The sequence below is a fragment of the Salmo salar genome, chromosome 06 (genome assembly GCF_965601325.2).
Source record: "Salmo salar chromosome 06, fSalSal1, whole genome shotgun sequence".
In the NCBI taxonomy this organism is placed as follows: Eukaryota; Metazoa; Chordata; class Actinopteri; order Salmoniformes; family Salmonidae; genus Salmo; species Salmo salar.
In genome coordinates this window covers 47,138,542-47,264,842 of record NC_138296.1, presented here as the reverse complement: position 1 = coordinate 47,264,842, position 126,301 = coordinate 47,138,542, and the positions used below count along the sequence as shown (strand labels likewise).

The window sequence follows — 126,301 nt, the reverse complement described above, 5'->3', positions numbered from 1 at the left end:
GCCCCCTCAAGATTCTGAGCCTGCCTGACAGGATTGGTCTTACAAAGCCAAAGCCCCCGGATGGGTGAGCGTAACATAAAATACATTTCTCACAGCTGCTAATGAGAACCTTGACGACCTTGTACCTAGCCGGTGGGAATTCCGGTGGGGTGCCCCCACCCAGGTAGTGGCAATGCTGGCAACACTAGCTGCAGTAACCCATGAGGAGGGGTCGCACTTGGACAATCAGAGAGGGGGCAAATTATTGTGGCCCTGGTGGCACAAAATAATCAAAGGTCTGACTGCATAGAGATGCTCGTGGAAATGGTCACAACGGGGGACCAGCGAGTGTGTTTCAGGGTAAGGGGGTGTAACAATTTCATTTTATTTGAATTTGTCACATACACGTGTTTAGCAGATGTTATTGCGGGTGTAGCGTAATGCTTGTGCTTCTAGTTCTGACAGTGCAGCACTATCTAACGGGTAATATCTAACAATTTCACAACATACCTAATACACACATCTAAGTAAAGGAATGGAATTAAGAATATATAAATATGGATGGGCAATGTCAGAGCGGCATAGACTGAGATACAGTAGATAGTAAGAATACAGTATATACATATGAGATGAGTAATGCAAGATATGTAAACATTATTAAAGTGACATTAAGGTGACTAGTGTTCCATTTATTAAAGTGGCTAATGATTTCAAGTCTGTATGTAGGCTGCAGCCTCTCTGTGCTAGTGATGGCTATTTAACAGTCTGATGGCCTTGAGATAGAAGCTGTTTTTCAGTTTCTCGGTCCCAGCTTTGTTGCACCTGTACTGACCTCGCCTTCTGGATGATAGCGGGGTGAACAGGCAGTGGCTCAAGTGGTTGTTGTCCATGATGATCTTTTTGGCCTTCCTGTGACATCGGGTGCTGTAGGTGTACTGGAGGGCAGGTGGTTTGCCCTTGGTGATGCGTTGTAAAGACCGCACCACCCTCTGGAGAGCCCTACGGTTGTGGGCGGTGTAGTTGCCGTACCAGGCAGTGATACAGCCCAACAGGATGCTCTCAATTGTGCATCTATAAAGGTTTGTGAAGGTTTTAGGTGACAAGCCACATTTATTCAGCCTCCTGAGGTTGAAGAGGCTCTGTTGCACCTTCTTCACCACACTGTCTGTGTAGGTGGTCCATTTCAGTTTGTTGGTGATGTGTACACCGAGGAACTTAACTTCCCAGCTTCTCCACTGGTGTCCCGTCGATGTGGATTGGGGGGTGCTCCCTCTGCTGTTTCCTGAGGTCCACGATCATCTCCTTTGTTTTGTTGACATTGAGTGAGAGGTTATTTTCCTGACACCTCACTCCTAGAGTCCTCATCTCCTCCCTGTAGGCTGTCTCGTCGTTGTTGGTAATCAAGCCTACTACTGTTGTCTTCTGCGAACTTGATGATTGAGTTGGAGGCGTGCATGGTCAAGCAGTCATGGGTGAACAGGGAGTACAGGAGGGGGCTGAGCACGCACCCTTGTGTGGCCCCACCTGGGGGTGACCCGTCAGGAAGTCCAGGACCCAATTGCACAGGGCAGGGTTCAGACCCAGGGCCTCGAGCTTAATGATGAGTTTGGAGGGTACTATAGTGTTGAACGCTGAGCTATAGTCAATGAACAGCATTCTTAAATAGGTATTAATCTTGTCCAGATGGGATAGGGCAGCGTGCAGTGTGATGGCGATTGCATCGTCTGTGGATCTATTTTGGCGGTAAGCAAATTGGAGTGGGTTTAGGGCAGGCCTGGACAATTATTTTCCATGGAGGGCCACATTCAAATATATATTTGCCATCGCAGGCCAGAATCATATTACAGGATTATACATCTGTATGACTGTGTTGACAGATATATCTACTGTAAATCACATCCAGATATGCTACTTAACTTTTTTAACATGCACAGAAATAAACCACATCCATTTTCTCTTTTTGGTAGGTATTTTCATTATTAAACATGCAATGAACTACACGGAGGAAAAGTACACGGTGCATTCAGCACCACGGACAGAACTCGTGTTAACCACGGACAGAACTCTTGTTAACGGGTATGCACAAAAACACAAGAAAGAGAAAGAGCTCAACATTACATTTAAACTACTCAATCAGTGTAAGTCTCTGATGGGCATTGACTGGAGCAGTGAAGTCAGGTATAGTTTAGTTTCTGACGTCGCTATGCGCAGGATTGCTGATAGGTGAGAGTCAGTAAGAGATGATCTGTGCCTTGACTTGCTATATTTCATCACTGGCAAAAATGTCTGTTCACATACATAGGTTGACCCAAACAATACAAACAGCTTCTGAGCATGACTCCTAATCTTTGGAAAGTTTGGTTCATCGAGAGATGCATAGAACCTCGTCAGTAACGTTGTTTTGAATAGTTCTCCAGTCACTGCATCAGACTGAAAATCGATAAGCTCAAGTTGCAGGTCAGTGGGAGCGTTATCCACATTGAAGGTGAAAGGAGAGGAAACCAACAACATGTCACTTTCCAACATTTTGAAATCCTCAAAAACGACGAAAGCACGCAGCAGTGATGTATACTTCTCCCGCTGGTCATCTGATATGGAACAGACTGGTAGTATCGGAAGGTGGGTGAGATTGTTGGCTTCTACTTGGCGGGTCAGGAGGAGTAATTTGACAAGGCTATACATCTGATGTACAAAAAGGCCAAAAAAACACCCTACATTCATTGTCTACTTTCCTTTTCTTTGAAAAACAAAGCTACTATTTGTAACTGTGACGTGTGTGTCAGCCTGTCAGTCACTGTCTGTCCGAGTGCAGTTTGTATTTATACGTGCCTACAAAATAAAGTTAAATCATTACACGAAGGCGAGTATTCATTGGGCTTTTAATTTGAATAACAAATACGTTTTTCAAAACTTTACTATCGCAAATTCTTCATGTGATCTGAGCATGATTCCGCGGACGGTATTGAATCAGGTCGCGGCCCGCATACCGGACCGGTGTTGTGCAGAAAATCTCTCCACTGTCAGAATACCCCCTGCTTTCCCGTGAACGCGCACGCACTCAATTATTCGTTGCTGCGTGCTTGCTAGTTGAGATTTCTGATCACGTTAGGCTGTGTTTAATTTGATTTATATGTCGGTTTGATCGCGGGGGGGGCACTAGTAATGTCTGCAGTTTTAGGTTTGGCTATTTGTTTCAAGTGTATTAGTCTATAAATAAATCTATTTTCCAAACTCCGTCATCTCTCCCATGTCTTATTCGACTAGTAGTTGTTCTGAAATGTTTATTGCTTGCCTACATTTGACTCCCTCCTCTATGTTTAATATAACACACATACATAAATTATTAATTTCGGGTGCCTATCCTGACGTGAAGTTTGTTCTATAGAAATCCCCCCCCCCCCCCCCCCCCCTTATACTTTTCTTAATTTTGTGGCTAGAGTCAAATACTTTCTGTGGCACACATCAGAGTCAAACACTTTCTATAGAACAAACTTCACGTCAGGATAGGCAACCAAAATTTATAATTTATGTATGTGTGTTATATTAAACATAGAGGGAGTAAAATGTAGGCAAGCAATAAACATTTCAGAACAACTACTAGTCGAATAAGACATGGGAGTGATGACGGATTTTGTCAGGGGGGAGATTTTCGGCACAACACCGGCCTTTGCCCAGGCCTGGTCAAGGGTGACAGGAAAGGTGGAGGTGATGTGATCCTTGACTAGTCTCTCAAAGCACTTCATGATGACAGAAGTGAGTGCTACGGGGCGATAGTCATTTAGTTCAGTTACCTTTGCATTCTTGGGAACAGGAACATTGGTGGCCGTCTTGAAGCATGTGGGGACAGCAGACTCGAATAGGGAGAGATTGAATATGTCTGTAAAGACACCAGCCAGGTGGTCTGCGCATCCTCTGAGGACGCGGCGTCTGGGCCGGCAGCCTTGTGAGGGTTAACACGTTTAAATGTCTTACTCACGTCGGCCACGGAGAAGAAGAGCCCGCAGTCCTTGGTAGCGGGCCGCTTCGGTGGCACTGTGTTATCCTCAAAGCGAGCAAAGAACGTGTTTAGCTTGTCTGGGAGCAAGGTGTCGGTGTCCACGATTTTTGTAGTCCGTGATTATCTGTAGACCCTGCCACATATGTCTCGTAGTACTCACTCCAGCGTGAGTACTACAGTCGATTTGCTGATAGAATTTAGGAAGCCTTTTCCTCAAATTTGCTTTGTTAAAATCTCGACTACAATAAATGCAGCCTCAGGATATATGGTTTGCATAAAGTCCAGTGAAGTTCCTTGATGGCCGTCTTGATTTCCACTTGTGGGGGGATGTACGCGGCTGTGACGATAACCGAAGAGAATTCTCTTGGGAGATAATACGGTTGCATTTGATTGTGAGGTATTCTAGTTTGGGTGAACAAAATGACTTGAGTTCCTGTACAGAATGTTATTACAATTATCCCATGAGTCGTTAATCATGAAACATACACCCCCGCCCTTCTTCCCGGAGAGATGTTTACTCCTGTCGGCGCGATGGACTGAGAATCCAGATGGCTGGACCGACACCGACAGTATATCCCGAGAGAGTCATGTTTCCGTGAAACAGAGTATGTTACAATCCCTGATGTCTCTCTGGAAAGAAACCCTTGCCCTGATCTCATCAACCTTGTTATCTGAGCGCCATCATCTAGGACTAGACATTGGTTAATCAAATCTCCCCATTCTTGCTCAATTTTGCATGCCTCTCAAACAGCTACAACCGTTTATGCATTCACACATCAAGTCCTTTCTTGAGTTGCACTCGGGGATGGAACAACTGTTGAACATCTGAGCTTGTGGTTGTTTGTGGGAAAGGGGGATAACTAGTTAGTTGTACGACTAAATGAATTCAACTGAAATATGACTTCCGCATTTAACCCAACCCCTCTGACCCAGAGAAGTGCGGGGTGCTGCCCTAATCGATATCCATGTTTTCTGCGCACGTGGAACAGTGGGTTAACTGCCTGTTCAGGGACAGAATGACAGATTTTTACCTTGTCATCTTGGAGATTCAAGCCAGCACTCAACGCTCCTACCCGCTTTTTTAAATTTTTTTATTTATTTTTGTTTGTGTGTGTGTGCGTCCCCCCACATCTGTTGCTATGGAGTAATGATGTTAAGGACAGTAAAGGATGAATCACAATAATTGCTTGTAATGGCAATCCTGGTTATAGGTAACAATATTACACATATTATTCATTAATTGTGGAAATAAATTAAAATATTCAAGATGTTTTATATATATACAGTGCCAGTCAAAAGTTTTGATACACCTACTCATTCAAGGGTTTTTCTTTATTTTTTATATTTTCTACATTGTCGAATAAATAACAGTGAAGACAAAACTATGAATGAACACATATGGAATTATGTAGTAACCAAAGAAGTGTTAAAAAAATGGAATATATTTTATATTTGAGATTCTTCAAAGTAGCCACCCTTTGCCTTGATGACAGCTTTGCACTCTTGGCATTCTCTCAACCAGCTTCACCTGGAATGCTTTTCCAACATTCTTGAAGTTTATCCCACATATGCTGTGCACTTGTTGGCTGCTTTTCCTTCACTTGGCGGTCCAAGTCATCCCAAACCATCTCAATTGGGTTGAAGTCAGGTGATGGTGGAGGCCAGGTCAGCTGACGCAGCACTCCATCACTCTTCTTCTTGGTCAAATAGCCCTTACACAGCCTGGAGGTGTATTGGGCCATTGTCCTGTTGAAAAACAAATGATAGTCCCAGTACGCGTGAACCAGATGGGATGCGGTATTGCTGCAGAATGCTGTGGTACCCTGGTTAAGTGTGCCTTGAATTCTAAATAAATCACAGACAGTGTCACCAGCAAAGCACCCCCACACCATCAAACCTCCTCCTCCATGCTTCACGATGGGAACCACACATGCGGAGATCATCTGAAGGGCAGATTTCCACTGGTCTAATATCCATTGCTCATGTTTCTTGGCCCAAGCAAGTCTCTTCTTATTGGTGTCCTTTAGTAGTGGTTTCTTTGCAGCAATTCAACCATGAAGGCCTGATTCACGCAGTCTCCTCTGAACAGTTGATGTTGAGATGTGTCTGTTACTTGAACTCTGTGAAGGATTAGGGCTCCGAAGTGGCGCAGTGGTCCAAGACACTGCATCTCAGCGCTAGAGGCGTCACTACAGACAACCTGATTCAAACCAAGACTGTATCACAACCGGCTGTGATTGGGAGTCTCATTAGGGCGGCGCCCAGTGTCGTCCGAGTTTGGCTGGCGTAGGCTGTCATTGTAAATAAGAATTTGTTCTTAACTGACTTGCATAGTTAAGTAAAGGTAAAATACATTTTTTAAGTATTGATTTGGAATGAAATGTCTGAGGCAAGAAGGCCAGCATCCCGGAGTTGCCTCTTCGCTGTTGACGTTGAAACTGGTGTTTTGCAGGTACTATTTAATGAAGCTGCCAGTTATGGGCTTGTGGGGCATCTGTTTCTCAAACTAGACACTCTAATGTACTTGTCCTCTTGCTCATTTGTGCACTGGGGCCTCCCACTCATCTTTCTATTCTGGTTAGATACAGTTTGCGCTGTTCTGTGATGGGAGTAGTACACAGTGTTGTTCGAGATCTTCAGTTTCTTGGCAGTTTCTCACATGGAATAGCCTTCATTTCTCAGAACAAGAATAGACTGATGAGTTTCAGAAGAAAGTGCTTTGTTTCTGGCCATTTTGAGCCTGTAATCGAATCCACAAATGCTGATGCTCCAGATAGTCAACTAGCCTAAAGGCCAGTTTTATTGCTTCTTTAATCAGAACGACAGTTTTCAGCTGTGCTAACATAATTGCAAAAGGGTTTTCTAATGATCAATTAGCCTTTTAAAATGTTAAACTTGGATTAGCTAACACAACGTGCCATTAGAACACAGGAGTGGTGGTTGCTGATAATGGGCCTCTGTACGCCTATGTAGATATTCCATTAAAAAAATCAGGGTCGAAATATACTTCTCCTATGGGCAAAGAAACTCAAAAGGGGTGATGATATTAACAATTTTGATCCGAATGTGCAAATTGTCCAAACAGATCTATAAGATAGATCGATTCTTATGTTATTTTGTATTGGACCATAAACGTATTTGTCTCATTAATCTATAAGGTCCAAATAATGATGATCAATGCTTCTTTGAAAATATACAATAATTTATGAAGCCTAAAAGTAATAGTTATTATGGTGGGAGATTATAATACGGTTTTATATACCTCAATGGACCGTAAAGGAAATCACACTACAAACTATCACCATCATGCACTTAAGGAAATCACGAATATATTGGAACTAGTGGATATACGGACCCTTAAATACCCTGACCTAGTGAGATATTCATGGCGGAGGCTCAATCAAGCTAGTCATCTTGACTACTTTTTTTATGTCATTCTCGCTGGCACCAGAAGTTTAGAAAGTATTGATAGGGGACAGAATGCGGTCAGACCATCAAATGATTGGCATATACATTACTTTTACAGAATTTCCACGTGGGAGAATATATTGAAAACGGACTTTTTCCCAACATAACATAGGTACAGCAGATCCCCTTATTGTATGAGACACTTTTAAATGTGCCTTTGGAGGAAATGCAATTCAATACTCATCTTTAAAACAAAAGCAATTTAGGTCAAAGGAACAAAGGAAATAGAAGGACCAACAGTACAGATAGATAGCAATAAAAACTGTACCATAGAGACTTATTCAAGAAAGATCAAGTGTAATATATTATAAAAATACAGCGAATGGGATGGAATATGGGGAAAAATGTACCAAATAATTTTTTAATCTTCAACATAGAAGTGCTACCAAAAATAATTTACTGAAACTTCTTACAAAATGGAGCCAGCCATGATTCACCATACCATATTTTGAAACAGGAAGCAAAGTACTTTTAAGCATACGTTTTCATTTCAGTCTCCTCCATCTCCACTAACCAAAGTTAATTGTATGGATTTTTTTTCTTCTATTAATAATGTAAAATTAACATCTGTACAGAAAGAATCATGTGAAGGCCAAATTACAAACAAATTACAAACTTTTTGATGCATTTAAAGCCTTTAAGTCTGGGAAAACTCCAGGGATGGATGGCATACCTTTTTCGATGTACTCAGAGGACCGTTATTAGCATGTTTTAACCACTCCTATAAAAATGGTAGATTATCAGATACTTAACAAGGTGGTCTGATTTCATTACTACTTAAACAGGACCCAAGAGATAAATATAAAGATGCAGTCCATTTAAAAAATTTGTGACCCCTTACACTTCAGTGTTGTGATGCAAAAATTCAGGCAAAATCCATATAATTAAAGAGATAGTCAGATATTATTAATCCTAATCAGACAGGTTTTTTTTTTTTTTTTTTTTTTTTTACATGGACGATAGATTGGAGATAATATAAGTAATATAAGTACTGGACACTACAATGGGTTAAAGTTATGTACAGTACCAGTCAAAAGTATGGACACCTACTCATTCCAGTGTTTCTTTATTATTACTATTTTCTACATTGTAGAATAAGAGTGAAAACATCAAAACTATGAAATAACACACATGGAATCATGTAGTAACTAAAAAAGTATTACATGAAAATAGATTTTATATGAGATTCTTCAAAGTAGCCACCCTTTACCAAAGTGTGCAAAGCTTTCTCTCAACCATTGCATTTCTTTTACTAGGTGTGAATTTCTTTCCTTATTAATGCGTTTGAGCCAATCAGTTGTGTTGTGACAAGGTAGGGGTGGTATACAGAAGAAAGCCCTATTTGGTAAAAGACATAGTGCATATTATGGCAAGAACAGCTCAAATAAGCAAAGAGAAATGACAGTCCATCATGACTTTAAAAACATGAAGATCAGTCAATGCGGAACATTTCAAGAACTTTTTTATTCAAGTGCAGTCGCAAAAACCATCAAGCGCTATGATGAAACTGGCTCTCATGAAGACCACCACAGGAAAGGAAGACCCAATTATTAATTACCGTAATTTCCGGACTATTGAGCGCACCTGAATATAAGCCGCACCCACTGAATTTAAAAAATATATATATTTTGAACATAAATAAGCCGCACATGTCTATATAAGCCGCAGGTGCCTACCAGTACATTGAAACAAATGAACTTTACACAGGCTTTAACGAAACACGGCTTGTAACAAAAAATAAAAAATTAGCAGTAAGCTTTAGTTGTCTTTTTGCACTGAGTCAATTACTCACGCTGCTGTTTCCAACGTCTTATCATCGACTCATTAAGACCAAGCTCCCATGCAGCAGCTCTATTTCCTTTTCCAACAGCCAGATCAATCGCCTTCAACTTGAAAGCTGCATCATATTCATTTCTCCGTGTCTTTGCCATGATGAGGGTGACAAAATGACTACCGTAATCAGAATGATGGGAAGTTTGAGAGCGCTCACTTTAAAATCGATTTAAGCAACAGGTGTGGCTGAAATAGCCGAAGCCACTAATTAGAAATGGTGTCCACATACTTGTGTATATAGTGTTAAAGCTAAGTGTTGTTGTCCATTAGTTTACACCAATTTGTGGAACATAAAGGAAACTTTTTTTAAATGATGCAGACAATTACATTGTGGCTTTTGTGAAACATTACAGTTAAAATATTTATGTTCCACAAATTGGTGTAAACTAATGGACAACAACACTTAGCTTTAACACTATATACACAAGTATGTGGACACCATTTCTAATTAGTGGCTCCGTCTATTTCAGCCACACCTGTTGCTGACAGGTGTCTGATATCGAGCGCACAGCCATGCAATCTCCATAGACAAACAGCAGTAGAATGGCATTACTGAAGAGCTCATAGGATGTCACCTTTCCAACAAGTAAATTTGTCAAATTTCTGCCCTGCTAGAGCTGCCCTGGTCAACTAAGCGCTGTTATTGTGAAGTGGAAATGTCTAGGAGCAACAACGGCTCACCTGCGAACTGGTAGGTCACACAAGCTCACAGAACCCTCTAAAAGAAAGCTAATGTAATTTTGTAATGTGGGTGAACTATCCCTTTAACCAAAGCCTGTGGCACATTCGTGACATTATGCAATAACAACAGATGACAAGGGACTGGACAAAGACAGGAAAAGTTCACCTGTTTCCATCAGTGACATTTTAATTGAATTGGTACAACATGTCTGACTCAGAAGGGTGAAATGTACAGAAGGAACCAGGGCCTGGATTAAGCTAAGTATGAAATGGAGGGATGAAAAGAAGACATGAACAAGGAGGATCTCTCAATGTGAGTGCATACTGCTCCTGTTAAATGGCCCCACAGGCCCTCTGACACAGAGAGGGAATATCTAAATAACGACAGAAGGCAAGAGAAAGACATGGAAATACTAACAGTTCGCCACTGGTTTCTGACAAAAGCCTGCCGTTATCTATCCCAGTTTTATTCACTATATTACAAGCTTTATACATATTAAAATGTAGAACATTAGCCATGACTACCGTATTACCCATATGAGGTGTATACACTTAATGATTAGCTTTGCTTTCTTTACAAATCCTGAATTGACTTACAGTGAATGCGTATAAGGCAAAAGACCAGCAAAGGGTTGAAATAAAGAGAATAGCGAGTGACAGTTTAAGGGGGTTCTGTCACGGTGCAGGGCCGTTTTACAATGAGGAATAAGACTAACCCAACAACACAAACAATAGGAGCCAATCACAAGTACCAGCCTTAAAGGTTCACTCCCTTGTGTAACAATGTGCATTTTTTTCAGGCTTGTGGTCAAGTTCATTAAGCAAAGAAAATGTAGGGACTACATTACATAAATGTTATTCTGGAAATCAAGTAGATCCTTTTCTTTCAAAGACAGAATGTAGACAACTATGACTGAGATGAACAACATGGCTGTTAATCACTAGCTTGTCCATTCAACCCTCAGCAGAAGATCTCAAAATTGGTACACAGACACAGGTCTGCACTGCCCTCTCGCTCAACATTGGCCAAATCCATAATACACCAGTTTAAAAAAAAAAAAGACAAATTGAATCACAAGCACGTCTCCCTATGGAAAACAAAATACTGCCACCAAGTGGCTATTGTGGGTATCAACATATTAAATCAGCAGGATAAGGTTTATATTTGAAAGCATCCATTTACTTACCCCTCAACATCACCCCCCCCCCCCCAACAATTTTGAACAATAAACTCTTGGAGTGCTTCCGACTCATTGCCTGGGTTCAGGTTGAGTATTTTAGTGTCAATGTAATGATTCAGCATCCTGTAGCATGCAATGCATTTGAAAAGCTCTGTCATTTTTAAGCTAGTGGGGTTGTAGTGTTCGTATGAGTTAGTTGTGAAATGGTTTCAGTGACCCAGACTAGTGTTATAAGGCATAATAACCTTCTGCTTTGCATTTAGGACAACTAACAAGCTCACCCTCATGCATTTTGTCAAGAGACACACACACACACACAAAAAAAAGACAACATGCATCTGTCTGGTTAGTCTTTTTCTGCGCAGAGAGGAAGGGAGGGAGAGATTCCTTGCTGCAAGATCCCATACATGTGCAATATCATTCTCAACGGGATGACCTTTTTCCACAAACCAACGATTGTCACAGGTGTTGGTTACTGCCAACCATCACCGAGAACGTATGGAACTATTGCTTTTGTCAGTCCATCATTCCAACCAGTCATAAGAGAACCCCCTGACAGCCTTGCAGCAGGGAGACAGGATGGGGGATTATGAGCTGTTCCCAGTTCAGTTCTGACTCAGTTGGCACTTTTGGAAAGGACCTCTTATCTTCTCCAGTTCTCTGTTCCACAAACCGTATACCTGAGAGAACTTTCAAACAGTTGCAGTTCCCTCCATCAGCAAGGGGTGCTATGGTCCCCAAAAGTCAATCACCTTCAGACACTTAGGACCAGGCTGTAGAGTCACTGCTGTTAGGACCAGGCTGTAGAGTCACTGCTGTTAGGACCAGGCTGTAGAGTCACTGCTGTTAGGACCAGGCTGTAGAGTCACTGCTGTTAGGACCAGGCTGTAGAGTCACTGCTGTTAGGACCAGGCTGTAGAGTCACTGCTGTTAGGACCAGGCTGTAGAGTCACTGCTGTTAGGACCAGGCTGTAGAGTCACTGCTGTTAGGACCAGGCTGTAGAGTCACTGCTGTTAGGACCAGGCTGTAGAGTCACTGCTGTTAGGACCAGGCTGTAGAGTCACTGGTTTCTTACAGGTAGACGACTGACTGGTGTTCTCCCGTTTCATGGTGATGTGGGCTCTCACAGTGCATACTCTGACGTGGAGCCAGTGTGGTACGGAGATTAAAGTCTTTCATACCGGTGTCAAAGTGTTCCCCCATCCACACACACGAGCCTGGAAACACTATGACTGGGTAAGTATGCCTTTGTGATAAAACAGGGCAAGTTCACCCACGCGGACACAGGCTGGGAATGGCATAAGTAAGCTGCCAAACTCCACCTCCAAATGGAGTGAGACTGCCGTAGAAAAACATTCCTGGGCGATTTTCAAGGGCGAGCGTGTGAGGGAATGGTTATGAAGCTTAAGTGAAATGTTGTCAAATGAGAAGCATGTATATGTTATATGCTGTAGGTTCCATGTGAGAAAGTAGTGTGTGTGTGTGTGTGTAACCCTTGTCTCCTGTACAATAGAAGTGACAGTCTCAGTGTTCACCTTCCCACAGGTGGTGCAGGAGGAGCTCCCCTCATCACTGCCAAAGACACAGTCAAAACAATAAACTGTTACAATAAACTATATGCCTATGGGGAAAATATTGATATTCCTTTCATGTAAAAAATGTTGTACTCTGCACCAGACAATGTGTGTGTACGTTACTTATTGGCATGTTGCGTCACACTGATAAGTGAGCCCTCACCTCTGTTGGCTTTGCTGGGGTAGATCTTGGTGAAGTGCCGGTACTCCTCTGGAACAGGGAAGTCATCCAGAGGGTGGAAAGAATACTTGGACTCAAAGTCATCTGTAGGGTGAGAAGGTTAGGAAGATAACAGTTCAGGTCAGGGGTGGTGGTCAAGGCCATTGAAGGGCAAAAGGGAGGAGAGGATAGACAGAACAGTAGGGAGGAGTGTGAAATGTTGGTAGTTCTCAATCCTCTTGTATTGATCCAATTGTTCCACCCGAAGGAGCCACGGATCAAGTGCCCTGAAGCACTAGAGTCATCAGTTTTCACAAATAAAGTATATATATATATATATATATAAAAAATAAAAATGATTTTAAGTCAGTTTACCCTTTACCCAACTCAAATCGATTTGACCAACTCTGATGCATAGTTCTCCCATTCGCTTTTACAGATCCAACACTTACTTGGACTGCAACATTTTATACATTCCAAAAGACTCCGAAGTAGATTAATAACCAACTCACTTTGTTAGTCAACGTAGAGAGAAACCAAATTTGAGGTCAGGTGATGCAGTATGGGGAAGAAGACTCACCGACGAAGGAGCGGGAAATGGAGGTGTGTCCATTGCGGATAGGTGGGGGAGGGGGCGGGGGTGCGGCAGGGGTACGGGAGGGAGGAGGGGGCGGCTTGCCACGGCTATGAGGCTCTGAGGGGCTACCTCTGTAGGGGGGTGGTGGAGGGGGGGCATCCCGACCCCCGTTTCGTTGAGACGACCCAGGCGGGGGTGGAGCTGTACAGACAACAAACGGTATGGTCATTAAGGAATAACAGAGCAGCCGCACTGGCGAACCAGCAGTCATTACAACACAACAGTAAGACAGGAACGCTAGAAAGACACTGTAGGCCTGTCGTGACACGCCACCTTCCTGACTGTAGCGCCACACCTTGCCACACTACTTTTTCTACACTCGTTTAAAAATGTCTACACTAAAAAACAAATCACCTCTCCTCGCTTGCCTCACATTATGATAGGTGATTGACAAGGGGAGATCGAGGTTAAACAAGAATTGTGACACAGCACAGTGAGAAAAATATTTAGAACTTAATGGGACTTGAAATGGGACTGGCCCTAACCCAGCTCCATTACAGTTAGAAGAACAAGGAAAGCACTAGTAGCAACATACCGGCTCCTCTACCGGGGGGGTCACGGACTGGAGGGGGTGGGCGTCCGCCTGGCGGGGAGGGGGAAGGCGGCGGCGGTGGCGGCGCTTGCCCACGGGTTGGAGTGTGTCCAGGTCCGGGCGACGGCTTCTTGCTGAGGGAGTTGTGTCTCTGAGGTAGCTCCGGGGCGGCTTCGTTAACCGGGCTGGAGGGGCCGTTGGTCATGGGCTGGCGGTACGGGGGAGGAGGTGGACCCAGAGAGGAGGAAGAGGAGGATGCAGAGGAGCCCCCTGACGTCAGGGGCCGGCGGTTGTTGTTGGGAGAAGGGGGTGGAGGAGGGGCGCTGTTGCGGGCCGGCACCGGGGAAGTCCCCCTCTGTACTGGCGTGGGAGGGAGGGGCTTCTCCCGGTTGTAGGAGGGGGCGGGTGGTGGCGCTTTCTGAGTCGGGGCAGGGGGTGCGTTGCCCCGGCGAGAGAAAGGGGGAGGTGGAGGAGGGGCGGAGGAGCTGTGCTTCATGCCACTGTTAGGGCTGCCGCCGCTGAGGGGGCGGGAGAGGTCGGGGAGGGAGGGCCTCTGGGATCGGGAGTGCTCCGGGGGAGAGGCCTGTTGGGCTGAGCAGTCTGTGTTGTCCTGGCGAACAGGGGGTCCGGGGGGACGAGGAGCAGCGGGGCGCGTGCCAGGAGGCGTCAGGGGTGACCTGCCAACCGAACCATCTGCACCAACAAAAAAGTAATCAGCAATTTATATGAAGATGAATTTATACATGAACAGAGAAACATTAGGACACTTCTCAGTCCAGAGTTACTACAGAAAAGAAGAGTATTGTTATGTTGTTTTAGTCATCATAATCCATTTTCTAATATTTTCACCCTGACAGAGGGTAAGGCCTTTCATATGATGAAATCTAAGGTTAGGGAACTCATTATTGTGAATCAGAAAATCTCCTTCAGGCATGCCTGACGTTCTGCCAACGCTGAAACCTGACGTTCTGCCAACGCTGAAACCTGACGTTCTGCCAACGCTGAAACCTGACGTTCTGCCAACGCTGAAACCTGACGTTCTGCCAACGCTGAAACCTGACGTTCTGCCAACGCTGAAACCTGACGTTCTGCCAACGCTGAAACCTGACGTTCTGCCAACGCTGAAACCTGACGTTCTGCCCTCTCTAAGCAGTCAAAGACCAGTGCTCAGTTTTCAACCAATTGCAATCGTGCTTTGACAAAGAAGCTTGTTCCCAAACTAATCAGCGATAAATGAAATGGAAGGGAATTAAATTGCTGTGCTAAACCTTCAACACAAGCTTGATGGACCACTCCTTCAGCGGTCCAGATTGTTTTGGGAAATCTTTGTAAGTGACACCATTAGTAAAAACAGTTAAGATATTAAATACTTGCCTCCGACTGGTCGCAATTTAGGCACACCTGCCTGGAAAAGACCTCCCATCGGCTGAATGACCCCTGACGATCCTCCTCCGCCTACATTACTAACACCAGCACCATCTCCTTTAGGCTCTGGACAGGGAAGAAAACAAGGTTAAATGACATGCATTACAATAGTAACCTATTATATGTATAATTACCCTCATGGTCTCCCATGTGAAATAAGCCTTGACCCCCCAGAGTGTGTGCTCCATGCACTACCCTAGCATCATCAGTTCTGTGCTTCTTACTTCCATCCAATCAGATTAGTCAGTAAAACACCACCAGAATAGTAGATCTGAGACAAGGGTGAACCTTAGAGGTGCTTTGGCCTTACTTTCTAAGATGGGTGCGCTCCTGTCATGTACCACGCCGACCTTCTTCAGCTTAGCCCCTTTGTGGATGTCACCGAGCAGGGCTCCTCTGCCTTTGGCCTCATCTCGGTTGAACTTAGGTGGGGTGGTGTTGGCCTGCAAGGGGAGGGGAAGAGAGCGCGCGTGTCCTCTAGTTAGCTCAGCATAGCACACTTTATGCTATCGTAGAACAGACCTGAATACATAACCCAATTTCTCATGGACAGACTACGGTACAGTAGATCTGTCATGATACAACGAGATGTGTATGATAACGAGCTGCATTAGTTTGGGTGCTTTGGACAAATCCCGATTTCACAGGAGTCTTTCGAAATTGGGATGGGCCATTTGGCCCATCGACTTGGCGTAACTAGCTGAGATTATACATAGCCTGACAGGTAACAGCTTGCAGAAAGACATGGCACAGTTGGTGCAAGGGAATTAGCCGGGTAGAACGTGTCCTTGAGGGGCTACAGTAAAATACATTTTTATAAGATTTATATTTTGTGAGTCCTTTACATCAAGTCATTAATTAGTTGTCCATTGCATAAATCCATATCGTTATGCAGCCCCGTCTGCAGAGGCCTGGTCGGTCCACTGCTCATTATGTGAATTACTTCATGTGTAAAAAAAATGTAGAGGATGATTACATGAGCGAGCAGCACTAATCACCAGAAGCGCTCTGGCACGTCCCGAATGGCACCCGATTCATTATATAGTGCACTACCCTATGGGCCCTGGTCAAAAGCAGTGCACTATTAAAGCGAATAGGGTGCCATTTGAGACACAACCTCCGATTGGGCTTGGCAGGGAAAGGACAGCACGTACAATCACAGGCCACGAGGAGAGCTTATTTCGGATTTCAGTAGTGTGCTCTCTGAACCAGGTCAAAAAAACTCCGCTTCACAATACCAGTGAAAAAGGGATCTGAGAGTTGTCAAGTTGGTTACAACTAATTCATATAAACTACACTGGAGCTAGACCTACATCATGGCTCATGCCCATTAAATATGTCCCCATCATTTGTTTGACAGAGACGGTTCGCTATTAGATCCACACAGTTGCACAGGAAACATTTTGCCTCCAGGTGACACTCCGCATACTTGAATAAGGTCTTACCTGGCTGAAGGTGGGGGGTGGAGGGGGGCCTCCAGGGGGTGGAGGGGGAGGAATGGGCATCCTGACCCGCTCAACAAGTCTTGTGGATGGCCTGGGGTCTCAGATACAAACTCAGTCACCACCTGCAATAACGCAGAAAAACATGTTTCAGAGTCATCTAGTGACATTTCAGTCTTATCTAGCATGAATTTGTCAACTAGTACAGTTAGTTAAGTAGAAGTGGTTCACTTTGATTTGATTGTTTTCCTTGCAATAAACTATATATTAAACCACGTAGCTAGCCATCTAATAAACGTTAACATACTGGTCTCATGTGACGTTACTGATGACGTCTTCACTTCGTTAGCAAGTTGGCCTATCTAGCTAGCTAGTTATGCTAGCAGAGAGCTAACGTTGGGTCAGTGTTGCTGTGTAATGGAAATGTGCCGACTGTAGATAGCGTCAAGTCATCCAATAGTGTGGAGTCTCCAAATAAACCTGATCATCGGTAGCTAGGTCAGATTAGCCAATAGTTAGCATAATTTGGTTGACTAACGTTAGCTAGCTAACCAATTAGCATACAAACTTGAAGCCATTGCGGTGGCCCTTCTGCAAAAGGATAAGCTAACTCCATACATAACAACTCAACTAGCTAGCCACCGTGTAATAAAGTATGGCTACAATACATCCTAACAAACGTAACGTTCGCTATGAATCTCAGCTATATCATACATGGCGCGAACTCATCATGGCTATCATGTTTGGCTAATGTTCATGGCTATCATGTTTGGCTAATGTTCATGGCTGTCAAGTTAGCTAACTACAGGATCTGTAGCGAGCTAACTACCTGGGTTAACCTGCCAGAGTTGGCAACCTTTGCAAGTTAGCTTAATTAGGCGAATTTCTAGCTAGATTGCTACATAATGCAACTTACTGGAGTTCCTTAGCAGCCCATTCGTTTGATATTTGACGTTTTAATTCATATTTGCTCCTTCGTTCTCGGTAGTTCCTTCATCACAAGTGTATTAATAAGTTTCAAGCTGGCCATTGATATTTCACTCCTGCATTCACGCACACGTCCTTTCACTTGCAGCAGAGACTTGCTGACGTAGAGAAGATGGAAGTGTGCAGACGGAAAATATCCAGAGATGGTAAAGAAAGCGAGACACCCCACTCCCTATTTTATTCGAGTCGGGGCGGGGCCACCCTGGTCTACCTATTGCCCCCGCCCAGCGGAGGGGAGCCGCCAGAAACGTAACATCTTCCTAGGGCAGGGAGGGGGCAATAGGGCACCAATGAGCGGTTTCAGGAAGTGAATTCTCAATACAATCACCCGTTGTGATAAATATTAGCGATAGCAATATTACTGTACAACACACAATTCATATGTTGATGTAGTGCCCATTGGTTAAGAATGTTTCAAACGCTGTCTTGAGAAGTCATGTTTTTACCGTCACTTTCTGGCACAAAGAGCACAAAATAACTACACGTACCATGAGCCTTGAGGTCTGTATCGGCAGAACACGTCACTTTACAGAGAATGATAGAGGCCTCTAATGGCCAAAAGGCCATATTCGCATGGCCAGCGCCATTGAGGGCTTCCACCATGCTTCCGCTATTTTAAAGTAGTCATAATAGTCAACTGGGTGGGGATTCCTATGGGTTGTTGTTGCCTCAATGGTGCTGCCACCGACGCTATAATGGCACATTATAGCGTCGGTGGATATATCCTGACGGATGTCTTGAGATGTTGCTTCAATATATCCACATAATTTTCCTGCCTCATGATGCCATCTATTTTGTGAAGTGCACCAGTCCCTCCTGCAGCAAAGCACACCCACAACATGATGCTGCCACCCCATGCTTCACAGTTGGGATGGTGTTCTTTGGCTTGCAAGCCTCCCCCTTTTTCCTCCAAACATAACGATGGTCATTATGGCCAAACAGTTATATTTTTGTTTCATCAGACCAGAGGACATTTCTCCAATAAGTACGATCTTTGTCCCCATGTGCAGTTGCAAACCGTAGTCAATTTTTTCTAATGGCGGTTTTGGAGCAGTGGCTTCTTCCTTGCTGAGCGGCCTTTCAGGTTATGTCAATATAGGACTCGTTTTACTGTGGATATAGATACTTTTGTACCTGTTCCTCCAGCATCTTCACAAGGTCCTTTGCTGTTGTTCTGGGATTGATTTGCACTTTTCGCACCAAAGTACGTTAATCTCTAGGAGACTTAACGTGTCTCCTTCCTGAGCAGTATGACAGCTGCGTGGTCCCATGGTGTTTATACTTGTGTACTATTGTTTGTACAGATGAACGTGGTATCTTCAGGCATTTGGAAATTTCTCCCTAGGATGAACCAGACTTGTGGAGGTCAAATACATTTTTTCTGAGGTCTTGGCTGATTTCTTTTGATTTTCCCATGATGTCAAGCAATGAGGCACTGAGTTTGAAGGTAGGCCTTGAAATACATCCACAGGTACACCTCCAATTGACTCAAATGATGTCAATTAGCCTATCAGAAGCTTCTAAAGACATGACATAATTTTCTGGGATTTTCCAAGCTGTTTAAAGGCACAGTCAACTTAATGTATGTAAACTTCTGACCCACTGGAATTGTGATACAGTGAATTATAAGTGAAATAATCTGTCTGTAAACAATTGTTGGAAAAATTACTTGTGTCATGCACAGTCGGTTGACTTGCCAAAACTATAGTTTGTTAACAAGAAATTTGTGGAGTGGTTGAAAAACAAGTTTTAATGACTCCAACCTAAGTGTATGTAAACTTCCGACTTCAACTGTATGTGAGAATGCTAGTCATTGACTACAGCTCAGCGTTCAACACCGTAGTGCCCTCAAAGCTCATCACTAAGCTAAGGACTACAACTGGATCCTGGACTTCCTGAAGGGCCGCCCCCATGTGGTAAGGGTAGGTAAGAACACATTCGCCACAATTATCCTCAACATGGGGGCCCCTCAGGGGTGCGTGCTCAGTCCCCTGCTGTACTCCCTGTTCACTCATGACTGCACGGCCAGGCACGACTCCAACACCATCATTAAGTTTGCTGATGACACAACAGTGGTAGGCCTGATCACTGACAACGATGAGACAGCCTTTGGGGAGGAGGTCAGAGACCTGACAGTGCGGTGCAAGGACAACAACCTCTCCCTCAATGTGATCTAGACAAAGGAGATGATCGTGGACTACAGGAAAAGAAGGACGGAGCAACGCCCCCATTCTCATCGACAGGGCTGTAGTGGAGCAGGTTGAGAGCTTCAAGTTCCTTGGCGTCCACATCACCAACTAACTAACATGGTCCAAGCACACCAAGAGAGTCATGAAAAGGGCACGACAAAACCTATTCCCGCTCAGGAGGCTGAAAAGATTTGGTATGGGTCCTTAGACCCTCAAAAGATTTTACCATCGAGAGCATCGTGACGGGTTGCATCACTGCCTGGTATGGCAACTGTTCGGCCTCCAACCGCAAGGCACTACAGAGAGTAGTGGGTACGGCCCAGTACATCACCGGGGCCAAGCTTCCTGACATCCAGGACCTCTATAACAGGTGGTGTCAGAGGAAGGTCCTAAAAATTGTCAAAGACTACAGCCACTCTAGTCAGAGACTGCTCTCTCTGCTACCGCACGACAAGCTGTACTGGAGCACCAAGTCTAGGTCCAAGAGGCTTCTAAACAGCTTCTACCCCCAAGCCATAAGACTCCCGAACAGCTAATCAAATGGCTACCCAGACTATTTGCATCCCCCCCTTCTGTGCTGCTGCTACTCTCTGTTATTATCTATGCATGGTCACTTTAATAACTCTACCTACATGTACATATTACCTCAATTACCGGTACCCCCTGTAAATAGCCCCGATATTGTTATTTACTGCTACTCTTTAATTATTATTCTTATCTCTTACTTAAAAAAAAAACATTTTGTTATAGGTATTTTCTTAAAACTGCATTGTTGGTTAAGGGCTTGTAAGTAAGCATTTCACTGTAAAGTCTACACCTGTTGTATTCGGCGCATGTGACAAATACAATTTGATTTGATTTGATATGGAAACGTCAGACATCCTGCCCAGTAAATTACCACAACAGTCACTTGGTGGCAGTAGGCCTATACTGTATGAAGTCGGGACACAGCCCCCACACAACCCCCACTGACTGCCTCCTTTCTCTTATGTTATCCCAGAAACCCTATCCCTATAATCAATGCTGAATCTCTACCTTCTCTTTATACACTTTATTTCATACTTCTCTCTTTTTTATGGCTCACTTGGCATCACAGTAATGGCGGTTACATTGGAGCCGTAACCCGGATCCGATTCAATGGCGCCGTTTGAAGCTGTGGGTGAGTTTATCCGGTACGATCTCCCTCTGTTACATGCACAGATGAATAAGGGTTAGTTATCAGTATATTTATCATAAGCTTTGGGTTGTTATTACTATTTGAAACTCGAATGTGGTACTGTGAGAGCAGATTTCCTGCCTCTTAGGGACACATGGGGGCGCTGTGAGACAGAGTTTCCTTTGGATTCTTCACCGCCAGCCTGCAGTGGTTTTAAAGGCTGGAGTTCGGGCCTTGCTTGACTGACAGTGAGCAATAATGACCTCAAGGCTAAATAAGATCCAATTAGCCATACAAATACACAGGAGACAGGCTAGTTAATATAGTTTGTTTATTTGAAAAAAAGTTTCAAACTAAAAATGTTCTGTAAAAATGCATATTCATAGTGTTAATTTCCCCTTCATTCATATGGTACACTCATCTCTTATCAACATCATCCTTCTATCATCCCTCGTTTCTCTTTGCCTTTTCGATCGTTTGGAAGGTAGGAATGTGCAGCGGGGTTGCTATGGAACACACACTCTACAAACAACAGGATCACAATTACGGCTTCCCCCCACACAACCCCCACCCAATCGAAATAGAAAAGAAACAGAAAGCTATATGATTATCATCGTCACAAAATAAATCTCTTTGGCATACTTCCCCTGCCTCTTACCTCGGTAAAACACACTCCCATCGTCCTCCCCAACCCCCCAAAAATCAAGACAGAAAAAAAACACATCTTCCATAACAACGCACATACTGCGTGGAAACGTCAGTTGCAGTAGCTGTAAAAGGGCGCGGGCCTGCCAGACATGACGTTTTGGATCGTACACACGTTTTATGTTGAAGCACAATGTATTAGTCCACGATACATATGTATATTGTGTCAGTTGAGTGTCTGTAACTGTTGGTGAGCAAGACCGGTCCACAGGAACAGAGGTGAACCAACCGCACCAGCTGAACTTGTGGTTTAGTGTGCTTGGGAGACCACTCGACTTGGAGAGAGTGGTTGTGGACAAACCTTGGAGGGAGAGGGTGCTTGTCTTGGAACCTCAGACCCAGCAGCAGTCTGGATCATGGACTGGGCTGGGGGGATAGACAGTTATAGGCAGCACTGCTGCTGTTCCAATTAGCCACCGGTCTCATAACGTGACGAATAGGATTTCTTGTCTGAACTCAATGTTACTGGTTATTGTTGAGGACTACTGTATGTGGCTCTGCATACCGCCATGTAAAGTATACACATGACGAAAATGTAAAATAATGTGCAAGGTAAATATGCAAGGAAACGTCTACAACCAACACAGCATCTAAAAGTTACATTTCAATTTCCCTCCACATTAACTGTAACAAAGCAACTTTTCATTTTGAGGAACACTAAATTCTTGTTATTGTTTTTTTAAATTTATTTTTCTTGTGTTTTCTGACAACAGCCCCTGATTGGCCAATGTCTCCCCATGAAATAGGAGTTTCCCTTTGTGAAATCCTCGTTCAGCTGTCCCTCCATGGTGTTCATGCCATTTTCACTCCTTCCATTTTGTGCCTTCAATGGAAGAGGCAGTTATTTAGACATAAGTCATGTTTCATGTGGTCTTAAAATGTTGCAATTATGGTATGTTGAGTTATTCATATGTGTACTATGCAATTGACTATGTAACTACAGAGCTGAGCTGTCTGTGTTTTACAGCCATTCTGGGCGTGTGTGTTTGTGTGTATGTGTGTGCTGGGGAACGTACGGGCTGAGTCTGTGCATTAGAGGAGCGCTGTGTAGCTGTGTGTGTGTGTGTGTGTGTGTGTGTGTGTGTGTGTGTGTGTGTGTGTGTGTGTGTGTGTGTGTGTGTGTGTGTGTGTGTGTGAGTATGCATCTATATCACTGACCTTGCACTGTGTGTTAGAGGGGCTCTGGGTAGGCCTGTCGGGGATCATAGGCCATCTCAGGCATGTACTGCTCATGCATCTCTGCTTCCAGTGGCATCCCGTCCACGCCCAGGTCAGAGTAGATGTAGGGGGGGTAGCCTCCATCCAGCTCTGAGGAAAGGAGGGAGAGAGAGATGAGAGACATATAGAATTCACAGGCCAACAGAGAGGCAAGCTCATCTGGTGTATTGACATTGACTGACAGTGTGCAAGCATCCAAATTATTAGACAGGCAGTCAGAAAGGGGCTTTGCTCCCATCAGCAGACGTTTTCCTGTGACGGATGGAAAGAAGAACAGGAATAACAATCTCTTCACCTTCACCTCTATTCTATTCCATTAATGCTATTTCATACCCTGTTTAATAATGTGAGCACTGCGATATGGATTAAGCGTCAGCAGCGAAAGGACGGATGGTGACTGATGTACCACGCACCGCACACGCACACGCACGCATATTCACACACTGGGGGATATATGAGGGATAGAGTTCAGAATTATAATTAAAGATATTGAGATGAGGAGGATTTACTGTATGCAGAGAGAGGGATGGACGCGAGGAGAGGAAGACAGAGTGGAGATTCACAACTAGGACATATGACAGAGACCTAAGCTTAGCTAGAGAAAGACGCCGCATGACTGCAAAGAGATAAAGTAGTGACCGATAGAGCTAGGGGAAAAAACAAAAGATAAATTCACCAGATAGAGAGAGACAGGGAGAGTGCCAGTGTTTTCTATAGAGGAGAAGTTACGCAATCACAGGAAGGAGGGAGGAAGCATTAGCCGAGCAGTGGAAAAGAGAAAGTGTGTGTCAACTCAGCAGCGTGTGTGTGTGTGTGTGAGAGAGAGAGCGGGATAGAGTGCGGGAGATCGCTTGACGATGATAGATGGCCAGTTAATGGAAATGTAAATGACATGGAAATGTGACCAGAGGGGAAATAGATAGATACCTCTGTGAATTTAATTCCATCCCAGCTGACAACACCCCTCCTCCCTCCCTTACCACCCCCCTGTCACCCTCCCCCCTCTCCAGGGCATGGAGGGAGCAGACACATCAGAGAGAAACACACACACGTGAACACACATGAATGGACATGAATGCACGCACACACACACACCCACACCCTCCGCAGTGTGGCCAGGGGGCCGAGTGCATTGTATAAACAGCAGGGGTCCCCCACACTCCCTGGGGTCTGATGGACTGCTGACGGGAAAAGGACAAGACCTGGCTCCGGCTTTCTATAGACACGTGTCTCTGGATTTCCTCCTCTTCTCTGATGCTCACTACTGTGTATGTGTGTATGTGTACGCGTGTCTATGAGAGAGAAACTCAATTATTTGTTTTTCTTCCCCCCCCAATCATGTTCAAGTACGTGTTTGTGTGTGTGCGTGACTAGTGAGATGAGGGCAGACTTTGCTGTGACATTGCTTGCACGTTGATTTAATGATCACCCTCTGGCACACACAGTCCACTGTCACTCGTCACAGCCACTAACAGGAAACCAATCAAGTGGCACTTAACCTAAATGAGGTCTGACTCTGGTGTGTGTGTGTGTGTGTGTGTGTGTGTGTGTGTGTGTGTGTGTGTGTGTGTGTGTGTGTGTGTGTGTGTGTGTGTGTGTGTGTGTGTGTGTGTGTGTGTGTGTGTGTGTGGTGTCAATCCATTTCAATCCGTGTGTGTCAATCCATCTCTGCCTCTCTGTCTTCTGGTCTGTGATCTATCTCGCTCTTGCCTTTTTTTTGGTGAAAGGAAGTAGTGTAATGTAAGATGTTCGTTGCAGTAGTATAATTAAGCATTAAGGCCTGAGGAGGTGTGGTATGTGGCTGATGTACCATGGCGAAGGGCTGTTCTTACGGACGATGCAACGCAGAGTGCCTGGATACAGACCTTAGCCGTGGTGTATTGGCCATATACCGCAAACGCCCATGGTTATACCCATGGTATACAGTCTGATATACCACAGCTTTCAGTCAATCAGCATTCAAGGCTTGAACCACCTGGTTTATAATCTAGCATAGTATACAATAGTTGTGTACATTGGTGTATTGTACGATTGGACTGTCCACACTCACCATCTGCCAAGTACGCAGCTTGCATGGGTACAGCATTGTGGGCCTGGAGAGAAAGAGAGAGATTGAGAAATATTAATGTAAATCTGTACCATTCTAACTTCAAAACACTATACTTTCACCGATCCCCTTCTAAAAAAACAACAGAGGTAGACAGTGACTTTATACCTGGTGCCAACGATGCTCAGTCAGTAAATCTATCCCTTTGGAATTCGATACATCCTCATGGCGGATGTAGTGTAAACAGTAGACCTGTTTGCTTTGGGCCTCCCTGTCTCCTTTCCCCTTGACAACCTGATGAGTCAGCAGGTTCCCGGCTCGATGTGATTGATTAACATCTGGGCCAGATCTGCCACTAATCCAATCGGTGAGCCTCGATAGTGGTAATTATCCAATGAGCTTTTGGAGCCTGTGGCGATGTGTGGGGCTCGGAGATACTTAGCGTAGTAGGCATGCAGGTTTTGAAATCATGTACAAACACTAGATAGAGTTAGTTGTCGGGGATTCTTTCTTATAGTAATGCAAGCATGGAAGGTAAACATACAGATTGATTACTGAGTGGTATCGACTGTGTTGTGGTGTGGTGTGTATTTTGAATTTGCTACAGTTCTTCCCTGAAGCAATGACTGACCTGAGAAATATTGGATTGGTTTAAAGCAATCCAAGGGTGGAGGCCAGTCAAGCCCCTAAAGACAAAGGAGATGAAACTTAAAGGTGTTCAAACAGGGCCAGCCACTACTGATCCCTGTACTGATCGCTCCCAGGCTATAGGCGGCGTCAGAGGCAGAGGCTTACCATCTCCCAGGCTATAGGCGGCGTCAGAGGCAGAGGCTTACCATCTCCCAGGCTATAGGCGGCGTCAGAGGCAGAGACTTACCATCTCCCAGGCTATAGGCGGCGTCAGAGGCAGAGGCTTACCATCTCCCAGGCTATAGGCGGCGTCAGAGGCAGAGACTTACCATCTCCCAGGCTATAGGCGGCGTCAGAGGCAGAGGCTTACCATCTCCCAGGCTATAGGCGGCGTCAGAGGCAGAGACTTACCATCTCCCAGGCTATAGGCGGCGTCAGAGGCAGAGGCTTACCATCTCCCAGGCTATAGGCGGCGTCAGAGGCAGAGGCTTACCATCTCCCAGGCTATAGGCGGCGTCAGAGGCAGAGGCTTACCATCTCCCAGGCTATAGGCGGCGTCAGAGGCAGAGGCTTACCATCTCCCAGGCTATAGGCGGCGTCAGAGGCAGAGGCTTACCATCTCCCAGGCTATAGGCGGCGTCAGAGGCAGAGGCTTACCATCTCCCAGGCCGCAGGGTCGTGTTTGAAGAGTGAGTGGGTGAGCTCCACGGACACACGCTTCCTGTAGTCAGAACTCTTGTCCTCCGAGATACGGAAGAGAACGGCTGCCGCATAGGTGGCTGTGAGGGAGAGGTCCGGGAGAGACATGGAAAGAGGGAGTGGGGGAAAGAGGGAGAGAATAAGGAAGAGATATCAAGAGGTTGTTTGTCATTGCCTCTATGCTATGACAGTTATGATGAGTACTCAAAATGCTAATCGGGTACATTGAGAAACATTGAGAAAGTGAGATGGGCAGAGAGAGGTGGGAGGCAGAGATATAGAGAAATTTAAAGAGACAGAGAGTCATGTTTGATTAGTCAGCACACATTATTAAAAGGAGATGGAGAGAGCCCAGGGAGAGATAGAGAAAGAGGTCATATTTGTTTGTAAGAGGTCTGTGTGCATATGCTTGTGAGAGAGAGAGAGAGCGAGAGAAAGAGAGAGAGAGAGATAAAATAAAGTGTGGCTTATGGTGTGTTTGTTTGTGAAGACTTGTGTGTACACTTCGAAAAAAGGTTTACCAAAAGGATTCTTTGTTTGTCCCCATAGTAGAACCCTTTTTGGTTCCCGGTAGAACCCTTTTTGGTTCCATGTAGAACCCTCTGTGGAAAGGGTTCTACATGGATTTCAAAAGGGTTCTACCCAGTACCAAAAAAGGTTCTACAAAGGGTTCTCCTATGGGGACAGCTGAAGAACCCTTTTAGGTTCTGGATAGCACCTTTTTTTCTAAGAGTGTAGGAGTGTCATGTGTGTGTGTGTGTCTATTTGTATGTACAGTATATGGGACTGTTTTGAAAGCCCAAGTCTTTAAAGAAGATACATTTGATTGTTTGTTGAAAGTCCAAGAGTCCAAGTGCTATATAGAATCCACTAAAGCGTAAGCTGCTGCTTATGACGAGACTGACCGATGCCCTCGTTGCTGGAGTGCAGCAGCTCCATGAGCGGGGCGGAGGCTCCCTCTGCGTCGATCATCTCCGCAGACTGCTTGTCCAGGGCCAGCTCACACAGCACCCCCGCAGACACGCGCTTCACATTCTCCACGTACGAGTACAACAGCTACGGACGGATGGAGAGAGGAAGGGAGAGCTCAGACACATCTGCTGAAATACACCAAAACTCACAAGTACACACACACGCTCACTTATTTTCACTCTCTTTCCCACGTTCTCTCTCTCTCTCTCTCTCTCTCTCTCTCACACGAGTGCATACAACACCAACTGAGAGTTTGGTGTACTAGACATTAACCTGTACAAAGAGTGGGATGGTCTGCATGCTGGCGATCTCTCCCCTGTTGACGGGGTCTCTGGCCAGGATGTGCAGGGCTCCTGTACAGCCCTCCACTATCTCCTCCATACGAACACCATCCTGGGAAGAGAGTGGGGAAGAGATTTAGGAAGTGTGTGTGTGTGTGTGTGTGTGTGTGTGTGTGTGTGTGTGTGTGTGTGTGTGTGTGTGTGTGTGTGTGTGTGTGTGTGTGTCTGATCTACTTCACGTAAGCTGGTTTGACAATCTTAACAATACAACAGCTGGGCACCATTCACTTTGACACTCACTTCAACACCCTGTAAAATGATTAATAGACTTGAGAGGGTGTATTGGCGTGTATGTATCCTGCCTCATGTTTAAGTAAACCATTTACAGACAACGAGCAAGGGGAATGGGCCTGTTGTGCTTAGTAATCCTTTTTGGCTTGCCGGAAAAAGCTGACAGGTGAAAACCCGAAACAGGTGGGAGCATATGTCTGCAACCGTCTGCTGAGAATCAGTGAAAAACTCCCTGGTTGTCTCTCACAAACTTCGCCTACATTTCCTATTTTCCCTCAAACCACAGCTCTCTGTCTATGCGTGTGAGTCTTGTTGTGCAGCTCAGAGTTCAAAGTGGGCCAGTGGACTGAAATGGATCTCTGTCACTGGGTCTCCCTATAGGCCATCTGGCCTAAACCGGGTTGGAGAGGTCTGGAACGGGGCGTGTGCTGGAGCTGTGGCATGGTGTTGACCACTGGACTATCCAGCAGGGACCCTGTGTGACGCATTGCACCCCTTTACTGAGTCTGAAATACAACCTACTTGTTTTATCGTGTGAGGAACTGTTTCAAACACAGAGAATGCAGTCTTGGAATTTGTGTGATTTGATGTGCAGAAGTGTTGAAAGAATGTTTGCCTTGAGTGCTTCTGTGTATTTGAATTCTGTATTTGGCTGAGGTGATTGTGTGATATGGCTAGCATGTAATGGAGTGGATTCATCCGTGGTACGTGGGTTGCAAAGGAGGCGACTCCCTCTGTATAAGTGCTGTAACTGTGAGTGACTTGCATATTTGTGGTGAAGGTGACATAACTTCTATCATTATGGATTATGACAGTGTCATTCCTGTGATAGTGAGTCTTTTGTGTTGAATGGTGTCGTGACTGACCTGGTACGTCTGCTGAGAACTGGAGGCGTGTCTCTGGGTGTCCTGGTGAGCCTTCAGCAGCAGGTTGACCAATCGGGGGATGGCTCCAGCATCCCTCAGTGGGGCCTGATTGACTGGGCACAGGGCCAGGTTACGGATCAGACCAACCGTGGCCTATGGGAAAGAGAGGGGAGGCGGGTTGAACGTAGCTGTATGGAAAAATCATCAATATAATCTCTGTTACTGCTACAATACCTTATACACAAATACATGATATACTGCATGATTCTGAGAGTGCATGTATGAAAGCATACAGTACACATCTATTAAGGACTTGGCAGTGCAGTGTGGCGCTCATGTGAAAGAACGCATAAGATATACACCTATATGTGCGACTGTGCAAGCGATGCAAGCTGCGGCAATGTAACTGCAGTCACATTTAACAGAACGTGAGATGCCATCTCCTGAAAGGATGGTCTGGCTTACCATAACCCTGCCCTGTCCTCTGATGTTTCCTCCCATTTCACATACCCCGACCCCTAGCCCCAACAGGGGCCAGTAACATCTTATATAAAGTCCCCTATTAAAAACCACATCATTCATTTCACATCATTAAATAACAATATCCCCTTTATTAAAAGAGCTCCGGCTGGATTGAGAATCCTCCACTGGTGTGTGCTGTGATGGAGATCGGGTTGCCTAATTCTCCACACACACACATGCACACGCACGCACGCGCAAACACGAGCACACATAAACATTTCCTGCTGTCTGTCAATGAGGAGTGCAGATCAGGAGGAAAATTCAGGCATGGCTTGTAGCGTCTGCCTCCGTACCGCACTGAGAGAGAGAGAGAGAGAGAGAGAGAGAGAGAGAGAGAGAGAGAGAGAGAGAGAGAGAGAGAGAGAGGGAGGGACACGGCGGAACGATTGGCTAATTCAGACTGTAAATGAATTATTAAATCCCGCTTAGGCACAGCCATGTATGTGTACGCAGTCACAGATGAACATACACACGAGTGCATCCCAGCATTCCCAGGTAAATATTTATATGGCTCTCTCTGCTTATCCATATGGGTTTGGACAAACACACACACACACACACACACACACACACACACACACACACACACACACACACACACACACACACACACACACACACACACACACACACACACCACACACACACACACACACACTCCGCCACAGTATGAGATTTAAATTCAGAAGGCGTAAATGAGTGATTAGGCACAGTTTGGTGCAGAGAGACCTTCTGGCTGACGTAGTGCAGAAGGAGGCAGAGATAGAGGAGTGTGTGTGTGTTATGGAGAGAGCAGTGTGTGTGTGAGGGAGCTAGCTGTGTGTGTGTGTGTGTGTGTGTGTGTGTGTGTGTGTGTGTGTGTGTGTGTGTGTGTGTGTGTGTGTGTGTGTGTGTGTGTGTGTGTGTGTGTGTGTGTGTGGTGTGTGTGGGGGAACTAAATACTAGTCAATCAGAGCTAATGAACTCAAAAAGCCTAATATCCCCCAAATGGGAAGTGTTGTATACATGGTCAAGTAATCGGGAACAAGGTGCCAATACATGGATAGCTGGCTACCAACAGGCCTTAGAAAACCACAGCACCTTCCTTTCACTTGGCGCAGAGGACGAGAGACGTCCATGTTTACCTGGTGCTACAGATGGGGGAGATGTGTCACTGGAGTCACGAAGACACACATGGCCACTTGTCAAGTGTACATGCATAGGCCTACATGCACACACAGAGAGTACAAATACTCTTAAATGGATTGCTTTCCTCTTTCCTTTAAGACCAATGACGGGTAGAAAATACTAGATGGCTGCCTACCATAGTGCTTTCACTCACTCATCAAATACTTTCAGATCAGAATTGAAGGAAAGGACACAAAGAAAGAACACCTCGATGGACTATTGGGACACAACCGCGACACACAGAGAGGCTAGTGCACATCGGGGTAAAAATAAAGGGCCATTCTTGTGGACCAGTGCCCATGGGAACAGAGCAGGACAGCAAGACACACAAGCACACTCAAGGGTTCTGATCCGATTGGCATGAATTGAAGCGTGCTTCACGGATGCTGCTTGCTGGGAGCGAATCAGAGGAGCATCTCGAAACCAATCAGACACTGAAGCACGGGGTTGGAGGGGGAAGGGAACCTCACCTTCCTTATCATACTAGTTAACTGTCTAGATCATATGAGAGGAAAACTACCAATCATAAAGCAAAGATGACATTAATTGGTAGGTGGTATTTTTAAAACAATGATAATGTACCATTGATATTACTATTACTGGTATCCAACTATTGCTATACTGTATTACTATTGATATTACTGTTATGCCTACTATCACCTTAATATATCTACTGTATATCAATAGCATAGACAATAATGCTAGATATTGGTTTACCCTCATACTAGGCTGACATCTTAGCATGATTTACTTCATTTGATTATTCTGGCAAGTTGAGCATGTAACTAACTTGCTATCCTTAAATCTACCTGCTGTCAAAGATGGGTGTGCATTATTCCCTGATGAAACAATAACACATTGATATAAACGCATAAGGTAGCCACTGGATTCAGAGAAAAATCCAACCAATCTTGTTTTCATTGCAACAAAAAAAATGACAGCGACGGCCTTGCAAATCCCAGATGATGTTATCCTTGTTTCACAGTGACATTGTTGTGTGACACATACTGCATCTCTCTCTCTCTCTCTCTCTCTCTCTCTCTCTCTCTCTATCTTTGTGTATTTTCCCTCCCTCCCTCCATCGTTTTCTCCAAAAACAAAAACAAAAAGCCAGAGAGGTGACAGTGGGAGCCAGCGGGTGTTGTCCCAGCAGGATTATGGGAGGCACGTCCTGTGCCCTGCCTCGGGGTACAGCCCAGAACCCTGCCTGCACTACATCTCGCATCGTGAACAAGTTCATCCCCTATGCAGGTCTCACTCTCTCCAAAATATTCCCTCTGACCTGCTTTAATTGAAAAGTAATTCTTCATTAAAGTACTACAATTTTCAAACGACACTTCCAACTAAATGAAGGGCTCTAGTCGATCTCTATGCTGAAGTGTTACGGATTCCGCAATAGAAATGTTGAGGACATTTCCGATTGGGCCGACATATGCAGTGTTCACTATGAATAAAGTCTCCACTAAACATTCAACCACGCTGTAAAGCTGAACTTCCGCAATGCAAATTAAATAGAGCCCTATATAGTACAGCCATGTTGTTTCCAATTAAAGCCTCAAAGAAAATGCATTAATATGTACAGTGCATCATACATTGCAAATAAGGGGACAATGAGTGGTGGCTGTATGCAATGATTTTAACCTCACTCAAGCGCCCGTTAAATAAGGAATCATTGAAGACTGACTTCAGCTGCTGGATATAGACACGTAGACAAATGGATGGACCACAACCAGTTATTTAGGTAAACAAAAGAATCACAAAGACAAAGCAGCCAACCAAACAAAACAACTGAACACTCAAGCCAGACAAAACAACCACAACCAGCCTGCAAACTCTTTGACCCTTCACCTTCAACTTAACCAAAGTTCAGTAATTGAGCTTCCAGCCAGACAAAACAACGAGCCAGACAAAAAAAGCACAGTATACCTTTTTCTCAGCTCATTCCCACTCCCATCCCCTCCCCAACCAACTATCTCCCCCCTCACCTTCACCACAGGCCAGTAGTGGGGCTGCCCCAGCAGCTTGACAATGGCAGGAATACCATAATGCAGCCGCACAGCATTCTGGGCCAGCTCGGCGTCCTGGTGGCGTGACGTCAGGTGGCGCAGGGCGCAGACGGCGGGCTCGGCCACGTCCTCCTTTTCTCCGGCCCGCAGCACGGCGTGGATGAGCGCCTCAACGCCGCCGCACTGCGTGACCAGGGCCTTGTTGCGGGAGTTGTTGCAGGTGAGGTTGGACAGGATCCCTGTGGCGCACGTTAGCATGTTGACATCGTCCGAACCCAGCTGTCCCACTAACACCTGCAGCAGGCCGTCCAGACCCTCCTACAGACAGAGAACGGGGGAGGTAGGAAGAGAGGCGGGGATTGAGAATTCTATATTTGTCTTTGTTTGTTCATTATATGTTTTAATGTAGAACTCCAACTATGTTACTGTCTCTGTGGAACTCGATGGTACTGTCTTTAACAGGGGAGAACGACTGCCTCATTGAAGCCACAGAAGTTCAAGGCCGATCGCGGGAGAAAACAGGATCTCCCATTATAGAGAATGGAAAAATGTCAATCTTTGTGGTCCGTCTTCATATAAATAAATACATGTTTTGAAGACAATCATGGTACCAATAATTGTTTTTCTAACACACCAGATGTACAGTATGTCCTTGAACCGATTATTTTAAAATCGCAGAAGAATTTAGTTTGCGAACGGCAGCCTGCCGTACCCTGGTCGGCCTTCAACTTGAATTACTCAATGAAAGCGGGCAGCACGGAGCTAGCCTGCAACGTCACTTCCTGAATTAGCTCAAACTGTGCATGTTACATCTCCATGAGGCGCAATCTTAACCGACTTAATTTGGCTTCAATGCACTATAGAGTCTTCACATAGGAATAGATACTGTCACGTGATCGATGGCTTTGTTCATTCATATATATATAGTCATTGGTCTTTATAAACTCTGTACTATCTCTGTATTACTCTATGGTACGGTCTCTGCGGATTCAAAATGGACTCCTGACCTCTTACCTGTTTAGTGGCAGCATCAGACAGGTTCCTCAGGGTCCAGAGGCAGTTCTGTGTGAGGCGCTGGCTGGAGCCAGTCAGGTGCTGTCCCAGGGCTTGCATGCCCCCTGGAAGGATGAGAGAGGGAAGGTTAAATGGCTCTTTTATGGTAAGGATGAGATAACAAACACACGCACAGACACACACATATGTACGAACACACACATAACACACACCCTCCCCAAAAACACACACACACACACACACACACACACACACACACACACACACACACACACACACACACACACACACACACACACACACACACACACACACACACACACACACACACACACACACACACACACACACACTCACTCACTCACCAGCTTCCACTATGGCGGGCTTGTTGCTAGGGCACACTGAGAGAACTTTAAGCACACGGCTGGTGGTCCACAGCAGTTTCTCATAATTATAGTTCCTCATGATGAAGACCAGCCCCTCAGGGCCCCCATTAGCTAGGATGATAAGCTGAGAGGAATAACAATGAAAACACTGTCATATACAATTAAATTTCGTTACAGAGTTTGGACATTACATTACATTATGAATTGTCTCACATATGATTGTTAGAGTAATAATAGCAGTATGTGTATTTGATTTAATTATATTCACTTAATGTTCATCATATTACTGATGTAATAGAGGGTACATTACTAACACCATACAGGGTTTTACATTTGCTGCACCAATGCAGCTGCAAGCAGCCAGTGGTAAGGACATGTACAGTGTGTGAGTGCTTGTATGTGTGCATGTACACACACACACATCACGTGCATATACACCCTTGCTCTCCTGCAGTGCAGCTGCAGGTGGCACTAAAAGGGATCACGCTTATGCGTGATCCCTTTTAGTGTGCCAGACCTGCAACCACACACACACACACACACACACACACACACACACACACACACACACACACACACACACACACACACACACACACACACACACACACACACACACACACACTGTGAGAGTAAAATTGCAAGATTATGTCATAATGCTGTAATTGCATCACAGGGTTGTTTTGTTTAATGCAACAGAATAACGGGTTGTTAGAACTCTCATCTGTGTGTGTTCTACTGAGGATGGGCCTCTGGAAGATTTACGATGTTTTTGGGTGATACCGCATTCCACAGCATGAGTTAATGTTTATGTTCTATAAGGTACCAGGGAGAGATGACTCCAGGGCCAGACCCTGGTCTCTACACAATCAGATACTGTCTGCTGTGAATTATAAGTATCTTTCATACAAATCTTCACCTTGTAACCCATTCCATACATCTGTTGTTTGTCATGTAGACTGAAGGGGGTGTATCTTGGCTATAAAAGACCTTTGTACCTTTGTCTCGGGGCTCTCAACGAATCATCTGAGGGTGATTCGTCGACCAGTCATCATTAACGTAGAGTACTCAATCGATTCACTTTATATGTGTGTGTTGTATTGACCTGCTCTCTTACTAATAAGTGAATAAAGATTTAGTTGAAGTATAACTCTGACTTGTATGATAAGTTTGTCTCTCCTTAATTGATAGTAAAGAAATTAACCACCACAACACACACACACACACACACACACACAGTCCCCTGGCTGCAGTGAAGATGCAGGTAGTCCGTGCCAATACTACTATGCCAAATATGATGGCTCAAGCATTATCCACAAAGACTCCCCCCCACCACACACCTTGCTCTCCTGGTTTCCGTAGGAGAGCAGCTGCAGGCAGTCAGTGGTGATGGCCAGGAACTTGGGGTTGCTCTTCTTCAGCAGGGGCACCATCCTCTGCAGGCCGTCGGCCAGGCGCACCGCCATCTTGGCACCCTCCTGATGCAGTAGCAGGTTGTGGAGGGTGGTGATGGCATAGAACAGCACTGACTCCATGGGAGAACTGAGGGAAGAGGAGAGGGGAGGGAGGGGAGAGGGAGAGAAATAGGGAGAGTAGGTTGAGAAAAAGAGAGAGGCAGAGGAGAGCAGAGGAAGAGAGGGAGGTATGAGAGAAATTAGCATGACCTTTCTTTTCCCAATTAGTTCCCTCTGAATTTAATTTGCTTGAATTTGTTAAAAAAAAAATGCCCTTGCTGCTCTTTGTATCATTAAAAAGCACATATTTTTCTATCGTGAATCTGCATCTAAGTCCCTATTTGACAGTCTTGTACAGGTAGGTTTTTCCATTTGTATTTATCTGAATTATGTGTCTGAATTAATTAAATGTCTTGATTTAGTTTCTGTCTAATGCCTCCTAGACTGTTATACAGGGTTTATACTGTGTGAACCGAGATAAAGAGACTCTCTACCTCTATGAGAAATGAATATGAAAAATGGCCACCACTTATCGTGAAGTTAAAATGAGCCTGGTGGTCAGGTTGAAATGATGTGCAGACCAGTTTGGCCAAGTTAATGAGCACAGCATGACACCTCATTTCGGATGGGTAATGATGTGATATGCTAATATCTTAGCCTGCAGGCAGTTGTGGACATGGTGGTGGGGATACACACACATAAGCATGTACGCACGCACACACACACGCACATGCTTGCATACATGCAAACACACACACACACACACACAAATTAGTACACACAGCACGTACACAATTGCAGATGCAGAGACAGGCCAGAACAGCGCGTGCCTAAATCACTTTATTTCTAACATTGAATTTCATCTGACGAGTATATATTTTTCTCTCTTTCACCCCCTTGCTTTTTCTCTCTCTATCTTTCACTACTTCACTCCTAATCAAACCACCAACCTACAATGCCTATAAAAATATAAATCCATTACCATCCATCCATCTATTCATCCATCTATTCATCCATCTATTCATCCATCTATTCATCCATCTATTCATCCATCTATTCATCCATCCATCCATCCATCCATCCATCCATCCATACATACATACATACATACATACATACATACATACATACATACATACATACATACATACATGCCTATTCACCCCAACCAGTCCATTCCCCACTTTAACCATAAAAGTATCCAAACATCTATCGATCCTTCTATCCACCCATCCATCCATACCTACTCCTTCACATTACCAACAATTTATCCAAACATCTGTCGATACTTCCCTCCCTCCCTCCATCCATCCATCCATCCATCCATCCATCCATCCATACATACATACATACATACATACATACATACATGCCTATTCACCCCAACCAGTCCATTCCCCACTTTAACCATAAAAGTATCCAAACATCTATCGATCCTTCTATCCACCCATCCATCCATACCTACTCCTTCACATTACCAACAATTTATCCAAACATCTGTCGATACTTCCCTCCCTCCCCCCCTCCATCTATCCACTCCCATCTACCCCTCAACATCCATCCATCCACCCACTAATCCCTCCCTCCTCTCCTACCTGAGCATGCGGACCAGGGCGGGGATGCCCCCGGACTTGAAGATGGCGAGCAGGCCCTCTCTCTGGTGGGACAGGCTGTGGAGGACGCTGGCAGCACAACGGGCTGTCTCCATGTCTCCCGTGTTCTGCATGGCCCGCACCACTGCCGCCACCATCTGGGGGGACTGCATCAGCACCCGGCGAGACGCCTCTTTCCGCGTCAGCTGGTTCACGATCATGGCCGCCTTGTTGACCACCACCTATGGGGAATGAGACAATGCATAATTGTGAATTTCTGTGCATGCAAAATGGTGGCATTGGGTTGGGACCCATTGTTAGGTCTGCACATTTCTTTAGGGTCATGGCTTTAAGGCATAGCTGATTTCAAACGTTGCACTTCAGCAATTCATTGGTTGATTGAACATAGGCACTGATAACAAGATTCAGGAACAGACCACGCCTTGAGCTTGAATTGTGAGTAGAAGACAGAAGGACTAGGGTCCACCATGACTTTCAATCATAATCAGAACTAGGCTTCAACACAAGCAATGTTGTACACTGAATCCTTTAAGGACAGCTGAAATGATGTTAAATGACAATATAAACCTATTGAGGATTTGTTTCTGGGGTAGTCCTAATCTGTGTCCAATCTAACTGGCTCAGTCACGACCTTGACAAGCACAGCCACAGTCACAGAGAGGTAGGAGCTAGTCAAGCATGGAACTGGATCAATGCTAGTCAGTAGGACGGTGCTCAAGTGTGAGGAGGAACAGCACACAACAGTGACAGAGTCAATGTCACTATTAAGGACATAATGGTACTTCTATAGTACAAGAGATACAGTGCCTTCAGAAAATATTCATACCCCTTGACTTATGTTGTGTTATAGCCTGAATTAAACATTGATTAAATAAACATTTTTCTCACCTATTTACACACAATACCCCTTAATGACAAAGTGGAAACATGTTTTTAGAAATGTTTGCACATTTTTTGAAAATGAAATACAGAAATATCTCATTTACATACTTTCTAGAAGCACCTTTGGCAGCGGTTATAGCTGTGAGTCTTTCTGGGTAAGTCTCTAAGAGCTTTCCACACCTGGAATGTGCAACATTTGCCCATTATTATTTTCAAAATTCTTCAAGCTCAAATTGGTTGTTGATCATTGCTAGACAACCATTTTCAGATCTTCCCATAGATTTAAGTCAAAACTATAACTCGGCCACTCAGGAACATTCACTGTCTTCTTGGTAAGCAACTCCAGTGTATATTTGGCCTTGTGTTTTAGGTTATTGTCCTGATGAACTGTGAATTAATCTCCCAGTGTCTGGTGGAAGGCAGACTGAACCAGGTTTTACTCTAGGATTTTGCCTGTGCTTAGCGCCATTCTGTTTATTTTTTATCCTGAAAAACTCTCCAGTCCTTAACGATTACAAGCATACCCATAACATGATGCAGCCACCACTATGCTTGAAAATATGGAGATTGGTACTCAGTAATGTGTTGTATTGGATTTGCCCCAAACATAACATTGACAAATTTTTTGCAGTATTACTTTAGTGCCTTGTTGTAAACAGGATGCATGTTTTGGAATATTTGTATTCTGTATAGGCTCCCTTCTTTTCACTTTGTCAATTAGGTTAGTATTGTGGAGCAAATACAATGTTGTTGATCCATCCTCAGTTTTCAGCCAATAAACTCTGTAACTGTCACCATTGGCCTCATTGTGAAATCCCTGAGTGGACTTGGGCTGTTGCAGTGACCATGTTACTGCCACACAGGCAGTCATGAGTCGTGACCACAGTAAAATTCCACGTGACTGTTGAGTCACAGTAATCTCATTTTATGCCCTCTGGACATATTTGGTAGCACCCAATTTGCAAACTACCATCAGGTCCTAATGGTCTGGTACTTAGGCCTCTGCTGTCCCTCTAACCACTCTGACATCCATTAAAATGCTTTGAAAAAACACATCAAACACTTATCATCAAAACAGTTGGCCTAGCATACTTTTAAAACTCACCTCACTGTGATGATTAATTTGAAGAAAGAAGTTCAACAGCAGGTTGAAACAGTGTAAACGTGGTTGTTGTGGATGCTGTTTCAAAGCCTAACACAAGGAAATGGACAGCCTTTCTAAGGTGATGATTCACTCAAAACACTCACGCATATTAAAGCTTATGCATAGGCTTATGAGCCCAAGCCCGGGAAAAAAAAACGAAATTAAAATGATGATTGTGCCGTTATACAACACATAGCCTAGAGCATATTACGCATGGCAGAAAAACATAAAAAAAACACTGATTTAAGACGTCTTGGTACATAATTGTTCTAGCCTATGCTCCAAAAGTAAACGCATTTGAGTAATCGCCTCTGAGTGTGGACTGTATTATTATTCATACTGGATGGACTGGTTATCTTATGCTACTCTCCAAAATGTATATCCACGAGTCTGGGAGAGAACATATAGCCAGCCCTAGGCGATGCTGTTGGTTCATTGTTTGTGCAGGGCGGCTTACCCAGACAATTAGTGAATTTGTATTTGATTTTGAATAGCCTAGTAATAGGGATTGAAAAAAATATATTTTCAAAATTAATTGAGTGTCACATTACCTTCAGCTATACAGAATATCTCACCACCATGCACTTCCATCTCCTCCTCTCTCTCTCCTTTATCCTTTCTTGGGCACGCAGACGGGCAGTCAACAGTTGTTTTGTTGCAAAAAGACGTTACTATTGATGTTCCCGAACAGATTTCACTTGGTTTCCCAAATTAAGCACTGGGTAGCTGCAGGAACAAGGTTTGAAAGCCCATGGTATATAGAGTTTGGGCGGAATATCTCCTGTCGGGCAGCGATAGCATGCTCCTCAAACAGTGGTTGACGCGTGGAATGAAACAAGTGTTTTTATATTTATTTCACAGCTGCTCATATTAACCCTTGTGTGGTGTTCGGGTCTGTTGACCCATTTTCAATGTTAACTAAAAGAAAAATCATACAATTCATATTTTGGCTCATTTTCTGTGAAGAACATGTAAAAGAACACATTTTCATTGAGAGCACACTGTGCATCCCCCTACAAATGTATATTACATATGTTGTGTTCTGGTCCACTGGACCTGAGGGTAATAAAAGTGTGTAAAAGTGTGTTTGTAGGTGAAAACAAGTCAAATTTAAACAAAACGTTTTGCTGTGTGCCTTCACTCTGTCTTCCTCCTCCCTGAGCGTGCTGTTTCAACATAGCACCAAGAACCTGTCTGTCTCTCTCCCTGTCTCCTGCTTTTCTTACCCTTTGTAGTGTGTGAAACTACACAATGTCTTGTGGGAACCTGCACAGTGTTATTACAATACATTATTTTTTCGATACACTGTAAAAAATTCTGTATTTTCCCACACTCAACACCAGCCAAGTGCAAATTGGGGGGAGGCACACAACAAATAAATAGCGTTGCATGTGTGGCTCCTTACCACAATCAATCAGTATGGCAAAAAGAATCTCTGCTCAGAGGGACTTAGCCATTTGTTTTGCAGAGAGAGAAGCTAGTGTGGAAGAAACGTCTTCCACTTTGAAAGATGAAGTATTTTCAGAATATTAGGATCATGTCTCTGTCAATTCGGAGTTTGACAGTGAGTTGGAAGAAGAGGATGAGATTGACCCTCAGTCAGCCCCAAGACCAGCCCGTCAGCAGCCAGCCCCAGGACCAGCCCGTCAGCAGCCAGCCCCAGGACCAGCCCGTCAGCAGCCAGCCCCAGGACCAGCCCGTCAGCAGCCAGCCCCAGGACCAGCCCGTCAGCAGCCAGCCCCAGGACCAGCCCGTCAGCAGCCAGCCCCAGGACCAGCCCGTCAGCAGCCAGCCCCAGGACCAGCCCGTCAGCAGTCAGCCCCAGGACCAGCCCGTCAGCAGCCAGCCCCAGGACCAGCCCGTCAGCAGCCAGCCCCAGGACCAGCCCGTCAGCAGCCAGCCCCAGGACCAGCCCGTCAGCAGTCAGCCCCAGGACCAGCCCGTCAGCAGCCAGCCCCAGGACCAGCCCGTCAGCAGCCAGCCCCAGGCACAGCACGTCAGCAACCAGCTCATCAGCAGCTTGCAGGCGGAGAAATATGGATGTAGAAAAGAAATTGAATGGTCTTCTTGCCCAAGGAATGAGCTACCCGCATGGCTGCCAATGTGATAAGGATGCAACCAAGGTCGACGCAGATGGCGGTTACTCATGGGCAGGACATAAAGCCTTCTTTTGAACGGTTCATCCCAGACACCAACCAGAAAATCATTCTGGACTGCACTAATTTGGAGGGAAGGCGTGTTTTTGGAGAGAGATGGAAGGAGATGAACCAACTCATTTACATGCATTCTCTGGGGTTCTTATCCTTGCTGGTGTTTTCAGATCCAATGTGGAATCAACAGAATCCCCGTGGGATGCAGAAACTGGCAGAGAACTTTTCCGTGCAGCAATGTCTCTGGAAAATGTCCACATTATTTCCAGGATTATCCGCTTCGATAACCGAGACACCAGACCAGCTTGGCGGCAGAGAGACAAGCTAGCTGCAATCAGGTCAGTGTGGGACAAGTGGGTGGACCACTTTCCCCTATTTTACAACCCTGGTCCAACGTTACTGTTGATGAGCAGCTTATGCCATTTAGGGGCCGCTGCCCCTTCAGGCAGTACATACCGTCTAAACCCGCAAAATATGGCATCAAGATCTGGGCTGCCTGTGATGCTGCTTCATCATATGCGTGGAACTTGCAAGTGTATACGGGGAAGCCAGATGGAGGAGCCCCTGAGAAGAACCAAGAGATGCGGGTTGTCCTGGACGTGACACAGGAACTCCGTGCCCACAACATCACATGCGATAACTCATGAGTACGCTGCATAGGGATGGGAGAATCTGTGGCCAGGAACATAAAAAAACGGAAATCATAATTGATTACAATGCCACAAAAGGAGGGGTGGACAATTTAGACAAGCTAATGACTGGCTACAGCTGCAAAAGAAGAACCCTACGCTGGCCAATTGTGATATTCTTCAACATCTTGGACATCTCGGTGTATAACGCGTTTGTCATCCAGATGGCATTGAACCCAGATTGGAACAGAGGGAAGCTCCAGAGGAGAGGGCTCTTTCTCGAGGAGCTGGGCAAGGCATTAGTAAGACCTCAAATCCAGAGGAGGCAACATATCCCAAGGACCCCAATTCTGGAGCCATCATTAGGAGGATTCAGGTGAAGGATGCTGATGCCCCATCCGCCCGACCCACAGAACCAACAAGTCCAATACCAGAAGTAAGTGTGAGTGATGTTGTTGTATTTGTGTGCGTCTGACTCTCTTACCTTGGCCTGCTATAACTATATAATATATGTGAGTGAGTGAGTGAGATGTTAGTACAATTCCTGAACTAAGTGTTTTCATCCTTCTAGATTGCAGCCGGTAGCAACAAGAAGAAGCGCTGCGATGTGTGTGGACCCAAGAAGGACAGGAAGACACAGTACACAAGCATCAAGTGCAATAAATACATTCGCAACACATACACAGTCAAACTCTTTCCCTCATGTGGTGTAGACCGGCCTTAATTTGTGTTCAATGGGGCTCATTTATCATTTCCATAAAATACTGTATGTAAAATTTGTCCTTCCAATTTGTTCAGTTCCAACCAACAAACATCAATAGTGATGAAAACCTTGTTTCATTTATATTTGTTCGAGATAAACACGATTTATTCCACCCATGTCTTGATTATAATAGATCTTTGTTTACAAAAATCACATTTTATAAAAATAATAATAATTGATAAATGTGATCTAGCAGAGGTAAATGGCAAATATTAACCACGTATGCTGTCTATATTGCTTGCAATTGATATAAGTCAACATCTAAGTATTAAGTCTTTTTACGTAAATTGTTATGGCTGTATTGTTTAAAAAATAAAAATAATGTTGTGGGTCCATCAGACCTGCGAACACTGGGTGAATAACAAAAACATGAACACCACACAATTACAATAACGTAGTCCTACAGTAGGCCAACTCATATTCTGTTCTTCTGAAATACATTTTCTTCACATCATAATGATTATATAGAACTGACTAAAATAAATAATGGATGCGTTGCGATGGTGTATTTTAAATAGACGTATTAGACGCTTGTTAAATGTAGATGTTTCCAAGGCGTGTGCATCAGCAGCTTGTACGTGTGGAGGCCTGGAGATGCTAAACATGTTAATGTTAATTAACGGTAAATTACCATGAGACCGGCAGTCTTTTGCATGACAATAACGGGTTGAAAAATGTCATGACCACCACAGCCCTAGGAAGGACGCCTGTTATCTTCGTAGTGACTGGGTATATTGATATACCATCCAAAGTGTAATTAAAAACTTCTCCATGCTCAAACGGATATTCAATGTCTGCTTTTTTTTTAACCCACTTACCAATAGGTGCTCTTCTTTGCAAGGCATTGGAAAACCTCCCTTGTCACTGTGGTTGAATCTGTGAAATTCACTGTTCTACTGAGGGACCTTACACATAATTGTATGTATGGGATACAGAGATGAGGTAGTCATTCAAAAATCATGATAAACACTATTATTGCACACAGAGTCCATGTAATTAATGTGACTTGTTAAGCAACTTTTTACTCCTGAACTTATTTAGGCTTGCCATAGCAAAGTGGTTGAATACTTACTGACTGAAGACATTTCAGCTTTTCCTTTAAAAAAAAAAATATATTTCTAAAAACATAATTCCTCTTTGACATTTTGGGGTATTTTGTGTAGGCCAGTGACAAAAAAATTGCAATTTAATGAATTTTAAGTAAAGGGGTGTGAATCATTTCTGAAGGCACTGTACGTTAGATACACACAGTACACACGTTTATTTTACAATAGTCACTGGCTGAATCATTTCCAAATCAGCCTATTTGTTTAAACAGTGTAATAGAGTTTTATCAAAGATTGCTCCCAGCAGGCAGCATGAGGCTGTTAGGGGGGGGGGGGGGGGGGGAGACAAGGTCATCCATTGGAATGTCTTTAATCTAGAAATCAAAGACCATCTCTTCTATTTGATTAGCTGCATCACAAATGTATTAATACTGATTGAAGGTTGAGATTGCTTTTTTTAATAGGAGCACATTGGAAATAGTGTTGTTTAATGCATTCATGTGTTGACATCTGGCCTTTGTGAAAATTGGATTTATAACAAAGTTAACGTTTTTAACTCTTAGAGGTTAGTTACCGCGTCATCATCGGCCAGCAGCTTGGTGAGCTCGGGCACGGCGCGAGTGGCCAGCTCGGCGTCATCCTGGTAGTTAATGAGGTGGACGATGGCGGTCTTGAGGAGCTGCGAGGGTTCGGCTAGCCGCTGGACGTTGGTCTGCTGACCGGGGTCAGTCTGAGTGGACAGCACCGCCTCGCCCTCCACCAGGGTCTCTGGGAACATGGCCGCTCTCACCCGCTGGGCCCGCGTCAGAGTGTACTGGGCCTCCACCTCTGGTGGGAGAGAGGGATGAGAGAGGGATGAAAGAGGGAGGAGGAAGGGGAGATCATTGGATACGTGATAGATATATCCAGCGATAAGTGTTTCAAACTAGTGATAGTTTGAAAGTTGTTCTAGCACCTAGTCAGTGAGTTTTCAGAAGAAGAACCGTGCCTATTTTAAGACATGAAGCCAGTCCAAACTGGCCTGTGTACGTATGTGATGGCGTATGAGCGAGTGAGTGAATCACAGCATGATTATGGCATTGAATGAGTAAGTGTTGACCTATTTGTACAGACAGACAGAGAGAGGTGGAGAGACTGAAAGAAAAGTAGAGCAAGGGGGGAAAATGGAATGAGAGAGAAAGGGAGGGATGGGAAGAGAGAGTAGGAAGAGGGAATATGAGAGACAGGGAGAGCGAGATAAATAACTTATACCTGTAGGGTTTTCCACCAAGGTGGTGGTGACGGCATACTTCTTGGCGCTGTACTCTGTGCCCTCATCATCTCGCACGGTGGTGGTGCCTGATTGGATGCCGGAGTCGTGGGCGTAGTACGTCTGCTGCCACTCGGCCACCTTCACTGACCCCTCTGCCTCGTTCACTGTGAGGAGAGGGAGAGAGAGAAGAGAGAGTGAAAGGACGAGAGAGAAGAGAGAGAGAGGGAGTGAGAGAGAGAGAGAGAGAGAGAGGGAGGGGGAGAGAGAGAGAGAGAGAGAGAGAGAGAGAGAGAGAGAGAGAGAGAGAGAGAGAGAGAGGGAGGGGGAGAGAGAGAGAGAGAGAGAGAGAGAGAGAGAGAGAGAGAGAGAGAGAGAGAGAGGGGACAGGTTGGAAGAGTGACATAGCGTCTAAGTATCCCTTTTCACCATCCTAGACCCTGGATTAACCTTGTGACACAGTGGATATGTAAAACAGGCTATAGAAATAGTGTGATTGATTGACTGAGAGCCAGTGGTCTGTTGTCTCCCTCTGCACCACATTCAGACACTATACTTACGCTCAGCCACTCTGAAGAGACACTGAGTGGACGGTTGCTAGTGTGTTCTAGGGTACAGCAACACCTTTCTCCAAACTTTGGTTAATCAAGAATGATTCTTAGCAGATTAAACGAAGCCAGCGAGTCTTTAACAAAATACTTACTTTGCATGGACATCATCACTGTCCACTCTCAAAACTGGCCTTTGGAGAAAACTTTCTGGGAGAAAGGAAGAAAGAGAAAGAGAAAACATTAGACCATGAATCATGGTCCTGTGTGGCTCAATTGGTAGACCATAAACCCTTGCAGCGCCAGGGTTGTGGGTTAGTATCACTACTGTAAGTCGCTCTGGATAAGGGCGTCGGCTAAATGACATAAATGGAAAACGACCTTCAGAGAGCTAATAAATCTGAAGGAAAACAAAAACTAATGCATCTAGAGGAACTATACATTACAATGCCCATATTGCTGCGGGAAAACTCAAGTAAAAACAATGGAGCATCTACTGTAATAACTCATTGTATAACAACTAGACTATTATCTGCCTGGTAACAACTGAAAAGTTCATAAAACACCTTCGGCTGTTGATTTGTTTCATTGAGTCCAATGCTCCCATGTAAGTGAGGCACAACTAAACTAGACACTCCAAACCATGTAAAATGTCACATTAATGTCAATATAATATTAAGTGTCCCCATAAAATTGAACTAAGTTTGTGCGTCCCCATAAAATCTAACAAAGTTTGTGCGGCATGACAGTAAGGACTGAGAGTGGCGTAAATGGGACAGACTCCATATCCCGTCCCTACGGTACAGCCCGGCCCAACTACTGCAGGGTGGGTGGGTGGGGGGGGACGACGAGAGACGGTGACATTTGAGAAGTGGTGAGCGTCACTCCCTGAAAAGGTTTCTCCTTTCCGTTCGCAGAACAATGATTAATTCATGACTATAATTAGGCCAATGGTGGAGATGAGCGACAGAGGGAGGAGGCTGGCGGTGGTGTTGCAGAGAAATAATCCAAATGCATTTTGGGAAAGAGCATTGTCCCCTGCTGTTTGTGACAAAAATTCCCCAAGAGACATCAGAGAGCTTTTCTGCATGTTTGTCGCTGATGTAAATAGCTGCAAAGTACTCGCTGGAAGGAGCTTAATCAATTATTGACCCTAATTTTGGGTGGGAAATCTTTTTTCTTCTTCTCTCCTCTGAGCTAATCAATGTTCGAATTGGCCATTCTGCCAAATAGCTCAGATCTATTTGCTAACCACTTACTGAGCAGCATATAAAACAAAGTGATAAATGCATGAGTGAGTGATCTAGGCTACTTGGAATGTGTGGTTGTGTGGAGCGCAATATGTGTGTGTTTGTGTGTGCGTGTGTGTGGTGTATGTCCACTGTCCAGATACAGTTGAAGTAGGAAGTTTACATACACTTAGGTTGGAGTCATTAAAACTCGTTTTTCAACCACTCCACACATCTCTTGTTAACAAACTATAGTTTTGGCAAGTCGGTTAGGACATCTACTTTGTGCACAAGACACAAGTCATTCTTCCAACAATTGTTTACAGACAGATTATTTCACTTATAATTCACAGTATCACAATTCCAGTGGGTCAGAAGTTTACATACACTAAGTTGACTGTGCCTTTAAACAGCTTGGAAAATTCCAATAAATGATACAAAAGTATCTATATCCACAGTAAAACGAGTCCTATATCGACATAACCTGAAAGGCCGCTCAGCAAGGAAGAAGCCACTGCTCCAAAACCGTCATAAAGAAACCAGACTACGGTTTGCAACTGCACATAGGGACAAATATCGTACTTTTTGGAGAAATGTCCTCTGATCTGATGAAACAAAAATAGAACTGTTTGGCCATAATGACCATCATTATGTTTGGAGGTAAAAGGGGGAAGCTTGCAAGCCGAAGAACACCATCCCAACCGTGAAGCAATGGGGTGGCAGCATCATGTTGTGGGGGTGCTTTGCTGCAGGAGGGACTGGTGCACTTCACAAAATAGATGGCGTCATGAGGAAAGAAAATGATATGGATATATTGAAGCAACATCTCAAGACATCAGTCAGGAAGTTAAAGCTTGGTCGCAAATGGGTCTTCCAAATGGACAATGACCCCAAGCATACTTCCAAAGTAAAATGGCAAAATGGCTTAAGGACAACAGAGTCAAGGTATTGGAGTGGCCATCACAAAGCCCTGACCTCAATCCTATAGAAAATTTGTTTTGCAGAACTGAAAAAACATATGCAAGCAAGGAGGCCTACAAACCTGACTCAGTTACACCAGCTCTGTCAGGAGGAATGAGCCAAAATTCATCCAACTTATTGTGGGAAGCTTGTGGAAGGCTTTCTGAAACGTTTGACCCAAGTTAAACAATTTAAAGGCAATGCTACCAAATACTAATTGAGTGTATGTAAACTTCTGACCCACTGGGAATGTGATGAAAGAAAAGCTGAAATAAATAATTCTCTCTACTATCATTCTGACATTTCACATTCTTAAAATAAAGTGGTGATCCTAACTGACCTAAGACAGGGAATTTTTACTAGGATTAAATGTCAGAAATTGTGAAAAACTGAGTTTAAATGTATTTGGCTAAGGTGTATGTAAACTTCTGACTTCAACTGTATGTGTATCTGATACTAATCTTGTTCGAAGCGAGATATCTAAAACTCATTATGCTAGCCTGTATATAAACCACATTTTCTCCATTCCGAATGAGAAATAGCTAACAAATGATGACAGATACACTCTCTTTAACTGAGCTTAAACTGACTGGAAGGCAGACGGAGAAGAAAACAAATGAGCAAAGCGTAACTGCTTTTCTCTAGGCATGGAAAACGGCTCATACATTTCATCATCACCCCCTTCACAATGTAATGAAGTGTTCTGTGTGACTGACAGGTAGATGAAAGACCTCCAGCTTCCACACCAACCACACAATCACCCATAGAGCCAATGAGTGAGGGCCTCGATCCGCACCCACACTTAGAGATAATGCAGCCTGTCTGTCTGACACAAAATGGCAGGGTGACATGAAAACAGAAGCATAACTCATAAAAAAGCAGATTTGGACATTTGGACTGTCATAACAGGCTTTCAGAGAGCCATTTTCTCAAGTTTACCGTTCGTTGTTCACCTCAACGGCACCTTGAGAGAAAAAACCTAAATGTTAGTTCTCGATATGAAACATTTAGAAATCTCCACAATTCTCTTTAGCACAAGGGTGTTTTTGACAGAAGCCGTCATTCTTAAGTTTGTTTCTGTAATCTCTATGGACACGCCTTTTTCTCACAACCTCTTTTTCCTATCTCTCTGTCAATCCATCCCTCATGTTCTCTCTCCAAGGACACCTAATCTCTTTGCTCATTTTCAGCAGCACCATTAAACTCTCTATGTTGTATTTTCTCAATCGTTCCTTCAACCCTCTATTAGAAAAATAACTTTTCCTTCAAATGTTTTTTCCCTTTTTCCTCTTTCCAAACCTCTGTTCCTCTCTAAAGTCTCTTTCTAAAGTCACTCTCTCTCTCCCTCTCTCGTTCTCCATTTATTCTGGAGAAGATAAAAAACAACTCCACCATTCTCTCACTGTCATTGGGACACACGCAAGGCTTCTGGGAAATAGCTTTTTTTAATTGTTGTTGTTATGATGCCACAGAGCCTGTTTTCCACCAAGTCATTAATCAAACTGGCCACGGAGTATCTCATGTCGATGCACGCACACACGCACATGCACACGCACACACACAAGCCCAAAGAGCTAGTTGGTCTAGCCAACGGTGGCCAGGGGTGATATTTAGTTCATTAAAAAGCACTTAAAAACACTGGTGGAATTCAAAATGGCTTTTTACAGAACTGCCTTGACATAATGAAATAATACACTGTTAGCATATTACTCTTAGATGAACATTCTTCATTAATGTTCATTCAGTTTATCTGAAGGCTTTGGTTTGGTTCAAAGGGCAAAACCTCCTCTGTTAACCCTGCTCTCTGATTTAGAAAGAGAAGGATATTTTTATTTCCTTTTACATTGGAATACAACTGTGGTACTACTTAAAGTAGGCTATATACACATACTGCTGGGTTTAATCTTGGTCATTTGTTTTGAAGAGTATTAAGTGTGTGTGTGTGTGTATACGTGTGTATCCTCATAGGTCAAGGACAGAAATAACCAGGGCAGGAAAGAGCAGAAGACAGGAAATTCCTGTTTTCTGTCCATTGTCCCAGTGAAGGTCATGATTATATTCATGTAATCTCTTTTTCTCTTTCCTTTTCTCTATATCCCATTCTTTCTTTCACCTTTATAAGTCCCCTGCTTTCTTTCTCAATAATTCTTGGCTTCTCTCCTTGTATGTTTCTACTTCTCTCTTGTATTCATCTCACATTTCTCTCTTTCTCTCTTTCACTCACACACACAGTACATCAAGGCTGCTGTTGCCAGGGCTCTCAGGCGCAGGAAGGATGTTTTTGGACAGCGCACAGCTGAACAATGACACACCAGCAGATCTGCCTTCTTCTATTTGACCTCAAGGGTCTGTGCAAGTTTGGCAGTCTGCGTTTGTGTGTGCGTTTGTGAGTCTTAGGTCAACAGATTGTGTGTGATGTGTTTGTATGTGTGTAAGACATATTGATGTTGATGACACACAAATGTATTGATGACTGACTCACAGGTCCTTGGTACTTATACTTCACTGTGGATCAAAATGTGTGTAGGTGACTGACAGTGAGTGTGTGTGTGTGTGTGTGTGTGCAGACAAGGTCAACGGTCACCCCGTCTCTCCATGACTGACTCATCTCCGGGATCTGATAATGAGATGACAGTCTCTCTCTCTCTCTCTCACTCTCTCTAATCGCTATACACACTGGGCCATGCAGATGAAAGCAGCGGCCGTTTATTTGGCATCACAGTCGGCTGCAGACACGCGATGTTTGCCAAACTCCTGGAGTGGATCTGATGACACCGTCACTCCCCCCCGCCGGTCGCCCTCCAATTACAAACCCAGATAGTGTTCCCAACTTTCCTTCCCCCCCATACCTGTGCTACTGATCTCAGACTTGTGAAAAGCTACTGCTGTTGCTGTTGTTAATTCTATTTCTATGTTGTTGTTCCCCAGGGCAACAGGGGCCTTAAGTGAAAAATTGTTGCCCCCATCCCCTCCACCTTGCAGGAAATCATTTTAGTGGCCCAACTCTTGATGGTGCAGTGAAAATTTTTTTTTAGAGTTCATTTCCTGCAATTCTACACATTTTGCCATCGGGTGTAGAGCAAATTTTGCCATTTGATAACTCATTTCATTCAATTATGCTCATTTTAACATTGGGAGGTGATAAAAGTGTGCAGTTCTACAACAAATTTCCTGCAACTCTACACATTTTCCCATAGGGTGGAGAGATTTTCTTTGCTGTTTTGAAGCTTATTTCCTGCAATTCTACAAATTTTACCATGACTTAAGCTATGTTATGCTATCTGATAGAGAGTGACTAATAAAATCAATGGGGGCCCCCTGGAGGTCAGGGCCCCTGGGCACGTGCCCTACATGACCAGTCGATAATCCGACCATGATTAGTACACGTTTAGATAGCTGCCTAGACTAACTTACCAATAAAAAAATCTTAGCTGACATGGGCTAATTGAGTGATTATCCGTGACTGACATAACAAGATAAAAGCTGCTGATGCAAAACCACATTTTGAAACAGTACCTTGTGTATTCTACTATTCTAACTCTCAAAAGTAAGTTGAGACCATGACTGAGCCCCCCCCCCCCCCCCCAAAAAAAAAACAGTGCGAGAACCTAAGCGGTCGCTTATGATGGCCCTGTTGTTCCCTCCACAATGCTCTCCCACTGTTCCTAGACCTGTGAAAAGGTGCTGCTGCTGTTATTCTAAGCGCACTGACACTCTCCCACTGTTCTCAGACCTTTGAAAAGGTGCTAGTGCTGTTCCTGTTGTTGTGCCCTCCCAGTCGCTCTATTCACCCACTGTTCCTAGGCCTGTGAGGAGCTGACTGCATGTTAAGTAGTGATCCCTTGTTTGGTGACTGACAGTAACACGTTGTACTTTGATAGGTCAGGCTGACCTACGTATTCCAGTGGAGACACAACCACCACACTGAGGTCCAGAGAAACCATCACACTGAGCTGCAAATGAGTTTGGAGAGTGGACGCTGTGCAGAGTTTTGCTTTTGTCCTCCCAACCTAAATAATTCAGGTGTTTACAACACCCTTCTGTCACCATCACCCTGACAGCAGTTCAAATGTCACTTAAAGGGATAGATCAGGTCAAATTTATATTTGAGTTAAATTACCCTTACCTGAGTTGTCTGAAGGCCATGGTGACAGAATCCACAAGAAGCCATTCGTTACTTCTGCCACGGCAACAAGTTAGCACCTTGTGTATTCTAGAGAAACCATCACACTGAACTCCGGAGAAACCATCACACTGAGCTGCAAATGAGTTTGGAGCGTGGATGCTGTGCAGAGTTCTGCTTTTGTCCTTCCAACTTCGTCAAAATTCATGAATATAAACAGCCAAAACGATGTTAGCAATGCTGCACTACAAGCATTGTAAACACTTAAAACTATTATTTTTGCAGTATTAAGCGAATATTCCAATGCTCTGATAGTTCAATTAAGCCACTGCTGAGTTTGTTCACAGCTCTGGTAATCAATCTGTGAGTGCCCAATGGAATACAATAAACCTCTATTGTACATTTTACAACAAAGAACAGAAAAAGATGCGGCGGTGCGACTACATGAGTAAAAAGTTCCAGTTTAAAGTGTAAAATGTTAGTCCCATGTTTCATGAGCTGAAATAAAATATCCCAGAAATGTTCCATACGCACAACAAGCTTTTTTCTCTCATATTTTGTGCACACATTTGTTTACATCCATGTTAGTGAGCATTTCTCCATTGCCTAGATAATCCATCCACCTGACAGATGTGGCATATCAAGAAGCTGATTGAACAGCATGATCATTACACAGGTGCACCTTGTGCTGGGGACAATAAAAGGCCACAGATGTCTCAAGTTTTGAGGGAACGTGCAATTGGCATGCTGACTGCAGGAATGTCCACAAGAGCTGTTGCCAGAGAACTTAATGTTCATTTATTGACCATTAACTGCCTCTAACGTCGTTTTAGAGAATTTGGCAATACGTTCAACCGACCTCACAATCGCAGACCATGTGTAACCACGCCAGCCCAGGAACTCCTAATATGCTAACTCCTGGCTGTGGCCTGACACAACTCAAGTTGTTACGTTACTACCTTATTCTAAGATGGATTAAATAAAAAGGTTGTTGTGGGGGTGCTTTGCTGCAGGAGGGACTGGTGCACTTCACAAAATAGATGGCGTCATGAGGAAGGAAAATTATATGGATATATTGAAGCAACACCTCAAGACATCAGTCAGGAAGTTAAAGCTTGGTCGCAAATGGGTCTTCCAAATGGACAATGACCCAAAGCATACTTCCAAAGTTGTGGCAAAATGGCTTAAGGACAATAAAGTCAAGGTATTGGAGTGGCCATCACAAAGCCCTGACCTCAATCCTAGAGAACATTTGTTGGCAGAACTGAAAAATTGAACTCTGCTAGTCCTATGCGAGCAAGGAGGCCTATAAACATGACTCAGTTACACCAGCTCTGTCGGGAGGAATGGGCCAAAATTCACCCAACTTATTGTGGGAAGCTTGTGGAATGCTACCCGAAATGTTTGACCCAAGTTAAACAATTTAAAGGCAATGCTACCAAATACTAATTGAGTGTATGTAAACTTCTGACCCACTGGGAATGTGATGAAAGAAATAAGTCATTCTCTCTACTATTATTCAGACAATTCACATTCTTAAAATAAAGTGGTGATCCTAACTGACCTAAGTTTTACTAGGATTAAATGTCAAGAATTGTGAAAAACGAAGTTTAAATGTATTTCGCTAAGGTGTATGTACATTTCCGACTTCAACTGTACATGTAGGAGTAAACGCACAATGTGTTTGGAATTCCATGATCAGAACTCCATGGTCAGAATAGAAAAACTGCAATACTGTCAAGTCTAGTCACAGCCTAGGTCATCTAGAATCAGCTTGCCCTCCTCCAATGTTAACCTTAACTAGGATATAAAATGTAAAACTGGCCTTAGATCAGTGTCTTGAGGTTAACTTTGTTCTACTCCCACCTGTGACGACGAAGGCTTAATTATACACTTTAGTATTCCATATGAGACATTGGCTTGAAAAGAACATGTTGATTCCATAGCAACACGGCACTGCATGATGAAAGGCAATATGAAAGGTTTTAAAGAGAGTAGCTGGTTCAGTTCAGGGAAAGTACTTTTTGCTACTGGTGTTTCTTATTCCTCACAGTGAGACATTTACATAATCAGTTTGATATGAAATTATTACTGTGTATGTCAGTAGGCAGATTATGCAATAGTCATGTAAACACCCTACTCTGCTAGTCTTAGTCGGCGTAAGGTCAACATTGATGTAATTATACGCCAATTAAAACATCTGGTTTTCTAAGCAATCTTTGAAATTATGAGCACATATAAACACTTGAATTGGCGTTCCAGCTGTGTATTTCATATGCATGTGCTAGCACCAGCCGAGCGAGCCTACCTCTTTAGCACTGCCATCTGCCCGGTACAGTTGAAACCGGGATTCATCTGCGAAGAGAACACTTCTCCAGCGTGCCAGTGGTCATCGAATGTGAGCATTTGCCCACTGAAGTCGGTTACAACGGCAAACTGCAGTCAGGTCAAGACCCTGGTGAGGACAGCGCGCATGCAGATGAGCTTCCCTGAGACAGTTTCTGACAGTTTGTGCAGAAATTCTTCGGTTGTGCAAACACACAGTTTCATCAGCTGCCCGGGTGGCTGGTCTCAGATGATCTTGCAGGTGAAGAAGCTGGATGTGTAGGTCCTGGGCTGGCGTGGTTACACGTGGTCTGTGGTTGTGAGGCCGGTCGGACCTACTGCCAAATTCTCTAAAACGACGTTGAAGGCGGTTTATGGTAGAGAAATTAACATAAAAATCTCTGGGAAAAGCTCTGGTGGACATTCCTGCAGTCAGCAAGCCAATTGCATGCTCCCTCAAAAATGTTGACATCTGTGGCATTCTGTTGTGTGACAAAATTTGTTGACAAATGTTTGAGTGGCCAGCACAAGGTAATGCACATGCATGCTTAATCCGCTTCTTGATATGCCACACCTGTCAGTTGGATGGATTATCTTGGCAAAGGATGCTCACCAACAGGGATATAAACACATTTGTGCACAAAATTTGAGAGAAATAAGCTTTTTGTGCATATAGAACATTTCTGGGATCTTTTATTTCAGCTCATGAAACATGGGACCAACACCTTATATGTTGCGTTGATATTTTTGTTCAGTATAGTTTTTACTTACAAACTTTTTGAGAAGAATCAAATATTCTTCAAAAAAATAACATGTGGTAGAACATTTATTTTGATTGGTGAATTTCTGCATTTATCAAAGTGCCTTCAGATGTATCCATGTAAACCGGATTATTAGGAAAATCGTTCTTCTTGCAAAGCATGTAAACATTTTAAACAAACTATTATATTAATCTGACAATCCACAATAATCACATTATTGTGGGCATGTAACCGTACTCAGAGAATATATTGTTTATAAGGGATAGACGTATACGAGACGTCTTTTATATGTAAAGCCTTTACAAGCAATATCTTCACTTGCTCCCTCACATTTTTTCCACAAACTATAGAGGCAACAGTATGCTTTCCTTTTCTGACTTTACAGAATATTACCCACCTCTTTCTTTCTTTGCCCCAACCGCCATTTCTCTGTTCCCTCTCTCTCCCCATCCAACCAGATTTCTCTCTGAGAACAATATCTGCTGAGTCAAACTGCAAAACCTCTGCAGTATGTACTGTATCTCCCTCTCTCACAACTCCTTAATGCCATCTGCTCCCTCCTCTCCCCGCGTACCTCCACAGACTATAACCAAGCAGCACTCCCTTATCTTTCTATAAGGTATTTGCTGAGTTAGAGGGTATAGTATGGCCGGGAGCTCAGGGATCTAAAGAGTCTTTAGTAAATCTGAGGTTACATATTGCGCTCAGCAGGAAGTGCCCTATAGGTCTATACATAGGTCTATATGTGGGTCAAACTTCTGTTGAGTGGGGTGTCTCACTTTAAACATTCGGGCCTCTGCTTATTGAAATCCTAAATTACTTGGAATGATCATTTCGAGATATTCCTAGAGATCTAGCCTACCTATACAAGTGCACACAACATTTCCAGTTCTCTGCTGCCAATGACTGAAACGTATATCTCCCTCTCTAACTTTAAGCATCAACTGTCAGAGCAGCTTAACGATCTCTGTACCTGTACACAGCCCATCTGTAAATAGCACACCCAACTACCTCATCCCCATATTGTTATTTATTTATGTTTTGCTCTTTTGCACCCCAGTATCTCTACTTGCACATCATCATTTGCACATCTATCACTGCAGTGTTAATGCTAAATTGTAATTATTTTGCCTCTGTGGCCTATTTATTGCCTTACCTTCCTAATCTTACTACATTTGCACACACTGTACATAGATTTTTCTATTGTGTTATTGACTGTATGTTTGTTTATCCCATGTGTAACTCTGTGTTGTTGTTTTTGTCGCACTGCTTTGCTTTATCTTGGCCAGGTCGCAGTTGTAAATGAGAACTTGTTCTCAACTGGCCTGCCTGGTTAAATAAAGGTGAAATAAAAAAATAAAAATGTGTCTAGCTGAATCACCTCATCCTCTGCAAGTGGCTACACTCAGCAGTTAGCGAACTCCATAGGGTAGATGATCTAATATGAATAATCATCAATCAATACAGACTGATCACTATAGGATGGCGGGTGATCATTAACTGAAATGATGTCACTAATGTACATATGGCGATCGATGAGGTGATTAAACATGGTGCACTCACATAATAGGATAGGAGAATATTAGGAATTAGTAGATGTCAACATAGCATCATGCGCTCATGTTTCCATGTGAACGAGAGCAGCATGGACTAGCATTCAAATTCAGAGGTAACAGCAGGGTTAAGGCTAATTTGTGCCATAGCTCAGCCCTATGCAGTATATTTTTAAAGCTCAGCCAAGGGCCAGGTGTCAAAAGAAAGTTTCCAAATGAGTCGCGGAGGGTGAGAAATGATTTGAGCACAACAAAAACTTCCCTGCTAGTGGTGAACTTTCTATGGATTTCAATGGAATGATGGGACTGACCAGATAGAAAGGAATTATGGTCTACTGTATTGGACCAACTAACCAAGACATTACAGCCAGGACTTTTTGCTCTCACTTTTATTCAGTTTGTTGAAAAGAACTGCCCTTCACACAAGCACGATAAAAGTGATGAGTTTGGTTGTTCAAAGGAGCTTTAGGAATACATTTCTGTAATAATGAGTTGGCATAAGAACTTAGTGTGCTACAAACTACAAAGCTGGCCAAATGTGAGAAACAGAATAAATAAAGCGCCCCAAAATGACAGTCAATTATTTCTTCCCAGTAATTTACAGAGACTTTGTTCCAGTAAGAGTAGTAGCGTTGCCTCACATGACTGGCTAATTATCTCATATCTGCCACGTAAGTGGGCACAGCTCACAAGGAACCGAGCACAAGGGAGATGAGGATACAGGTCAAAGAAGAGACCCGAAAATGTATTTTTCGGGTTCTCAAAAGGAAATGCCTAACCTCACATGCCCCCAAAGAGGAACAACTTATTTTCTATCCCTTTCTCCTAATCTTAAATTGCACTGGCAAGTGCTGTGCCCCGCAGAGATAAGGTAAAGAGACACCAACGGGCCAAACGTTTGAAGGCCAGGTAACAAATGGATCCTGTCACGACAGTGTCATAAATTAATTAGTTGGCCATTCTTCAGAATGCGCCCAGTTCCAGTTCCCAGCCAGACTCATCCACTAGACTAAGGGAACATCAAGAGGAGACTTTTTAATGAAGTGTGAAAAACTATTTCCGACTTTTTGTCAAGAATCGTAATGTTCCCCCAATGGGCTACTTAACATTGGCAAAAAAAAACAACAACTGCAGCTTTCTGTTCTAAAGACTTCAAAAAGTCCTGAAGCTGGTGGCTCAATTCAAAGACACCAGGCAGACAGACAGACAGTCTGGCTTTAAGCAGTTGAGAGATGCATCCCTCAACTTCAAACAGCCACCAAAGATTTGAGAAAAACAGAGCTACAGGGTGATCATCGAAAGTGAAAAATCCTATTATCATCCACTTCTGAAAACAGCAATGAAATGACGGCTGGCGTCAATTCAGCAGCGGTTTTAGAATCTAAATTTAGACTATAAAAATCCTTGGAAATCGGGATGCATTTTTGTGTGTGTGTGATGGCTGCGCCTTTGATGTCAACCTGGAAGCCTTGTTGGCTAATGAGGTGTGGGAAGGGGACGCTGAAAGAAAAGACCTCCACTTATCTCCTGCCTGTATCCCAGCACAGCAGTTTCAGTACAACAGGATAACCAAGTCTGCCATGCGCGCACACACACACACACACACACACACACACACACACACACACACACACACACACACACACACACACACACACACACACACACACACACACACGTCTCTGTGGGGAATGAAAGCCTTTTCATCTTCAGTCTTCAGTAATCCGCTGCTATTAGCAGTGCTGAGTGGAGGGAGGGAGTCGCGTAGTGGCGCTGGGATGACGGATATGTGCCAGCATGGCGGTGACTGGTGATCCTGAGAGGCAAGCTGAGGCGGCAAATAGAACAATCCCTCTCATCTCGACAAGCTCTGCACATGGGACACGGAGAGGGAATTAATCCCTAGGAACCTCGCTAATTAATGAATGCAAAACGTATTTGAGCCTAACAAGACTTCAGTCATCATTGTCTTATCAACGCCTCCATCGCTCGTTATGAGTCTGCAAGCTAAGCTAATCATAGTTTCGAGAAATACTCTACATGAAGGTGCTGAGAATCACAGTATGGAAGAATGGATACTGAACGATAGCCTGTGTTTGGTTTGCTAAACTGCCATTGGACATGCAGTTATGGAAACGAAATGAGGTACACTCAACAGTAGCAAATTAAAGAGGGATAAACCTGCGCAACTGTGTGAAATAAAATGCTAATTAAAGAGCATGAAAACTCTAAGGAGTTGATGCCCGGTTCGTGGAATATATTCAGCCAATTATGCTTTTCAAAACACTAGCCTCCGACTGTACTGTCTGTTCAGCCAAGGCCAAAGCTATGGTCCACTGAAACAAGTTTATTGCGAAAAATGGAACCTTGAAAGTCTGCTACAGGAATAATATAAACACATTCGTCAATAACTTCACCCGAGTAGAATGCTGAGTGGGAGAGTGTTGTTGGAGAGGAAATGGATTTCATGTTTCATGTTCAGTGGCGATTTTAGCATGTACATTTTGGTGGGGCAAACTCCCCCCCCCCCCCAAAATTGAGCAAAGCCGCTACAAAACACAACACTAAACAATACATGAATTACACTATAATGGTGACAAACAGTGCCCACAAACTGTTAGGGCCTACATAAAGCTGTCCCAACAGCAGAGTCCCAACAGCAGTCCCAACACCTTACCACTGCTACACCTGGCTATCAGCAGAGCCTTGTCTGGCAGCGAAACAGTTAATTCAGCCTCATTTACTGCCTTTTAGAAAAACATAGCTGATATGACTGACTTGCTTAAACAAATGTGGTTTCTACTGACAACTGAGATGTACAAACTATGGCATAAGGGGACGACGAGCGGATAAGAGGCACTCCGTAATTTTGATTAAGACAATTTTTTATAATTTTTAATACATTTTTATATAATTTTATTATAATTTTATAATTTTTTATAATTTTGATTAATGAGCGAGCTAGGACGGACGTTGTCAATATAACTATTTGTTCAGCGATTTTGAAATGTACAGCGACAGAATTCAGAACATGGGCCGTTCTTACATTATTCTCCCTGTACACCAAGTCACAACCGTAGAATAAATAAATGGGGCATATAAGCAGACAATGAAAGCACTTACAATATTTGATGATGACATTTCTCAAAAAATAATCTATAGGCCACATATGCACCACCAAGTCGGAACAGTAGGCTAAGTTATTAGGGTGAGGCACATGGGCTAATACACAACATACACTTAGTATGGCTTCCTTAGCTACAGTATACATATCTCCCTGGCATATTACATAATTTATGCAGCAGCATACAAGACATTTTTTGACTCACCTTGTTATGCTGTATTCACTTGAACAGGAAGGAGGCGCGGAGGTCCTTTGTGGGCAAATTTTGTCACCAAACTTTGTCATCAAAGTCTGGCATTCTCTGGATTTATGGTGCTTTCAAGACAACTGGGAACCCTGAAAAAACAAGGTCAAATCATAATGACGGCAGTGATCTTCAGGTCGGAGCTCTAGAAAGAGGCCTGAGTTCCTGACTTGGAATTCCCAGTTGGATGACCGTTCAAAACGTATTTTCCCAGTCGGAGCTCGTTTTTTTCAGAGTTCCGAGTTGTCTTGAACTCACTGAAGTCTGAGATTTCCCAGTTCCGAGTTTCCAGTTGTTTTGAACGCGGCAGAAGTCATGGCCAATGTTGAATGTTTATCCTTTTAAGCTTGGTCCACACACCCACTCCACTGATTAACAGTCTAGTGATTGCTTTGCAATGCTTGCAATTAGTCACTGATTCCATCCTAACCCCTCATTGTTGAATTTGTAATTTCCAAATTGTTGTGTAATGTTTATGTCCAATGGCCGATGAGCACCAATGCGTTTTATCTATAATTTATTTTCATAACTTCTCTTCATATGACAAGGATTGAAAAGGATTCGCCAGTAGATTGTCAATTTGATTGATGATGATGACTGCTAGCTTGCTAGCTAAGATTTTGAAAGTATGATGTTGACATGATCAGTACAATCAAAGCTACGGTGAGACATAACATGATTTGACATCATTTTATCTGTGGCCAATGACCTTGAGCCTACTTGGATGGGCAGTTCTAATGTAACTCTATGGCAGCACCAAAGGGGCTTGAATTTTAGAGCTCTCCCTGTAGATTTTGCTGTTTTTTTACTAAACAGGTAGGGGTCAAAAGAGGTGGGGCATCTCTCTAAATTCTCTTTCCCATCCTTGTCTCACTCACTCAATTGCGTTCTGATCGCTTCCTCTACACACGCGTGCAGCTGAGTGCGCACAGAAGCTCCCGTAAGCCCACAGAAATAAATGCCTATAAAAATGTATCTAACTGATGGGATACACATGCTACATTCCTTGCAAAATGATGACAGTTTTATCACATTTTCAAAAATGACTGGTTGATTGAGGTAGGGAAATATGTGCTCCAACAATGAGCTGCAGTATTGGAATAATTGCATCCCGTCTATTTTCCGCTTAGACTACTTTTGTGAACTACTACTGCCATTTAGAATTATTTTTATTTGATCTATTTCACCTTTATTTAACCAGGTAGGCTAGTTGAGAACAAGTTCTCATTTACAACTGCGACCTGGCCAAGATAAAGCAAAGCAGTGTGACACAAACAACAACACAGAGTTAAACAAGTGTACAGTAAATAACACAATAGGAAACAAATTAAGTTTATATACAGTGTGTGCAAATGGCATGAGGAGGTAGGGCAATAAATAGGCCATAGTAGCGAAGTAATTACAATTTAGCAAATTAATTGTTTAGCCTAGGCCATAAACCCTCTAAACATAGACAGGTTCCACACTGAAAAAATGCAAAAACATGAATTAGATAAAGAGTGTATTTTCATCAGCATCATTAAGCCTAGACCTACTCATCAAACAGATGTTGGGGCTGTAATTCATCCCCATGCAGTGTTCAATGTGGAAATATTCATACATCTGGAAAATTCCAAAGAACAGGCAGAATAAACTAAATTGAACGTCTGTATTAGAGGTCGACCGATTATGATTTTTCACCACCGATACTGATACCGATTATTGGCTGACCAAAAAACCCGATACCGATTATTCGGCCGATTTTTATATATACAGTTGAAGTCAGAAGTTTACAAACACTTAGGTTGGAGTCATTAAAACTCGTTTTTCAACCACTCCACACATTTCTTGTTAACAAACTATAGTTTTGGCAAGTCGGTTAGGACATCTACTTTCTGCATGACACAAGTCATTTTCCCAACAATTGTTTACAGACAGATTATTTCACTGTATCACAATTCCAGTAGGTCAGAAGTTTACATACACTAAGTTGACTGTGCATTTAAACAGCATGGAAAATTCCAGAAAATGATGTCATGACTTTAGAAGCTTTTGATAGGCTAATTGACATCACTTGAGTCAATTGGAGGTGTACCTGTGGATGTATTTCAAGGCCTCCCTTCAAACTCAGTGCCTCTTTGCTTGACATCATGGGAAAATCAAAAGAAATCAGCCAAGACCTCAGAAAAAAAATTATAGACCTCCACAAGTCTGGTTCATCCTTGGGAGCAATTTACAAATGCCTGAAGGTACCACGTTCATCTGTACAAACAATAGTACGCAAGTATAAATACCATGGGACCACGCAGCCGTCATACCGCTCAGGAAGGAGACGCGTTCTGTCTCCTAGAGATGAACGTACTTTGGTGCAAAAAGTGCAAATCAATCCCAGAACAACAGCAAAGGACCCTGTGAAGATGCTGGAGGAGACAGGTACAAAAGTATCTACATCCACAGTAAAACGAGTCCTATATCAACATAACCTGAAAGGCCGCTCAGCAAGGAAGAAACAACTGCTCCAAAATCGACATAAAAAACAGACTACGGTTTGCAACTGCACATGGGGACAAAGATTGTACTTTTTGGAGAAATATCCTCTGGTCTGATGAAACAAAAATATAACTGTTTGGCCATAATGACCATCGTTATGTTTGGAGGAAAAAGGGGGAGGCTTGCAAGCCGAAGTACACCATCCAAACCGTGAAGCAATGGGGTGGCTGCATCATGTTGTGGGGGTGCTTTGCTGCAGGAGGGACTGGTGCACTTCACAAAATAGATGGCGTCATGAGGAAGGAAAATTATATGGATATATTGAAGCAACATCTCAAGACATCAGTCAGGAAGTTAAAGCTTGGTCGCAAATGGGTCTTCTAAATGGACAATCACCCCAAGCATACTTCCAAAGTTGTGGCAAAATGGCTTAAGGACAACAAAGTCAAGGTATTGGAGTCGCCATCACAAAGCCCTGACCTCAATCCTATAGAAAATGTGTGGGCAGAACTGAAAAAGTGTGTGCGAGCAAGGATGCCTACAAACCTGGCTCAGTTACACCAGCTCTGTCAGGAGGAATGGGCCAAAATTCACCCAACTTATTGTGGGAAGCTTGTGGAAGGCTACACAAAACGTTTGACCCAAGTTAAACAATTTAAAGGCAACGCTACCAAATACTAATTGAAAGTATGTAAACTTCTGACCCACTGGGAATGTGATGAAAGAAATAAAAGCTGAAATAAATAATTCTCTCTACTATTATTCTGGTATTTCACATTTTTAAAATAAAGTGGTGATCCTAACTGACCTAAAACAGGGAATTTTTACTAGGATTAAATGTTAGGAATTGTGAAAAACTGAGTTTAAATGTATTTGGCTAAGGTGTATGTAAACTTCTGACTTCAACTTTATATTTGTAATAATGACAATTACAACAATACTGAATGAAGACTTTTATTTTAACTTAATATAATACATAAATAAAATCAATTTAGTCTCAAATAAATAATGAAACATGTTCAATTTGGTTTAAATAATGCAAAAACACAGTGGCGGAGATGAAAGTAAAAGTGCAATATTTGCCATGTAAAAAAGCTAACGTTTAAGTTCCTTGCTCAGAACATGTGAACATATGAAAGCTGGTGGTTCCTTTTAACATGAGTCTTCAATATTCCCAGTTAAGAAGTTTTAGGTTGTAGTTATTTTAGGAATTATAGGACTATTTCTCTCTATACCATTTGTATTTCATATAGCTTTGACTATTGGATGTTCTTATAGGCACTATAGTATTGCCAGCCTAACCTCGGGAGTTGACAGGCTTGAAGTCATAAACAGTGCTGTGCTTCAAGCATTGCGAAGAGCTGCTTGCAAACGCAAGAAAGTGCTGTTTGAATGAATGCTTACGAGCCTGCTGCTGCCTACCACCACTCAGTCAGACTGCTCTATCAAATATAGACTTAATTATAATATAATAAACACACAGAAATATGAGCCTTAGGTCATTAATTAATATGGTCATATCCGGAAACTATCATTTCGAAAACAAAATGTTTATTCTTTCAGTGAAATACGGAACCGTTCCATATTTTATAGAACGGGTGGCAACCCTAAGTCTAAATATTGCTGTTACATTGCACAACCTTCAATGTTATGTCATAATTATGTAAAATTCTGGCAAATAAATGACGGTCTTTTTTTAGGAAGAAATGGTCTTCACACAGTTCGCAACGAGCCAGGCGGCCCAAACTGCTGCATATACCCGGACTCTGCTGGCACTGAACGCAAGAGAAGCGACACAAAACCACTCTTTGAGAATAACTGTTCCAGACGCAAGATGCGCATCACTTCGCACTGGCAACTTTTTTTCTTAAGAAAAATATTATTCTGTTATATTACATCATGTTTTATATATATACTGCTCAAAAAAATAAAGGGAACACTTAAACAACACAATGTAACTCCAAGTCAATCACACTTCTGTGAAATCAAACTGCCCACTTAGGAAGCAACACTGATTGACAATAAATTTCACATGCTGTTGTGCAAATGGAATAGACAACAGGTGGAAATTATAGGCAGTTAGCAAGACACCCCCAATAAAGGAGTGGTTCTGCAGGTGGTAACCACAGACCACTTCTCAGTTCCTATGCTTCCTGGCTGATGTTTTGGTCACTTTTGAATGCTGGCGGTGCTTTCACTCTAGTGGTAGCATGAGATGGAGTCTACAACCCACACAAGTGGCTCAGGTAGTGCAGCTCATCCAGGATGGCACATCAATGCGAGCTGTGGCAAGAAGGTTTGCTGTGTCTGTCAGCGTAGTGTCCAGAGCATGGAGGCACTACCAGGAGACAGGCCAGTACATCAGGAGACGTGGAGGAGGCCGTAGGAGGGCAACAACCCAGCAGCAGGACCGCTACCTCCGCCTTTGTGCAAGAAGGAGCAGGAGGAGCACTGCCAGAGCCCTGCAAAATGACCTCCAGCAGGCCGCAAATGTGCATGTGTCTGCTCAAATGGTCAGAAACAGACTCCATGAGGGTGGTATGAGGGCCCGACGTCCACAGGTGGGGGTTGTGCTTACAGCCCAAAACCGTGCAGGACGTTTGGCATTTGCCAGAGAACACCAAGATTGGCAAATTCGCCACTGGTGCCCTGTGCTCTTCACAGATGAAAGCAGGTTCACACTGAGCACATGTGACAGACGTGACAGTCTGGAGATGCCGTGGAGAACGTTCTGCTGCCTGCAACATCCTCCAGCATGACCGGTTTGGCGGTGGGTCAGTCATGGTGTGGGGTGGCATTTCTTTGGGGGGCCGCACAGCCCTCCCATGTGCTCGCCAGAGGTAGCCTGACTGCCATTAGGTACCGAGATGAGATCCTCAGACCCCTTGTGAGACCATATGCTGATGCGGTTGGCCCTGGGTTCCTCCTAATGCAAGACAATGCTAGACCTCATGTGGCTGGAGTGTGTCAGCAGTTCCTGCAAGAGGAAGGCATTGATGCTATGGACTGGCACGCCCGTTCCCCAGACCTGAATCCAATTGAGCACATCTGGGACATCATGTCTCGCTCCATCCACCAACGCCACGTTGCACCACAGACTGTCCAGGAGTTGGTGGATGCTTTAGTCCAGGTCTGGGAGGAGATCCCTCAGGAGACCATCTGCCACCTCATCAGGAGCATGCCCAGGCGTTATAGGGAGGTCATACAGGCACGTGGAGGCCACACACACTACTGAGCCTCATTTTGACTTGTTTTAAGGACATTACATCAAAGTTGGATCAGCCTGTAGTGTGGTTTTCCACTTTAATTTTGAGTGTGACTCCAAATCCAGACCTCCATGGGTTGATAAATTGGATTTCCATTGATTATTTTTGTGTGATTTTGTTGTCAGCACATTCAACTATGTAAAGATAAAAGTATTTAATAAGATTATTTCATTCATTCAGATCTAGGATGTGTTATTGTAGTGTTCCCTTTATTTTTTTGAGCAGTGTATAAAAATATAAAATAGGTGTGTCTTGACTGTGATAAGGGCTCGGGAAACAAGAGCGTCTTGTCTGCTAAATAAACAAAACAAGGCTATGCCATTGCACCGCCATAGGCTTCTACAAGCAAGTGCCACTGTTGAGGTTACTATATACTAGGTGGTGTCAGAGGAAGGCCCAAAAAATTGTCAAAGACTCCAGTCACCCAAGCCATAGACTTTTCTCTCCGCTACCACACGTCAAGCGGTACCGGAGCGCCAAGTGTAGGACCAAAAGGCTCATTAACAGCTTCTACCCCAAGCCATAAGACTGCTGAACAATTAATCAAATGGCCAGTCGGACTCTTTGCGTTGACCCACCCCCCCTTGTTTTTACACTGCTGCTACTCGCTGTTTATTATCTATGCATAGTCACTTTACAAATTACCTCAACTAACCTGTACCCCAGCACATTGACTCGGTACCGGTACCAGTTGATATTAAGGTGTAAATAAATTCATCCTAAATGGCACTTGTTTCTTTATTGACTGAATAGTATACTGTATATGGGGCAATTTAGCATATTTTTTCCCAGTGCCGGTCTTGTGTTCTAAAAGTATAGATTTTTTCCATTTGAGTACCCGAGTCCTCCAAAAAGAAATACTGCGAGTGCTCGAACAGTCAAAAAATGTAAAATACCCATCGCTACATCAGACATCATTACGAATGTAAATACATTCATTTCAGGGTAAAAAATGTCTAATAACCTTCACAGTGAGCAGTCAAAATGTTTTTGTATGTTGTAGGTGGTCTTTATCACAGGCCGAATGGCATCTTACTGAATCCATAAGACCCGGAAAGTGCCACCTGCAGGTAAATCAATGGGAAGGCGCAAGGCAGGGATCGATAGTGCTTCTGCTTTCTCTCTGGTGGATGGAGGCTGTCAGCCCACAGAACATCAGGACATCTGACGGCAGGAATGGGGATCCCGGGGAATGATGAGAGAACGATGAAACGTTAACACGGGAGCAATCGAACCCCCTGCTAATATCCATGATGGATTCTGTGAGTGTCACTGTGGGGCGCTGTGGTGTGTGTTTGTGTGCACGAGAGTAAGTGTGTGTGTTAGTGTGTGTGTGTGTGTGTGTGTGTGAGTGAGTGAGTGAGTGCATATGTGTACAGTGCACTGCGGTATGTCAACGTGCATGTAATTGATGCCCGGGGGGAGCAACACTTCCTGCATTTAAAGTTAACAAGGGAGGTTGAAGGTCGCAGAGGATGAGTCTAGCTGTAATTTCTACTGGATCAGATCAGGCAGGGGATGACATTTAGGGCACCATCCATATCCAATCCAATGTTTGACTGTCTGTTCATCCGGAAAAACACTTTAAATGGTTAAGGCACGATCGTGGTTTTTGACCAAGATGTGATACTTTTGATTTACATACTATAGCAGCTTCTGACAAACCTGGAATGCTTTCTGTCCCGACTGCATAGTGTGACCTTCTGGAGGTATCAGAGCCTCATGAAATATGAAATTGCTGCTTAAACACGGAGAGAGAGTGAGGAGAGTCATGTATTATTGAATTACAGAGGAGATATATCAGGAACATGTGTACAGCTGGTCACGAATCAACACTGTAAAGGTGTCAGTCTCGACATAGTGGAAATGGAATTTACACATGGCCACACATTCAATCTCAGATGTACTTCCACATATGGGTCCCAGTAGAAGCGCACCCAAATCACAGGCTAACTAAAGCCAAATGATTGAGCTGACATATCCAGTCAAAGATTCAAGAAGATGGGAAATATTCTAGCGCTTCCGTCAGCTTTTGTGGCATATGTACAGTACTTTGTCACCGTGCTTACGATTCCTTCCTAGTTCCAGAGCGCTGTGGGAGCTGTTTTTGACGACAATGTCAGCTCCCACGCCCCACCTGCTCCGCCCTGCTCCCCCATGCGCGTGGTAATTATTTCGTAGGAAAGCAGCGTTACACCTTTTCGTCAAAGCGATCAACACGGCAAAGCAGAGCCACTCCGCAACCAACTGTGATTAAATCAATAGAGAGGTAGAGGTAAATTAAATCCTGCTCCTATGTGTGCACTGCAGCGCTGTGCTGAAATGAAAACAGTGTTTGGGTTGGTAAAGCGCACACACACACACACACACACACACACACACACACACACACACACACACACACACACACACACACACACACACACACACACACACACACACACACACACACACACACACACACACCTCTGTTCTACCTTTTTTCAGAGGTCAGTTCAGAGAGAAAACTAGTGAGTGAGGAAGACCATGACGAAGCGCAATCAGACTATTAAGTGTAACACTATTCTAGGTTCTCTGAAGCAGTTTTTACGTCGAAGTCTGTAAATGTTGACAAAGGGCTCTCTTATCAGATTTTTTGTAATGGATCCGTTAGACCTTGTTCCTGGATGTGATTTGCCAGTTCAATAGCTCATATCAAGTGCTCTTGGGAAGGTTGAGGGATGAAGGTTTCTCTATTGAGACTGAACGAGAGCCAATAGAAATGAACCTTTATAGTGATTAAGCTCTCCCTTTCAAAAGCTTCTCATTCAGAGGACCGTAAGCTGCACTATACGATACGTCAGCGAGCCTTAAACTCTCAAATCAAATGTTAAAAAACAACAACGTCCAGTTTAACTGCAAACACAACACATCTGAAATCTGAATACAACCCTCATTCTACCATTTCATCACAGGTCTCTTCCCTTCTACCAAATGGGCAGTCATCTCAAAGACACACCAAACCATAACATTCATAATGATCACTCCATCTTGGACTGTAGCTTATTCTGTAATAGTCTCCTGAACAAAACAAATATGTCGTCTAACTTATACCATACTATTCACATCGTCCTCTCATGCCTTCGTTCCAAATGGGCTGACACTGCAGCTGTGGTATGGTGTGTTGTTGTGTTAAAAGTAGAGAGGAAGGAATTTCCCTCTGTTCCTAACCTCCTCCCACCCACCCCCTCTGCTCTGTCCCCTCTGTAGGATTTTAATGAAGCACAGAGTGAGTGGGAGGTGTGCTAACCCAACCATCATCATAAGTTCCAGTCTCTCTCTCTCTCTCTGTCAGTGCTATTAGCCTTATAGGATCTCTCACACATATGGATAGAGTGAGTCATTAGCCACTAGCAGCAAGTTCGCTGACATAGTGTAATTGCAAGCAATGTCTGCAGCTCCCACGCTAGTCTGTAGTCTATGTATGTGTGTGTGCGCGTGTGTATCAGTCAATGCACTTGAGGATATGTCCGTGTGCGTTTACAAGCCAGTAAATGAGAACGAGGGAGAAGCGTGGTTTAAAGGCCCAGAAGGTCGGGCTCAAAGCTAACGGAGGGGAACGATGAACGCATCAGGTCTTCAGAGAGAGGAAGGCGGGGGGGTTTAAGCTATCTTCACTCATCAGATCCCTTATCCGTTTTGGCATGCCTTCCTGTGCTACGACTAAATGGGAAGAGATCCCCGAGCCAACGGAGGATGACTTTAAACAGTACGGGGGGAGGGTTCTGTGTGGCTAGCTCACCCTAGATTGATTAAAGCTGAGGAAATGAAAATGAAAAGCAGGGAGGGATGGACACAGACTGGAATCCAGGCCATTGTGGTACAGTGGATCCAATGCTAGATAGACACTGTGGATGGAACCCCCGGGGCCGACCCTCACAGGTCAAGGTCAGTAGAGCAAAAGCCTGGACATGGCAGAAAGTGCCTCTAGGGGGTCAAAGGTCACTGGTAGGAGAAACAGCAGACTCTGCAACACATGAAGGAAAAAAAGTGTAAGTGGACGAGGTTCGGGGTGAGAATGCCAGGCTTTACAAGAGTAAGTCAAAGAATCAAAATGCTCCGTTGCATTTCCTCACTACAGTGCAGTGCCTGGAGGACTGTGGGGGGCCAGGGTGGGGGACAGGTTACGTCCTGGCCATGCCAGGGTGGGGGACAGGTTAAGCCCTGGCCATGTCAGGGTGGGGGACAGGTTACGTCCTGGCCATGCCAGGGTGGGTGACAGGTTATGTGGGGGACAGGTTACGTACTGGCCATGCCAAGGTGGGGGACAGGTTATGCCCTGGCCATAACCACTGATAGCATCTCTATTTACTAATTTTATCAGCAAATTGGTGACAATTTGCAGACCTGTTTTATACCAGGTTTTCCCCACATCCTTTTCTCCACACAGGTTGTGAATACCTTTTATGGATAACTAGGATACGAGAGTCCATTATGCAACAAGAAACATGGCTTACAAATATAATTTTGTTGGCAAAATTGCACATAGCATGTAGCATGCCAAAATCAACTCAGTCATTTTAAACCAAGTTGAAAAGAATTTCACTTCTGTGAACTCTTGTGGCTTGTTGACTTTCAATTGCAAAGTAGAAAGGGGAAAAGAACATTGTGAACATTGTGAGGAATGCTGTGTGGTGTGAGTTTCACAACGACCCTCCAACCAGGACTTTCAAGTTCCATCTCAAGCTCCATCCCCAGCTTTGTTTTGCTACTTCCCCCTGGTACCAACCACACCTAGCTTCTTCTTAGATTGTGCGATACGAGGAGACGAGCGTTTTACCCAGCAAATAACATCATTTTTTGTAGCAGAAACCTTTATCCATGCTCCACACTCGGATAAGACATCTATCCAGTCCTCCTTCATACCAGCAAAAAGCTCCAGGGACTGAGGCGAGGCGGCCGAATGTTTGTTTTCCCCCCTCTCCAGGTTTCCCTTGATGTGTTGTTTTTATTTCCCCCATTCCCTCCATTTTACCCTCAGCCTCCTACCACAAGGGGTGGCACGTAGCAGAATGGTTAGAGCATTTGGCCAGTAACCAAAAGGTTGCTTGATCGAATCCCCAAGCTGATAAGGTAAAAATCTGTCCTTCTGGTCTGAACAAGACATTTAACCCACTGTTCCTAGGCCGTCATTGTAAATAAGAATTTGTTCTTAACTGACTTGCCTAGTTAAATAAAAAATAAATAAAAAATAAAACTGAGGAACAGATAAATGGATAAGACCCAACAATCAATGCCAGGCTCAGCAATGGCTAAGATGGGGACAGACTTTGAAATTAGTAGAGGAGAAGAGAGAGAAACGAAGGATTGAGAAGAAAAAAAGAGTGCTGGCTCCTGGTGAGCGGGGCAGATTTGTGGCGATTACACACTAGGCGTTAAATAAATCAGCTGAGCGCCTAAACGGCTCACTTTGGAACTGTGCCCATGGGATGGAGAGCTGAGCCCGACCACAGAGACCACAGACAGAGAATGAAAGATGAGGGGAGTGAGAGAAAGCGAGAAAGAAGGGGTGCATGAATTGGACAAAGAAGCAGAAAAATATACAGAGAAAATTGAACAGAAATAATGAACTAGAGGGGAAAAGAAAGAGAGATGGAATTGAAGCGATGAGAATAGAGAGGAAAGAGTGACAGAAAGAGAGTGAGAGTGACTGAGGAAGACAGAAATAGTGGAGGGAGGCGGAGGGCTAGAGCCTATGTTTACAGGCGACATTTATCCAATTTTCTATATCGGATGGATATAGAATTTACTTTCCCTCTGTTTGAAGGGAGCAGAGGAAATCCCAAAATTCCCTTTAGAGCTTGTCTGGAAAAGAATATAACATGCAACAGGAGAAAACATTTGTAGATACTAGCCTGCCTTGCCAGAAGAAAATGGATTTCAAAGATCAGACAGAGCGAGAGAGAGAGAGAGAGAGGGAGCGAGAGGGAGAGAGGCCTCCAAAAATGTGTCTCAGCTGCTGAACTGCACAACAGAATTCATCAAGCAACTTATTATTGCCAAAAACTCATAGTTCTTCCTATAAAAGATTTTGGTTTGTTTTCTAAATGAACCCGCTTGGTTTGCTAACAGTGACTATTTAGCCCCTCATCTGCTGGTGTGTGACGCCAGGAGGACATTATGCTGTCACTGCACTGAGTGAAAACCCAGCCAGCTTCTCAGCTTTGCATACTGACGCACTGCATGATGTCGTAGCAATGCAGCCAATTCCAACTCTGCCGCCAACAGACTGGGCAAAAGACAAGGCAACAGAGAGAGTACGAAAGTGGAAGCGGTTCAAAGTAGGTGAGGACCGTGGGCAAGCGAGGTGAGATAGAGAGAGGAGAACTGGACAGACGAGGGATAGGGGGAACATAATGAGTAGAAAAATAAATAGTTGGAAAAGAAGGAGGGATATGGCACAACAGAGGAATGGAAAAGTAAGAAGAAAGACCGTTAGGCAGGAAAGGAAAATGGTAGAGAAAAGCAAAGGGAGATAAGGAACACGGAGTGAAGAGCGGAGAGGAGGAGATCGTGAAGAGGTTGGAAAGTGAAGGAGGTGCGGGGGAGACAGTGACGGTAATTGGAGAAGACAGGGCCTTCAATATTCTGAGCGAGGCGTCAATTGAAAGGAGTCGACGGGCTCACTGGAGGGGCCTGGCTCGGTACACATCCTCTCACTGGAGACACACGGGTTATAGACGACTGGGGCTTGCCTGAACACACACACCATACACACACACACATGCGTGTATGCAAACACACATGTAAACACACACACATGCACACGCTACTTTTCTGCAGAGATTCAAATGGTGCTTATCTAACTGCAATGCTCCCCACCGACATTGCATGCTACATTGTTGCACAAAGCATTATTGGAAAAATAAAATCGGAACAAAACATGTTTTCTTCCTTTGGCAACCACCTAATAGCTGTCTTTCAACAAGTCTAAGTCCTCTCATCATCTCCATCTCTCCACCCTCTGTCTCCAGCCTCCCCGCTCTCTGTCTGTCTAGATCTGTCTCTATCTCTGTCTTCCTCTCTCCTCTACTCCTCTCCCTGCAGCCCTCCTTTCTTCTTGGATCCTGTGGGAGCTGTTCCTTGACCAGAGAGAAACTGGCTCTGTCAGATAGAGATAAAAGTGTGTGTGTGTGTGTGTGTGTCTGTGTGTATCTATATGTGTGTGCGTGTGTGTATGTGTGTGCGTGTGTGTATGTGTGTGTGCGTGTGAGACAGCCTCAGGGGATGGCATTTTGGCCTGCAATACGTCACCCTTCCCTTAAAAAAAACCCTGATAAGCACACAAAACACAGCACCGGATAATCTGAGGTCATGTCTCTTAACCACTATTGACACTGCTCTGTTCTCACGCGCACACGCACACACGCACGCACACGCACATGTACAAAACACACAAAAACATACAGCCATTGGACCATAGTATACACACAATATATTTCTTTTTTTATCAAAATGCCTTTTTTTTGGCAGAACATTTTTGCCTTCTGGAACATGTGAACTTTCATGTGCCTTAATAACAAACTTGTATCTGTAAATACAAATAAACATTTTCAATTAGGAACCTAGTTGGTTTAGCCACTGAAAAAGAGAGGAACCTTCCCGCTAGCCATGATTGGCTGAGATAATGGATAGGACATGCCGAGAGATGAGTTTGGATTGGTATGCCATGTAGCATGCTTCTGTCTATAACATGAGCTGCTCAGTATGTGTAGATCATCCTTTCTACTGTGTCTTTTTTGAAAGATGTCATGAAGAACTGCAAAAGTGCTACCCTGAAATTAACAGGCACTATCGACAAAGATCAGTGGGAAAAAGTTGTAATGGACTACTTTCTGGAGGACGATCGTGTCATGATGACTCTCTCTGACTCTGAAAATGAATCAGACGATGAGGAAATCCCTGATTTAGATAAAAACATTTTAATTGAAGCAGACATTGTAGAGCCTTCTGATGACAGTGATGGGGAAGAAATGGCGATCAACAGTGTTGTTGTCATGGAAGAAGTTGGAATGCCCGTTGGAAGCAGAGAATGATAGCTCAAGAGATGCAGAAAATTCTGGCGTTTGATTACAAATATGCGGAGGGGAGTCGAAAACAGAACACAGAAAACTCCGGGTTACATCGTCAAACTAAGGGCAACCATGGCATCCGTGACAGAGAGGGAGAAGCGTTCATCCATGTATACAGGTAAGAGTCTAGTAAGCTACATTTTCAGATATTTTACGTTTCTAATTTTGCCAGAAAGTAATTGTCATTGCAAATTAAAGTATACTATTAGCTAGCTAACATTATATGTATGATCTGTGTAGTAATATTATTTGTATCTCAGAAATGTATTTGCATAGCTAGTTATAGCCTAATGTTAGCTAGCTAGCTAACATTGAACCTAGTTAGTTAGCTTTAGCTACATGCAGATTCATGCATGTTGATTAGCTATCACATTCAGTTTGTAATGCTAGTAGTATGGGTTTGGATTATTTCCGCAGTCAAAACAACTGGGAAATCTGAACTGGGAACTTGTAAATCTCCGACTTCAGTGCGTTCAAGATAACAGGGAACTCAGAAAAAAGCATACTCCGACAGGGAGAAATAATTTTGAACGGTCATCCAACTTGGAATTCCAACTCGGTGACTCGGGCCTCATTCTAGAGCCCCAATTTTATGACTTGAAGATCACTGACGTGATGATTTGACTTCGCATTTTTCCAAGTTTCCAGTTGCCTTGAAAGCACCATTAGGTACATTGTTTAGCTAGCTAGCTACATGTCTAAACAAAAGACTCCACTTTGTCAGATGATTACATGCCCCATCAAGTTAGACAAGTGTATCTGGTGGTGATTACGGTCATCTATTGTACATTATTTCATGACCATGTGTACATGTCTAAACAATAGTGACCCAGCCACTTAGATAGATGTGGCTGGGGGTTGGTTATAGCATTTCTTTCACATGTCCATCATTTTAGACAAGTGTGTCTGGGTAGGAGTCATCTAATAACTATAAAATATTTATAGAATATTTATCTGGACACTTTCTATTTTTGATATTGCTACTATGCAAATATGCAAGTAACCATTTCACTGTACCGTTTACACCTTCTGTATCCTGTGCATGTGACAAATAAACATAGATTTTATTTGATATAGTGTTTGTTTACCAGAGACAGTAATGTGAATAACAACATGACCTGTGCCAAAGTAAGATTAGGACAGTGTTTCCCAACCCTGATCCTTGAGTACCCCCTATAGTACACATTTGTATTGTAACCCTGGACAAGCACACCTGATTCAACTTGTCAACTAATCATCAAGCCCTCAACGAGTTGAGTAATGTGTGTTTGTCCAGGGCTACAATGAAAATGTGTACTGTTGGGGGTACTTGGGAAACACTGGATTAGGATATAGGTCAAGGACTAGATAAAGTGTATTTTTGCTACTACTTTCACCACTTTTAGTCTTAAAATCTTTGGATGTTTACTACACTACCTAACTCACTCTGTTTTTGCACATGGCCTCAAATGTGAATCCTTAAAGAGAAGGGTGAGGCTAAGGCTTAAGAGGGTGTGAATGATACTGAATGGGTGTAGAACATTGGTGGTCGGTCCGGTCCAAGATGAGGGAGGATGATCATTTTTTTAATGAGCATGGCCTTATTTCTATAACAGCATATTGGATGGCTGTCATTTATATTTCATTCACCCAGTTCAATGTAACATCGATAGGTTTACTTGAATTTTCCCCGTACCCATCATGAGGTTGCTACAACATAGCCTATGAATGAAAATGTTAACAAATTAGAACATTTTTAGTAATCAAGGTGACAGACAGTGACACATTCTATACCGTCTTGTAAGAATCGAGTAGAGTAGAGAAGCAGGTACAGAAAGTGAACATTTAATTTTGCACAGACATGGAAAAAGACAGGAACAGCGTCAGAACCGGGTAACACAACGACATACGACAATCAATGCTGAAGCGGGGAACAGAGCTGGGGAACAGACAGATATAGGGGAGGTAATAACACAGATGAGTCCAGGTGAGTCCAATGAATCGCTGATGCGCGTGACGAGGGAAGCAGGTGTACGTAATGATTGTGGCAGGAGTGCGTAGTGCAGGGCAGCCTGGCGCCCTCGAGCGCCAGGGAGGGAGATTGGGAGCAGGCGTGACACGCCTTGCACACTCTTGCCTTCAACTAGCCGATCTAGGGAGAAATCATCAGTCCATCAGTTGCAAATGAGTATTTCTACTGGACAAATTCAGGTATTTTCGTTCCGTTTGCTTCCGTTTAAGAAACGTTTTTGAACACAATCGGCGGAATAAATACACCCCTGATCACACGCAAACACAATTCACTTTCATAGCAGCCACATAAAAACAGCAACTATCTACGCACTCTCCTCCTCTCATCTTTTTCCTTCGCTTGTGGACTTCAGTGCACAACACATCAGCTGTCTGTGACTAGATTAAAAAAAACTTTCCAAGCCAAACCTTCATATCATGACCACTATAACCGCTACACACAGCCTACATCGTTGTCACGTCATAGTCAACATAGCTACAAGAACTAACATGTTAGTAAACCCTCTACAATCATGCAGTACAGTGTACAGTCAGAAAACAGTTTAGCAGTAAAACCAAAAGCTTACCTTGACTTGGAAGAGTTCCAGTGTTGGATAGCCATAGCCAGCTAGCTAACATAGCATTCCTCTCTGTTTGAGCCGAGTGTTTGAGTAGGCTAAACTAGCTAGCTGCATTAAGTAGCTAAGTGAAAGTGAAAGTAAGAAGAAATACAACCAAATATAGCTAGCTCTCTCTCTCGCTTCTCCTTAGTTTTGGAAGGAATGAATTTTGTTCAAAACTGTTCAACTATTGTCTTTCTCTCTCTTTGAGTCAACTACTCATCACATTTTATGCACTGCAGTGCTAGCTGTAAGTTATGCTTGCAGTAATGTAAACTCACCCCATTCTGTACAAATGTGCGCAACCGCGATATTCAAACAAGGCTGCAAAGAAAACTAATGGGAATGCAGCAACTGTGTTGACTTCAAAATATGGGGTGTGAACTACGTTTCTATTCAAGCATTGATCGACATGGTAATGGCTCTATAGTATTGGAGAAAAGTTAAAAAAACTGACCCTCCGTTACATCGTGACGTGTCATGCCGTAACGAACAGCACGCGTAAAGTAACTATTTCTGTCTTACAATCTCTCTCCACCAGGTGTAGCACTTCTCTCATCATTTAAAAACAAGAAATGGACAGTGACGGGGGTAAGGGGGGATACCTAGTAATTTTTTGCATCGTCACTGCAAGCGATCATGACACTCAAAAGACAATGTTTACTTCTGAAGATCACTTTAGCACCGCCCTAAAAACCAGATTCAAATTCGACACAAAACTTCAAATAGGTATGTAATGACACATTATATAAACTCTTTATAGTGTTTTATTTACATTTTAGAGGCGATAAGGTGATAAGTTGGACAGATCGAGTGAAAAAAAGCAGTTTTCCCACATGACATCTCTCCTTCTCACTATCACGCATTAGTTTTGCTTCCCCACCTGCCATTTTGAAGAAGATCCCGACGCAGCTCATTGCCTTCTTGAATCATGCAGAAACGGGCAGTGTGGAGGTCATGTCATTTATTTTGTTGGAAAGGGGAGAAAGTGTGCTTTACAATGGTATTGACATTACAATTGGTTTGGAAGTATTACATTTTGTGGGCGCTAAAATAAGGTTAATTGTACGGACCAAGGCGATGTACAAAATGAATGAGTTTACGTTACTACATTCATTCTCTGATATTTTGATTGGGTGGACAACATGTCAGTTCATGCTACAAGAGCTCTGAAAGGTTGGAGGACGTCCTCTGGAAGTTGTCATAATTACTGTGTAAGTCTATGGAAGGGGGTGAGAACCATGAGCTTCCTAGGTTTTGTATTGATGTCAATGTACCCAGAGGAGGACGGAAGCTTGCTGTCCTCCGGCTACACCATGGTGCTACCCTACAGAGTGCTGTTGAGGCTACTGTAGACCTTCATTGCAAAACTGTGTTTTAATCAATTATTTGGTGACTTGAATATATTTAGTATAGTTTTATCTAAAAAGGATAACTTTTTTAATGTTTCACTATTTGTATTTTTATTAAATTCACTGAGGATGGTCCTCCCCTTTCTCCTCTGTGGAGCCTCCACTGGTGTAGACAAAGAAGAGCTCTCCAGTAGGTGTACCAAAACATTCAAGGGCCATTTTCTCAAAAATTGGGTTATAAGTTTATCAACTTCAAAGCAGAATTACTTTCCAATTGTTCCTCAACGGCAGTGTATGATATACCATTTTCTAGCTTTGAGTCTCTACTTTTATCCACTGTAAAAAATATATGTTTTAAATGTTGCTACATAGGACCGAATCGAGCTGGTCGGTCACATATGGCCAAAGCCAGTTGGAAAAGAGGCCAATCCTAGTGTAAGGATCAGTACAGATAAAGAGAGACAAGTGGACCTCTGAGAGAAACATATTAAAAGTGAGGAAGGCTGAGAAAAAGACAGAGGGAGAAAGATGGACAGGAAGACAAAGTTAAGAGACAAGGAGAGTGCATCAGTGGGGGAAGGGGGTCAGAGATGGTAAGACAAAGAAGAAGGAGTAAGAGAAACGTAAGGAGAGAGAGAGAGACAGAGATACAGAGAGAGAGCAAGAGAGCGAGAGAGAGAGACACACAAAGAGAGACAAGAAGCTTGTAGGCCAAAACCTGAGCCCTCCTACGTCCTCTTGTCCTCCAGTCATCCTGATTTTGTGCAGAGGAGCCAGCTATATGCTGTACGGCTCAACAGACCTACACACACACACACACACACACACACACACACACACACACACACACACACACACACACACACACACACACACACACACACACACACACACACACACACACACACACACACACACACACACACACACACACACACGCACACACACACACACACACACAGATGGAGAACAGAAGTGGGTGCGGTGGACTACAACACCAGAGTATCCAAAGGCCATTTGAATAAGACCTTAGCCTGAAAACAACAGGCGCTGGCCATTCTGGAGATGTAGCTGGTCTGGTCTGGTCTGTCGCGGGGAGACCTGGCAGAGACCTGACAGCCTGCAGACACCCGGCTCCACTCTCCCTCCCACCCTCAGACCCAAGGGGTTGGCACGGTAACCGCGAGGCAACGTGGGCAGATCTGACAGACTGGGCTCTCCTCACCCCCTCAGCCTCATGGGAGAAATAATCCGCACACTGAGTGAACTCTTCCTCCACACACAGACAGAGAAAAACAGGGAACGGTTAAGCCCTGTGAAATTTAACAGATCAAACTGCCCAGAGCTGAGGAGGAAGAAACCAAGCCGGGGTGCAACAAGCGGGGGGAGACGTACCCACTGACATAGCATGTGTAGAAATGGATATGTTCGTTCAAGGCTAAAGTGGATTGTTCGCGAGCCATTTCAGATGACTCAGTCAGTTCTAATTTTCTCATGTTCCAATCGATGCTTGTTGACGAGAGCACCTCATTGTTCTGTTCCTTGAGCTACCGTCATTCTGCCACAATGTGCCAATTCAATTTGCTTGCCATCCCCTATAATTCAAATAAATGAAGGCTTACTTCAAAACAATCATTATGTAAACACAAAGGAGGAAAGGTGGAGGGGAAGTTAAGGAATAAATTGAAAAGCTTTCTTATAAACGGGGAGCGAAGCGAATTGGCTAAGTGAATTGTGTCGTAAACACGGAGGCTGAAATAATCAACCACTTCTCTTCTTTAAAGATTAATTGAAGATTAATATGTCTTAACTAATGTGGGCAAAGCAGCCTTTTCACTACTGCATGTGTTTCTTTATAAACCACTTTGTGTTGTTTTGACTAGTGCGTGTAGTAGCAGTGTTTGGACTGCTGTAAGATGTCAAGTTGAGTGTCAAGAGTGTCATGCCTTCAGTATAATGATGTGGGAAGTCTTTGCACTAGAACTACCTTGTGCTATTCAGAATAAAGGGTACAGTTAACTCTTAAGACGACTATGGAGTGCACTCTTTAAAGCAGAACTGAACTCAAAAACCAACTTCTCTAGTTGAAAATTACATATGTGACATCAATATTAGTCAGAAACATTTATTCCAGTGCCAAAATTGACTAAAAAGTGCAAGTAGGTTCCTTTCTGTCATAAAGTCAGAATCATCCAAAAGACAGTTGTGTGAGATTTGTGTAGATGAGCTCGTCATAACTTATTTAAGGGTTGGGTTTTGAGTTCGACAATACCCACTTGCCGACTACCTTGGGATAAACAGCTGCGGTGATTGTGGTCTATCCAATCGTACAGCAGAACACACAGACAATGTGACAGACGTGCCCAGCAAAATACAACCAACTATAGCTAGCTCTCTCTCACTTCTCCTTAATTTTGGAAGAAATTAATTTGTTCAAAACTGTTCAACTACTGTCTTTCTCTCTCTTTGAGTCAACTACTCACCACATTTTATGCACCGCAGTGCTAGCTAACTGTAGCTTATGCTTTCAGTAGGGGGTGAGAATCATGAGCCTCCTAGGTTTTGTATTGAAGAAAATGTACCCAGAGGAGGACAGAAGCTAGCTGTCCTCCGGCTACACCATGGTGCTACCCTACAGAGTGCTGCTAAGGCTACTGTAGATCACTTTTTTAATGTTTCAATACTTGTATTTTTATGAAATTTACTGAGGAGGATGGTCCTCCCCTTCCTCCTCTGAGGAGCATCCACTGGTATAGACAAAGAATTGGCTAAGTAGATTGTGTCGTAAATACAAAGGCTGAAATAATCAACCACTTCTCTCCTTTAAAGACTAATTAAAGATTACTCTTGTTAAGGTCCCATTTGATGGTGTGTGAGTCCAGAATATGTTTTAACTAATGTGGGCAAAGCAGCATCTTCACTACTGCATGTGTTTCTTTATGAATAATTTATTGTTGTCTTGACTAGCGCGAGTAGTATCAGTGTTTTGACTGCTATAAGATGTCAAGTTGAGTGTCAAGAGTGTCATGTCTTCAGAATGATGCTGTGTGAAGTCTTTGCACTAGAATCCAATCGTACAGCAGAACACACAGACAGTGAGACACAGACCTGCCCAGCAGCACAGTGGATCAAACTTTGACTTGCGAAATACTGCACATACTGCAATACTGCACCTTAGCTAGTAAAATTTCTATCTAAAAGCTCCTCAGCAAAAGCATCAACATTAATTACAGATTTATTGAGTTATCTTAGATTCATTTTGACTATTTTGAGGAAGTGATACTGGCTTTGTTCCTATGGTGTCCAATGAGGGGCAAACTTAAGTAACTGCCACATCGAACCACACCCCCAAGACTAAAATCTTGTTTTTGTTAATGAGCAAAAGAAAAATATGCAGAATCGGTGCGTTCAGTCGCTCTTTAAATCACTGTTAGAATAGTGTTTTAACTACAATAGGCAGAACAATGATTAAAAAATCAGGAGTGTTCAAACTATTGCAAAAAGGCCTAGCTTTAGTGTATAAAGTGCATAGTTAAGTGGTTATGCACAGCACTAGAATGTTTTACAAGGTATTTGAACAACTGTGTCGCTTTGAATACATAGAGTATTTGGGTCAGACTATCAAGGGCAGTGTAGTGTAGTGTTCAGACAATAGTAGATGTGGGACAATACTGCTCGGAGCACGGGGAGAAATCCTGGTCGGAGGGAAGTAGAGGAATACACCAAACTGACAGGTTGTATAATAATTAGGCCTTACATAACCATAGGGAGAATATACCTGCTTTTGACAACAGAGGTTATTTCCAGTATCCACTGACAGTTCTGTCACTGAGCAGCACATACACAAACACGGAAATCGTACAAACGCAACGTAAAATGCATGCAAACATAATAACAGGCATGCAGAGCACATATACCCACACACAGACACACACCAAATGTGTGCCCTCTACAGACAAGGCAACATGCCGACACACACACACACACACACGCACGCACGCACACGCACACACACACACACACTTCGCGCGAGAGGACCAGAGCAGACCCCACTCTCAGTGGGAGAATATAGGACTAGCTGATCCAGGTGTAACCTGCCATCTCTCTCAAAGGTCCCTGACAGATAGAGTTCAAACAGCAGGGTTGTAGGGAGGAGAGTGATAGAGTGTGTGAGGGAGAAAAATAAAGAAAAAGAGAGTAGGCACTTCCAGCATGGTGAGGGATGGGTTGGAGGGGAGAGATAGAGTGAGAAAGAGAGAGAGAGACTTAGAGAGATGGAAAGAGAGTGAACGAGAGACAAAGAAAAGAGAGTCTGGACTTCCACTATGGTGGGGGAATGAGATTAGCTAGGCTGACTGCCTCAAACCAGTCTCCTCTGAAAGGACCAGACACTGCTTTGCTGGCAGCCTGAGCCCTGCGGAACGTCAAACCTTCGCCAAACACCCCTGACAGTTAGCCCAGCATATTTAACAGACCCTGTCTATTATAAACCTCCTCTTCCAGGCAAAGCAAAGCACTTTCCACTCACGTACACACAACCCAGTTTCCTTTTCATCACCACTTACACCAACCGTAACGCCTATCATACTGTCACTGTCATGGTCCAAACCTGACGACTAGAGGACGCTTATTAAACCTACGCTGCCATGAATCTGCTGCTCACGATTATTCCCGCTTCGCTCAGGGAGAGAATTGACACACTCCATGGATTAATCATAGGGAGTTCGGGGCTTGTTGAGGGAGGTTAGGGCTTTGGGGGGGGGGGGGGGGGTGCATGTTGGCAGGCAGTGGTGGGGCTGCAATATCCCTGAAGCTTCGCTGAGGGGAGTGTGAAGGTTGGGGGGTGGGGGGAGGAGGCAGCGGGCGATATCACGACGTGAGCAGGTGGTAGGGGATAAACAGAAAGGCTCCACAGGGGAAGCGCCTTTAGCGTGTCACTTTAGCGTGTCAGCCTCCGTCTGCAGGTTTCTCTGATGATATGGGCGAAAGGAACAGAAAGATCATGTTGGCTAGCGCTCTTACACTGCTGGCAGCAGTTGGATGGATGGTTGGAATGTGTGTAGGTAAGGTAGAGAGTGAAAGGAGGAGGGGAGAAGTGGTGTGAATTTGTTTGAATGGTCTCACTTCTAAGCAATTCTGAGTGGTCCAATTTCAATCCCATTCACTCACACCTGCGGTTGGAATGTGCTGAAATTCTCCATTGCAACCACTGACATAGTCCCTTTAAATCTGGGCTCGTGATTTCAGAGGTACTATAAGAAGAAGGGGCTTTCGTTTTTATCTTGAATGGCAGCTTACCTTAAAAGTGTCTGCAATGTATTTTTTCCTTGAATAAGTATAGTCTTTCAGTACGGGCACTGAGGCGCACACAGGACTCGTCTCACACTGTGCCTTTGCTTCCCATTTGCTTCAATTAGAATGCTCCTGACATTCAGCCACTTTAAAGGCAGAGTGATCCTTAAATTGAGCAATACCCTAAGGACCATTACGGAGCAGCACTTGCAGGGCTAAAGCTGTGCTCATATGGACTTTATCTTCCCTTTTATGAGTTTGTTTTTAAAATGGGATGTTTTTTTAATTGGAGGCCTTGGCGTTGTTTCTAGTTGAGTTTAACTTTGAACCTGACCTAGTGAATCTTCCTTGACCTTTGAGGGATGTTGTTGACAATAGCCATCTGGTTTACAGTATCTGAAGCCACCCGCCCATTGCTTTGATGCTTTTCCGCCATCAGATGAGCCCAAAAGCTATTGGAGAAATGAAAGAAGAGTCCATTGATTGAGGCCTAAGATCATTCTTCCACAAAGTGTCGCCTTGAAGATAAAGCCCATGTTGAGGCGGCATAGCACTTGGTCATGCTAAGTGTATGTTGCAGGGAGAGATGAAGTGAATGGGAGAGGAGCATGCTATTCCCACTATCCAACCACATACCACAGGTCTCTAGTAGTGAAGAAGCCTTGTAACACACAATCCCTTCGCATAACCCACAGATTTACCCCTTGGACATACCCAGGCCAGAGCTAACACCCACACCAATACTCAGTCACACCAAATCCACAGATGTAGCTAGTACACACTTGATGCCATTCAAGGCATCTGCCACTCACCCACTCTTAAGCACGTACGCACAACAGACACACACACCAGCCAAACCTGCAGATACCACACACACACACACACGGATGTGACAACATACTGTTGTTACTGGTGTAATTAGAGTACTATTTAACAAACTAAACCCCAAACACGAGACAACTACCAACATGCCAGATGGACGAACGGACACACACACACACGTTTTGTTCTATAATCCGCATGGGGACCTAAAATATATTTACATCCTATTTTTCCTGACCCCTAACCCTAAAGGTAACCCTAACCTTAAACCGTAATCCAAACCCAAACCATAAACCTAACCCTAACCTAACCACGAATCCGTTTACCCTTACCCTAATTCTAATTCTAACCCTAAACCTTAAGCTTAAAATAGCCTTTGTCCTCATGGGGACGTGATAAATGGGGAGAATTTTCCTTGTTTTACTATCCTTGTGGGGACTTTGGGGGATTTTAGGTCCCCACAAGGATAGAATAACCCCCCCCCCCCACACACACACACACACACACACACACACACACACACACACACACACACACACACACACACACACACACACACACACACACACACACACACACTGCTGCCCACTCAAACACCTTATTATAACTTTATCTCCTGACAGTCCCTGTGTGAACCCGGGGCCCTGGCAGTACTCCCTCCTAGTCTCTTGCACATGGGCAAGATGCCACATCCCACCGAAGAGAAGTGATTTTGATGGGCAGTTTCAACAACAGTGTCAACAAACACTGCAAGGCAACCGTAAAAGTGTTGTAAGCAGTTTGGTAACCACTAATCTAGGCTAAACAGAGACTCTGGCTACATTTCGTTCAGCAAACTTCTTCATAGATCAGATAAGAAAGCAATACTCCACTTAACAGAGGGCAAGATGGACCTATAGGCATGTTTCTGATAGTATCCCAGTAAATTAAGCCTTGATCAGCAAAGTGGAGAGAAATAGGAGGATGGGATGGGATGAATAGCTTATGGAACAAGATGCAGCCACTGCTTTAAAAACTTTACGTTTTAACTTCCAGTTGGTTCCCTTTTCCACCTGACATTATGTCAGCCACCTAGGTAAAACCTGTCTCCGGGCTTCAGTCGGCTCAGGTTGTCCCTAGATAACTCGGCTATAATCCATCTTGTGATGTGGTAGGCTATATTTGACACTTCACAAAAGCATTCAGCCATCTAGGTATTGAAATACGGATGACTGGATTCACCTGATAACCTGAAAACTATTATGGGTGTTGAAATCTGCCCAAGTTTGACGTCAGTTGCCAACCAACCAGCTAGAAATGAGATTTCATTAGCACCCAGAGCAACCAGGCTTAATGTCATAAAAGGCTACTGCAGACCAAGATGCACTTGAAGATGTAATAAGGGGGGAAAGGAGGAAAACCATTATGATAGTGATTCAAAGAAGAGGGATAGTTTACCACCTGGAAATATCTATGAGGAGAGGAAAAAAGCTATTTGGAGAGGGGAAAAGGCTGTAGCCTATATCTCAAAGGCATAATATGAGTGGGGAAAAGTGAGCTACTGAATGAGCAACTGAATGACGGCAATTTTACAGCATTTGGACAAGAAAATGACCATACCCTATTTTCACAAGGGGATAATTATTAACAACTAAAATGGCCGTAGTAGGTCTGCGCGAGATGGAGTGAGCGGTGGCAGTTGATAGGCATGTGATGGGGGCTTGTAGACCGCAAAGCAGAGCATCCACTGTCACAAGCTCTTTTAGAAACTTGTTTCCCAGCCTGGTCTCATAGACTAGACGTAACATAGTAAATGTAAATCGGGGACACGCAAATTAGTATGATATGTTACGTTTGGTATGGTTACATGGTTACATATGGAAAAGGGTGGTTGGTCGGGGTGGATGGGTAAGCGTATAATGCGACCATCTAACAACCCAAAGGTTGCAAGTTTCAATTTCATCATGGACTACTTTAGCATTTTAGCTAATTTGAAACTTTTCAACTACTATTACTTTTGAGCTACTTTGCGACTACTTAGCATGTTAGCTAAACCTTTGCCTAACACTAATCCTAACCTTAACCCTTTTAGCTAACTCTTCCCCTAACCTGGGGTTGGGTGGTATCCAGATTTTCATAGCTTTATACCGTCCTTCTCTTTTAGCGAGATATATGGTATTCCCGGATTATATCAAGGGGATGCCCAAAAACGCAAAAATAAAACATTGGCAGAATGCTAACAAAATTAGCACAAGTAATAGCGAATTTCCATGGAGGCTGCTAGCTTAATATGCAAACGAGCGGCATGTGTACACGCTGTGTCTTTGTGGAGTCTGGAGTCACTAGGGCAACGGGGCTCTCTGCTCTGCCGGGGAAGAGAGGGAGGGAGAAGACTGGCCGAGAACGGAGAGGAGAAAAAAACGTAAGGAAATCAAGATAGTGGCAGCTGTACAAATAACTAATCCAAAGAACTTTGACTTCTCAAACATGGCAGAAATCTGGCACTATATGATGGCCTGTCACCTTATTAATTCAGCCACTTACTTAGATTAACTAGCAAGTTAAATATAGGGTTCGGGTTAAGGCAAAATTCAGAGTTTTTCACACCAATTATAATTTTTTCAATGCAGGTGTAAAATGCTTCTTATCGTAATTTCTGCTCAGCATCAGATGCATTTTCTGCTTCAGTTGCACTTCTCCACTCGGATGACAATTCACGAACAGGCATTCTATAAGCAGACAGCTCTCTGACTGATGTGTAGCTACTTTTCTCCAGTACTTTTCTCGGTGTAGCCAGCAGCAGTCCAATCCAATTCCATTCACCCAATGTGCTCCAAACAGGGTTGCCATGTCCGCAGTTTTTCTGCTAAATTGGGCGACTTTGAAAACGATTTGAAAATGTATCGGTCCTAGGTTGCGGGTTTTTGGGCTACTTCTACAAGTCTATTTCATTGTGCCCTGCTGCTGCTGACTCTCAGGCAATGAGGCAGGGTGTTGAGAGAGGGTGTGTTGAGAGAGCACTGCAGCATGCAGCTTAGTCCACTATTGGCTGAGTCACGTGAGTGAGAGGAGACAGAGCAGCACATGCGCCCATCGTGACAACTTTTTACCAGTTGTAGGTAGGTATTTAACTTGTCATTATGCACAAATGGAACATTTTAATGGAAGTTATGGAACTCCATGGTGTGCTTCTGTTATTGTGAAAAGTCCTCAATGAAACTGACATTAAATGTGGAGAATGATGCATATGCATCTGTTGGCCATCAAGTAGCCTAATCATGTATATGCCATTGCAGGCTACTGTAGGCTAACATTTGATACAATAAATATGTTGAAATGACTATATTAATGGAGTCATTGCAAATCAATTTGTGCCACTACCTGGAGCTTTCAAACAAATGTAATAAATAACCTATAACTTCAGTGTATTGTTGTTGTAGCCTTGTGTTATTATGCAATTATTAATGGCCATGTTTAGTTAATTAACTTGGAAGTTATAAAAGCTCTATCGCAATTGCCGATCAGTTGTTGGAATGCATTAGACTGACTGCAACATTCAGTCAGATTAGGCTACAGGTAAAAAAATGTATAAATAAACACTGGCTGTTGTTGACAAGCATATTCAGTTAATATACAGTTCCAGTCAAAAGTTTGGACACACCTACTCATTCAAGGGTTTTTGTTTATTTTTACTATTTTCTACATTGTAGAATCATAGTGAAGACATCAAAACTATGAAATAACACATATGGAATCATGTAGTAACTAAAAAAGTGTTAAACAAGATTTTATATGAGATTCTTCAAAGTAGCCACCCTTTGCCATGATGATAGCTTTGCACACTCTTGGAATTCTCTCAACCAGCTTCATGAGGTAGTCAACTGGAATGCATTTCAATTAACAGGTGTGCCTTGTAAAAAGTGAATTTGTGGAATTTCTTTCCTTCATAATGCATTTCAACCAATCAGTTGTGTTTTGACAAGGTAGGAGTGGTATACAGAAGATTTGGTAAAATATCAAGTCCATATTATGACAAGAACACCTCAAATAAGCAAAGAGAAATGACAGTCCATCATTACTTTAAGGCATGAAGGTCAGTCAATCCAGAAAATGTCAAGAACTTTCAGTTTCTTCAAGTGCAGTTGCAAAAACCATCAAAAGCTATGATGAAACTGGCTCTCATGAGGACCGCCACAGGAAAGGAAGACCCAGAGTTACCTCTGCTGCAGAGGATAAGTTCATTAGAGTTACCAGCCTCAGAAATTGCAGCCCAAATATATGCTTCACAGAGTTCAAGTAACAGACACATCTCAACATTAACTGTTCAGAGGAGACTGTGTGAATCAGGCCTTCATGGTCGATTTGCTGCAAAGAAATCACTACTAAAGGACACCAATAAGAAGAAGAGACTTGCTTTCTCCGAAGAAAGACGATCAATGGATATTAGACCGGTGGAAATCTGTCCTTTGGTCTGATGAGTCCAAATTGTTATTTTTGTTTCCAACCGTCATGTCTTTGTGAGATGCAGAATAGGTGAATGGATGTGTGGTTCCCACCGTGAAGCATGGAGGAGGTGTGATGGTGTGGGGGTGCTTGCTGGTGACACTATCCATGATTTATTTCAAATTCAAGGCACACTTAACCAGCATGGGCACCATAGCATTCTGCAGCGATACACCATACCATCTGGTTTGCACTTAGTGGGACTATTATTTGTTTTTCAACAGGACAATGACCCAACACACCTCCAGGCTGTGTAAGGGCTATTTGATCAAGAAGGAGAATGATGGAGTGCTGCATCAGATGACCTGGCCTCCACAATCACCTGACCTCAACCCAATGGAGATGGTTTGGGATGAGTTGGACCACAGAGTGAAGGAAAAGCAGCCAACAAGTGCTCAGCATATGTGGGATCTCCTTCAAGACTCGTGGAAAAGCATTCCAGGTGAAGCTGGTTGACAGAATGCCAAGAGTGTGCACAGCTGTCATCAAGGAAAAGGGTGGCTACTTTGAAGAATCTGAAATATTTTGATTTATTTAACTAGGCAAGTCAGTTAAGAATAAATTCTACTTTACAATGACGGCCTACTGGGCAACAGTGGGTTAACTACCTTGTTCAGGGGCAGAATGACAGATTTTCACCTTGTCAGTTTAGGGATTCAATCCAGCAACCTTTCGGTTCCTGGCCTAACGCTCTAACCACTAGGCTACCTGCCACACTTTTTTGGTTCCCATGATTCCATATGTGTTATTTTATAGTTTTGATGTCTTCACTATTATTCTACAATGTAGAAAATAGTAAAAATGAAGAAAAACCCTTGAATTAGTAGGTGTGTCCAAACTTTTGACTGGTACTGTACATATTATTAATATTTAATTCAGTGATTGAAATTATGACCCCATCCTCAGTATCCTATTCCAGCAGGCTATTGTGAAACACAAGCACTTCTTACCTCGAAATCGCCAAGCTATTAATTAGCCTGTTAATTTGAACTAAGCAAGCTGCTAAATCGTTCAGTTTACATCTTGCCTTCATCTTGCCTAGGTTACTGTAGCCTATCTGAAATAAGATGTAGGCCTATCAGGGGCTATAGGCTAGCTGCATCTATCTAAGCAAACTATGGCAAGGTTGAAATACAATCATAAACCCAGATTTTAGTCTCTAGCCTATGCTTATTGACATGTCAAGTCAATCTCGTAAATGGGTCATTTATAACTGTTTGTAGTCTTAACATCTGGTTTGTGGTATATGGCCAATATACCAAGGTTAACGGCTGTATGCAGGCACTCTGCGTTGCATCATGCTTAAGAACAGCCACTTTGCCATGGTATATTGGCCATATAGCATACCCCGTTGTGCGTTATTGCTTAATCATAGCAGTCAGACAAGTTAAATCGACATCCATTGATCGAAAATGATCTGACGAGTTTAATAAGGGCAACTTATCTTTTCTCTTGCAACATATTCAAATTCGTTTGCAATAATTATTATTTTGATGAAAACCGAATTTTGATTCTAATATCGTTACAATGTATCCAGATAGTCCTTAATTTGCTCAATAACGTTATAGTAAAAGGGTTTATTGTATCAATGTGGCAACTCCTGTCTTGCTGTGAAGAAAACAAATAGGCTAGTTTTCAGGCTTTTTGGGTGGGTTTTGAGTTGTCACTGGGCTAGAAATATTTACATGACCTGGCAACCCTGGCTCTGAAACAAAAAGTTAAACATTGATTTTCCCTAACGGCAAGAACTCCATTCCGTTTTACACGTAGCCTAGGCTACAATTAGGAAACATGACTGACGCTCACGATGAGTGTGAGATAATTTGATATAGGTGTGGCACTTATGGGACTCACTCACGTATCGATTTTCACTACGAACACCACTACAAAACAACTTCTACTGTAATTGTAATTACCGTGACGGCATCGTCCGGGTAGCCACGCACAACGCACAGGAGAGGACATAACTGTAGCATACGGTAACACTGAGCATATTGCAATACCCACACACATATTTGGTGAATTGACAACAGGGTGAGTTTCATGTTTTAGAATGAGCTAAAACAATAGTCTAGGCTACTTATACCAAACTAGTCATGCCTAGGCGATTCTACTCGCATGCATCCCTATTTGGAGATAGAGGTGCATGCACCTCTATTCCTGAGTTCCTATCAATAAACAGTCAAGTTTCCCCTAGCCAGGTCACTCGCGCCGACAACCGATGGATTGCTGCCTACACCCATGTCACAGACAAAGAATGTCGATTCAAAAGCAACAGCAACATTGCAGAAGTGTGAGACAATTCTGGTAACAATTATATAGCTCAGTGCGTAGCCTATTCGACCGAAACAAAATGTCCCACATCTGGCAAGACTGAAACGCTCAGGAAGGTTGACTGGCTACGTTCACGGACACAATAAAAGATGCCAGACAAACACGACATAGAGGGAGCATATCAGTCTCAGTAGCTGGAAAGGAATGTCACTTGGTATTGATAATGCTATAAACTACATCTGATCAATAGGCTACCTTACCTATTCACAACGCATCACAGCATCGTGTTGGAGAAAACACTGTTGCTCGAATATCTTTGATCGTAACAGAGAACATTCGCTTTTCGAACACCACAAAACATGACATCTCAAATAAACTCCACTATGTTACAGCATGCGACTGAAGCGACGCCCCAGAGCGCTAGTGTGTTGACAGGTTGGTTACCTTGCGCAATTAAATCGCCGGTTTCAGGACCTCCTTGCGCGCAGCACTCCGAGTATAAACTTTTCTTAAATCCCGTGTTCGCCTGCTCGTTCTGGATCCCTCCGTTCCAAGCAAGTCGGGAATGTGTTGAGCAACGGTTCAGTGACAACGTCAATTTCGTGGAGTCTCCACCCACGGCACCAAGAGAGACCCAATAGGCGGGTTGTTGAAACGGTCATTGGCTAAATCAACAAATACAGTGTTATTACAAGGTAATTGAAAAGTATGTGCAATATCGGTAACAATTTTCAATTCCTTCTGGAGTGAGGAATAGCCTAAATATTTATGTTTCTCCCTGCACAATTATGAAATAGATTGTGATACATCATGAGGAACTAACTAACTATCATCAAGAGACATCCAATAACAATTTAAAAACATAACATCTAATATGACATTCACCAAATTTAATAACTCCTGCATGTTTTAAATCTAAGCAGAAAAGTCTACATTTAAATTTCTGCTTTCCTATCACCCATACTCCTCCAGAACCTGCCACAATAATTACAACCAAATGAAATATGTGGGCAATATAATTTATCTCTTCCTCTCTTATGTACATCTAATCTAATTAAACTTTCAGTGCCCTCATTAGAGAGTTATGACCAAATAATCCCTCTTAACTCTTGTACTCTGCCAGCCTCTCCACTTGAAGATTGTGATGTGTGATTGTCACTGAGGCAACAGAGAAGCATTGTGAAAGTAATTAATCAATGTGTGTATTATACAGAATGTGTCTCATAAGTGTGTGGGGGGGCTCCCGAGTGGCGCAGTGGTCTAAGGCACTGCATCTGGGTTAGGGGAGGGTTTGGCGGAGGGGGCTTTGCTTGGCTCATCGTACTCTAGCAACTCCTAGTGGCGGGCCGGGCGCCTGCAGGCTGACTTCAGTTGTCAGTTGAACAGTGTTTCTTTCCACACATTGGTACGGCTGGCTGGCGGGGTTTAAGGATCGCGGTTTGGCGGGTCATGTTTTGGAAAACACGTCTCGACCTTGGCCTCTCCTAAGTTCGTTGGGGAGTTGCAGTGATGAGACAAGATCCCTGTGGCTCAGTTGGTAGAGCATGGTGTTTGCACCGCCAGCATGGTGTGTGCACCGCCAGCATGGTGTGTGCAACGCCAGGGTTGTGGGTTCGATTCCCACGGGGGGCCAGCACAAAAAATAAATAAATAAATAAATTTTAAAAAAGGCATGAACTGAAATGTATGCATTCACTACTGTAAGTCGCTCTGGATAAGAGCGTCTGCTAAATGACTAAAATGTAAAATGTAAATGTAATTGGATCGCAATTGGATGATATCATGAAATTGGGGAGAGAAAGGGGGTATCAAAAATAAAAATAAGTGTGTGTGTAGTTGTGTGCATGCATGTGTTCATGTGCGTGCGTAGGTTAAGAGAGCTCAGAGGTCAGACGGGTCAGTCTAGGCCAGGGACACTCAACGTCAGCCTAACCTGTCTTTCTGCACCTGCCATCATACTCCATGTATGTGTTCCTGTCATGTGTTCCACTTCATTGACCAGAGAACATACTGTACACTGAAAAACACTTAGGGCCTAACCAACTGGACCACAAACCACCAGCTCACCACACAAGGCAGAATGTGTGAAAGAAGAACTCCATTGACCAGTCACTGTTCTCTATGACAGCTATATCTAAGAGGTTGGATTCAGTCCTCTTCTGACCTGACACTTCTTCACATGGCATACGAGTAGCATTTTCGGTGTGTCTATCAGGCATCTGGTATGACATTTAGACATGTTTCTGAAAACATGACAACACATGTATGAGATCTAGTCACAAAAGGACCATGAATCAGTCATTGTTTCCGACAACAGTCTTTTGTGTGGCTAATATGAAGAAGAAGAGTTGAATTAGAAGAATATGAGGTTTGCAGCTACTGTACTGGAAGGGAAATCCACAATCTATGAGAACATATACTACATGACCAAATGTATGTGGACACTTGCTCGTCAAACATCTCATTCCAAAATCATGGGCGTTAACATGGAGTTGGTACCCCATTTGCTGCTATAACAGCCTTATCTCTTCTGGGAAGGCGTTCCACTAGATGTTGGAACATTGCTGCGGGAACTTGCTTCCATTCAGCCACAAGAGCATTAGTGAGGTCGGCACTAATGTTGCGCAATTAGGCGTTGCTCGCAGTCGGTGTTCCAATTCGATGGGGTTGAGGTCAGGGCTCTATGCAGGCCTGTAAAGTTCTTCCACACCGATTTCTGCATGGACCTCGCTTTGTGCATGGGGGCATTGCCATGCTGAAACAGGAAAGGGCCTTCCCCAAACGGTTGCCACAAAGTTGGAAGCACAGAATCATCTAGAATGACATTGAATGCTGTAGCATTAAGATTTCCGTTCAAGGGGCCTAACCTGACCCATGAAAAACTGCCCCAGACCATTATTCCTCCTCCACCAAACTTTACAGTTGGCACTATGCATTAGGGCAGGTAGCTTTCTCCTGGCATCCGCCAAACCCAGATTCGTCCATCGGACTGCTAGATGGTGAATCTTGATTCATCACTCCAGAGAACACGTTTCCACTGTTCCAGAGTCCAATGGCGGCGAGCTTTAATCCACTGTAGCCAACACTTGGCATTGCGCATGGTGATCTTAGGCTTGTGTGCGGCTGCTCGGCCATGGAAACCCACTTCATGAAGATCCTGACGAACAGTTATTGTGCTGAAGTTGCTTCCAGAGGCAATTTGGAATTCGGTAGTGAGTGTTGAAACCGAGGACAGACGATTTTTACACACTACACGCTTCAGCACTTGGCGCTCCCATTCTGTGAGTTTGTGTGGCCTACCATTTTGTGGTTGAGCCATTGTTGCTCCTAGACGTTTCCACTTCACAATAACAGCACTTGACCAGGGTAGCTCTAGCAGGGCATAAATTTGACAAACTGACTTGTTGGAAAGGTGACATCCTATGACTGTGCCATGTTGAAATTCACTGAGCTCTTCAGTAAGGCCATTGTTCTGCCAATGTTTGTCTATGGAGATTGCATGGCTGTGTGCTCAATTTTATACACCTGTCAGCAACGGGTGTGGCTGAAATAGCAAAATACACTCACTTAAAGGGGTGTCCACATACTTTAGTATATATAGTGTATTTGTGTGGGTTGGCCCATGGCAGCGACTTGAATTGAGGAAATTAACTCAACCAATTTCACACTGGGGTGCCCATCTAAGAACTGTGCTCAACTGGAAGGCAAGCATCTGCCTCCTACCTTGTGACTTCCTTCCTATTTAATTGCCAGTTATCTGCTGAGACATTGATTGTTTTGCTACTTGACATGTTTCTCTGAATTAATGAGAAAGGGATTTAAAGGGGAGATAGACGTTGAAAGGTGAGAAAAAAAACACACTTCATAATGGGTTCAAATGAACAACACCAACAATATGATGATGGAGTGTCTCAGAAGAAAACAAATTATGCCATTGATATTGTCTCTGCCCAACTTCATTATCTAGTGAATGTTCAAACCCATTTTCAGTTCGTTTTAAGGGGTTTTAATGCCAAATGTGACAGTGTGGGTGAAGTTATGATGATTTACTTTGCGCTATCTCCTTAGGCATGTACATTCCTCTTACGATGGCATCTAATTGTGGTCATAGTTCAAGGCTTCTCATTGTTAGGGAAGTGATGGAAAGGCCATGTGAGATATGAATGAAGAAGAAAATTACTTTTTCAATTGTCACTGAGATACTGATATATCTCTCTTTCCATTATCCTAACCCCTGTGAGACACACATACACACATACTGTACACACACCCACAGAGAGCTTGGAGGACACGGTCAGCAGCAGTGCCCCTGCAAGGCTCCTACTCTGGTAGTCTGGTAGTTAAAAAAGTTACGGAGAAAGAAGCCAAATACAATCAAATCAAAGTTTATTCATCATATATGCACAGGATACTGTGTGAACTGTGCAATGAAATGCATTGCAGTAAATACATCCTGAGTGGTAGTCCAATAGAAAGTCATACACGATAAAGACGATACATCAACATTTTTTGCTTGTGGTAGCTGTTAAATACTGTGTTTACGCTACCACCTAACCATTTGGCCATTTTGGGCAAATGCCAGATGTGCTGGCCCGTTTTTAGCCTAGTGGGCTTGTCTAACTATATAGATATATTTTTGGTGTAAAATTATCATTATCTGGTTAATAATGGGGGCCTCAAGGAAAGAAATGGGCCAGTGTTTGGGCCTTCAGGAAAAAAATGGTCCAGTGTGGGGGCCTCAAGGAAAAAAATGGCCCGGTGTGTTAGAAATGCCAGGGGCAATTTCTGGTCCCAGTCCGCCCCTGACAATACCCAACAGTTGTGTGGATCTTGGTGAGCTCCCAGTCCCATTAGATTTACTGCCCTGTTTTTGGAATAGATTGAGTAATATCTTTCGGATTGAGCAATATCTATCTTTTAAAGTAAAGCATGGGCTTTACTTTAAAACCCAGTCGTGAATGAGGCTATTCCCAAACTCATAATGCACCAGATAGTAGGAGAATAGCTGCCTCATTCAGCCTACACATGCAGGACTCGACACAATCATCTCCCCTGCCTGTACAAGTCATATGACGGCACAAAATGCCACAAAAGCTGAATTTCCCTATGATTATTGAAGGTGCGGTGGAAGTTTCCCCTGATTACCATGGCTGGTTAAGCATGACGAAAGGCCTGCATTTTGTTGCCATGGTGAGGAATATTACTCCCTGCCTGTGAGGAGATAGCAGCTAGTGTCGTATGAAGACCTCTCTCTCTATTTCTTTAGGCTTTAAAAAGTAGCTTCATTTCCGGGGGGGGGCTATTCTATTCGCTGTGCCTGCGGACAATTACGGTCTTAATCGTGTCCGAATTGGTTGGGCAGATGAGGCCTTTATACGTATCTATCACAGACACATTAGTCACGTCAGGAGCACTCACCATTGTTAGAGATTGGTATTAATTAATTAAATCAAATCAAATTGTATTTGTCACATGTGCCGAATACAACAGGTGTAGACCTTACAGTGAAATGCTTACTTACAAGCCCTTAACCAAAGCAGTAAATAACAATGGCGGGGCTATATACAGGGGGTACCGGTACAAAGTCAATGTCAATGTGCGGGGCCACCGGTGTTGAGGTAATTGAGGTAATATGTACATGTAGGTAGAGTTATTCAAGTGACTATGCATAGATAATAAAAGAGAGTAGCAGCAGCATTCCAAGGGAGGGGGGGGGGGGGGGGCAATGCAAATAGGGCCTTCCTCTGACACCGCCTGGTATAGAGGTCCTGGATGGCAGGAAGCTTGGCCCCGGTGATGTAATGGGCCGTGCGCACTACCCTCTGTATTGCCTTGTGGTTGGAAGCCGAGCAGTTGCCGTACCAGACAGTGACGCAGCCAGTCAGGATGCTCTCAATGGTGCAGCTGTAAAACCTTTTGAGGATCTAAGGACCCATGCAAAATCTTTTCAGTCTCCTGAGGGGGAATACGTTTTGTCATTCCCTCTTGGTGTGCTTGGACCATGTTAGTTTGTTGGTGATGTGGACGCCAAGGAACTTGAAGCTCTCAACCTGCTCCACTACACCCCTGTCGATGAGAATGGGGGCGTGCTCGGTCCTCCTTTTCCTGTAGTCCACAATCATCTCCTTTGTCTTGATCACGTTGAAGGAGAGGTTGTTGTCCCTGCACTACACTGTCAGGTCTCTGACCTCCTCCATTTAGCCTGTCTCATCGTTACCACTGTTATGTCATCAGCAAACTTAATGATGATGTTGGAGTTGTGCCTGACCGTGCAGTCATGAGTGAACAGGGAGTACAGCAGTGTCTTGCGCTTGACTCTATTCCTCACCTCCACTATACTGACAGGGGAGGCTTGCAAGCCGAAGAATACCATCCCAACCGTGAAGCACTGGGGTGGCAGCATCATGTTGAGGGGGTGCTTTGCTGCAGGAGGGTATGGTGCACTTCACAAAATAGATGACGTCATGAGGAGGGAAAATTACATGGATATATTAAAGCAACATCTCAAGACATCAGTCAGGAAGTTAAAGCTTGGTCGCAAATGTGTCTTCCAAATGGACAATGACCCCAAGCATACTTCCAAAGTTGTGTCAAAATGGCTTAAGGACAACAAAGTCAAGGTATTGGAGTGGCCATCACAAAGCCCTGACTTCTATCCTATTGAATATTTGTGGGCAGAACTGAAAAAGCCTATGCGAGCAAGGAGGCCTATAAACCTGACTCAGTTACATCAGCTCTGTCAGGAGGAATGGGCCAAAATTCACCCAACTTATTGTGGGAAGCTTGTGGAAGGCTATCCGAAACGTTTGACCCAAGTTAAACAATTTAAAGGCAATGCTACTGAATACTAATTGAGTGTATGTTGACTTCTGACCCACTGGGAATGTGATGAAAGAAATACAAGCTGAAATAAATCATTCTCTCACCTATTATTCTGACATTTCACATTCTTAAAATAAAGTGGTGATCCTAACTGACCTAAAACAGGGAATTTTTACTAGGATTAAAGGGTAATTGGGTGAGAACGAGGCGCAGGATGATCCGGTCACCCAGCATCTCTCCTCCGGACCGTCGCCCAACGCCCCGAGTCCAGAATGGCTCGAACAGCATATGCCGGGGCCTCCTCGATGTCCAGAGGGGGTGGAGGAACCTCCCGCACCTCAGACTCCTGGAGTGGATCAGCCACCACCGGGCTGAGGAGAGACACATGGACCGAGGGATTAATACGGTAATCTGGGGGAAGCTGTAACCTGTAGCATACCTCGTTCAGTCAGGACTTTGAATGGCCCCACAAACCGCGTGCCCAGCTTGCGGCAGGGCAGGCGGAGGGGCAGGTTTGGGGTCGAGAGCCAGACCCGGTCCCCTGGTGCGAACACCGGGGCCTCGCTGCGGTGGCGGTCGGCGCTCGCCCTTTGCCGCCTCACGGCCCATTGTAGGTGCACATGGGCGGCGTCCCAGGTCTCCTCCGAGTGCTCCTCGTCCACCGCAGGAGCTTCGATCTGGCTCTGATGCCACAGTGCCAGAACCGGTGCCAGAACCCCAGTACGCACTGGAAAGGAGTGAGGTTAGTGGAGGAGTGGCAGAGTGAGTTTTGGGCCATCTCTGCCCAGGGGATGGACGCCGCCCACTCCCCCGGCCGGTCCTGGCAATATGACCGCAGAAACCTACCCACATCGTGGTTTACTCTCTCCACCTGCCTGTTACTTTCGGGGTGAAAGCCCGAGGTGAGGCTGACCGAGACCCCCAGACGTTCCATGAACGCTCTCCAGACCCTGGACTTGAACCGGGGACCCGATCAGAAACTATGTCCTCAGGCACACCGTAGTGCCGGAAGACGTGTGTAAACAGGGCCTTCGCAGTCTGTAGGGCCGTAGGGAGACCGTGCAAAGGGAGGAGACGGCAGGACTTACAAAACCGATCCACAACCACCAGGATCGTGGTGTTGCGCTGTGAGGGAGGAAGATCCGTCAGGAAGTCCACCAACAGGTGCGTCAACGGCCGTTGTGGAACGGGTAGGGGTTGTAACTTCCTTCTGGGCAGGTGCCTGGGAGCCTTGCACTGGGCGCACACCGAGCAGGAGGAAACATAAACCCTAACGTCCTTGGCCAAGGTGGACCACCAGTACTTCCCACTAAGGCAACACACCGTCCGACCGATGCCAGGGTGACCAGAGGAGGGTGACGTGTGGGCCCAATAGATCAGCCGGTCGCGGACAGCAGACGGAACGTACAGGCACCCAGCTGGACACTGGGGGGGGGGCTCTGTGCGTAACGCCCACTCGATGCCCGCGTCTAGCTCCCACACCACAAGTGCCACCAAGCAAGAGGCTGGAAGTATGGGAGTATGATCCATGGACCGCTCCTCTGTGTCATACATCCGGGACAGTGCGTCTGCCTTAGCATTCTGGGAACCTGGTCTGTAGGATAGAGTGAAAACAAAACATGTAAAAAACATGGCCCACCTTGCCTGGCGAGGGTTCAGTCTCCTCGCCACCCGGATGTACTCCAGATTGCAGTGGTCAGTCCAGATGAAAAAAGGGTGTTTAGCCCCCTCAAGCCAATGTCTCCACGCCTTCAGAGCCTTGACAACAGCCAACAGCTCCCGGTCCCCCACATCATAGTTTCGCTCCGCCGGGCTGAGCTTCTTCAAAAAGAAAGCACAGGGGCGGAGCTTTGGTAGTGTGCCCGAGCGCTGAGAGAGCACGGCTCCTATCCCACCCTCGGACGCGTCCACCTCCATTATGAACGCCAAAGAGGAATCCGGATGAGCCAGCATGGGAGCCGAGGTAAACAGAGACTTCAGGTGACCAAAAGCCCTGTCCGCCTCAGCCGACCACTGCAGCCACACCGGTCCCGCCTTCAGCAGTGAGGTAATGGAGCTGCTACCTGACCAAAACCCCGGATAAACCTCCGGTAGTAGTCGGCAAACCCTAGAAACCGCTGCACTTCCTTTACCGTGGTGAGGGTCGGCCAATTACGCACGGCTGAAATGCGGTCACTCTCCATCTCCACCCCTGAAGTGGAAATGTGGTACCCTAGGAAGGAGACGGACTGTTGGAAGAACAGACATTTCATAGCCTTGACGTACAGGTCATGCTCCAACAGTCGACCAAGCACCCTGCACACCAGGGTCACATGCTCGGCCCGTGTAGCGGAGTATATCAGAATGTCGTCGATATACACCACTACACCCTGCCCGTGCAGGTCCCGGGAAATCTCGTCAACAAAGGCCTGGAAGACTGATGGAGCATTCATCAACCCGTACGGCATGACGAGGTACTCATAGTGCCCTGAGGTGGTACTAAATGCCGTCTTCCACTCGTCCCCCTTGTGGATACGCACCAGGTTGTAAGCACTCCTGAGATCCAATTTTGTGAAGAAGCGCGCCCCGTGCATTGACTCGATCGCACTGGCGATGAGAGGCAGCGGGTAGCTATACCTCACTGTGATCTGATTAATCCCTCGATAGTCAAAACACGGGCGCAGACCCCCATCCTTCTTCTGCACAAAAAAGAAACTCGAGGAGGCAGGTGAAGTGGAGGGCTGAATGTATCCTTGCCCCAGGGGTTTGGAGACATATGTTTCCATAGCCACCGTCTCCTCCTGTGACAGAGGATACACGTGACTCCTGGGGAGTGCTGCATCTACCAGGAGATTTATCGCACAATCCCCCCGTCGATGAGGTGGTAATTTAGTCGCCCTCCTCTTACAGAAGGCGAGAGCCAAATCGGCATATTCTGAGGGGATGCGGACGGTGAAGACCTGGTCTGGACTTTCCACCGTAGTCGCACCGATGGAAACCCCCACACACCTCCCTGAGCACTCTCGTGACCACCCCTTGAGAGCCCTCTGTTGCCACGAAATAGTGGGGTTATGACAGGCCAACCAGGGTAGGCCCAGCACCACGGGAAACGCAGGAGAATCAATAAGGAAGAGACTGATTCTCTCCTTGTGACCATCCTGCATAACCATGTCAAGTGGAGCGGTGGCCTCCCTAATTAGCCCTGACCCTAATGGTCGACTATCTAGGGCGTGCACAAGGAAGGGCATATCCACAGGAACAAGGGCATGGTTGGTTAAGAGCCGATAAGTGTACCTTGGCCAATGCAATGTCAGTGTGCTTCTTGAATATGAGAGTGGAAGGATAGTGGATTGTGGGAGTTTTGAGGGGTGTTCAGTAAGACTGTTTGAACAGAGAGAGGCTGAAGGAAGAGGCGACTTGGAACAGATTTTATGAATGTGTGGTTAACTCAGTGCTGTAGTTGTACCACTATTAGTACACTGGTCAACTGTTTCTTCTCCTCCTGCTACAAATACAACTTATGTTGAAGACCAAAGAGTCTCCATTCAGGCTCCCAAGTGGCGCAGCAGTCTAAGGCACTGCATCTTAGTGCTAGGGGCGTCACTACAGACCCTGGTTCGATCCCGGTCTGTATCACAACCGACCCATAGGGCGGCGCACCATTGGCCCAGCGTCGTCCGGGTTAGGGGAGGGTTTGGCCGGGGTAGTCTGTCATTGTAAAATAAGAATATGTTCTTAACTGACTTGCTTAGTTCATGTGATGTATAGTGCTTTGGAGACAGTGGAAAGTGCTTGGCTATAAATGCTATTAATCCATTATTATCACACCCCCAATCTAGACAGCCAGCAACCACCTCTGCTGCAATCACTGACTGAACTGGAGGCACAGTCTGAAAGAATCTTCCCCTCTGCATTTGAGAACAGGCAAAGCATCCACTATCACCATCACGGCATGCCTATGGGCTCCTGTTATCACAGCACTGGCTTGCAGTGCTATAGAGGGGAGCTGGGAGTGGCTTTCATCGCTGTTGCCAGTATGTGAAAACAGCATATTCTTTGAGGCGGCGGCAATTTGCATGATTAATAAAAGTATTTTAATTAGGACTCATTCTTATCAATGCAACTGTTGTTCGCAGCGGAAAATAACAACCACAGCTGCTATCAGGCTGTCCTCCCACGGCTGCTTCACAAAATGAAAAACTGAAATAAAAAACAGGCTGTGGTTTGGCAGCTGGCAGATAGGAGCCATTATCATTGTAATTAACATCCAGACACAGTGTACCGCAGTGGAGGGAGACTCACACTCACTGTTGCTTTCTGCCCAAAAACCAGTGGGAGGAGCAGGAGGCAGGAGCACGTATTACCACCATTATCCACGTCTGAAAACACTGTGTTATCACTGTTCCCAGTGCCCGAACCCATCGGCTATTTTGTATGTGTTGAAATTACTGTGCACTGTAACAGCTGTGTTGAATACACATTGATTGTTTTATAGTCAATTGTTCAAAATACTAGGTTCCATGAAAACATTTTTCTGTTTTAGTTTTTTCTTTGGTTTGCTACTCATGAATATAAAATAGCAGTGTGTTCTGTTCTGACCATGCTTTTTCCACAGGAATGAGTGGACTGACATAAATGGTACCAGGACAAGATGTTCATTTGCACATCTGGAACACAACCAGAAACTATTCAAGATATGTGTGTCTCAATGACACAGCAATTCTCTCTTTTTGAAGCTCTAAAACTTGCTGCAATGTTGCTACTGTAATTACAGCGTTACTACACAGGTATAGAGCAAGTAAGTGTAAAGTGTTACCGTCTTTGTTTTGGACGAGGAGGCCTTCCTAATTTCTAGTCCTCTTTTTTTTTTTTTTGCAATTTTTTCTCCCCAATTTCGTGATATCCAATTGGTAGTAGTTACGGTCTTGTCTCATCACTGCAACTCCCGTACGGACTCGGGAGAGGCGAAGGTCGAGAGCCACGTGTCCTCCGAAACACAACCCAACCAAGCCGCACTGCCTCTTGACACAATGCCTATCCAACCCAGAAGCCAGCCGCACCATGTGTCGGAGGAAACACTGTAAACCTGGCGACCTGGTCAGCGTGCACTGCGCCCGGCCCGCCACAGGAGTCGCTAGTGTGCGATGAGACAAGGATATCCCTGCCGGCCAAACCCTCCCTAACCCGGACGACGCTGGGCCAATTGTGCGCCGCCCCATGTGCCTCCCGGTCGCGGCCGGCTGCGACAGAGCCTGGACTCAAACCCAGAATCTCTGGTGTCACAGCTAGCACTGCGATGCAGTGCCTTAGACCACTGCGCCACCCGGGAGGCCAATTTCTAGTCCACTTTAACCACACTAGAAGGCTTTCTAGTACCTCCTTATGCCTATAGTTACATCTTGTCTGTAACTCAACTGGGTGATAATGTATGATATGGAGGTTAAACTCCCAGCTAACAAGCACTGCTTCGTGTCTGTAGCGATCGTGACCTTCCAATTCGTTGTCCTATCACCAACCATTTGACCTCTGACCTTCTCCGTAGCCGATGGCTGATTTAAAAAACGTTCTTGTGACGAGTTACGTGTAGCACATGTTTATGATGAAAAACCTAATTTGAGCCTGGTTCTGGTTATAGGCTGTAGAAAATCAAACCTAGCTCATTCTTCTCCCTCCCTTGGTTGGTTTGTGATTGTCTAACCCGGAGGGTACTGGGAGAGATGTGCATCGTTGCTGAATTTATCGGCCAGAGGAATGTGCTCCTGTTTAATCTCCTGAGACCCATGCAAGCTGCCCGTATGTGTGTTTGTTTGTTCAAGCATGTGTTTATATTTGTGTGTTTGTTTGTGCGTGTGTCTGCATGTGTGCCTGTTTGCGTGTATATAAACAAGCGTGTGTTTACACACTTACAAGAGAGATCTCATTCTCAATGTGACGTCCTGATAAAAATATGTGTGTACGTGTCATGCATACATGTGTATGTGTGTGTGTGTGTGTTTTTGTGTGTGTACGTGCATGCGTGCAAATTATGCTATTGCACGCATGTGTGTGTGTGTGTGTGTGTGTGTGTGTAGCGCCACAGTCCTATAACACGGTTGAAGCCTAATCTCCCTGATACCACCATACATATAAGATAATGCTGGTGAGCTTTAAATGCCTCAGGGCTTATCGTCCTCACGTTGCTTTCACTCTCAATGGCCTTTTGTTGAGTCCCTCCCTCACATTCACACACACATACGAGCGCACACACACACACACACACACACACACACACACACACACACACACACACACACACACACACACACACACACACACACACACACACACACACACACACACACACACACACACACACTCTCTCTCTCTCGCATACACACTCTCGCGTATACACATACACACACATATACACACTCGTGCATATACACACGTGCGCATACACATGCACACACCCACGCATACACACACAGACACACACAGTCCTTCACTGTAGCTGTTATTAGCTGTCATATGTGTTGAGTCTCTGTAACAACAACAACAACAACCATGTATTCAGAATGACTAATGTATTCAGCAGTGCCTCAACAGGATTACTCATATGTCACTACCTGCAGGGCAGGCAATGTGCTGCTCTGTTCTAGTATTTGGTGTGTGTCTCACTTGTGAAGTAAAGGCAGAAGATGAGGATTACAGCTGCTGATGTGCTAAGTGATAATTGCAACGTATGTTGATCCTGTTTGATTATTTACTTATTTGCTCAGTGGGTAGAAAATAATAACATGTGGGGAGGATGGGAGGAGAGGGAGTTGACAAACCAAATCTCTTACTCACTTTGCACATTCTGATTTACTAATTCCACACACGCACGCTCGCCCACACACACGCTCGCCCACACACACACACACGCTCGCCCACACACACACACACGCTCGCCCACACACACACACACACACATGCACACACACACACACACACACACACACACACACACACACACACACACACACACACACACACACACACACACACACACACACACACACACACACACACAGCTGTTATTTTGCCTCAGACACAAACTGACAAACAAGGCTGCATCCCTCCAGGCTTCCTGCTCTTCCATACCTTCACCTTCACACTGAATGAGATAGACCTGAGAAGAGTGGGTGCCAGGAAGAAGGATCCTGTCAATGTCTGTCAGGTAAACGTCCTCCTGTGACTAAAAGGTCACGCTCAGGTGCTTTCACACATAAATTCCCTGAAACAGACTCACACACAGGCCCGCCTACGCATGCACACCCACAAAACTACACACACATACATACATACCTACGCACACATGCAACTCCACATACACACGCGCAGGTCTGTAGAAGCGCACGTAAGCATACATTCATGAAATTCGCAAGATGCTGTAAAAGGCTTGCAGACCTGGCTGCTTTTCCTCCCCAATAAGCATTTCTCTTATTCCATCTTTAAATAGGAGGCAGATACTAGTCACTCTTCATGTTTCATTTGGCTTCCTATGTACTGTAGCACAAGTAGAAATGCCTTAAAGGGGAAGGATACTTTTTCTACCCTCAGCACTGACTCATTACTGTAGCTACACTGCCAACACCTTTTAAACATATTCATTTACATAATATTATAATATACTCTGCTTCTTTTTTTTTACAGTGCCCCTCATTAAAGGGACAAGAGGACCTGAATCCAGACGCTTTAGTGGGCCCCTGGTATTTTGAAGAGCCATCAGGAGCACATGGTTACTCCAGTCAAGACTGTGATTCATCTTGATTGGATATTTAAAAGTTTAGTGGGCCTGAAATCCTTGAGTTTTAAGAGCCACTGAGGACCTAGAGATGCGAACTGTGGTTTATTAAAATGGCCTTGAGTGCAGCTTGATAATGAGATCATACAGAATTACCTTTAGTAAAATTGATTGGAGGTAAGCCACAGATACTCTGACAACAGTGGGGGTGGTATTCACTCTCTTAGAGCAACCTCATATACTGTACTGTATTTGTTTAGTATTCCTGTATTCCTGCCATTCCCGCGGAGTACCAGGACCTCCGGGAGGTGTTCACTAAGGCCCAGGCCACTTCGCTGCCGCCACACCGCCCATATGACTGCAGGATTGACCTTCTCCCTGGTATCACTCCGTCCCGGGGACGACTGTACTCTCTGTCGGGTCTGAAGACCAAGGCTATGGAGACCTACATTGAGGACTCCCTAGCTGCAGGGTTCATCTGCCCTTCTGCCTCCCACGCCGGCGCAGGGTTCTTCTTGTGGAGAAGAAGGACAAAACCCTGCACCCGTGCATCGAATACCGGGGTCTCAATGACATCACGGTGAGGAACCGCTACCCGCTACCACTCATCTCCTCGGCCTTCGAGCTGCTCGAGGGGGCCACCGTGTTCTCCAAGCTGGACCTATGGAACGCTTACCACCTGGTGCGGATACGGGAAGGGGACGAGTGGAAGACTTCCATCAACATGGCAAGCGGTCACTATGAGTATCTGGTCATGCCATTTGGCCTTACCAACGCCCCTGCTGTGTTCCAGGCTCTGGTAAATGATGTTCTCCGTGACATGTTGAACCGGTTCATCTTCGTCTACCTTGATGACATCCTCGTCTTCTCCTGCTCCACGCAAGAACACATGCTCCATGGCCGACAGGTTCTACAACGCCTGCTGGAGAAGCAGCTTTTTGTAAAAGCAGAGAAGAGCAAATTCCATCGCTCCACCGTCCCCTTTCTGGGTTACATCATCGCTGCACGGAGTGTACAGATGGATCCCAGGAAGGTGAGAGCGGTGGTGGATTGGCCCCAGCCTACGTCCAGAGTACTGCTGCAACGTTTCCTGGGATTCGCCAACTTTTATCGGCACTTTATCCGGGGCTACAGCACCCTGGCTTCCCCCCTGTCTGCACTCACCTCCCCCAAGGTTCCGTTCACATGGTCCCCAGCTGCTGACCGGGCATTCAGGGATCTTAAACACCGCTTCACCATAGCTCCCATCTTGGTTCATCCTGACCCGTCCCGCCAGTTCATGCTGGAGGGGTCAGGATGTCGGACTGGGGGCTGTCCTGTCCCAGCTGTCTGCCCTGGACCTCATGTTACATCCCTGCACCTTCTTCTCCCACTGCCTCAACGCCACGGAGAGAAATTACGATGTGGGGAATCGTGAGCATCTCGTGGTGAAGATGGCGTTGGAGGAGTGGAGGCACTGGCTGGAGGGGGCGGAACATCCTTTCATTGTGTGGATCGACCACAAGAACCTGGAATATCTCCGCACCTCCAAGCGCCTCAATTCCAGCCAAGCTAGGTGGGCCCTACTGTTCACCCGGTTCAACTTTTCCCTCTCATACCAGCCGGGATCCAAGAATGTCAAGCCTGATACGCTGTCACGCCGCTATAGCCCCACGGCTACTGCCTTACTCTAAAATGGATTACATTGTTTTTTTCTTCATACCAATCTACACATAATACCCCATAATGACAAAGGAAAAAAACTTTTTGAAATGTTTACACATATGTATATAAATATATAAATATCACATTTACATAAGTATTCAAACCCTTTACTAAGTACTTTATTAAAGCATGTTTGGCAGCGATTACAGCCTCAAGTCTTCTTGGGTATGACGCTACAAGCTTGGCACACCTGTATTTGGGGAGTTTCTCCCATTCTTCTCTGCAGATCCTCTCAAGCTCTGTCAGGTTCGATGGGGAGCGTCACTGCACAGCTATTTTCAGGTCTCTCCAGAGATGTTCGATCGGGTTCAAGTCCGGGCTCTGTCATGGCCACTCAAGGATAATCAGAGACTTGTCCCGAAGCCACTACTGTGTTGTATTGGCTGTGAGTTTAAGGTTGTTGTCCTGTTGCAAGGTGAACCTTTGCCCCAGCCTGAGGTCCTGAGCGCTCTGGAGCAGGTTTTCATCAATGATCAATTATATATACTGTATATATACAGTATATAGTCATAGTATTGATACATCGCACAACCTCCCTTAGAATGGAGGTAATATACAGCATCAGACTGTAGCCTATATTATACCATTCCTGTCCTACTGCAGACTTCTTTAACTTCACCTCTTCCATCTCCACACAGGGTCTGAGAGGAGTGTAGCTGTCAGATCCTTCTCAGAATGAAGGGAGAGTTGACACAGCGGAACATGCACTGTTCACTGTAAAGTGTCAGACCTCTATGATGGGTGACTGCTGCGTCTCATGGCGGGGAGCCAATACCTGATTGATGTCGGATTCAGAGAGTGCTCAACACTGCGGTGACTTCCACTTTAAAACCCCATGCGTTATCTTACGCTAATTCAACGCAAGTCAATAAAATTAACTGTGATGTTATATTATATTAGAAATCATTGGAAAAGAACAGGGAGTTCTTGCCATTCAAAAGCAGGTGCTTGCTTATGCACGAGGTAGGGAAATACTGTTTGATTTCACTCCAGCCTAACTTATCTGCACATTCTCATTATCATCAGCTGGTTGTTAGAGGTCTTGTATGGTGTCTTCTTTCTTACAGGCAATAAATGCAGTATTTCTATCATTGCATTTTGTATCAGAAAGTAAGCTGGCCCTCTTTGAAGTCTCGTAGATCAATGCATTGTACTTTTTCTGTCCGCCATACCTTACCTCATTGTTAACCTTCAGACGTATAAGTTACCAGACCCGGACTCAGGAAATGCTAACCCTGAAGATCCCTTTAATCTCCTCCTGCTTTATGTTTTGTTGCGTCTATCATGTGGAATGATCTCTAAAACTCCTTAAAGTTGGTGGAGTTGGTGTCTATAGGGCAATTCAGGTGGATGTTGCAGAGCCTTATACTGAAGAATATGTTTGTTTCATGTGATTGTGTTTTGCTTTTCATGTTTTGAGAAAGAGACCGTGGTCTCAGCATGACTCCCTGCTTTAAATCAAGGTTAAATATATCTTATATGGTGCCAAGCATAGAAATCAACCTAAACACGACTTGTCAGTTCAAGGTTAGGAGGACCTTCTATGAGACATGGTGCAGGTATTAACAGAATTAACAAACAGAATCCCCAGGAGAATCACTGTTTTACTACAAGGGAGTTTGGGACAGGTAATGAGTGCCTTTGGGCAGATCATGAATAAAATATCTGTTTTGACTCTTTCCTAACATTCCTGTCAATCTCCACAACAAAAGATTTGTTGTTTCTAATGATGAGTGTGTTTGAGTGTGTGCGTGTGACAATGTGACACTGCTGTCTTCATTAAAAGCTACATATTAACTTGTGACAGGACTCACAGATGATAGTATATCACGCCTGACAGAAGAGTGCAATTGAGGTTCGTAATTCGAGGCGTTCCTGCATGTGGGCATTCCTGCATCTGCAGGAACTGCTCTTTATACTTCTTATTGGTTCATTTTTAAGTTAGGACAGGCAAGGGGCGATCCAGTACAGTAGGTGGTGTTAATGTACAATAGCGTTGGATGCCAGCCGCCGATAAACCCCACAGAAGAAGGGGAGAAGGGGTGGGGGCGACAACGGTAGCTAGGTAGTCGTAAACCGGTAGACAGTGTCCTTCACCCCGCCTGTCGGGGACTGTTTCACGCAGTTTTGTTAACGACGGTGAGGGCAGGTTTTTGGCAGGTGGGTTTTTGGCAGGTGTTCATGAAGAAACCAATGGGATGTTCGAGGGAAGGCGTTCCTGCAGATGCATGAATCCCCACATACAGGAATGCACCGAATTGCGGGCTGCAGTTGTATGCTATTGCCTGACAGGGGTGACATGATGTTCTTTCCAAGCCATTAGCCAATTACCAAATCGACTGAACAAACCGCAGATAATTGTCATTGCTTTAGAATAAAAACCAGAGGGGTATACTACAAAGTAAGCTAAATCTACTCAGGGTTTTCTAGCCAGCTTCCGTTAGCTTTACATTCTAGCTCAGGCTTTATCCGTACTACGATTGCTCGTCTGCCTGCCGCTCTAGCAGGCTTGTAACTACGCGTGCACGTCGCACGTGGCTAGTCGAACGCGGAAACAATGCTGAAACATCAACCCATGGGAAGTCAGTGCCACATTTAAATTTGTGCCGAAATCAAAATGAAACAAAAGTTATGTTGCAAATTCAGCAGGCTTTGCAAAAAACATATTTGACAAATAAAATATTTAATCAGTCGTCTTCCTGAAATGAAGAGGATGATGACACAATATTTGCAAGAGGAAGGGAATCTGCCCTGAGTTGACCTGCCTGGGAGCAGGTTAGTTCTGAAGGTTTGTTTCCATATACATTTTCCTGGCTAAAATGTGAGCCACTTGCGTGGTACCGGTTATCCCGAGTTGAACTCAGAGTTGTACAAAGTTACCTCCTCAAACCTGATTCGTAGTATTAAAGCTCTGGCGTATGTTAGACTGACCTTGAGTCCCCATAGTCCCTATTGTTTTGAGTTGAGTGTATGGTAGAGCATGAAACAAAACACAGTATACTGTCTCCAACTGATTTTGTGTTAAGGAATCATGGTAGGGTTTGGGGATTTTTGAGACAAAGTTATCGTATTTTTGCATTTTTACCAGATAAGTTGACAGAGAACACATTCAAGAGATGCACAATACATCCTGTAGAGTTCTGACTGACAAGTAACAGGAACATGATGGATGATGATATCACCCTGCACTTGGCCCACCGACACAGGATACATGGTGGATTCATTACCCATGGTCCTTCATTGATTAGGCTCAAGGGAACCAGCCTCCCAGGGCCCGAGTCTTAGGACCAGGATGTTGTGGACACTTATCTGGCTTAACAGGAAGTGGATTTTAATCAAGATTTAATGACTCTCGGGTTGAGGCACAGTAATCGTGGAGGGGCTTTTTGACATCCTAGGGGAGATATTATACGTAGGTTAATGTGTTGTATATTGAATGGGAGTAGATTATCACGCCTGTTCAAAATCTTTCTGTCTAGTCTCCTGGTGCTTGTTATGATATACCTTTTATGATGCTATTATTGACTACGCTCTCTTTCTCTCCTGTACGATTCACACAGCTGTGCAGTAGGAGGCATGTGCACACACACACTCACACACCAATTTTTGCCAGATGTTTATGGAAAACTTCTCTCACGGCACCTGTCGTTTCTGGCTGGAGAACCCACAACCTGTTCAGCAGCTGTTCTGACTGCTCCCCAACACCGCTGCCATTTGAACTGTCCAACCCTAGCTCTACCCCCTTCCCCTCCACCACCCAGGCACTGTCCCTTCCCTGGACACGAGACCGGAAGAACCAGCAGCTGCCTGGGATCCGGCCATGGAGGGCTGCCCATTGTCCAGCTCAGAGAGGCTACACTGAGAACAGGCTTTGTGTTCCCAGGCAGATGGATAGCTGGCTGGATGTTGACTATGAGCCCTCCACTGTCCAACAACCACCAGAAACCCCATGAACCCCCTCCACTACCCTACACAACAGGGCCTGTTTAACCACAGTACAGTGGCTGTTTTTTGTCTGGCTCACCATAAAGTCTGTGCGGGTGTGACGGATGAAGGTGAGGGACGATTGGGACAGAGGGGGGTTGATCAGCGTCTCTGGACAATGTCCCCTTACACACACTTCTCACTCACAGCACCAGACCCAGTCTTTTAGAATGCAGCTCATACACACACACACACACACACACACACACACACTCAAAACAGAGCATAGCCCAAGTGTTTTGTCAGGCTGGGAAACATTTCAGTCACGGTGGGACTGAAGCAGAAAATTATACACAAGGGAATTAAGGATTTGTGGACACAATATGGAGCATATGGACACGATACTGCTGCCTCATGCCATGATGCGCTCTGTGTTCTTGTTGTTGTAGTGAACACAGGCCTCAAGATGTAATGCAAAACAAATTACTTTCACATTTCGATTGAAGATGATTGTTTTGATAACCCTTCAAACACATGCTGACAATTTGATTCATCCCCATGGTTACACACGAAGACTTAAGATTTTATTTGTATTTCTTAAATTATACACTATAAGGGGGGGGATAATGGATTTTTTTGTGCTGCAATACAGTACAGTAGGAGCTTTTGCCCACTCTCAGTGGCTGTTTGAGAGGGCGTGTGCATGAAAACATTGCATTAGGGTTGAAAAGATGTGCCGCCTCCACCCAAACACATTTCACAGAGTGTAATGTCAGAGTGCTCCCAGCGAAGCCCACTGCGTCCATCAGAGAGAGTCATGATTATCACAGGAAATGTGTCATGACATGCTGTGCCATGCAGTCAGTGCTCTCTGATAAAAGCCATCAGAAACAGGCTGAGTGGATGTGCTTGGAACCACAGCCTCTATTCCGACACACACATAAGCACACACACCCGCACGCATGCACGCACACGTACTAACACATAATTCTGTAGCATACATCAACGCTCACACATACAACACTCACATATTCATGCATTCAAACATAAGCCATCAACTGTCACATTCCAGCCAGTTCGCTCAAGATTCACTTCAAAATTGTATGTCCATGCATGTCCCGAGGACGTCATGAGATGCCTTCAAAACTTGCCACTAGTGGCAAGATTGAGCGTTATTACCATCAAGTAGCCTTGGGTATTGCTATGGCATTATGGAAGGGAATGGCGGATTGGCGCAAGCCACGAGCTCCGGCTCCGAGGGTCACGTATTCAATCCCAGCGGTAGACACTCATTCTTTTTACAAATGTTTACCCTATTCCAAACCTTAATCTTTAACTTCACCATTCAGAATTAATGAAGGGGGAGCCGTAGCAGGGGGAGCAACCCAGTAATTCATGTTTCACTAGAGCAACTTAGAAATTTGACATTCGGAGAAACGTGGAACAATTTCAGAATCTGAAGTCAAATTGGTCAAACCGTGAGATCTTGTTGCATACTCACGCACATGCTCGCAGATATATATTCAAAACACCAACTTAACCTCAAATGCAACTCAAATACAGACAGACACACACACACACCACACACACACACACACACCCCCCCCCCGCAAAACAAAATTGGTTCCATGAAAGTTCCTAGAACATTTGTTAGGTTGCGGCAAATGTTCTCATAACACAACTGTCCAGTTGTGCTGATTGTACGAAACATTCACCTGATATTGAAACGTTCCCAGAACACATTTATTCTGTTCAAAGGTTCCCAGAATGTTTCATTATGTTATGGAAAAAGTCTGGTGGGAACATTGTGGGGACATCACAAACGATATCTTCCCGAAACATAAAAACTGTCTAGATGTGTGGAGGATGATACTATGTTTCTTTTAGGTTGCAGAAAACATTAACCTGATGTTACAAGAACCACATTTTTTATGTTCTTTAAAAGTTATTAAAACATTTCTTTAGGTTTTGGGAACATTGCGGGGATATGACAAGAGATACAAAATCTGTCCAAAATCTGTTGATGACATTCTTACAATGTTTGTATCAGGGTGCACAAAACATTCCCTCAATGTTCTTTGAATGTTATTCCTATGTTCCCAGAATGATAATATAACGTTTTAAACAGTCCATGGAGGTGTATTTCATGTGTTTGTGTTATCTTACTGTTGAGGAAGTTAGTTGTACAACAATCCATGTAGAAACACATATGGCAAATATAGCTGTGAGTGGCAATGAACAGGGTTCACAGGATGACAGAAAGGACACAATATCAGTTGGATAACAAAGCAAGCACTCTATCATGTAGGAGCTATCTTTCTTTATGGGCGATCATGAGCTTAAATACAAAATCTGGAGTGAATCTGATGTGTGGTTCATGAGGAGAAGATGTTGCAGATGATTTTGAGCATTAGCGTTACATATGCTAAGAAGAACTTGCTAATAGTTTCCTTGTTCTTTGAGATATTAATACCAAATTCAGTGTGGTTCATCTTAGGGTAGTCCATGACAGCGATGACATGTTTCAAGTTGATAGGCCACTGTGGAGTGGATTTACACTGGTTTAAATGGACACATAAAATAAGATTTTAATTTGTAAATAACTCAACCATCTTTTGACCAATCCCTAGTTAGGGAAAAGCTAAGTTAAGACATGTACCATGGGCCTACATTCCACATTTTCTGTCATTTGGTTCTATTGTTCATGAGAAGATTTTTATATTATTTTGCATATTTTTGCATATTAGCTTATGTGCTAATATGCATCTACTGGTATAGTGTGGCCATCTTTTAATGCATCATAGTTATTTTCTCAAACTCTTTAGGGATTATTGTGATGAGTCCAAAGACCAAATTTGGAGTGAATTTGACTTTTAGTCCATGAGAAGATAAAAAAATATTTTAAGCGTTACAAAAAAGTCAATTGTTAATAGTTTCCTTATTTTTTTAAGATAATAATGCCAAACTTAACATAGTTCATCATGGCAATGTCTTTGATGACCCTAAAATGTTTCAAGTTGATGGGCCATTGTGAAGTGGATTTATACATTTCTGAAATACATTGTTTCAGTTGTAGTTTAGCTAGCTAGCAAATTTCAGCCATATTAGCATAGCTGTGACATCAGCCAAAACACCTTAAAACAAGACATGGAATCAATAACAAGATAAAACTAGCTGAAATGAGCCACCTACGATTCCCCGCATGGCAGCTTCTTGTCATTGTTGCTAGCAATCTGCCCATCCATAATCACAACATACGGCCTTCTGCACATCATTTTCGTGATGTTGTCAGCTAACCTGTCTATGCTCCAACATTTTCTTGGTTCAGGTAATGTTATTGGAAGCATCATGTTGTAATGTCACACTATAACTTTATAAGACCATTGTAGGAATATTCCCTGCTTGTTATTATGGGTGTTTTGAATAACATATCCATCAACATTAGCAGAACGTTTCTGTAATATTTCCTCAGGACCATTTCTATTGTTCCCACATTTTGTTGCAGCAGTATGTTTAAAGAACATTACTGGAACATTGTGTTCCCTTTCCCTGACAACCTCATGAGAACCTTAGGGGAATTTTCTGTGGTAGTTTTTATGACTTTATTAACATAATTTTAGTGAATGTTGGGAGAATATTCCAAGGATATTTCATTTCAAACATTTAAAAAACAAACATATTTGGTGTCCAAAAACATTCTTTGAATGTTTGTGGGACGCTATCATCCATGTGTTAGCTCAAAACCTAACTATAACCTAATGGGAATGTTAGCTAATGTTCTGGGAATGTACCTGGTTGCTGAGCACACACTGGAACATGAACACACACTCTTCCCCTCTTCCCCTATCAAATGAAATTAAATCTCATTTTATCGGTTGTACGCACGTTTGGCAGATGTTATGGCGAGTGTAGTGAAATGCTTGTGTTCCTAGCTCCAACAGCGCAGTATTATCTAACAGTACACAACAATACACACAAATCTAAAAGTAAAAGAATGGAATTAAGAAATATAGAAATATTAAGACGAGCACTGTCGGAGTCTGGAGTATATGGGATGTATAGACATTATGGACAGTATGTGGATAGAATATGTAGCATATCTGAAGAATACGTAGGATAGAATAGTATTTGTACAGCAATAGTTGAATAGGATGGCCGTGACTAGAAAACAGTATATCTGCCACCACTCCAGCTGATACCCCCTCCCCTTTCTGTTGCAGACTGACAACTGGACTCATCTGCCTGGCAGGAAAATCCACCCTAAGACAGAGAGGTATATGAGAGAGATCAAGAGAGGGAGAGATATGGATAAATGGCGAGAGAGAGAGAGAGAGAGAGAGAGAGAGAGAGAGAGAGAGAGAGAGAGAGAGAGAGAGGGGTGTATGAATAGCACACAGAGGTCAAGTAAGTGTATGGTAGAGTGAGAGAGAGATTGAGGGAGAGAGAAAAAGGAATGAGACAAACAAAAAGTATTCTAATGGGAGGAAAGCAGCCAGCCAAAGTACATCACCAGCAGTGGAATATGTGTATGCCTGCCACTGCCTGGGGGGTTTCTAAGTTCACTGTGAGAGTGCAGCAGTCCTGACAAGGGGAAGAATGGGCGCAAACAGGAATGACAAAATAAGGTGGATGGGCCAAGGCTAGGTGAAACAACAAGGCCACATTTCTATAGACAGATGAACAGGTATCCATGCGCAAAGAAACAGGGAAAAGGGTCAGACAGACAGACAGACAGACAGACAGACAGACAGACAGACAGACAGACAGACAGACAGACAGACAGACAGACAGACAGACAGACAGACAGACAGACAGACAGACAGACAGACAGACAGACAGACAGACAGACAGACGTGAATAGACAGACGTGAATAGACAGACGTGAATAGACAGACAGACGTGAATAGACAGGGAGACAGAGAAACAACCACCCGACGGACATATTGACATACAGATAGTGGAGGCAGACAAAGTGGCAGACGGATGGACTGCTAGGCATGAACAGATACAGACAAAGAGACAGCCAGAAAGACAGAGACAGCCTTGAGTATAATACACCCTCTACAGAATGTCAGGATCAAGGAATTGCATTTCAAGCACGATACAACAACTTGGTAGCAGTCTAACTATCCCTGTGTATAGTTTCATTTACTCTGTCAGCTAAATGCAATCTTCAAAACGCATCAAATCACTGGTGTGAAGAAGCCTGAATTCTGAGCCGTGATCATAGTTGTAGAAGGGAAATGAAGTCCCCTAGAATGAGATGCAGTAGAATCAATCTACCAAGCTCAATACAGTGCCTTCTGTATTCAATGCATAGTCAATCAGTATGATACCCATGTGATCTTAGGCCACTCTCGTGGGACCTGATGTGGGGACTCAACTGTCTGTCTTAACGACAGTGAACAGCTAAACAACGTGCGATTATCATAGAGTATTTACAAAGCCTCTAAATATGCTATACTCTTGCATGGTGATTTACTATGATTTATTTATTTAACCTTTGTTTATCAGACTAAAGTTTACTGGGACTTTTAGTCATCTGAAGTTGAGTAATTACCACACTGTTCAACTCAAGAGACAGAAACATAACAGAAGAACAGATAAGAGCAGGTCACAGATACCAACCTGCTCCTGATTGTTTGTTTCTGTCATTTACCGGGGGGAGAGACGCGGCGGGAGGCTTCCTCAGTCTAAAAAGGCGGGGAAAGAGCGTATACATAGACAAGAGGGTAACAACTTGACAAGTCGGCTGTATAGAAGCCTCGGAAACTGACAGCGATGTGATGTTTTGACATCAGTCTGTATCAATGAAAGTATCTCCACCTTTCAAGTCAACAGTGATGATCCTTATCAGTGGAATTTATCTCTGTAGATTTCTATTCATAGGACCTAGCTACCCCTGTCTATCTAGCAACATCGATTTTTTATTGGAACAGATCAATGTAGCCATTTCTCTCTATCTAAAGAACTGTTCGTAGCTCTAATGATGTCTTCATGTCAATACAATCTCAGTTCCTGTAGATGTCTGTCTGTACGGCGCTGACCTCGGTTTCAAAACCAGGATCTTTTAGAGTGTATTAATAGAAATATTATTTTCAATGAATAGAACCTACTTCTGCCTAGCAATGGTTTCTATAGTGAGAAAATAACTTATGTTACCTGTCTCAATTCCCTCACCTCCCAAAACACATAACCTCCTTAACGTTTGAATAAAAATGCTTGATCATACTGTGAACTCCACTCAAACCTTTTAGCCACATAGATAGCTACATTTATTTTTGACCATTTAAAACACAATACAACCACACATGTGGATAAAGCATTTAAAAACATCGAGGATGGCACAGAACAAGTTTGGAAAACGTATTTCCATTGTGGTCCTCAAAATAAATGGTTATAAAAATGTACAAACATACATATGGTAGTCCTAGGCTACACAGTAGACAGTTACACATATAACACATACCGGAACAAAGGACAGGGCGACATTGTCATAGCCATAGAGCAGGACTTCCTCAGTAAATCAGGGATCTCAAGCTTCTAAACTGAGTTCGATGATGGTGATGCCAGGTGATGCAGTTGGCTTGCCGGCTCTGATGTTATCCTCGGCCTCTCTGTAGCCTGTGATGCCAGGTGATGGAGTTGTCTTGCTGGCCCTGATGTCGTCCTCAGCTCAGCCTCTCTGTAGCCCTCTATTTTTGATCTATTTTTATCTATTTATAGTTTTCCAACCAGAAGTGGACCCCAGAGCATTTTCTATGAGAAGAACATTATTGAGTATGGAAAATGCCACCAAAAAAAGCGAGGGGAAGTGCTCTTGCTCTTTTAACTAGGTGAGCTGCAGGCTTCTGGTGTTTGTGTTGCTGCTGCTATTATAATGTTTATCATGTTCCAGGATATAGCATGGTGTGGGTCGTGTGCCTGTTTGGGAAGCTTAACTATCCTCGGGGAGAGGAGAACATTTGGAATACAGTGGACATTCTTAACGGGTCATTTATGAACTCCGGTACTCCCTTACGGCAGTTTATAAAGGTGAATTATTATGGCCATGATAATGATAATGATGATGATTATTGGGGAGGGTGATAATGTTGTTTGTATTACCTGAGGAGGCCCTAAGACAGACACCGTCTTTCCAGGCCACTGGTCATACTCACCCAGACGATGTTGGTTATTGATGGAGGAGAAAGTGAAGGAAAGAAAGAGAGCGTGAGAGAGAGAGAGAGATGTGAGAAAGACAGAATTCATGATCTTACCGGCCCATCTCCTCTGTAAACAATGATGTGATGTATTATTTGGGATATGGACTCTGCTAGGGCAGACAGTTCTCTACTCATACAATAAAGTGCCACCCACATTATATCATTATTTCAGAGATCATGAACTAGATCAGCACTCGCACACCGTACACACATAGCTACACATCTGTACACATACAGTAACAGTCAAAAGTTTGGACACACCTACTCATTCAAGGGTTTTTCTTTATTTTTACTATTTTCTACATTGTAGGATAATAGTGAAGACATCAAAACACATATAGAATCATTTAGTCACCAAAAAAGTCTTAAACAAATCCAAATATATTTTAGATTTTAGATTCTTCAAAGTAGCCACCCTTTGCCTTGATGAGAGCTTTGCACACTCTTGGCATTCTCTCAACCAGCTTCACCTGGAATGCTTTTCCAACAGTCTTGGAGGAGTTCCTACATATGCTGAGCACTTGTTGGCTGCTTTTCCTTCACTCTGTGGTCCCACTCAGCCTAAATCATCTCAATTTGGTTGAGGTCTGGTAATTGTGGAGGCCAGGTCTCCATCACTCCATCACTTCCCTTCTTGATCAAATAGTCCTTACACAGCCTGGAGGTGTGTTGGGTCATTGTCCTGTTGAAAAACAAATGATAGTCCCACTAAGCACCGACTAGATGGAATGGCGTATTGCTGCAGAATGCTGTGGTAGCCATGCTGGTTAAGTGTGCCTTGAGTTCTAATAAATCACTGACAGTGTCACCAGCAAAGCACCTGCACACCATCACACCTCCTCCTCCATGCTTCACGGTAGGAACCATACATGCGGAGATCATCCGTTCACCTACTCTACTTTTCACAAAGACATGGCGATTGGAACCAAAAATCTCAAATTTTGACTCATCAGACCAAAGGACAGAATTCCACTGGTCAAATGTCCATTGCTCGTGTTTATTGGCCCAAGATTGTCTCTTCCTCTCATTGGTGTCTTTTAGTAGTGGTTTATCTGCAGCAATTCGACCATGAAAGACTGATTCACGCAGTCTCTTCTGAACAGTTGATGTTGAGATGTGTCTGTTACTTGAACTCTGTGAAGCATTTATTTGGGCTGCAATTTCTGAGGTGCAGTTAACTATAATGACTAATGTACTTATCCTCTGCAGCAGAGGTAACTCTGGGTCTTCCGCTTGATGGTTTTTGCGACTGCACTTGTAGAAACTTTCAAAGTTCTTGACATTTTCCGGATTGACTGACCTTCATGGATTAAAGTAATGATGGACTGTCGTTTCTCTTTGCTTATTTGAGCTGTTCTTGCCATAATATGGACTTGGTCTTTTACCAAAAAGGGCTATCTTCTGTATACCCCCCTACCTTGTCATAAGAAGGAAAGAAATTCCACAAATTAACTTTTAACAAGGCACACCTGTTAATTGAAATTAATTCATGAAGCTGGTTGAGAGAATACCAAGAGCATGCAAAGCTGTAATCAAGGCAAACGTTGGCTACTTTGAAGAATCTCAAATATAAAATATTTTTTGGGTTTGTTTAGCACTTTTATGGTTACTACATGATTCCATATGTGTTATTTCGTAGTTTTGATGTCTTCACTATTATTCTACAATGTAGAAAATAGTCAAACTAAAGAAAAACCCTTGAATGAATAGGTGTGTCTAAACATTTGACTGGTACTGTATAATCCCATTGTTCTCTTAATCATAACGATCAATATTCTTCATACATAGGGGATAACAGTCGTGGTTATTAATGATAGCTATGTGATGTAGTGCTGTTCAACAGTAGGCTACAGGCAGGCTGTGGAATGACATTCCATAATAGTACAGTGTGGGGAAAGACCTTTAGATTCCTTATGGGTGATTCACTGACATTATGACATTCCTGGACTCCCCTCATGGAACGTAAGCACAGTGAGTCCAGACTCAGAGTGACTAAATGGACAAGTCCCTAGAGTCTATCCCCTGGTAACACATCCACTCCACTTAAAACACTCCACTAATAAAACAAACATTGGCTTTAGTGTTTCAGGGGTTTAATGCTTACACACACACACATACATGCACACATGCACACACAGCACACACACACACACAAACACACGCATACACACACACACACACACACACACACACACACACACACACACACACACACACACACACACACACACACACACACACACACACACACACACACACACACACACACACACACACACACAGTGGACTGGCAGTGGTGTTATTTCAGGCTGAGTGAGGGTGACATTTTAGTAGCGTATTTGAAAATGCACTGTTACATAGCAAATATACTGTTACGCAGCACAAGTTTAGAATGCATCAGATACGCAACTCCATTGGGCATCTTGCATCAGCACCATAAATTAATACATTATTGCCACTGCATTAATTCTACTATAAGTGGAATTCTGAGTGGCATGGTCTCCTTATACAGTAATCTAGTTAAACACTAATTATACAGTACATTGACATACAGATGTAGGATCTTAATTTGATCACTCGTTTGTTGCTGAGAATTTTCGTGCACAGCAGGAAATGCAAATTTGTAGTGTTTTCAAGGTTTAAAATGGCTTCTAAAGTTTGTAATTTCCACTTTCAAATGTCAGACTGGATGAAAAATGTATCAACCCCTACAAAAAAATGTCCATTAATAATAATCCTCATAATAATTCACATTTCCTGTTGCTGCAAGAATATTTTCCTGCTGTAGCAAACTGGCTCTAATTAAGATCCTATATCTGTGTCAGAGCTCTTACTATACAATACTTAGACACACATGTTGCATTAGAACAGCTAGTACCATTACTCATGTACTTTTTATATGTTGGTCTACTCTTATATATGTACTCTATTATAGAGGGGTCACAGCACATGGACTGAAATATATAACCTTTTTCCATGAGCAAGGACATGGGGATGGAGATAGAAGAAATGATTTAAGTGGCCTCATCCAGAAAGCGGCAAATTGGCCTTCAGAAGAGGCCCTAAGGTCAGTACCCTCTAATCAAGCCTATTGAAGGGGTAAGGATGTGGAGGAGTGGAAAAAGCCATTGAGTACCTCATCTGGTGGGTTGAGGGTGTCTGATGCATATACTGTACATGCAGGTTCTGATCACGCTATTCAATCATCACCATTTAAACTATATCCTGTATAGAGTTGAAACACAAATTGATGTATCCTTTAGAAGTTTACCTCGGCCATGATTTACTCATTTTAGTAGCGAAGCATATAGCCGTGGGAAGTAGGGGTAGTGAGGTTATGGCAAAGCATCACTTTACCCATCCACATAGATGGGAAAAGATAATATCCTGTTACAATTACAAAATACTTTAAAGACCAATGTATCATAATAAAACACAAAATACTTTTGCAAAGTATTGTATTTAATCAAAATACAGTAATTTGTTTGCAAGTATAATCCTTCACTAACTAGCTGTCACGGTTGTCGTAGGATGAAGCGGACCAAAGTGCAGCATGTGTATCGTTCCACATTTTATTTTCACTGTGAAACTATGCAATGCATACAAAATAAACTGAATGAACAAAAACAACAAACCATGACGAAGCGTTAACATACACTTACTCAAAATCAATCTCCCACAAACCCAGGTGGGGAAAAACACCTACTTAAGTATGATCTCCAATTAGAGACAACAATGACCAGCTGCCTCTAATTGGAGATCATCCCACACAAAGCCCAACATAGAAATACAAAACTAGAACATCACAACATAGAAAAACTAAACTAGAAGAAAAAAAACTGTCACGCCCTGACCTACTCTACCATAGAAAATAACAGCTTTCTATGGTTAGGACGTGACATTGGCTCTATTTTATCTTTATTTAACTAGGCAAGTCAGTTAAGAACAAATTCTTATTTTCAATGGAATAGTGGGTTAAGTGCCTTGTTCAGGGGCAGAACAACAGATTTTTACCTTGTCAGCTCAGGGATTTGATCTTGCAACCTTCCGGTTACTACTCCAACGCTCTAACCACTATGCTACCTGCCGCCCCTATAACAACAAACAAACAGCAAAAACATATACATGATCAAATACAAATCTTAGAATCAACTATTAAAGACTACCAGACCCCACTGGATTATCCAATTACATTGAATGAACTACAGGACAAAATAAAAACCCTCCAACCCAAAAAGGCGTGTGGTGTTGACGGTATCCTCAATAAAATGATAAAATATACAGACAACAAATTCCAATTGGCTATACTTAAACTCTTTAACATCATCCTTAGCTCTGGCATCTTCCCCAATATTTGGAACCAAGGACTGAAAAACACACATTTCTTCCCACAGGGCCGTGGGGTGAGACAGAGATGCAGCTTAAGCACCACCCTCTTCAACATATATATCAACAAATTGGCGAGGGCACTAGAACAGTCTGCAGCACCCGGCCTCACCCTACTAAAATCTGAAGTCTACTGTTCTACTGATGATCTGGTGCTTCTGCCACCAACCAAGGCCTAAACATCAGCACCACAGGTGTGAACAATTTGAGAGACAAGGCAAGAAGGGCCTTCTATGCCATCAAAAGGAACATAGAATTCGCCATACCAATTAAGATCTGGCTAAAAATACTTGAATAAGTTATAGAAGCTATTGCCCTTTATGGTTGTGAGGTCTGGGGTCCGCTCACCAACCAAGATTTCACAAAATGGGACAAACACCAAAATTGACCATATTAGAGACACATATTTCCCTCAAATTACACAGATCCACAAAGAATTCAAAAACAAACCCAATTTTAATAAACTCCCATATCTACTGGGTGAAATACCACAGTGTGCCGTCACAGCAGCAATATTTGTGACCTGTTGCCACAAGAAAAGGGCAACCAGTGAAAAACAAACACCATTGTAAATACAACCCATATTTACATTTATTTATTTTCCCTTTTGTACTTTAACCATTTGCACATCGTTACAACACTGTATATATACATAATATGACATTTGAAATGTCTTTATACTTTTGGAACTTCTGTGAGTGTAATGTTTACTGTTCATTTTTATTGTTTATTTCACTTCTGTTTATTATCTACTTCACTTGATTTGGGAATGTTAACATATGTTTCCCACGCCAACAAAGCGCCTTAAATTGAATTGAAATATTATTGGCCTTCGGGGGTGGGGCTCATTACAATAATGCCCATGCTTTGCAAGAGTTCATTTTAACATTTACAACTTACATTTACATTTTGGTAATTTACCAGACACTCTTATTACACCATACTACCAGCAGACTTCTTATACCAATGCAGGGAGAAAGGGGGCCACAAAATTGTCAACCTCTTTTTTTTTTATATAAAAAAAACTATTACGTATTTTACACACACAAAAAAATACAGGTCTCAAAAGTATCTTGTTACAAAATACATTGGATTGTAGTTCAGACCAGTGAAATACAAATTACATACGTATTTCAATTACATGTAACAGAAATACTGCCCATCTCTACCCATGCAACCGTTATTTTTCTTGTTCATTACATTTATTAAATAAAGCTAGCTATGATGATCCTTTAATGCTACACTAGCTGTATGCAATGACATGTAGGACAGGTGAAGTGAACAGTGTCTTCCATAACATTTAACAATCTGAAATTAAACCAGTGGGAAGAATTGACTCAGTCATCCAGGCTCCAACGAGACTTAGGGACATAACCAGAGCCCAATGCACTGCACCTTGGCGGGCATCACATATGGAGGTGACCCCTAACCTGGGTCTGTTTACCTGGATGTTCAGCGGGTTGGGGCCACTGTGGAGGACAGGGAGCATCTTCCAGGACACGGCCTAGTCCTGGGGGTGATAACTCACCTGGTGATAAGGCCTCTTTCACGGATCATAAAGCCCTGTTATTGCCTACGCCCTGTGTGTGTGTGTGTGTGTGTGTGTGTGTGTGTGTGTGTGTGTGTGTGTGTGTGTGTGTGTGTGTGTGTGTGTGTGTGTGTGTGTGTGTGTGTGTGTGTGTGTGTGTGTGTGTGTGTGTGTGTGTGTGTGTGTGTGTGTGTGTGTGTGTGTGTGTGTGTGTGCTCCAAGGGTAAGGACTCTCCCTTCACTTCTCCATTCTGAAACTCTGTCTATCTATTCATCTATCTCCTTTTGCCTCCTATTGCAGTCCCATCAAACAATTGCCATTTCACTTTGACATGTAAAGCTTACCAAGTTGTAAGCCTTACATGTCCTTCAGAAGTCATTCAGAACTCCATCAACACATTTCTTTTTCAACCAAAGGTTTGAGCATTGTGAACAAGCACAGACTGAGTGTGAAGCCTGAGCCATTGAAAAAAATGCAGTATCAAGGGCATCACTGAAAGGCCAACCGTGTAGCATTCTTGACTCAAGAGAGAAACGATTGGTCGTAATAGTGTAAAGTAATACCAGTAAAAGGAGGCTTCTGATGGATTAGAGCAGTTTTCATATATGATCTAATACATTTCAAAGGGAAGGGATGGCTCCCATCATGAAATCACCGGATCAGCCTCAAGCAGAGTACAACTTCTGACAGATAATTCCCATTAGTCCCCCTTTTATTACTGCAGTTGGTATGAGTCTCAATGCAAATGTGTCTGTGTAGAGCTAAGTGAAAGCCGTTGGAAAAGGCTTTACAGAACCTATAGGGAAAATTCCTAGCACGTACTGTACATCACTCACATGGTGAAACTACACAGTCATATTGGGAGGCGCAGGGGATGTCACAGGTAGCAATATAGCTATAAAATTAGCAAGATAAATATAATGGGAACACGGGGATGGACAAGGAGATACGGGGCCAAAACTGACAGTGAACAAGGGATAAACAGATGGATACATATCAAGAGAGAGTTACAATGGGGAGAGAGAGAGAAAAAGAGGGACGGAGGACAAGCAAACAGAGAGGGGGAAGAGAGAATGAGAGAGAGAGGTTGAGAGAGAGAGACAGAAAGAGAGAGGGGGAGAGGGTGATACAGAAGGGTCCGTGCGAGCGTGTCTCGGAGAGAGTGCACGTCCACGCAGTTCGGCGTATGGGACTCCCAGATAAGCGGGACAGGGGCGAACTGGAGGAGAAAAGGAGAAAGTAATGACAGGCTCCCTCATCGTTCGATAAGAAAGCTCATATTCAAATTTTTTGCAGGGCCGAGTCCCTGCTATCGCTCACGCGGAAGCACGCGACAAATGTGTTGAGAATTAAATAAATAAAGTGACGGGCATAATAGAGCTGGCAGGGGAGGAGGGTGAGGAGAAGAGGAGGAGGAAGGGAGGGCGAGAGGAGGAGAAGGAGGAGGAGAGCATGGAGGCAGTTTGAATAATTGATTTTAAACGCAGCTTGGCTCTTGCTCACGCACATCTATTATTCAACATTAGCATGCTGTCAGATAGCGAAAACCCCCCATCCACCAATCAGATGAGGCCTTGTCCGACAAACGACCGTCTCCCGTGCGGACCGTTTAAGATTGGAAACGCTTCCGTGTCTAAGCACGCCGAGGGTGTCTAAAAAAAGAAGGAATATTGATACTTGACCCAACGACGGTCATTCAAAATGTATTTGAGAATCATGGCTGGAAATTCAATGTTAACTGTAGGCTCACATGAAAACCACATTGGAGGGGTGAAATAATGTTATTATGGCTATATTATTCATTAACTTGAGAACATGTTTTTATGAAGAGAGATTAACTTTGTATCTTAAATTCCAGATACATTATGACAGAGTTCTAATGTACAGTTATAGCTTACAAAGATGCTCCCGCTTGGAGACTGGCCCGCCCCCTATCAACCCAAGCCTCACCCACATTTCTGTCAATTTTTGAGGGACGCCTCCAAGCTGCCTGTCATATTGTTACATTACATCCCTCTTCCTGCATGACAGCTCCAATATTTAGATGTTGTTAGGGGTGATTGGCCACGTTGCTTGGCAAGCCTCGAGGAACTGTGTCCACCCAATCAACACCTGGATGGTACTAGTTACTCATTGCTGTGGCCAATCGGTGGCTGTCTATCACCTAAGCTGTAACAATGACTCAGAGCATACTGCTTATCCATGCAAACACTTTTCATATAGTTAAATTACAAGTAGGAAATTGTAATGGGGAAGAGCTAAAATGCTTTTGGGTAACTGCCAAGTTCACTTTGTGTTTATGGTGTGTGTGTGTGTGTGTGTGTGTGTGTGTGTGTGTGTGTGTGTGTGGTGTGTGTGTGTGTGTGTGTGGGGGGGGGGGGGGATTAAATGCTCACTGGTTAAGTTCACCTCAAGGACGAAGGAGCCCCTACCACAGTCTATTGGACAGACTGTAATATTTATTGGT

General features: G+C 43.9%; 2 protein-coding genes across 7 annotated transcripts; both read right to left on the bottom strand.

The window, feature by feature from the left end:
• Positions 1-10,119: 10,119 nt before the first annotated feature.
• LOC106607500 (WAS/WASL-interacting protein family member 2) lies at positions 10,120-18,065 on the bottom strand. Its single transcript, XM_014204502.3, has 8 exons — positions 17,827-18,065; positions 16,914-17,035; positions 15,779-15,911; positions 15,418-15,534; positions 14,047-14,736; positions 13,455-13,652; positions 12,878-12,979; positions 10,120-12,712 (listed from the first exon to the last, which is right to left on the bottom strand). Exons 2-8 carry the CDS (start codon positions 16,971-16,973, stop codon positions 12,672-12,674), a joined length of 1,341 nt encoding a protein of 446 aa, XP_014059977.2. The 5' UTR covers positions 16,974-17,035; positions 17,827-18,065; the 3' UTR covers positions 10,120-12,671.
• Positions 18,066-21,556: 3,491 nt separating this feature from the next.
• On the bottom strand, positions 21,557-91,105 carry LOC106607413 (junction plakoglobin a). Of its 6 annotated transcripts, none has more exons than XM_045720622.2 (17): positions 90,965-91,105; positions 59,805-59,935; positions 45,680-45,734; positions 44,979-45,143; positions 44,302-44,555; positions 37,096-37,334; positions 35,387-35,588; positions 34,026-34,170; positions 33,661-33,764; positions 32,626-32,964; positions 28,952-29,104; positions 27,787-27,906; positions 27,447-27,597; positions 26,500-26,621; positions 25,216-25,258; positions 23,106-23,255; positions 21,557-22,770 (listed from the first exon to the last, which is right to left on the bottom strand). In XM_045720622.2, exons 3-16 carry the CDS (start codon positions 45,693-45,695, stop codon positions 23,119-23,121), a joined length of 2,190 nt encoding a protein of 729 aa, XP_045576578.2. In that variant the 5' UTR covers positions 45,696-45,734; positions 59,805-59,935; positions 90,965-91,105; the 3' UTR covers positions 21,557-22,770; positions 23,106-23,118. The 6 variants fall into 6 exon arrangements, with proteins under 6 accessions (XP_045576578.2, XP_082832817.1, XP_082832816.1 ...); XM_082976691.1 differs by having other exon boundaries at positions 45,680-45,730; XM_082976690.1 differs by lacking the exon at positions 90,965-91,105 and adding an exon at positions 90,781-90,955.
• Positions 91,106-126,301: the final 35,196 nt, after the last annotated feature.

What these genes read in the sequence shown, in the direction of transcription:
- LOC106607500 (XM_014204502.3), bottom strand. Translation starts at nt 16,973, where the DNA reads ATGCCCATTCCTCCCCCTCCACCCCCTGGAGGCCCCCCTCCACCCCCC. An exon ending in GAGCGCACCCATCTTAGAAA is followed by an intron (nt 15,535 to 15,778) that starts GTAAGGCCAAAG and finishes TTCCCTGTCCAG; the next exon opens with AGCCTAAAGGAGATGGTGCT. An exon ending in CCCCCCCGGTAGAGGAGCCG is followed by an intron (nt 13,653 to 14,046) that starts GTATGTTGCTAC and finishes TTGTCTGTACAG; the next exon opens with CTCCACCCCCGCCTGGGTCG.
- LOC106607413 (XM_045720621.2), bottom strand. An exon ending in CTGATGCTGCCACTAAACAG is followed by an intron (nt 32,965 to 33,660) that starts GTAAGAGGTCAG and finishes CTCTGTCTGTAG; the next exon opens with GAGGGTCTGGACGGCCTGCT. An exon ending in GTTCTCAGCAGACGTACCAG is followed by an intron (nt 27,907 to 28,951) that starts GTCAGTCACGAC and finishes CTCTCTTCCCAG; the next exon opens with GATGGTGTTCGTATGGAGGA.